Genomic DNA, 144,179 nt, shown 5'->3' on the forward strand with positions numbered 1-144,179 from the left:
AGGCATTGGAGGGGGGAGGAGGGGTGCAGGCATTGGGGGGGGGGAGGAGGGGTGCAGGCATCGGGGGGGGGAGGAGTGCAGGAATGGGGGGGGAGGAGTGCAGGCATCGGGGGGGGGGAGGAGTGCAGGCATCGGGGGGGGGGGGGGGGAGGAGTGCAGGCATCGGGGGGGGGGGGAGTGCAGGCATCAGGGGGGGGGGAGGAGTGCAGGCATCGGGGGGGGGAGTAGTGCAGGCATCGGGGGGGGGGGAGGAGTGCAGGCATCAGTGGGGAGGGGTGCAGGCATCAGTGGGGAGGGGTGCAGGCATCGGGGGTGGTGGTGCAGGCATCGCGGGGGAGGGGTGCAGGCATCGGGGGATCGGGGGGGGGGGGTGCAGGCATGGGGGGGGGTGCAGGCATCAAGGGGGGGGTGCAGGCATCAAGGGGGGGGTGCAGGCATCAAGGGGGGGTGCAGGCATCAAGGGGGGGGTGCAGGCATCAAGGGGGGGTGCAGGCATCAAGGGGGGGTGCAGGCATCAAGGGGGGGTGCAGGCATCAAGGGGGGGGGTGCAGGCATCAAGGGGGCGGGTGCAGGCATCAAGGGGGGGTGCAGGCATCAAGGGGGGTGCAGGCATCAAGGGGGGTGCAGGCATCAAGGGGGGGGGGGGTGCAGGCATCAAGGGGGGGGGTGCAGGCATCAAGGGGGGGGGGGTGCAGGCATCAAGGGGGGGGTGCAGGCATCAAGGGGGCGGGTGCAGGCATCAAGGGGGGGTGCAGGCATCAAGGGGGGTGCAGGCATCAAGGGGGGGGTGCAGGCATCAAGGGGGGGGGTGCAGGCATCAAGGGGGGGGTGCAGGCATCAAGGGGGGGGGTGCAGGCATCAAGGGGGGTTGCAGGCATCAAGGGGGGGTGCAGGCATCAAGGGGGGGGTGCAGGCATCAAGGGGGGGTGCAGGCATCAAGGGGGGGGTGCAGGCATCAAGGGGGGGGGGTGCAGGCATCAAGGGGGGGGGGTGCAGGCATCAAGGGGGGGGGGTGCAGGCATCAAGGGGGGGGGTGCAGGCATCAAGGGGGGGGGTGCAGGCATCAAGGGGGGGGTGCAGGCATCAAGGGGGGGGTGCAGGCATCAAGGGGGGGTGCAGGCATCAAGGGGGGGTGCAGGCATCAAGGGGGGGGGTGCAGGCATCAAGGGGGGGGGGTGCAGGCATCAAGGGGGGGGGGTGCAGGCATCAAGGGGGGGTGTGCAGGCATCAAGGGGGGGGGTGCAGGCATCAAGGGGGGGGTGCAGGCATCAAGGGGGGGGGGGTGCAGGCATCAAGGGGGGGGGTGCAGGCATCAAGGGGGGGGTGCAGGCATCAAGGGGGGGGTGCAGGCATCAAGGGGGGGGGTGCAGGCATCAAGGGGGGGTGCAGGCATCAAGGGGGGGTGCAGGCATCAAGGGGTGTGCAGGCATCAAGGGGGGGGGGTGTGCAGGCATCAAGGGGGGGGGAGTGCAGGCATCAAGGGGGGGGGGGGGTGTGCAGGCATCAAGGGGGGGGGAGTGCAGGCATCAAGGGGGGGGGGGTGTGCAGGCATCAAGGGGGGAGGTGTGCAGGCATCAAGGGGGGGGTGCAGGCATCAAGGGGGGGGGTGCAGGCATCAAGGGGGGGGGTGTGCAGGCATCAAGGGGGGTGTGCAGGCATCAAGGGGGGGTGTGCAGGCATCAAGGGGGGGTGTGCAGGCATCAAGGGGGGGTGCAGGCATCAAGGGGGGGGTGCAGGCATCAAGGGGGGGGGGTGCAGGCATCAAGGGGGGGGGGGGGGGTGCAGGCATCAAGGGGGGGGGGTGCAGGCATCAAGGGGGGGGGGTGCAGGCATCAAGGGGGGGGGGTGCAGGCATCAAGGGGGGGGGGTGCAGGCATCAAGGGGGGGGGGGTGCAGGCATCAAGGGGGGGGGGTGCAGGCATTCAAGGGGGGGGGGTGCAGGCATCAAGGGGGGGGGTGCAGGCATCAAGGGGGGGGTGCAGGCATCAAGGGGGGGGGGTGCAGGCATCAAGGGGGGGGTGCAGGCATCAAGGGGGTGGGTGCAGGCATCAAGGGGGGGTGCAGGCATCAAGGGGGGGGTGCAGGCATCAAGGGGGGGGGTGCAGGCATCAAGTGGGGGGGGGTGCAGGCATCAAGTGGGGGGGGGTGCAGGCATCAAGGGGGGGGTGCAGGCATCAAGGGGGGGGTGCAGGCATCAAGGGGGGGGTGCAGGCATCAAGGGGGGGGGTGCAGGCATCAAGGGGGGGGGTGCAGGCATCAAGGGGGGGTGCAGGCATCAAGGGGGGGGTGCAGGCATCAAGGGGGGGGTGCAGGCATCAAGGGGGGGGTGCAGGCATCAAGGGGGGGGTGCAGGCATCAAGGGGGGGTGCAGGCATCAAGGGGGGGGTGCAGGCATCAAGGGGGGGGTGCAGGCATCAAGGGGGGGGGTGCAGGCATCAAGGGGGGGGTGCAGGCATCAAGGGGGGGGGGGTGCAGGCATCAAGGGGGGGGTGCAGGCATCAAGGGGGGGGGTGCAGGCATCAAGGGGGGGGTGCAGGCATCAAGGGGGGGGTGCAGGCATCAAGGGGGGGGTGCAGGCATCAAGGGGGGGGTGCAGGCATCAAGGGGGGGTGCAGGCATCAAGGGGGGGTGCAGGCATCAAAGGGGGGGTGCAGGCATCAAAGGGGGGGTGCAGGCATCAAAGGGGGGGGGGTGCAGGCATCAAGGGGGGGGGGTGCAGGCATCAAGGGGGGGTGCAGGCATTAAGGGGAGGGTGCAGGCATCAAGGGGGGGGTGCAGGCATCAAGGGGGGGGTGCAGGCATCAAGGGGGGGGTGCAGGCATCAAGGGGGGGTGCAGGCATCAAGGGGGGGTGCAGGCATCAAGGGGGGGGTGCAGGCATCAAGGGGGGGGTGCAGGCATCAAGGGGGGGTGCAGGCATCAAGGGGGGGGTGCAGGCATCAAGGGGGGGGTGCAGGCATCAAGGGGGGGGTGCAGGCATCAAGGGGGGGGTGCAGGCATCAAGGGGGGGGTGCAGGCATCAAGGGGGGGGTGCAGGCATCAAGGGGGGGGGTGCAGGCATCAAGGGGGGGGTGCAGGCATCAAGGGGGGGGTGCAGGCATCAAGGGGGGGGTGCAGGCATCAAGGGGGGGGTGCAGGCATCAAGGGGGGGGTGCAGGCATCAAGGGGGGGGGTGCAGGCATCAAGGGGGGGGGGTGCAGGCATCAAGGGGGGGGGTGCAGGCATCAAGGGGGGGGGGTGCAGGCATCAAGGGGGGGAGGGGTGCAGGCATCAAGGGGGGGAGGGGTGCAGGCATCAAGGGGGGGAGGGGTGCAGGCATCAGGGGGGGAGGGGTTGTGCAGGCATCAGGGGGAAGTGTATGAATCAGGGGTACTGTGTGAATTAGGGGGTACTGTGTGAATTAGGGGTAGTGTGTGAATTAGGGGTAGTGTGTGAATTAGGGATATTGTGTGAATTAGAGGTACTGTGTGAATTAGAGGTACTGTGTGAATTAGGGGGTACTGTGTGAATTAGGGGGTACTGTGTGAATTAGGGGGTACTGTGTGAATTAGGGGTACTGAATTAATTAGGGGTTCCGTATGAATTAGGGGGTACTGAATGAATTAGGGGGTACTGAATGAATTAGGGGGTACTCTATGAATTAGGGGGTACTGTATGAATTAGGGGTACTATGTGAATTAGGGGTACTGTGTGAATTAGGGGTACTGTATGAATTAGAAGTACTGTATGAATTAGGGGTACTTTGGTAGGTATTGGTACTTTAGGGGTATTAGGAGTACTGTATGATACCTGGACGATGGGGTTCTGTGAGTTCTTCTCCTCCCTAGCCCGGTCCGAGGCCAATCTTGACTTGTGATGAATTAGGAATAATGTATAAATTAGGGGTACTGTATGGATCTGGGGTACTGCATGGATCTGGGGTACTGTATGGATCTGGGGGTACTGTATGGATCTGGGGGGTACTGTATGGATCTGGGGGGTACTGTATGGATCTGGGGGGTACTGTATGGATCTGGGGGGTACTGTATGGATCTGGGGGGTACTGTATGGATCTGGGGGGTACTGAATGGATCTGGGGGGGTACTGAATGGATCTGGGGTACTGTATGCATCTGGAGTAATGTATACACCTGGGGTACTCTGTGCCCCTGGGGTACTCGGTGCACCTGGGGTACTCGGTGCACCTGGGGTACTCGGTGCACCTGGGGTACTCGGTGCACCTGGGGTACTCGGTGCACCTGGGGTACTCGGTGCACCTGGGGTACTCGGTGCACCTGGGGTACTCGGTGCACCTGGGGTACTCGGTGCACCTGGGGTACTCGGTGCACCTGGGGTACTCGGTGCACCTGGGGTACTCGGTGCACCTGGGGTACTCGGTGCACCTGGGGTACTCGGTGCACCTGGGGTACTCGGTGCACCTGGGGTACTCGGTGCACCTGGGGTACTCGGTGCACCTGGGGTACTCTGTGCACCTGGGGTACTCTGTGCACCTGGGGTACTCTGTGCACCTGGGGTACTCTGTGCACCTGGGGTACTCTGTGCACCTGGGGTACTCTGTGCACCTGGGGTACTCTATGCACCTGGGGTACTCTATGCACCTGGGGTACTCTATGCACCTGGGGTACTCTATGCACCTGGGGTACTCTATGCACCTGGGGTACTCTATGCATCAGAGGAACCCATATTTATGAAACCCTTCCCAATTCATAAACCATCCTACTTACTTCACATAACCAAATATTACAAAATATAACATTTTCAACCATTTCCACAAATGTAGTTCAATGGCAAATGAAGACCAGAGCAGCTAAAACAACTCGAAGGATAAAACTGCCTAAATTTACTGCACTGGCAGCAGTGTAGTGAATGATGCAGAGTGAAGAAGCAGCCAGTACTAAGAGTGCAGGCTGACTAGTGAATGATGCAGAGTGAGTGAAGAAGCAGCCAGTACTAAGAGTGCAGGCTGACTAGTGAATGATGCAGAGTGAGTGAAGCAGCAGCCAGTACTAAGAGTGCAGGCTGACTAGTGAATGATGCAGAGTGAAGAAGCAGCCAGTACTAAGAGTGCAGGCTGACTAGTGAATGATGCAGAGTGAGTGAAGCAGCAGCCAGTACTAAGAGTGCAGGCTGGACTAGTGAACGATGCAGAGTGAGTGAAGAACCAGCCAATACTAAGAGTGCAGGCTGACTAGTGAATGATGCAGAGTGAGTGAAGAAGCAGCCAGTACTAAGAGTGCAGGCTGGACTAGTGAATGATGCAGAGTGAGTGAAGCAGCAGCCAGTACTAAGAGTGCAGGCTGGACTAGTGAATGATGCAGAGTGAGTGAAGAAGCAGCCAGTACTAAGAGTGCAGGCTGGACTAGTGAATGATGCAGAGTGAGTGAAGAAGCAGCCAGTACTAAGAGTGCAGGCTGGACTAGTGAATGATGCAGAGTGAGTGAAGCAGCAGCCAGTACTAAGAGTGCAGGCTGGACTAGTGAATGATGCAGAGTGAGTGAAGAAGCAGCCAGTACTAAGAGTGCAGGCTGGACTAGTGAATGATGCAGAGTGAGTGAAGCAGCAGCCAGTACTAAGAGTGCAGGCTGGACTAGTGAATGATGCAGAGTGAGTGAAGAAGCAGCCAGTACTAAGAGTGCAGGCTGGACTAGTGAATGATGCAGAGTGAAGCAGCAGCCAGTACTAAGAGTGCAGGCTGGGCTAGTGAATGAATGGCTTCTTCCCTGCTCTAAGGATGACTCCCAGATACGGAGACCAGCAGTGCTGGACACCGCAAGACATTAACCCTACCTCTCCTTCCCTCCCTCCCTCTCCCTCTCCCACAAATGGCAAGTGTAGGGAGGGAAGGAAGGTGAGAGGAGCAGTAACTAGGACATGCAGCAGGAGCGGCGACGGCAACATCACACCACACACCAATATTTCCCCCACTTCCCGCACCATCACCACAGGAAGTCTTCTCTTCCTGCTCACCATACTCACCACCTCTCCTCACGCCCCTCACACCACCGCCATGGTGCTACCTCCACGGTAACCACCTATACATTAAAGATCGACTCAAAATAAATCCTTAAAACGGCATAATTATGTGTGGGAAAACGCAGGGAGGAGGAGGGGCCGACCCATCCACCACAGCCGACAACTACAGCTGGGCTCAACTGCCCCGTTCTAAATCGATATCTTCCCTAAATATTCTAATTTCCCTTCCTCCTTATCACCGAGGCACAATCTCGAGTTACTGGGACAACTCGCCAAGAAACTCACCCCATTGCTCTTCCAATAACGTGCGATTTTCAAGTATATTCCATAGTTTCCACTGCAGATCACACGGAGCAGAGTCCACTAACCCCCCAGGCAACCCCTACTAGTGACTCCGCGGACTACCGCTATAGACGCCACAACACCCGTCACCTACTGCCCCGGTGAAAACAAAAGAGCATAGGTTTAGTAGTCTAATGGCTTTACTGGCGTCTATAGAGTCTTCATGCAGAGAGAAGGACATATATATTGGCAGATTTGAATCTTTTTACGATGAGAGTCTAAGAATTGTTATGATAGGGGCGGATCTTTGAGAAATCTGCAGCGTCAGTTATTGGCGAAAAACCTCTAAAACTGTTTTAACAAGAATAAGAAATGCTGATAAGAAAATACCAGGATCACCGCCGGCCGATCAATAAAGCGCTAATCTACACCAATGCAGCTGTCTGCAACACAGAGAGGATTCGAGGCTCGCATATATGAAGGACCATATATAAATTACATATATCCTATATTATAAGATATAGTATAAGTTATATATTTATAAGCAATAAAACGAACAAGTAAACGGTAGCTGCAACATACATACGCTAAATTAGGCAATACACATTTCCATCCTCTGAAAATTATATAGTATTACCTTATAAGGTAATTAATCTGCGTATTTTTTTAATTTTAATGGAAAAAATGATTTAAGACGCAACGATATATGTCTAATGATCATAATGCCAGGATAAATCCTACTTACCATAATCAAAACATTTGCTATAGTATATTCCAAGCCTCCAAGGGAGTCAGTATGAGGAAATAATATATATAATATTTTTTTGAAATTACTTCGAAAGGGGGGTGGCGACTATCGACAAGCCGCCGGCTTTCTGTCCTAGTCGAAGCCACTACTGTTAGTGGCCCTCGGGTAAATTCAGGTAAATAATATTTATATGTTATTTCAATATAAGGAAATAATATTAAGAATAGGCACTAAATCTACATCATATAAAGACTGTTTAAAAGGGCAGTGATCTATGAGGTGGCCTCGAAATGCAACATGACTGTAATAACAACAGATCTGCTGATGATGTTACTGAAGTCATGTCACACTTCAAGGACGAAACCCAATCAGAGTTGTATCGAAGCTTCCATGCAACTCTGATTAGGTTTCGTTGCTTTCAGCAAATTCTATACAAGAGTTTCCCCCGTTGTCAAACCTGCACGTATATTAACTTAGGCTTATCGAGCTTACCCTAAACCATTTACTGACTTTTCCCACAACAGTTGCCCGACTCCCGGTGAACAGAAGCATCAAGTGAAGGGAAATTTGCCCAACCATATTTGTCTTACGTCTCATTTATATCGTGGCCACGGCGGGGACAGGAAGTCGAGCGCTTGTCAAAGGTTCCTATTTTTCTTATAATGTATTTTAACTTGATTTTTGAACTGCATTAATATATTGGCATTTACGGTTTCGCCGAGTAGGCGGTTCCATGGGTTTATAACCCTATGAGAAAATGCATCTTTTATTTTCTATCCTACAGATTTCCTACAGATTTCCTATCCTACAGATTTACAGAAAAGACTGTTTGTTGCCCCATGTATGTGATGCAATTGACCTTTTAAAGAAGTGGTCTGGATTAGTGTCCTCCAACTTCAGTATTTTAAACGTTTCTATATCAGTCTTGTGATGTCTGGTTTGCAGTATTGTTAGTCGTGTGGCCCTCAACCTACCTGGTATTGAAGTCAACTTAGTTCTGGGATAATTTGTGTGGCTCTGCGTTGTACTTCCTTCAAAGCCGATATGTCCTTCTGAAAAAGAGATCTCTATGCTTGGATACAGGAGTCCAAACGGGGGTGCACTAGAGATGTGTACATTGCATAACCACTTTCTTTTCTTTGAAGACGATTTCTAGGGTTTAGGTTGGTCTTTTTAACTGCAGCTCTCACTTGTGCAACTTTCAACGACTGATGGATTCTGACTCTTTTCGTCAATCTTCTGCATAGTAGTGTTATTAGTTTGATAGTTGTGATGTGTATTTTATGAACATGCAAGGTCTTGCATTTTCAATATTTAAGAGCATTTGCCAGTCTTCCGACCCTTTACGAAGTTCATATAATTTTTTTGCAAGGCCTCAATATAATTTTCGCATTCTATTTTATCATAAATCTTAATGTCATCTGCATAATTGCAAAGTTTTGTAAATTTGTTGGGTAACTTGGTAAATTTGACAATGAGGTTCATAATATGTAGTTGAAAAGGAGTTTCACTGGTAGACGCAGCTCATGACAGCTTCTTTACCTCTTTGGAACGAATTCCATCCACACCTGGGGGTTTCTCGAACCCTTTAATTTGTCAGTTCTCTTCCTGATTGTTTCAGACGATACGGAAATCTACTTCAATTCAGTTTCTTCCCGTGGCAAACATTTGTGTGGGTAATATGGTGTTGTTTAATCTTTCAAGACTGAACACTGAGAAAGTATTCATGCAAAGTGTTGCCTGTCTTTGTATCATCAGTTATAATTTTGTTGGTCTCTAAGGGACCTACTAAGTCTTTTGTCTTGGTTTTAGTTCTTATGTAGGCATAAACAATCTTTGGATCATTCTTAATGTTATGGGCAAGTTTTCTTTCATAGTTCCTTTTGGCTGCTTTGATTTCCTAAGTAGCTGAATTTAATGCCCTCCTGTATATCTTACCCGGGAATTGAACTCGGCTCCCTCGATTGTGAGTCGCGGACGTAGACCACTGTGTTACAAAATCAAAGTCTTTATTTGGTAGCATTAATTTATCCGAATTTACCTGAGGGCCACTAACACTAGTGACCTCGATGAAAACAGGAAACTGGCGGCTTGTCGAGGGTCACCCCATTTGCCTTGATGATCTTTTCCAGTTGTACTTTAAAATTTGACAGTTTTGACATTTATGGGTTCGGCGGGTAGGCGGTTCCATTGGTTTATAACCTTGTGGGTGAAAAAGCATCTCCTATTTTCAATCCTATATCGTGGTTTGATGAGCTTGAAACCATTGTTCCTTGTTTGTGTTACATCTGACCTTTTGAAGAAGTTGTCTGGATCAACATCCTCCAAATTGTTAAGTATTTTAAAAGTTTTGATGAGATCCGCCCTGTCATGTCTAGTTTCCCTGTTGTTAGCCCTGTGGCCCTCAATCGTCCCTAGTATGGGCGTCCACGCCCAACCACTTGCGCTGGACGGTAGAGCGACGGTAGAGCGTCATACAGCTAGGTCGGCGTTCAATCCCCGAGCGTCCAATTGGTTGAACACCATACTTTACCCCTTATACCATACCTTTAACCTGATCCCTTCAATGTGCTATATAGTCGTAGACTCGTGATGGCTTGGTGCTTTCGGTTTACAGGCTCACCATAGCCCGTGCTACATAGACATTTCGTTATGAGTAGTTAAATCTAAAATAACAACAACAATTCTTTCTCCATAGCTCCGCTCCTGTGCCAGGTAAGTCCAATACGGACTCACAATAGCCCGTGCTACTTGGAACTTTTGTTCCTAGTAGCTGAATCTTAAACAACAACAACAACAACTCTTTCTCCTCATATTTCCCTTCTCTTTAGTGTTGAACTTTCTCCAAAGGAGTTCTTTTTTAATATTAGATCTCCATGCTTGGATACAATATTACAAGTGTATATGTATTACTTAATTAACAATTATATTTATGTGTGAGCACCGCATATAATATAAAAGAATACAGTTACAACAAATCGTAAGGATTAATGGGGATTATAGATGGGCCCATTGCACAAATGACGGACTTCCTGTCCCTACCCTACCGAGGCCACTAGAGATTGTGATAAAAATTCAGGTAAAACATAACTAAACACAGAGGACTCAATGTTGGTGAAAAGTTCTACACTATTTATATGATTATATTTACATAAACAAGACAAAACATCAAACTATACATTTGATAATATTAAAAACAGATTAATAAAATATCTGTTATATGTAAATGAATGCATTATAAAGTAAGTACAGTACTCAGTACTATGTTTTTAAATAATAGAGTAGGACCGTAGTGCGTGGCGGGAGCCAGGCCTCCCCGCTGTAAACAAACACCACAAATGGCGGCCAAGGAAGCCAAGCCAAACGATCTCCTCAAGAACGATGCTGATGCAGCCGGCGCAGACAAGGAGAACGAGCCTCTCTTGGTAGCTGATGGCGAGAAGAAGAGGGAGGAACGTGAAGATGGGAAGAACGAGGGCGATGACATCAAACTTAACATTGGGGAGCAATATATGGTTCGCCGCGCTGACGATACTTGGCGTAGGTGGATTGATTTTATCCTTGTTGCATGAGTATGGGCTTCATTTTGTACGTTTTTACTTATCAGATTAACGTACTGTATTTGTTTATGTAATGTTTGATAACAAAGTCAAGTGAAATTAAGTTCTGAGGCACAACTTACAATTTGACACGAGTGCATTGCTTATTTCTTATTGCAAGTAGTGGTAGTGAACAATGATGACAGGTGACATCAATAGCAGTAGTGAAGGGAAGTGTATGAGAAGAGTTTGTCAGCATTTGCATTTAAGTATGTTTATGCAGCAAGGTATACGAAAGCAGCAATGCCGTGGCTATTTTCATACCTGTAGAGGGTTTCAGGAGTAGTTCTACTCCCCGAGCCCAGCCTGTGGCCAGATGTTATCTGTTGTACCCAAATAAGTATCCTGCACTAAAGTTAACCCTGTGGTTATGAATGTATCAGTGTTAAACTGTTATCATTATGCAGGATACAAACCAGGCTTATGGTAACAAATACAGGATATTTTGTATACATTACTATTCAGAAATGAATTTGTTGTTGTACTGTTGTTGTATTAAAACCTATCTAAACTAACTAAAGCAAAGCTAACATATAATTGAATCCAAGAGTCACACACTCACCTCACACCTCATAAGTAATATTAGCCAGGGTTTCAGACCTGGAAAGGGGAGGGCAATTAGGACCAATAGGAAGAGTATATCTTAATGAAAACTAATAGAGTAAGGCTTTAGGTAAGCTGTGGTATGGAGTGCTCTTAAGCCTGCTGAATCAGAAATCATGTGCTCCTGTAGTCACTTGTAGAAAAAAAACTATAGTATCAGCTGAAATTTTATTGATACCTATATCAAAACAGCCAAACTAGGGCAAGAACACTGATATTTTAGCACACTTATTTTCCACTTTAAGAAATATGAATGTTGTAAGACATGGGTGACCATTCCACTCTGATAGAGGGATAGTAATATTCCTCCGTTTTTTCATTTAGAAGCAGCCGAGATCATCCAGAGACGATACAATGATGTCGAGATGCAGGATGAGTATTACGTGCACTATGATGGCCTTAATCGCCGACTGGATGAATGGGTCACTAAAGAGAGGTATAATCATAAATGTACTGAGTAATAGTGCATGCCAGTGAAAGATTTCAGTTTCAAATTTGGGCTTAGTGCCGAGATTTCACTGGGGCTAAATTCAGTGTTTAGATAACATAAGCATATTAGAATATAAACGAAACTACAGAAGGCTTATTGACCTATGTGAAGCAGCTCATAATTATACCCAGCCAAGCTCATTCATATGTACAGTATGTTTTAACCTTTACATGAAACCATTCTGCATTTTCACATCTATTATTTTAGCTGGTAATTTTTCCATAAATAAAGAGTCATGTTTCTGAACCAATATTTACCCAGGCCTATTTTGTACTTTTTTAATACTGTGCAGTGTACAGTATTAGAGCTCTTAGTATATTAGAGTATTAGTCCTGTTTCTGAACCAATTTTTACCCAGGTCTATTTTGTATGTTTTTAATACTGTGCAGTGTACAGTATTAGAGCTCCTCTAAGCTAACCAATCATGTGTACTATAATGTGGTTCAGCCAAATATTATATAACTATTTTGCATGATATCAATTACATTTTTGATGTTATCAAACTTAACATTAAAATATGTATTATATTCCAGAATTGACCTGTCAGAATTGTATCAACGAGGAGACAAAACACTTACAGGGAATGATCTCCTCAGTGACCAAACAGCAGGCCGCAAGATTACAAGAAATCAAAAACGAAAGCATGATGAAATTAACCATGTCCAAAAAGTAAATTGACACTGAATGTATTAATTTTATGTGAACAAAATATTTTGAATGTGTAGATAGTTCAGTTTATACTGTAATTAGTTTTCCTTTCATCTGCCTGCTGAAAGTGAATTAATCACTTCTGCTTAATATAATTGCTTAATATAGAATTTTATTAAGAGCTTATATTAGGCTCTTAGTCTGCTATTCTATTAGCAGACTGTTTATAGAATATGTTGTACTGCTAATATGTAAGTGTATATTAAGCAGCAAATTAGTAAATCTAATTTTATCTTGAAAATTTTTCCTGATAAAGTGGACAGTGGAAATGAAAAAAAAAAATCAAGTCTACTGTTGAGAGGGAAATATTTTGGGATGAGATTTAAAATTACAGTTTACTGAATTAAATTAATTTGGATGTATAATGATTTTAAAATATTGAGCTACCTACTTTTGCATGAAATTATTCAATGCTAAGTGTGATGTTGATTATTTTCAGACATATGCAGATATGGATCCAACTACTGCTGCTTTAGAGAAGGAACATGAAGCTATCACAAAAGTAAAATATATTGATAGAGTACAGATTGGCCGATTTGAAATTGATACCTGGTACTTCAGCCCGTACCCGGAAGAATATGGCAAGGTCCCTAAGTTATACATTTGCCAATATTGCCTGAAGTACATGAGACTGGAGAAAACATACAGATATCATTTGGTAAGTTTTTAGAACTGCAGGAACATACAATATGCATTTGTACTGTATAAAAGACATTTATATCACTTTCATGTCTTAAATGTCTATTTAGTCTTATAAATGTTATCAAATATATATTGTTACCTAATATATATATTTTCCAATAATTTATGATTAGGTGACCTTATCAAAACATACACTAGTATTACTTTGATTGACAAAGAATTTGCTAGGATGTTGCTTGATATGTCTCCTTTTCTGTGGATAGCTCCTTTGGCTCCCTGGAGCTATACCGGCCTGATGTGTATATATTAGACCGTGGCAATAGTCAATCAATGGAGTTTTAGGCCTACCGGAGACCACGAGCCAGAACTTGGCCCCCCCTCAGAGAGGCACGAGGAGTAATGACTTATAGACACCCCCATATACAATGGCGCCTCAACGAATTTAATCCGTTCTGGTACCGAGCTCATCATGTGGAAAACTCACTTTGCGAAACAAAAACAACACTGTCGTCAGAGGTGTCCGAGAACCAGCAGGAACACTCGTTAATCGAGCGAAAGCTCATCAGTCGAGACATATTTTCTGTGAGTGACTTGCTCGTTACACGAAATGCTCGTAACTGGAGTCGCTCGTCACTCGAGGTTCCACTGTAGTTGGAAACAGTCTATATCTGCCATCTACCAGGTCAGGCACCCAGAAAGGTAGGAATCCTAAAACAAACTACAGCTGTTTAAAATTGCAAATTGTAAGCCGAACTAGCAAGCAGAACTCCCCAATCTGAAATCAAGAAAACAAGCATGACGTCACCACAGCTGCCGCGCCACAGTCTGCGTAGCTCCCCCCTCCCCAGGAGGGGGGGAGTCCCAGACTTCCCATGCCAGCTACCCAACCCCAGTTCTGAGGCTGTTGTGTTGGGTGGTGGTTAATCGACTCTGACTCCAATCCTTGAGCAATGCTGTGCCTTATGGTGATGTGCTGCAGTGTGGTGATGTGCAAGCCAGGTGTAATTCCTGAAGTACTAGGGGCTGCATGTACCTAGGGTCCCCTTCCCTAGATGCACTGTAAGAACTGCCCTTGCAGTTTGGGGTTACCTTCCACAAACTGTTCGGGAATTGCCTTTGCAGAGTTCTTTTACTGCTTGGTGATTGCCTGCCCTTGGGGGTCAGCTGGGCTTTTTTCCTACCACTATTTGACCTTGGGTAGGAGGTAATATCGTCGCTGGCAGGGGCACAAGGTATTGTACAGCTGTCATATATTACGCATAGTGGCCGGTTCTGTTCTTCCTGGAGACGTGCTTTTGCAGGGAGTTTATTTACTTTTGTTTTGTTTTGTTTTGCCTGGTGGGGGTCTGCCTGGTGTGTGGCTGTAAGACCACTTGTATTATTTGGGTGGCCCTCTGCTAGGACCCCGTGATTGCCATGTTGCAGGGGTTCAGCATTTTGTTTGTTTGGAAGTTTTGGGATAACCGTTTAGCAGTACCATGCCTGGGCTTTCCTTAGCAGTCAGTCTAAGGGCCCTGGAAACCCCCATTGGAGCTCATTGGTCCAATGGATGCATCCTCTGAGACCCATCTCGCTTTGTGCGAGTTTAAAGGTTTCTCTGTTCCCCTGTCTCAGGGTGACACTCATTGTTTTTGCCTCTGCCATGCTGCCTGTTGGGTCAATGACATCTTTGACCTGGAGTCCTGCGAATGGTGTTCCTTGCTGGTATGGCCAGGGTTGATGGGGTCTGTTCTTCCATTGGACTCACAGCACGGCGCGGGAGTTAGCAGCGGTGTGGCATTTGCTTCAGAGGGTTCGTGTCACTTGTGGAGCAACGATCCGGCTCCATTCGAACTGCTTCCCTGTGGGTTATTGTCTGAATTGTGGGGGTGCGATACGGTCCTTGGCTCTTTGGGGCTGGTCGCTTGGGGTGACTCATCTGTTGAGTTCTTGGGGTTTGGTTTTCCTGGCGGTTCATGTCCAGGGAGTGTCCAACATATTGGCGGACGGCCTGTCCCATTTCATTTCCCTGTCCAAGGAATGGATAGTCAACGCTGACTCGTTCTGCTGGCTCTGCCGGATTTTTGGGTGCCCGGACGTGGACCTCTTCACGTCAGCTTGGTTGAGGCTTCTTCCAGTATATGCGAGACAGTTGGGGGTCAATGCCTTTCGACTGGAATGGTTGAGGTGGGGTTACCTGTACCTCCCTACCCCCTGTTTGGTTGTTGCTTCAGGTCCTGACTTGCTTGGAGACTTACCAGGGGGAAGTAGTCCTGTTGGCTTAATGGTGGCCAGCCCAACCTTGGTTTCACGCGCTGCTTGCTCGGTGTCTTAACTTGAGGTTTTTTGAGCTGTTTCCTGGGGGTGTGTAACAAAAAAGGAGGCCTGGTCGAGGACCGGGCCGCAGGACACTAATCCTCAAAATCATCTCAAGATAACCTCAAGAAGATAAGATACCTCCTGCGCGACCCGAATTATGCCTCTGTTATGGATCCGTCATCTTTTAGGTTTGGGACGTCGTTCCCTTTCTGGGTCCGTTATGAGGTTCTGGAGCTGTCCTGGCTGGCGGACTGTCCTGTGTTTGCTTTGGAGGCTTTGCATTTCTTCTGTCGTTCCCTCTCGCTTGAGTGGCGCGAGGCTTCAACGGTGGTTCAGGTTTTCCTGGGGGGAGGGGGTGGACGACCTTGAGCACCTCAATGAGTACTTGTTTGCCCCTGCCCTCTCCCGGGATGTTATAATAACAATAATACAGTAATAATAATTTATTTAGGAACAGTACATACATAGTTGCAGAATTACAGTACAAACATTCTGTTAGATTTAAAGATAGAGGTAGTACATACAATACCTAAAGCCACTAGTACGCATAGTGTTTCGGGATGTTGGCGTCGCGCAGCTATATGTGCAGGTTTCCTCCCTTTCGGTGACGCAGGTTGCTGAGGACTTGCGCGCCCGAGGCCTCTTGGCTTCGGCCTTGCTTTTCTTTTCCCTTCTGGAGCTGTCTTTGGACTGGCTTGAGGAGGATGTGGGGACTTGGGGCAGTTCCTGGGTCTGGTGCCTTGGGCTCGGCGGCTCGCTCATCGGCTGTCTTGTTGAAGCTCTTTGTGCCGATCCTGCGGGAAGCGGTTTCGCTGTTTTATGCTCCTGGCTTGCAAGGCGGTGCTTGCCACCTCTCTGGAATCAGCCTGGACTCTGGCTCTTAGGATGTCCTCTCCTTTTTGTCCTCTGCTTTTTGCGGATTCTGCCGTGGTGCAGTATTTGCAGGCTTCTTCTGCTAGTTGCCACTGTATGTCTAACTTGTTGGTTCTCCCGGGGGTCCCGGAGGGGTCGTGCCAGGGCTCGTGGTTCCTCTCATCGAGGTAGGCCGTTGGTGCCAGTTTCGGGTCCGGCCCTGCCTTCGGACCCACCTTTGTATGGTCGGCGAGGTGTTCGCTCTGTGCAAGGTTCAGGGACTCGTAAGGGGCGCCGGACCTTTCGCGGTTCGCCCCATTGACGGGGCAATGGGAGGGGAGGCTTGCGCTGTTCGCTCGTGCCTGATCCCACGATTTGTAGGCGTTTGGGTCGTTTCCTTCAACCTTTGGTGGTGTTGGGTGGCCCCTCCTCTGTCGGGGGGTTCTGGGCTGGCGGGGCAGGCCTCTCTCCCTGCGCTCTGTCGAGTCGTCATGGAGTGGGTGTGACTTTGCGGGGTCGAAATGACGACATCCCTCAGTACCAGTACTGAGGGACCAGTACCAAAATGGGACTGTGCAGATGTGAGGTTCATTCTGGACTTGTCCCGTCTGAACCCCTGGGTTCATTGCCCTTCCTTTCAGATGACTACGCTGTCCCAGGTTCAGCTCCTGTTGGCGCCGGGCTCTTGGATGGTGTCGCTGGACCTCCGGGATGGTTATTGGCACATCCCGATTCATCCGGGGTTCAAGGACTGGCTCGGTTTTGTTGTGGGGCGTCGGGGTTACTGCTTTTGTTGTCTCCCATTCGGGTTGAACCTGGCACCTCGCTTGTTCACATGTCTTACCCGGGTTGTCGTGGCCTGTCTGCGTCTGTTAGGTGTTCGGGTGTTGGCCTACCTCGACGACTGGCTGGTTTGGGCTCCCAGCCGGTCCTCTTGTTTGCTAGTCAGGGATTTGGTTCTTTCCCAGCTTGCTGGGTTCGGGTTCGGGTTCTTGGTGAACTGGAGGAAGTCTCATCTGGTTCCCTCCCAGGTTCGGACCTGGCTGGATCTTGTGTGGGACTCTCGGACCGCTTCCTAGTCTCTTCCTCTGGAGTCTCTCCTACGGCTGTGGTCCCGCATGCGCCTGTTTCTGGGGGGCTCCCGGGTCACCCGGCAGTTGCTCGAGGGTCTGTGCAGGAGCCTGAACTTTACGATGATGGTTTACCCGCTGGGTCGGGTTTGGCTTCGTCGACTGTTCTGGTTCCTTCGGGGGACATCCCTTTCACCTCTCTCGCAATCGCTGGGTTCGGCCCCTGGGGGCATTGCGCCTGCTGCTGTGTCGCTGTCTTCCTCTTTTGGTTTTTCGGGGTTCAGTACCTTGGCGCCTGCCCAAGCCTTCTCTTGATGTGTTCACGGACACTTTGTCTCTCAGCTGGGGCTTTGTGACTAGCGCTCACCAGGCCGGTCAGGGACGGTGGGGTCCGTCCCTCCGTCGAGCCCAGTGCACGATGCGGGAGTTCGCAGCGGTGTGGTTTGTTCTTCGGAGGGTTTGGGTCGCCTGTGGATCGACGATCCGGCTCCATTGGGACTGCTCCCAGGTGGTTCATTGCCTGAACCAAGGGGGTTCGATGCGGTCCTTGGCTTTTTGGTACTGGTCGCTTTGGGTGACTCATCTGCTGATTTCTCGGGGTTTGGCTCTCCTGGCAGTTCACGTTTGGGGAGTGTCCAACGTTTTGGCAGACTGCCTGTCTCGTTTCGTTACCCTGTCCACGGAATGGACAGTTGACGCCGACTTCTTCCATTGGCTCTGCTCTGCCAGACGTTCGGGCACCCCGAGGTGGACCTCTTCGCGTCGGCGTGGTCGCGGCGTCTTTCCCTGTATGTGGTGCCCTTCCCCGACTGTGAGACCGCCAGGGTCGATGCCTTTTGGCAGGATTGGTTGAGGTGGGGGTTCCTGTACTTCTTCCCTCCGGTTCAGCTGTTGTTGCAAGTCCTGACCTGCTTGGAGACGTACCAGGAGAGAGTAGTACTCTTGGCCCCGTGGTGGCCGGCCCAGCCATGGTTTCAGGCGCTGCTTGCTCTGTGTCTGAACCCGGAGGTTTTCCCGCGGCTCCGCCTTTTTCAGCAGATCGGACCGTTGTGTCACGTGGCTGGTTTGATCTTTTCCTCGAGTCTTCACGTATGGTGTTTTTGATTCGAGTGTATCACCATCTCTATCGTGATCAGGTGGCTTGTTTGTTAGTGTTCCACCTGCGGGCTTCGTCTCGGTGGCAGTATGAAGTTTCTTGGCGGTCCTTCTAATTCTTTTTGACTCTTCGTCGTTGTGCTTCACTTTCGGTTCAAATGGTGTTGTCCCTTCTCTCTTGGTTGTTCGTGGACTGTCATCTTATGCCTAATACTGTCGCCTCACACCGTGCTGTGCTGGCGAAGCTGCTTTAGCTTGCTTTCGGTATTGATGTTACTTCTGCGCTATTTTGCAAGCTGTCTCATGCGTTGTTTCACCTCCAGCCTACTCATGCACCGCCTGAGCTGTCCTGGTCATTGGACAGAGTGCTCTCCTTTCTCTCTTCTCCTCGTTTTGTTGTGGCCCCTTCGGTTCAGGATTGTTTCTTGAAGGCTCTTTTTCCTGTTGGCCTTGGCCTCTGGGGATCGGTTCAGGGAGCTTCATGCTCTACCCGGGCGCAAGGGTTTCTGCTCTTTCAGCCATGGCGGTCGGTCTGTTTTTCTGCAGCCGTCTCCTTCTTTTCTGGCAAAGAATGAGACAGCTGCTTTCCGGAGGGGTCTTTGGGTTGTTGATGCTTGGTTGGTCAGGCCGGGGGTGCATCATCCTTTGTGCCTGGTTGCGAGGTGTTCGCTTTGGGTCGGTGATTGCAGCCAGTTGTCTCGACTTCGATTTGAAGAGTGAGCAACGACTGCCTCCCGGGTAAGTCCCTCTATTTTCCTCTGTGGGTAGTTAGCTCCAGGGGGGCGAAGGGGCTCCCCCTAGAAAACCAGCATTGATTGTAATGAAACGTCATTTTCTGAGTTAGACCCGGAGGCTCCCTGACATCCCTCCCTTCCCTCTGTTGGCAGTTTTTCGCGTGTTTTGACATCCAGCCTCAGAACTGAAGGGGGTGAAGGGGGGATGGCCGGCGTGGGGGTCTGGTGCTCCCCCTTTCCCCTCCCGGGGAGGGGGGAGCTGCGCAAACAGCGGCATGACATCGTGCTCGTTTGCTCTTCTCTTTTTGGGGAGTTCTATCCACTTGTTCGGCTTTTTGTATCAATTTTCACCAGAATAGGGGTTTATTTTGGGACGCTTACCTTTCTGGGTGCCTGACCCGGTCAGTGGCAGACATAGAAGGCTTCCAACCATACTGGGGTTTCTATAGGCCATTGCTCCCCTTGCCTCTCTGAGGGGGCCAGGTTCTGGCTTGTGGTCAGAACCTTACTCGGCTCGGATGAGCCCTGGTAGGCTCACAGAACTCCATACACATGACTGATGCCAAAGTCTGACATTAGCATATCAGCCTGGATAGCTTTGGGGAGCCTCCAGGTCTCGCCCAGAAAATGGCGTTTCATTACATTCAAAGCTGGTTTTTTGTGTGGTTGGTGGTACCCCTTGCTTGGGGTACCTGGGACACGTCCCAGAGGTTCAGCTATTAGCAGATTGTTTGGTAGTCTTGGACACAGGTTCCCAGTACCCTGCCTGGGCTTCCCTTAGCATGTTAATAAGGCTAAGGGCCCTGGGAAACCCCTTAGGGGCGCTGTGGTTCGATGTATGTGACCTGTGAGTCCCCTCTGGCTTCGTGCGAGTCAGAAGGTTGCCCTGTTCCCTTGTCTCTGGGGGACAATCACTGGTTGTGTCTCCGCCATGCTGCCTGTTGGATCAGTGATTCTTTTGACCCGTAGTCGTGCTTCAGTTCACCCAGGCTACTGATCATGATATGAGGGTGCAGGTGGCGGCTGCATTGCATGCTAGGTTTAGGATGCTGCAACTCGCTAGGTTAGTTGCTTCCCCGGATGCTCCGAGACTGCCCTGTTTTGGTTTTAGGGACCCAGATTTGGGGGTGGGAGTCGCTTCAGTTCTGGTTCTGTCCTCCCTCCTTGTCCTTTCCCTTCTGTTGTCCATCCAGTTCCTCCCCCTTCCCCTTGCTTCCGGCTTCGAAGCGTCTGAGGGTTTCGAAGTCAAGGCAGAGTTTAGTTGGTGTTGAGACTCGGGCAGTCTCGGGAGAGTCCCCTCCCGGGGTGGAGGTGGAGGCATTCGAGCCTTGTTCTCTTGCTGGAGCTTCTGGGTCTGACCAGTGGACCCCTTTGTTCCTGCTTTTTTGGCTGCTCTTGCCTTTTCTTTAGAAGCGGTGGGTGTGGAGGACGGCTTGACCCCGGATCCTTGGGGTGAGGTTCCTGGGACGGGGAAGGGGTTGACTTGGGGGCCTTGGGTCCCGTTGGACCCCGCTTGGGTTTTTGCACCCTCAGAGGGGGCTTGGTGTTACAGAGTGTGGGGTTCTCTTTTGCTCCCTCCTTGTACGAGTTGGATTTAATGTCTGCCCGGCGTTGCCGGCTTCCTCTTTGGGGTTCAGTACCTTGGCGCCTAACTGAGCCCTCGCTTGATGTTTTAATGGACACGTCGTCTCTTGGCTGGGGTTTTGTGACCAGTGCACACCAGGCTGGTCAGGAGCGGTGGGTTCCGTCCCTCCTTTGGGCTCACAGCACGATGCAGAAGTTCATGGCTGTGTGAATATCGCTCTGGAGGATTCTGGTCTCTCTTGGATCGACGTTCCAGCTCCATTCAGACTGTTCCCCAGTGGTTCATTGCCTGAACCTCAGGGCTTTGATGCGATCCTTGGTTCTTTGGGGCTGGCCGTTTCGGGTGACTCGTCTGCTGAGTTCATGTGGGTCTCATGGCGGTTCACATTCAGGGGGTATCCAATGACCTGGCGGACGGCCTGTCCCGGTTCATTCCCCTGTCTACAGATTAGACGGTTGACGCCGACTTGTTCCATTGGCTCTGCCGGACATTTGGGCCTCCCTAAGTGGATCTCTGCGTCGGCGTGGTTGAGGTGTCTTCCTGTATACGTGGCGCCCTTCCCCAACTGTGAGGCCGTCGGGGTCGATGCCTTCAGGCAGGACTGGGTGAGGTGGGGTTACCTGTACATCTTCCCCTGGATTCAGCTGTTGCTCCATGTCCTGACTTACCAAGTAAGAGTTATCCTCTTGGCCCCATGGTGGCCGGCTCAACTTTGGTTTCAGGCGCTGCTTGCTCGGTGTCCCAATTTGAGGGTCTTCCCGCAGCTCCGCCTCTTTCAGGAGATCAGTCCTGCCCGTTTGACTGGTTTGCTCTTCTCCTCGAGTCTTCGCGTCTGGTCTTTATGACTCAAGTCTATCACCATTTGTATGGGGCGCAGGTTGCTTTGTTGTTGGTCTCCCATCTGTGTGCTTCGTCTCAACGGCAGTACAGTATGAGGTTTCCTGGCAGTCCTTCCGGCTTTTCCTATCACTGCGTAGGTGTACTTCGGTGTCTGATAGGGTTGTTTTGTCTTTCCTGTTGTGGTTGTTTCAGGACCATCATGTTATGCTGAATACTGTCGCTTCCTGTCGTGCGGCGCTGGCGGAACTGCTCCAGCTTGTGTTCGGTATTGATGTTAAGTCTGCTCCGTTCTGCAAGTTGTCTCGTGCGTTGTTTCACTTCTGGCCTGCTCATGCGTCGCCTGAGCCCTCCTGGTCCTTGGACCAGGTGCTCTCTTTCATCTCTTCTCCTCGGTTTGTGGTGGCCCCTTCGGTTTGGGATTGTTTTCCAAGGCTCTTCTTCCTGTTGGCATTGGCCTCTGGGGGGGGTCGGGTCAGGGAACTTCATGCTGTCCTACGGCGCTGGGGTTTCTGCTCTTTTGGTTCTGGTGATAGGTTTGTTCTGTTGCAGCCGTCTCTTTCTTTTCTGGCAAAGAATGAGACTGCTGCTTTCTGCAGGGGTCCTTGGGTTGTTGATGCTTGGTTGGTTGCTGGGGTGCATCATGTCTTGTGTCCAGTTGCAGTTCTCAGCCATTATTTGCGTACCATGGCTTCGGTGGCCGGGGATGCGCTGTAGGTTGATCTGGTTCCCCTTCTTCCTTGTTCCTGGGCTTGGGTCTCCCAGGTCATCCACAGGCCTGAGGCTAGCTAGCTTGTGGTGGTGTATCCTCGTGCTCACGATGTGCGTAAGTTTGCTACTTTGGCTACCGTCTTTGGCAACATGTCTTGGGTTGACATTCGGGCACAGGGTTTTTGGAGGTCGAACAGGGTCCTGGCCGCTTGCTGCCTTGTCAGTGTACCTGGACCTCGTAGGGCCTGCATTGCATTGGGCTGGCGGTTGCAGCCAATTGCCTCGGCTTCGCGTTGAGGAGTGAGGACTGACCGCCACCCGGGTAGTCCCTGTTTTTCCTTGTCTTTGGGTAGTTAGCTCCCGAGAGCATTTCCGATGGTTCCTTTCATATAAAAGGGGTGATACCGAGGAAAATAAGACTCGCGTCCCTACCAAAAAAAAACAAAAAAAAACAAGACACAAGGTAGTTAGCTCCCCAGAAAACCAGCGTTGAATGTAATGAAAACCCATTTCCTGGGCGAGTCCCAGAGGCTCCTCGGCATCCTTCCTTCCCTCCAGTCGGCGGTGTTTTTTTTTTTTTTTTTTTTTACATCCAGCCTAAGAACTGCAGGGTGGATCGCTGGCGTGAGGGTCTGGGGCTCCCCCTTCCCCTTCCTAGGATGGGGGAGAGGGGGGGGGAGCTACACAGACATTTGTGCGGCAACATGATGACGTTATGTTCGTTTGCTATTTTTTGTTTTGGAAGTTCTGTTCACTCGTTTGGCTTTTTATTAGCAATAGTTTCACCAGAATAGGGGTTTGTTTTGGGGCGCCTACCTTTCTGGGTGCCAGATCCGGTCGATGGCAGATATAGAATGCTTCCAACCACATGGGGGGTTTCTATAGGCCATTGCTCCTTGAGCCTCTCTTGAGGGGTCGATGGCAGACATAGAATGCTTCCAACCACATGGGGGGTTTCTATAGGCCATTGCTCCTCGAGCCTCTCTTGAGGGGACCATGAGCCATGCTCTGGCTCATGGTCTCTTGTAGGCAAGAACTTCATGCACATTGACTGATGCCAGAAAGTTATACATATCCATTCAGCCAGGATAGCTCCAGAGAGCCTCCGGGACTCGCCCAGAAAATGGCTGTTTCATTACTTTCAACACTAGGTTTTTGGTAATATGTCCTGGGCTGATATTCGGGCATGGGACTTTTGGAGCTCGAACATGGTCCTGGCCGCACAGTACTATTTTTTGTTTGGGGAGTTCTGTTCACTCGTTTGGCTTTTGGTAGCAATAGTTTCACCAGAATAGGGGTTTGTTTTGGGGTGCCTACCTTTCTGGGTGTCAGATCCGGTCGATGGCATAGAATGTTCCCATCCACACGGGGGTTTCTGTAGGCCATTGCTCCTCGTGTCTCTCTTGAAGGGGGGCAGGTTCTGGCTCATGGTCCCCGGTAGGCAAGAACTTCGTGCACATTGTCCTGGAAGCCTCCGGGACGTGCCCAGAAAATGGCGTTTCATTACATTCAATGCTAGGTTTTTGGTAATACTATGTCCTGGGCTGACATTTGGGCATGGGGCTTTTGGAGGTCGAAAGGTAAGTCCCTCTTTTCCTTTATCTTTGGTTAGGTAGATCTGGGGAGCTGAAGGGGGCTCTCCACAGAAAATCAGCATTGAATGCAATGAAATGCTATTTTCTGGGTGAGACCCGGAGGCTCCCAGGCATTCCTCCCTCCCTCTTGTTGGATTTTTTGTGTTTTTGATATTCAACCTCTGAACTTGGGTTGGGTAGGCAGTGCGGGAGGACTGTAACCCCCACAGTCCCAGATGTGGGTTGACTGTGTTATTATGTTCAACGCTGGTTTTCTGTGGGGAGCCCCTACGGTTCCCTGGAGCTTATCGGGCTAATGTATGTTATGTTAGACCGGGACATTAGCTAAGGAGTTCAGACCTACCAGGGACCAGCGCCAGAACCTGGCCCCTTCAGAGAGGTTTCAGGGAGCAATGGCCCTGGAAAACCCCATATGGTTGGGGGTTTTCCTTATCTGCCATCGACCGGGGTTAGGCACCCAGAAAGGTAGGCGTAACAAAACAAACCCCACATGGTAAGAAACTACAACAAAAACCGAACAGAGAGGTAGAAAACTCCTTACAATCCCAAGGAAACTAGCAAACAAGCAAACATCACACTTTACTGCCGCACCGATCGTCCGCGCAGCCCTCCCCACCCCGGGAGGGGGATGGGGGAGCCCCGGACCTACCGCACCGGCTGCCAAGTTCTAGTTCGTTCGCTAATGTCAACCGGGATTGACGCTTCTCTGGCCTCAGTTTCCTAGGCGGTGTTTGCCTTGTGTGGCGTTCACTGCCGTGTGTTGTGTTGTGCGGTGGCCAGGAGTACTTCATCAGTGCCGGGGCTGCATGTGCTTAGTGGCTGACTTCCCTAAGCGCCCTGTGAGTACTGCCCTTGCGTAACAGGGTTATCTTCCCTGGGGCGTTCGGGAACCATTCCCGTAGAGGTTCTTGCTGCTCGGCATTTGCCTCGCCCTTGGGGCCAGCTGGGGCTTGGGGCCCTTGTTTGGCCCTGGGTAGGGATTGGTATTGTGCTGGTTAGGGCGTCAAGGTGTTGCGCAGCCTGCCACCTAAGCGGCGGCTGGTTTCTGTTGCCTCTGGAGACGGTGTACTTTTGCGGGGTTTTTCTTTTGTTTTTCATTTTTCATGCCTTTTGGGGGTCTGCCTAAGGTGGTTATAGTTCCACTGGTAGTGTTTGGCGGCCCTCTGCTAGGCCCCTGTGCTTGTACACGTCTCAGGGGTTTTCAGTGCTATAATCTACCCTCTTGTTATGTTTGGGTTTCTTAACCGGTTAGCAACACCTTGCCCGGGCTTCCCGTAGTTGTTACCCTACGGGCCCTGGAAACCCCTGTCTGGGCTCGGGGGACCATTGATTGTGTCTTCCGGGTTCCAACCCGTCTTGTACGGGATCGTTGGTTGCTGTTCCCTTGTCTCCGGGTGACAGTCGCCATTTTTACCTCCGTCATGCTGCCTGTTGGGTCACTGACACCTTGACCCGGAGTCTTGCGAGTGATTCTCTGCTTGTTCTCCAGTACTCTCCTGATGTTATTACTGTTCAGAGTACAGGCGGCATCCGTGTTGCAAGCTAGGTTAGGTTGCTGCAACATGCTAGGTTGGTTTCCCACTCGAATGCCCCGTGGCCGCCCCGTTTGGTTAGGTGCTGCTCGCCCCTTTCTCGCCATGTTCCCGGCTCCGGACCGTCTGCGGGTTTCGGGGTCGGGGCGGGGTTTAGTTGCGGCAGAGACTCGGGCGGTTTTCGGGGGCTGCCCCGTTCGGGTTGGGGACGGAGGTTTGAGCCTGTGCCTCCTGCCAAGGCTTCTGGGTCTTACCAGCGGGCCTTTCTTGTTGCCTTTCCCATGGACTCTTGCTTTTCTTTAAGGGCGGAGGGCTTGGAGAACGGCTCTGCCCCGGGGCCTCTGTTGTTGGTTCCCGGGGCTGTGGGGGTTGCCTGCTAGCAGTTCTGGGGCGGTTTTGCCCCTTCCGGGGTTTTTCTGCTGTTGGGCGACATTTTTCGCCCATCCAGTCTGCTAGCTTCCCACATTTGCTGGCGTGTTTTTGTGTATTTAGCGTCAGTCACAGCCCCTGTTGGCGGCCATTTTCGTCTGCCGGTTTCACGGCGTGGCCACCAGGGCGGCATTGCGGTTTGTTTACATGCGTCTGGGTGTGCGAGCGAGCGTCTCTGGTGAGTTTTCAAATTTTTGTCAGGGTTTTTGTTCTCCTGTTGTCGTTTCTTTGTTTTTCTGGTGTTTTCTTGCCGTTGCCTGTTCCTCTGGGAACGTTTGGGTGTTGATTTTGGGTCTGAGCCTGTGGGTTTAGGCTCAGTGCCCCTGGCTGGTATGCTTGCTCCCACACCTTGCCCCTCGGTTTTCGGTCTGTTGGGACCATTTTCCCAGGGCGTTCTGCTGGGGGCTGTGCTTTGCCTTTCAGTGGTGTTCTCCGCCGGCAAATGTGGTGGTTTGGGCTCCCCCTTGTTCGATTCTGGGTTCCTTTGGGTTCCTTGGTTTCTTTCTGGAGGTTTCTTCCTCTTGGGCCCCCTTTTATGGGTTCAGGGGACTTTGTTTCCTCGTGTGACCCGGTTCTGCCTTTTGGGGTTCCGGGGTCTTCCTGGCTTGCAGACTGATCTTTTTGGGTCTTGGCACATGTTGTGGTTGTGCTGGGAATTTGTGGTTTTGCTGTCGAGGTGGGCCTTTTGATGCAGTTTTGTGCCTTCTTTGCCTGGCCGGCGTAGTGCTCTCTGCCACTAGTCGGCGACTTGTGCTTTTACAATATATGTCCTCACCTAGTTGTGCTTGTGGGGGTTGAGCTCTGGCTCCTTGGTCCTGCCTCTCAACCGTCTATCAACAGGTGTATAGGTTCTTGTGCCTTTTGGGCTCTGTCATGTCTCCATGTGACATGGTATGGGGGTCAGCCTCGTTATTTGTGTGTGGAGTCACCACATTACTTCCTAGTGCTTTCCCGTTCCCATTCTGACACTAAAAAAAAAAAAAAAAAAAAAAAAAAAAAAAAAAAAAAAAAAAAATAATTAAATTCTATCTGTGGCTCTTTTGGGTACTCAGTTTCCACCTGTGTCCCCTAGTGTGTGTGCTCCTTGTGTTACATAGCCTGTCCTTATCAACCCTGTCGATTCCCTTGGGTATCTTGACTGTGGTGATCAGGTCTCCCCTCACTTCATCTTCCAGCGAAGTGTGGTTTCATTCCCGTAGTCTCTCCTCATGACTTCGGTAGTGTACTTTTTCTTTCGGAAGGGGTTCTGTTCCCTTCTCTGTTGACTGGGCGCTGGGGGAGCAGCTTGCTCTGTTGCCTCTCGCTTGGTCCCGCTTGGTGGGCGCTTTGGGTTGTCTTCCGGCCTCTACTGGCGTCGGAGGACGGCTTCTCCCCCTTGGGGGGGGTTCAGAGCTGGCGGGGTGGGCTTCTTCCCCTGCGCTTCGACATTTCCTCTTCGTGGGTGCGTGGGGCGTGGTCGATCCGCCCCATCCTTCTGGGCTTCCCGTCTGCTCCTTGCAGTCATGAGCTTTTCCCGTCTGCGGTTCTTCTGGACTTCTTCAGTCTGCGCCCTGGATCCTCTGCCTTCCTTAGAGGACTGTTGTCTCCTGTTCGGATTCTGTTAGGGCCGGGTGCATGGATGGTGGCCCTGGACCTCCAGGTCACTTCTTGGCACGTTCCTCTCCAAGTTTTCTGGGGCTAGCACGGTTGGTGGTGGGGCTTCAGGTTTTTCTTGCCTTCCCTATTTTGTCATGGGCACTTCGTATACTCTTTGCATCTTTACCGGATCTTAGTGCCCTGTCTGAGTCTGAGATTCGGTGTCTGGCCTACCTCGACGACTGGCTGGTGTGGGCTCCCAGTCAGTCCGCTTGTCTGCTCGCCAGGGGATGGTTCTTTCCAGATCGCCGGGTTTGGTTTCCTGGTGATTTGGAGGTTTTTCCATCTGTTTCCGTCCCGGGTTCGGACCTGGGCCTTGTTTACGGCTCTTGGGCCCCTCATTGTCTTCCCTCCAGAAGTGTTACTGCGGCTGTGGTCCCGCCTTTGGCTGTTCAGGAGGGGGTCCCGGGTTGCTCAGCGGTTGCTTGGGCGGTTGTGCGGGAGTCTGCACTTCGGCGTGCTTGTCTGCCCGCGGAGTCGGGTTTGGCTACGGCGTCGGTTGGTTCCTGCGGAGACTCCCCTTCCGCCTCTTGCATTCCTTGGGTTCCTCCGGGGATCTTGTGTTGGTGCTGCGTCACCAGCTTCCTCTTTGGGGTTTTCGGGGTTCCGTGCCTTGGCACCTCCCCGAGCCTTCGCTCGATGTGTTCACGGACGGGTCGTCTCTCGGCTGGGGCTTTGTGACCAGTGCTCACCAGGTCGGCCGAGGTTGATGGAGTCTCTGTCAGTTGGGCTCACAGCACGGTTCGGGTGTTCCTGGCTGTCTGGTTTGCGCTTCGGAGGGTTTGGGTCACTAGGTACTCTACCATTCAGCTCTGTTTGGACTGTTCTCTGGTGGTTCTTGCCGGGACCACAGGGGTTTGGCTAACCGTGTGGTTCGTGTCCGGGGTGTGTCCTGCGTCCTGGCGGACAGCTGTCTTGGTTCATTCCTCTTCGTGGGTTGGCCAGTCGTCGCCGATTCGTTTTGTTGGCTCTGTCGGGCATATGGACTCCTGGCCTTGGACGTCTTCGGGTCGGCGTGGTCTAGGCGTCGCCCATTTTGTGGCGCCCTTCCCACCTGCGAGGACTTCACTGTGGAGGCTTTCGGCAGGACTGGTCGAGGTGGGGGGTACCTGTTCCTCTTCTCCCGGTCCAGCTGTTGCTTCGGGTTCTGGCTCGGTAGCAGCCCATTCCCACAAGAACAGTCCTTATGGTTCCTTGGTGGCCGGCCCGGCCTTCTTTTCAGACGCTGCTTGATAGGTGTCCATACCCGGGGCGTTTTTCCTGAGGCTTCGCCTCTTTCAGCAGGCCGAATCGGTCCTGTCCGTGACTGGTTCGGCCTTCTCCTTGGCTCTTCGCGTCTGGTATTTTGACGCGGGTATCACCATCTCTATGGTGTTCAGGTGGTTTTGTTGACGGTGTCCCATCTGCGAGCTTCGTCTTGGAGACAGTATGACGTTTCTTACGTTTTCTCGTGTTTTGTTTCCCCTCCGGCCTGCTCATGCGTCGCCTGAGCCATCCTGGTCCTTGTTCAGGGTGCCTTCTTATCTTCCCCTCAGTTTGTGGTAGCCCCTTCGGTTCAGTTTCCTGCTCTTTGGTACTGGTGGTAGCTTTATAGGTGTGCAGCCTTTCTCTGTCCTGGCGCCGGTCGTGACGGCTGCTTTCCGGAGGGGTTCTTGGGGTATTGGTGCTTGATTGGTTTGGCCGGGCGGTGCGTCCTGTGTTGTCCGGTTGTGCTTTTTGCTGTTGCCGGCGTACCGTGTCTGGGGATGCGCTGTGGTTGATCCGGTTCCTTCGTTCCCTGTTTTCAGGGCTCGGGTCTCCCAGGTCGTCCGCAGTGTTTTCCTTCTTCCAGCCTGCGGTCTGTCTTTGCGCCCGTGCTGTTCAGACGTTTGCAGCTTTTGCTGCTGTGTTGGTGACGTCTCGGGCTCATTTCGGGCGCAGGGATTTGTGGGTAGCACGGGTTTTTGGTCGCCCATCCATATGTGCGTCTGTTCTTGGGCGTTCTTGTTGCCTTGGGTCGCAGGTTTGCGACCGGTTGTCTTGGCTTTGCGTTGCAGAGTTTGTGGCGGCCGCCTCCCGGGTTAGCCCTTTCTTTTCCTTCTCTTTGGGTATGAAGCTCCAGGGAGCCGTAGGGGCTCCCCACAGAAAACCAGCGTTGAATGTAATGAAACGCCATTTTCTGGGTGAGCCCCGGAGGCTCCCTGGAAACCCTCCCTCCCACCGGTCGGCGGTTTTTTCGCGTTGGTTGAAGCTTAGCTTCCGAACTGGAGCTTGGCAGCCGGCGCGGTAGGTCCGGGGCTCCCCCCTCCCCCTCCCGGGGTGGGGAGGGCTGCGCGGACGATCGGCGCGGCAGTAAAGTGTGATGTTTGCTTGTTTGCTAGTTTCCTTGGGATTGTAGGGAGTTTTCTACCTCTCTGTTCGGTTTTTGTTGTAGTTTCTTACCATGTGGGGTTTGTTTTGTTACGCCTACCTTTCTGGGTGCCTAACCCCGGTCGATGGCAGATAAGGAAAACCCCAACCATATGGGGTTTTCCAGGGCCATTGCTCCCTGAAACCTCTCTGAAGGGGCCAGGTTCTGGCGCTGGTCCCTGGTAGGTCTGAACTCCTTAGCTAATGTCCCGGTCTAACATAACATACATTAGCCCGATAAGCTCCAGGGAGCCTCCGGGGCTCACCCAGAAAATGGCGTTTCATTACATTCAACGCTGGTTTTTTGTCCATAATGAGGAAGGTCTATTTACGTAATTTAGCCAGACTACTCTTGCTGGATGAAGGGTTGACACATCAGTGGAACTTGAGTATTAATGACACAGTTTAACGTATGTCATTAATTGGGAAAAGCTTTATTACAAAATTATTAATATAATGCTATTTAATTTGTGTTTCTTTCGTCAGAGTGAATGTACTTGGAGGCAGCCTCCCGGCCGGGATATTTACCGCAAAGGTACACTTAGCATCTATGAAGTGGACGGTGCTGACCACAAGATTTACTGTCAGAACTTATGTCTATTAGCCAAATTGTTTCTTGATCATAAAACCTTATATTTTGATGTGGAGCCGTTCTTGTTTTATATTCTGTGCGAGGTGGACAAGCAAGGTGCTCATTTAGTTGGATATTTTTCAAAGGTATGTCTATTGTCTTTTATTCTGTATACAGTTTACAATAATTATTTTGTTCCTGCTAATAATAATGTTAAAATTTAATAAGAGCTGTATTGAGCATATATGTTGTACAGTATACTCTGTGAAATAATTTGTTTATATTTGTGATTACCTGGGTTTTTCTTTTGCAGGCATATAAATGCAGATTTAAATATTTTTCATTATTTGAAGAGTACAGTACAGTATTCGTTTGCCTTGTTCGGGTAGAATGTAGACACAGTAGTCGCTTCTGTATATATTTATTGACTGAGATAGCAAGGTATATATCTGCCTAGCCGAGGTCCTTCTACTCTGAGTCTGTGAGGATAACTGAGGCTGCTGGGAGCATGGCTGATGCTCCTCTGTCTGGCATGACGTCAGAGGCCTACTCGCCTGTGATTGGTTACATTTCGAATTTGAGTATAACAACAGTATTAGGAAATTACACATAGCACAATTTTAAAAATAGATTTTAATCCTGTCTTGATCATATCTTCATGTTATGCAATGAAGATATAATTAATCATGTTATGCATGATTAATATTTTGCATAAACGTTTCTGTATTAATTTAATAATAATTTACCAAATTATTATTTTTGCCAAAGTTAATTTAACCAAATAATTTACATTATTTTCAAAGATATACATGTCTTATATTATTGCTGAATTGTTTTTGTTCAATGTTACCTCTCAGTGTAACTTAATACCAGCATAAATGCTTACATCCTGTTCAGTATTTTTTAATTAATCTTGGAAGAATTTATGCTGGCATATATTGCTGAATATAATTTAAGATATGTTGTATAATTCCAAAGGTGCACTATTTTTCAGGAGAAAGAGTCCCCTGATGGTAATAATGTAGCATGCATCATGACCCTGCCACCATTCCAAAGAAAAGGTTATGGAAAACTTCTCATAGCATTCAGGTACCAATTTTATAATAATTCCAAATAATATATATATATATATATATAATATATACATACACACATATATATATATATATATATATATATATATATATATATATATATATATATATATATATATATATATATATATATATATATATATATATATATACACACACACACACATATATACATACATACATACATACATACATACACACACTGTACTTTATATACAGGTTACTGTACTTTCTGTGGATAGCTCCTTTGGCTCCCGGAGCTATACTAGGCTGATGTGTATATCATGGCAACAGTCAATGGGTGGAGTTCTAGGCCTACCGGGGACCATGAGCCAGAACCTGGGGCCAGATTCACGAAAGCACTTACGCCAGCATTTACGAACTGTACATCTTTTCTCAATCTTTGGCGGCTTTGTTTACAATTATTAAACAGTTAATGAGCTCTGACACACCAGGAGGCTGTTTATAACAACAACAACAGTTGATTGGCAAGTTGTCATGCTTGTAAACTGTTTAATAAATGTAACCAAAGCCGTCAAAGATTGAGGAAAGATGTATACGTTCGTAAGTACTTGCGTAAGTGGTTTCGTGAATCTGGCCCCTGGGCCCCCCTCAGAGAGGCACAAGGAGCAATGGCCTATAGACACCCCCCATGTAGTTGGAAGCAGTCTATGTCTGCCATCTACCAGGTCAGGCATCCAGAAAGGTGGGAATCCCAAAACAAATGCAGCTGTTTAAAATTGCAAACCGAAATCAAAACGAGCAATCAAAAAACAAGCAATCAAGCAAGATGTCACCACAGCTGCCGTGCCACTGTCTGCGCAGCTTCCCAGGAAGGGGAAGCCCCAGACCTCCCGTGCCAGCTACCCAACCCCAGTTCTGAGGCTTTTGTGGTAGGTGGCGATCAGTCGTGTTAGGTGGCTCCAATCCTTGAGCAATGTTGTGCCTTGTGGTGTTGTGCTGTGGTATGGTGGTGTGCGAGCCAGGAGTAATTCCAGAAGTACTGGGGCCTAGGGTCACCGTTCCTAGGTGCCCTGTAAGTATTGCCCTTGTGGTTTTGGGTTATCTTCCATAAGCCATTCGGGAACTACCTCCGCAGGGTTCTTTTGCTGCTCAGTTACTGCCCGCCCTTTGGGTCAGCTGGGTTTGTTCCTGCCTCTGTTTGGCCTTGGGTAGAAGGTAGCTGGCTGGGGTGCAAGGTACTGTGCAGCGGTCTGATATACGCATAGTGGCCGAACATCTGTTCTGGAGACATTGTGCTTTTTGCGGGGTTTTTCTTTTCTTTTTGTTTTGTTTGCCTGGCGGGGTCTGCCTTGTGTGACTATAGGTCCACTTGTATTTCTGGGGGGAGCCACTTCGGCTCCCCGGAGCTATCCAGGCTGATATATATATCATTAGACCTTGGCATCAGTCAGTGTGAATGGAGTTCTAGGCTTACCAGGGACCACGAACCAGAACCTGACCCCCCTAAGAGAGGCACGAGGAGCAATGGCCTATAGAAATGCACATGGAATTATGAGCATTCTATATCTACTATCCCACACCCGTATGTGGGATGGGGATTAGGCCTTGGGGACTGCCCCTTCCCGATCGGCGACAGAGGAATTTGAGCCTTTTCCTCCTGCCGGGGCTTTCGGGTCGCAAAAGCCGGGGCTTGGGAGGAGTTGACTTGGGGGGCTTGGTGTTGGAAATTTCCAATACCTAATTACTAATCCCTAATACAATAGGATGTATTTCCTGTACTAAGCGTCATAATCATCCTACACTTATTTACTAATCCATAGTACAACAGAATGTATTTCCTATACAGGCATACCTCAGAATAAGAGTTTAATCCGTTCCTGGAGACGCCTCGCCTTCCGAAAACTCGCATTCCGAAGTTAATTTCCCCATAAGAAATAAAGGGGAATGAATTAATCCGTTCCTGACTACCCCAAAAACCCCACATCAAACTAAATTTTTATACCTAATTTACCTAATTCATCTAAATAAACCTACAAAACTGTGTTCCAGTTATTACTTACCTTGCTGTCGAGTGCTGTAGGCGTATGGAAGATGGTGAGGAGGGGGGAGGAGGAGAGGAGTTACTGTTTGGAAGGGGAGTCCCCTTCCATAATCACATCACATAACCCCATGCCTTGTAACACTATGGATACCACTTCTCTTTCTAAATTTTTCAAACCAGCCCCTGCTTGCCTTAAACTCTTTCTTATCTGCATCACTCGTTGCAGGGGTATTCTTTAGAAGGTCTTCGTGCAACACCCTGGCTTTCTCACAAATAATGGCCTCCGAAACACTATCACCCCTCAACTCCTTGTCGTGTATCCAAATTAATAACAAGTTTTCCACTTCAAGTATTTGTGGTCTTTGTGCTGTTAATGTTCTTACTCCTTTTGCCACTTTAGCACCCATAATCTTATTTTTCTTCTTAAGTATAGTGCATATTGTTGATGTGGCTTTGTTGTACTGCCTACAAAGTTCAACAACACGTGTACCGTTCTCATGCTTCCGAATGATCTCTTGTTTCTCCTCTATTGTCATCCTCACATGAGCTTTCTGGCCTTTATCCTTACCACTGGCTTTCTTGGGACCCATGGTGAGATATATAATAACAAATTGTATAGACAAATCACCAAAAATCCAACAAAACACTGAAAATCCGCGAGAAGAATTGATGTGGGGGTAGTCACTGAGCGCGAGACAATAATAAACTGAGGGGCGGCGGGGCGGAGGGGCGACGAACGCGCTAGGTCGGCTGTACGCGTATCAACAAACTCGTGTCCAAACTCGCCTCCCGAAGTAACCCTCGCCTTCTGAGACAAATTTTTGGAGTAAATACACCTCGCCTTCCGAAAACCTCGCATACAGGGACAATCGCATCCCGAGGTACCACTGTACAAGGGTTCATAATTAACTAACACTACTAATCAGTAGTTTAGTGATACTGAATTCATTTCATTAAGGTGTAAAATGTCATATAATTTTTCCTAGAATCATGAGTGTTGTGTCAGTGAGCTAGCCACAGGGAATCGTTTCATATACAGTGGTACCTCAGTTAAGAGTTCAATCTGTTCCTGAAGACAACTCGTATTCTGAAAACTCCTTACCTGAAGCTAATTTCCCCATAAGAAATAATGGAAATGAATTAATCCGTTCCTGACTACCCAAAAACCTCACTTCAAACTAAATTTTATACCTAATTCATCTAAATAAACCTACAAAACTATGTTCAAGTTATTACTTACCCTTGCTGATGAATGCTGTAGGCGTATGGAAGATGGTGAGGAGGGGGGAGGAGGAGAGGTGTTACTGTTTGGAAGGGAAGTCCCCTTCCATTATAACATCAGGCAGTGAGGACCTCTCTGGGGTGCATTCTCTGGCACGTTTTGCCTGCATACCACTAAGTCCTGGTTGTGGCTCACTGCTCGATTTTCTCACAACAAATCTGTCCATGGAAGATTGTTTTTCCCTTCTTCTCAAGATGTCTCTGTAGTGAGGCATCACATTGTCATTGAAAAGATTAATGCAATGCCCTACTACAGCTTTCTCTGTGTGAAACTTTTATTGAAAAGTTTGCATTTCTTCCCACATCTGACACCACTTCTTAATCTGCAACTTCTTAATCTCCACTTCTTCAAGTATTTGTGGTCTTTCTTTCGTGATTGTTCTTATGCCTTTTGCCACTTTAGCACTCATAATGTCCTTTTTCTTGCTAAGTATAGTGCATATCGTTGAAGTGGATTTGTTGTACTGCCTACAAAGTTCAACAACACGTGTACCATTTTCATGCTTCTGAATGATCTTTTGTTTTTCCTCTATTGTCATCCTCACATGCGCTTTCTTGCCTTGATCCTTACCACTGGCTTTCTTGGGACCCATGGTGAGATATATAATAATAACTTTTATGGTCAAATGATCAAAAATCCAACAAAACACTGAAAATCCTGGTGAAGAATTGAGGCGGGATAGTCATTGGGCGCGAGGCGCTGGTAAACTGAGGGGCATTCGCCGTACCACCACATGCTAGGGCGGCCTGTACGCATATCAACACCCTCGCCTTCCGAGGCTAATTTTCCGAGCAAATCCTGCTCGTATTCTGAAAAACTCGTATACTCGTATTCCGAGGTACCACTGTATTAACAGATTGAGTAGAATCTAGCCTTATTTTGCCCTTTTATTAAGGATAATCGTTAATTAATAGATTCATCTCTAGTTAATAAATCTATCATGTTTTACTGGAATTAATTTATACAGCCACGATTAGCTGCATCAGTGAATAGAATGATAAGCCGTATCTCCACTCTAAATCTTTCTCGTTCATTTAATATCGTCTAAATTAATTGACTGCATTACGAGAAAATAATTGTTGCCGCATAATACATTTATTTATGACGTAAATATTCGTCATACCCCATTTCCTTCCATGTTATACTTGAGATCCCAGCTTTGGGAGCTATTGTGCATGTGCCATCCCAAGAAGGAAGGTGAGAGACAAGTGAGAACCGCCATGGTATAGGTGTTCTGAAGTTCGCTTATTGACATCGGTCCAAATTTGGAGCATCTGGTTACCTACAGGCTCCAGACTGATTCTGCAACTTCAATTATTTATGGACACCACATTCGGCAGGGATTAACACTTTCAGCCTCCCGGCGAAGGTAAAAAAAAAAAGCGGTATGTGCTCCGGCGTTTTGCCGCGTAAGCGTAAAAACAAAAATGTGTATACTCTTTTTACTCTCCTGACCTTAGTTCTCGAGCTACGTATTTCATTTTGGTACCAACGTGTTCGCAATAAAATTCTCTAGAAGAACTTCAGTAAAAAAAGTCATGAAACGTATAGGGATACCAGCACCAAATAAATAACTACGAAGATGACTCGCCGTGAGCGCCCAACAGCAACAAAATGTTTTTACTCTTGGGATTGTTATCACCTCCACACTTGTCCTACAGCGTTAATTTTGGTATCAATGGACTCGCAATGAAATTCCCAACACGGTGATATGAATATAAGCATAGAATAATGATTGTGGCCCGCCTGCAAGAGTGTGGGAAGTGGTGAAATTGTTACCCGGTATCGGTGACGGGACGACGCACGGCGCTTTGAAAGTTTATACTTATTTCACTCTCATGACATTATTATTCTATGTACGTCATTCATTTTTGTGTCAATGTGTTCGCAATAGAATGTTCTATGAGCCCGTAGGTAAAAAAAATCAACAAAGCGTAAGATAGAATAGCGCCAAATATAAAACAACGCTGGAACATATCAGTGAGAGTCAAACACACACGAAATGTTTTTACTTTTGTTATGTTTGTGAACCTTTCATGAACTTATTGTACCATGCAGCCTATTGGTGAGAAAGATAGCCTCATGGCTCGCAGTTTGAAACAAACCCAAAGTAAATCGGATAAAAATTGAATTTTATACAAATATTTTAAAAGAGGACATAAATTTATGTCCACCTAGCGGGAGCGGGTAGGTGAAACAGGACGCCGGGAGGAGTCCTCATCCGCAGAAAGTGTTAAGTATCCTTTAATAAGTTTTACCGGCCTTTAAAATTTAATTAGGTTGTTCCCTGTCGTGACGATGCATGGCAACATATAATCCTCACGTAAGTGTACTTCGGATACCCAAATCCATTTAGAATTTACTATTAAATGAATGATTCTAGGGGTTTGGAGTGGAATTTACATGATATTTGTATTTTAGCTGGAGTACAAACGTATGCGAGACAGTAACTTCTGCCACGATCACGTGTTTCCTTGAGTAGCCTGTGCAACAAGTTTACGTGTATGTGTATACGATTGTGAGAAGCACGCTGTGATACCTACTTACAGCTAAGCTGTCTTTCTCGTTTTTAGTTGACAAACATTGCATTTAACTAACTGTTGAATATTGTATGATTTATAATCTATATACATGCATTCCTTATTCTCATCATTTATGTAATTTATTATACATTACATGCATTACGTAGACTAACCTTATAGAATAACCCCCCAAAATGTGTTATGGTAAGCGGCTTTAGAATTTATAGAATTTACAGTTCATTTATTGCATATTATCAGAATCTTTAGAATTTAATTGCATTTAATCATAGAGATCCATAAGCCACTGGTTCTCTCATTTAGAATAGAATTCTGGTCCTTCGAGCATATTATAATTATACATGATTTTATTAGCATATAATTTAGAGCCAGATTTCCCCACACTTGGGCCCCGTTTGATCTAGCTTGGGTGTTGGTACCCTCGGCATGGGGTTGTTGTTTCAGAGGAAGGGGTTTTCAAACCCCCCCCCATACGAGTTTGATGAGTTCGGCTCCTCTCCGAGTTTGGTTCCCTCCTTCCAGAGGTTTTCGGCTTTGATAATGGATCCTCCTTCTTTTGAGTTTGGCTCCTCTTTTCCTTACTGGGTGCATTACGAGGTGCTGGAGTCTTCCTGGCTCCTGACTGCCCTTTCTTTTCACTGGGGACGTGGCATGCATTCTGTCGGACCTGCATGCTTGAGTGGCAGGCGTTGACTACGGTCCTTCAGGTTTACCTGGATGGGGGGGGGGGGGGGTTGAGTTTGAACACCTAAATGTGTGCTTGTTTGCCCCAGTGCTTCCTCACAATATCAGCCAGGCACAGCTTCATGTGCAGGTCCCTTCCCTTTCGGTGTCCCTGGCCGCTGAGGATTTGCACCCCCGTAGGCAATTGGTTTCGGTCTTGCGCATCTTTTTCCTACTGGAGCTGTCTTCAGATGGGCTCGAGGAGGATGTGGAAGAGCTGGGTTCCAGGCCTGTGTCTGGTGCACTCGCCTTGGCAGTTTGGGCATCGGCTGCATCGTTGAAGTTGTTTGCGCCGATTCTGAAGGAAGCTGTGTGTCTGTTTGCTTCGCGTCTCGTGTGCCGGCAGGTGGTACTCGTCCACTCTTTGGAATCCACTTGGGCCTGGCTCTTAGATTTTTGTCCCATTTTTGTCCGTTGCTGTTGGCACAGCCTGCTGTGGTGCATTTCTGCAGGCAGCTTCGTCTAGTTGCCGGTTTATGTCTAGACATGTTGTTACTTTTTTGGGGGGGGGGGCTGCTCAGAAGGGTTGTGCCAGGGCCTGGGGTTCTTTCGGTCACTGTAAGCCAGTAGTGCCAGATTCTGGGCCAGCCCCTCTTTCGGAGCCGTCGGCATCTGGTCAGCGCAGTGCTCGCTCTGAGCATCGGACAGGCTCTCGACCAGACGCCGGCCCCTCCTTCAGAGCCATCGGCGTCTGGTTGGAGCAGTGCTCGCTCTGAGCGTCGGACAAGCTCACGTAAGGGTTGTCGGACTTTTGCGGTTCGCCCCGTTGATGGGGTGATGGGGGTTCTCACTGATGGACTCACACTGGCTGCTCTCGCATGGTTCCACGATTTGTGTGCGTTTCGGGTCGTTTTCCCTGGCCTGCAGTGACGTTGGGTGGCTCCTCCTCCTTCGGGGGGGTTGGGGGCAGGCCTCGTCCTCTGCGCTCTGTTGATGTGAGATCCTTACTGATCCTTACGATCCTTACTGATCCTTACGATCCTTACTGATCCTTACGATCCTTACTGATCCTTACGATCCTTACTGATCCTTACGATCCTTACAGAAAACATGCTGCCGTATGTTTTTGCTAGACGCTGGATGCTTGGGACACCTTATGTTATACCCGCACGCTTGAGTGGCGTGAGGCGTTGACTGTGGTCCAGGTTTACCTGGGGGCAACTTTGCATATCTAAATGAGTGCCTTTTCATTCCGGCTCTTCTGCGGGATCTTGGTGCGGTTCAGCTTCATATGCAGGTCCCCTCCTTGTCGGCAGCGCTTGTAGCTGAGGACTTGCATGCATGGGGGCTCGTTGGCTTCAGTCCTGTGTTTTTTCCCTCCTTGAGCTGTCTTTGGATTGGCTTATGGAGGATGTAGAGGTGCTTGGGGCCGTTCCTGGGGTCTAGTGCCTTGGCCTCAGCAGCTCGTGCGTCGTCTGCACTTTTGAAGCTGTTTGCATTGATCCTTTGGGATGCGCTGTTGCGGTTTTGTGCTGCGTGCTTCGCGTTTTGGCAGGTGGTGCTTGCTTCCTCCTTGGAATCTGCTTGGGGTGCAGGGTACTGCACAGCTTGTTTTCACCAATCATAGCAGCTGGGTCTGTTCCGCCTGGGTATGCTGTCCTCTTGCGGGATTTTCTTTTTGTTTGCCTGCCTGATGTGGGGGGGGGGGGGTGTCTGCCTTGGTTATTGCCCCCTGTGTACTCTTCTCTATTCTGGTGGTTCCCCCTGCTTAGTCCTTGTGAGTGTACATGTCCCAGGGGTTCAGTTCTTAGAAAGTTGTTTGGTAGACTTGGGGGCTAGTTACCACTACCCTGCCTGGGCTTCCCTGAGCGTGAGTTCCGTCTCAGGACCCTGGGAATCCCCACGGGGCGCATGGGTCTGATGGATGTGACCCCTGAGTTTCCTTTTGCTTTGTGCGAGTTCGAGGGTTGCTCTGTCCCCTCGTCTCAGGGTGACTCACTGTTTTTGCCTCCGTCTGCTGCCTGTTGGGTCGGTGGCATTTTGACCCGGAGTCCTGCGAGGTTTCTTGCTTGTTGTGACTCAGTTACCCAGTCCTATGCTGACTATGCAGGGTGCAGGCAACACGAGCATTGCACATTGGATTCAGGTGTTGCAACACGCTAGGTTGTTTGCTCCCTGGTAGCCCCGAGGCATTCTCATTTTGGTTCTTTTCGTTGGGCTGGGAGGTGCTTGTATTAGGCTCTGGCTCCGGCCTTTTTTTTTGTGTTCTCTTTTGGGCGGTGTGATTTTGTTTTCCTGCTGTTCGTTCTGCTCTGCTGGGGCTGTGTTCACTGCTCCTGTGGGATGCAGTGTCCCTGCTTTTCCCTTTGCATTTCAGCTCGCTGCGCTTGCTTCCTCGTTGGCCTTCGAGGAAGGCTCTTCGTTTTTTGTCGCAATTTTGCCCTTGCTGTTTGCAGCGTCTGCGTTTCGGCGTTTTTCTGCTGGCGGCTTCTAGTTGTCATCCGTTGTTGGACTTGTTGGTCCTTCAGGGGTTCTGGAGGGGTTCCTCCCGGAAGGGGCGTTTCTGCTCGCCCAGGTTGGTTCTTTCCCGGCTAGCTAGGTTTAGGTTCCTGGTTTCCTGGCTTACCCTGCTATTTGGCACTTTCCTGATCTTGCGGTGTCACTTCTCACGAGTCTTGTGTCAGAACCACAGTGTCTCCGATCTCATGACGAGCTCGCTAGCATTGGAAAGTTTTCTGTATGGCAGACGTTCCATCTGGTTCCTTGCTGGCTTAGGTTTCCGGCTCTGCTGGCTCAGTGTTCACACCCGAGGCTTTCCTGTGGCTCTGCCTTTTCCTCTGCTCGATCGGTCAATGGCGGGGCTGGTTTGGTTCGCCCTCAAGTCTCTCACCATCTGTTGGTGTTCAGGTGGCTTTGTTGATGGTGTCCCACCTGCGGGCTTCGTCTCGGCGGCGGTCTGTTTTTTTTTTTTTTTTGTCAGTTCTTCCTTTTTCTTTGTCCCTTCGTAGGTTTGCTACGTTTTGTTGGCGTGGTCTTGTCCTTCTCTCGTGGAGGTTCAGGGCCGTCATCTTGCCACATACTGTCGCCTTGTTTTGTGTGGCGCTAGCGGAGCTACTCCGGGTTCCTTCTGTTTTGGTGTTCCCTCTGCACCAATTCGCGAGCTGTCTCTCGTGTAGTTCACTTCCGGCCTGCTCTTGCGCTGCTTGAGCCGTCCTGGTTCTTGAATTGGGTGCTCTTTTCTCTTCTCCTCGGTTTGTTGTGACCCCTTCGGTTCTGGATTGTTTTCCGAGGCTCTTTTCTTGTTGGCGTTGGTCTCTGGGGGTCGGGCCGGGGTTCTTAACCACTGATTCTCTGAATTTGTTGTGACATTCCCCGTCTAATTACCTAAGTGTAATTACTTCAGTGTAGTTACAGGATGAGAGCTACGCTTGTGGTGTCCCGTCTTCCCAGCACTCTTTGTCATATAACGCTTTGAAAATACTGACGGTCTTGGCCTTCACCACCTTCTCACCTAACTTGTTCCAACCGTCTACCACTCTGTTTGCGAAAGTGAATTTTCTTATATTTCTTCGGGATCTGTGTTTAGCTAGTTTAAATCTATGACGTCTTGTTCTTAAAGTTCCAGGTCTCAGGAAATCTTCCCTATCGATTTTATCAATTCCTGTTACTATTTTGTATGTAGTGATCATATCACCTCTTTTTCTTCTGTCTTCTAGTTTTGGCATATTTAATGCCTCTAACCTCTCCTCGTAGCTCTTGCCCTTCAGTTCTGGGAGCCACTTAGTAGCATGTCTTTACACCTTTTCCAGTTTGTTGATGTGCTTCTTAAGATATGGGCACCACACAACCGCTGCATATTCTAGCTTTGGCCAAACAAAAGTCGTGAACAATTTCTTTAGTATATCGCCATCCATGCATTTAAAAACAATTCTGAAGTTAGAAAGCATGGCATAGGCTCCTTGCACAATATTCTTTATGTGGTCCTCAGGTGATAGTTTTCTATCTAGAACCACCCCTAGATCTCTTTCTTTATCAGAATTCTTTAAAGATTTCTCACATAATATATAGGTTGTGTGGGGTCTATGTTCTCCTATTCCACATTCCATAACATGGCATTTATTAACATTAAATTCCATTTGCCAAGTGGCGCTCCATGTACTTATTTTGTCCAGGTCTTCTTGAAGGGCATGACAATCATCTAAGTTTCTTATCCTTCCTATTATCTTAGCATCGTCAGCAAACATGTTCATATAATTCTGTATACCAACTGGTAGATCATTTATGTAGACAATAAACATCACTGGTGCACGAACTGAACCCTGTGGTACTCCACTTGTGACATCTCTCCAGTCCGATACATTGCCTCTGATCACTGCCCTCATTTTTCTATCAGTCAGAAAATTTTTCATCCATGTTAGAAGCTTACCTTCTTGCTTAGAAGCTTGGATATGATACCAACATCAAATCACATATCAGACGTCGCCCTATCCCCACTAGATTTTGAAGAAGCCATAAACAGTATGCCTATGCACTCTGCACCAGGCCCGGATTCTTGGAACTCCATATTCATCAAGAACTGTAAAAAAACACTATCGCAGGCCCTTCACATTCTGTGGAGACAAAGCCTAGATACTGGCGTTATCCCTGACATACTAAAAACAGCAGAGATAGCACCACTCCATAAAGGAGGAAATAAGGCAGAGGCAAAAAATTACAGACCGATAGCACTAACATCGCACATCATAAAAAATTTTGAGAGAGTGCTAAGAAGTAAGATCACAAAATACATGGAATCACAGCATCTCCATAACCCCGGACAACATGGTTTCAGAACAGGGCGCTCTTGCCTGTCGCAGTTGCTGGACCACTATGATATGGCATTAGATGCTATGGAAGACAAACAAAACGCTGATGTAATTTACACAGATTTCGCAAAAGCTTTTGATAAATGTGACCATGGTGTTATTGCACATAAAATGCGTTCAAAAGGAATTACCGGGAAAATAGGCAGATGGATCTACAATTTCCTGACTGACAGAACCCAATGTGTAATAGTCAACAAAATAAAATCCAGCCCATCAACCGTGAAGAGCTCAGTCCCCCAGGGTACTGTGCTTGCTCCAGTACTTTTTCTCATCCTCATATCGGACATAGACCAGAACACAACCTATAGCACTGTATCATCCTTTGCAGATGACACTAGGATTTTCATGAGAGTTGGCAACATAGAGGACACGGCAAACCTCCAATCAGATGTTGATCAGGTCTTTCTATGGGCTACAGAAAATAATATGGTATTCAACGAGGATAAGTTTCAGCTCATGCGCTACGGAAAAATTGAAAACATAAAAACAGGAACCACGTACAAAACGCAGGCAAATCATAACATAGAACGAAAAGGCAATGTAAAGGACCTGGGTGTACTCATGTCGGAAGACCTTACCTTTAAAGAACACAATAAAGTAGCCGTCACAACTGCAAGAAAAATGACAGGTTGGATAACAAGAACTTTTCACACTAGAGATGCTATACCGATGATGATACTTTTCAAAACGCTTGTGCTATCTAGAGTGGAGTACTGCTGCACAATGACAGCCCCTTTCAAAGCTGGAGAAATTGCTGACCTAGAGAGCGTGCAGAGATCCTTTACTGCTAGAATCCACTCGGTAAAACATCTAAATTACTGGGACTGACTAAAGAGCCTAAATCTGTACTCCCTTGAGCGCAGGCGGGAGAGATACATAATAATTTACACGTGGAAAATAATTGAGGGGCTGGTCCCTAACCTGCACACAGAAATAACACCACATGAGACCAGAAGACATGGCAGGATGTGCAGAATACCCCCGTTGAAAAGCAGAGGTGCAACAGGTACTCTGAGAGAGAACTCTATCAACATCAGAGGCCCGAGACTGTTCAACACGCTTCCACTACACATAAGGGGCATAACTGGCAAACCCCTCACAGTGTTCAAGAGAGAACTGGATAAGCACCTCCAAAGGATACCTGATCAACCAGGCTGTGACTCATACGTCAGGCTGCGAGCAGCCGCGTCTAACAGCCTGGTTGATCAGTCCAGCAACCAGGAGGCCTGGTCGACGACCGGGCCGCGGGGACACTAAGCCCCGGAAGCACCTCAAGGTAGCCTCAAGGTAGGTACCTGTCACCCCTCCAATATTTTCCAGTTTCCAGAATAGGAAACCCCTAACCAGAATAGGGGTATGTTTTGTGGCGCTTACCTTTCTGGGTGCCTGTCCCGGTCGATGGCAGATATAGAATGCTCCATGTCACATGTGCATTTCTATGGGCCATTGCTCCCCGTGCCTCTGTGAGGGGGCCAGTTCTGGCTCGTGGTCCCCAGTAAGCTAGAACTCCACCCACATCGACTGATGCAAAATAGTTTGGGTATCCATATCAGCCATGGATAGCTCTGGGGAGCCTCCTGGACTCACCCAGAAAATGGTGTTTCATTACATTCATTGCTGGTTTTTTATCGTATATGATGCATATTTGTGTCCTTTATATTATGTATATAGTAGAACGTTCATAGTGTTCCATGGAACTGTGATACATGTGTCAGTAATGTGTCCACAAAAATGTTTATTGTCGCAATATTACTTGTTAAAAATTCACTAAATTTACGATTTGTACAGTTTCACACACTATTTACACAGTAACACACTGTATTACACACTCAGTACTTCGGAAGTGAGTAATAATCAACAAAGTAGTCCATGGTACACAGCGCAAGTTCGCTCTTGTTGCACCAGATACAAATAGATTTTTGCTTACTGTTTCATTGTTCTGTGTGCTTGCAAATAACGCACTCACGTACACCCTTAGCTTTAGTACTTGCAGGTGATATGTAGCCAAGCTTGTAAAGCATAAGGTAATCTTGAAAAGATTATTGGAAAAGATCAATTTGTAAGGTAGTCTTGAAAAGATTGCTTTGTAAGGTCCCACACTGGAAGAGATTGTCATTCTCGAAGAGTGTCAGTCAATCTGGAAGAGATTCAGGCATTCTGGAAGAGATTCAGCCATTTTCAAAGAGTGTCAGTCAATCTGGAAGAGATTCAGGCGTTCAGCTATTCTTGAAAATATCTATGGAAAATACCACCATGAAAGCCGCTAACACTGTTCATCTATGCTACTTATATCAGATGCATTATCAATGAACCCAGAAAACGATTCATCTATGTATCATCTATATAAATTGGAGATGGCATATGTGGACAAGGGTGGCGCTCAGAGCTCTGAGTTAAGAGCTCAGAGAATAGAAGACATTATCATGGACATTACGATATCAGATACCACACTCAGATCGCAAGCTCATTGAAGTGCAAACGACCATCAATACTCAGAATAGACCTAAAACGTTGATCAAGCGAGAGGGGTTATTCTGTAAATTCAGTTTTATTAATAAAAGGATAGACTGGAAGAAAATAAACAGGGAACTTACAAACATTCCATGGGAAACTGTTCTAAGTAATACAAGTCCTACAGAAGGAATAGAAAGACTGACTTCGGAAGCGTAGTCTCTCTGAAATATGTTCCTTTGAGAAAAGCCAGAAAGAGATCCAACGTAGAAAGAGAACGCAAACAACACTATAAAAGAAGGAAAAAAATAATGAAAATGCTTAAGCAGACACGACTTTCCTGTCAAAGAAGGAATAATTTTAATAGGGAGATTGAAGAAATCGAGCGGAAATTGAAACACTCATATCAAACTGAAGAAAGGCAGTTAGTAATTACCTAAGTGTAGTTACAGGATGAGAGCTACGCTTGTAGTTTCCCGTCTCCCCAGCACTCTTTGTTGTGTAACGCTTTGAAATTACTGACAGTTTTGGCCTCCACCACCTTCTCACCTAACTTGTTCCAACCGTCTACCACTCTGTTTACAAAAGTGAATTTTCTTATATTTCTCCGGCAGCTTTGTTTCATTAGTTTAAATCTATGACCTCTTGTTCTTGAAGTTCCAGGTCTCAGGAATTCTTTCCTATCAATTTTATCGATTCCTGTTACTATTTTGAACGTAGTGATCACATTGCCTCTTTTACTTCTATCTTCTAGTTTTTGCATATTTAATGCCTCTAACCTCTCCTTGTAGCTCTTGTCCTTCAGTTCTGGAAGCCACTTAGTGGCATGTCGTTGCACCTTTCCAGTTTGTTAGTGTGCTTCTTAAGATATGGGCACCACACAACTATTGCATATTCCAGCTTTGGTCTAACAAAAGTCGTAAACAATTTCTTTAGTATTTCTCCATCCATGTATTTAAAAGCAATTCTGAAGTTAGAAAGTGTAGCATATGCTCCTTGCACAATATTCTTAATGTGGTCCTCAGGTGACAGTTTTCTATCTAGAACCACCCCTAGATCCCTTTCTTTGTCAGAATTCTTTAAAGATTTCTCACATAATTTATAAGTTGTGTGGGGTCTATGTTCTCCAGTTCCACATTCCATAACCTGGGCTATGACTCAAATATAGAATTATTTAATTATGAGAATTAATATAAATCGAAGGACCACCCACTTTTGAGAAAAGAGGAAAAACAAATAAAAGGGATTATAAGATTGACACTATAGAACCAGTGCCTATGTATGCTCAATTATTTAACAATCAGTTAAAGAGAATGAATGGACTGTATTATTGATTGATTAAAGTTAAAAGCCTCAAATATCAACATTGAGGGTTTTTTCTAGAAGTTCATATATATCTAGGAACCAGTGTGGTTTGTCACCAGTTCATTAATGGAGTTAGTAAAATAGTAGAATCTGAACTAGAATACAGTATAGATTCTAAAAAATCATGAAATATTAAATAATCAATATATTGAAAGATTATTAAATCCTAAGAAATAATAAATGCAAACTTATTGAGTACTGAGCAGTAAATTATTGCATTATATTCTTCTTAATCATCCTATATAGAAATATATATAAAAATTAATAATGACTTTATTCAAATTCTCTACTAAACAAGATTTTGTCTTATCTGTAAGACGACTTCACTAAGTCCGTTTCGCTACTCATTCTCGTGATCACAAGGTACCAATAAGGAGGAAACACCAGTGGTGAACATCGTAGGTGAAGAAAGAAAAAACGTGAGTCATCCTCGTCTACATGCTGTAATCAGGGAAATGTGAGTAGCATTTGATTAGGCTATAATTTATTCCAATATTCACTGAAATTGGAATTAAAGATTGTAAGCTACTAACATGGTATTGTTGGTCTTCTCACAACTTAACGACAGGCTACCCACAAATACACAATCTTGAATGATGCATCAAACTAGAAAAGTATACTTAACGTGAGCGTGTGGGAACACTGAGGCCTGCCGATATTGCGTCTGCAAGTCCCTGACGTTCACTGCTGTGTACGTGTGATTACAGGCCGTGACTATATTTGTTGACGCGTAATTAAACAGTTGAGTACCGTAGACCATGTGATGTTGTTAAATGGCTGCCATCTATGGGAGAACGTGTAAACCATGCGACGCCTAGTGCTTGAATCCCACCCCCTTCCACCATGCTCGGTCCCGCATGCGCAGAGACGCTCATAGCAATCCCGGACGTAAACCATTTCGGTTTATTATTAATTATTTGGGAACAGAAGGAGTACAATTTGAACTATCATCACCAATAAATATATTGGATAATAATACCTTTTCTCGTAAGGCAATTGATCTAATTAACATTGCACAAATTGAACAAGAAGGGTTGACGTGTTTTTATTTTATGCCACAGTAATATTTTACTGGAATAATTAACACTTTCGTCCGGGGATGACACAATGCTGCGTCGTCAGTTTACTGTCAGTAATCTCGGTGACGACGCAATGTTGCGTCGTCCACTAAAATAATTGCCAAAAATCAGGTTTTTATCCGATTTTTTGGGACTGTTTGGCAACTGTCAACAAGCCGAATGCAATCTGTGACTACAATACAAACATGAACGGTGTTGATCACTTTGACCAAATGATCAAATATTATCACTTCATAAGGAAAACTCACAAATGGACGAAGAAAATGACCTTCTATTTTGTGCAAATGGCTATCTTCAATGCTTATGTTATGTACAACTACTACACAAAAAATACTAAACTATAATACTAAATATACTAAAATACTAAATACTAAACATTTGTGGGCAGAAATTGGGAGTGTAGCTGGAAGGGGTCTGGGCGCTCACTCGCAGCTAACGCTTGGCCCGTCTTCAACTCGTCGGTGGGTGGAGCGTGACCAGGTTTTTTATTTTATATGCAAATATTCCTCTAGAGAATTCTATTGCGAACCCATTGATACCAAAATGAAAGACTTAGGACGAAAATTGAGGTGACCAGAGTGAAAAGAGTGAACACATTTTATCGCTTTTGTGCGCTCCTGGGTAACTCGTTTGCAATTTCTCTGTTTGCTGCGGGTAATTAGCCGGGCTTTTGGAGTTTATATGCATTTAGTGCTGTAGAGAATTCTATTGCGAACACAATGATAGCAAATTTAATCTCGTAGGACGAGAATTGAGGTGACAAAGTTGAAGAGAGTATACACTTTTCAGAATTAACGCGCGCTTCCGTGAAATGCTGGGACCCACATCGCATAGTTGAGGGGTGGCGCACGGGGTGCGCGAAAGTGCTAATTTGGTTAAATACTCGAGCTCAGTATGTATAAGCATGCAAAATGGTTATTTCCTTCATAAAGAACATAATTTTAGAAGGAAAGGGTAATTAACTGAACTCTATATTTCTCCAACATGTGTGGGAGATTTCATGTTTAAGCTTGCAATTGATGCTTGGCGTCATGATGGCTGGGAATTGTCTGGCTAAATTATGCCTTACTATGGCAACGCTAACGATGTTAATTTTGCGTGTTAGTGTTATTAGTAAATATTAATATTAGGAGTTGAAGGAGAATAATGTGTTTGTTATTTCCAACAGTTAGAACAAAGCAATTCAGGAAATAAAGAAAAATCCAAAATACTTCTTCACATATGCGAAATTGAAAGCAAAAACCACTGCCATTATTGGACCTATTGGTACAAGTGAAGGTTCATACACGGAGGATGACAAAGAAATTTGTGAAATCCTAAAAAAGCAGTATGAGGACATGTTTAGCACTCCAATAAACAACATGAAAGTGGAAGATCCAGACAATTTCTTTATGCGGGATATCCAAACCCCTGTAAATATAACTGATATCAACACAAGTGTACTAGACTTTGAAAGAGAAATTGAAAACATGCCCATGCACTCGGCTCCGGGTCCAGATTCATGGAATTCAATATTTATAAAGAAATGCAAAGTGCTGGTAGCACAGGCACTCGGTATAGTGTGGAGGAAGAGCTTGGACATGGGGGAGATACCAGATGCACTTAAAGTATCAGACATAGCCCCTCTACACAAGGGAGGGAGCAAAGCATTGGCAAAGAATTATAGACCAGTTGCACTAACGTCCCACATAATAAAAGTATTTGAGAGAGTGATTAGGAGTGAGGTCACCAATTTCATGGAGACCAATGACCTTCACAACCCAGGCCATCATGGATTTCGAGTGGGAAGATCGTGCCTCTCGCAGCTACTTGATCACCACGACAAAGTCACTGAAGCATTAGAAGAAAAACAGAATGCTGATGAGCGTTCAGACATACACGGTATGTCTGAACGGACATACACGGACATCGCAAAGGCTTTCGATAAATGTGACCATGGAGTAATAGCTCACAAAATGAGGTCAGTGGGAATAACTGGTAAAGTAGGACGCTGGATACTCAGTTTTCTGTCAAACAGGACTCGGTGAGTAACAGTCAATCAAATAAAATAGGATCCAAGTGCAGTTGAAAGCTCTGTACCTCAGGGTATGGTCCTTGCACTGCTGCTTTTCCTTATTCTCATATCAGATATAGACAAAAATACAAGTCACAGCTTTGTATCATCCTTTGCGGATGACACAAAAATCAGTATGAAAATTACCTCGGCTGAAGACATTGAAAAACTTCAAGCAGATACAGGCTTACCTCGGTTTAAGAGTTTAATCCGTTCCTGGAGACGGCTCGTAATCCGAAAACTCGTAAACTGAAGCTAATTTCCCCACAAGAAATAATGGGAAATGAATTAATCTGTTCCTGACTACCCAAAAACCTCACTTCAAACTAAATTTTATACTTAATTCATCTGAATCTACACTACAGAAGTATGTAGTTATTATCCTTGCTGATGACTGCTGTTGGTGTATGGAAGATGGTGAGGAGGAGGGAGGAGGAGAGGTGTTACTGTTTGGAAGGGGAGTCCCCTTCCATTATAACATCAGGCAGTGAGGACTTCACTGGTATGCACTCTCTGGCACATTTTGCCTGCATATTACTAGGACCTGCTTGTGGCTCACTGCTTGCTTGTCTTACTAAGAATCTGTCTAAGGATACTTCTTTTTCCCTACATTTTAACACTTGCCTGTAGTAAGACATCACATTGTCATTTAAAGGTCAATGCAACGACCTGCTACAGGTTTATCTGGGTGAGTTTTTTTCAATAAAACTTTGCCGTTCTTCCCATACTTCACACATTTTCCTAATGAAGAAGGGACATCCTCTACTGCCTCTACTCAAAACTATTTACTTAGGTTGAACCTTTCCACTGGCTTTCTTGGGACCCATGGTGAGATATATAATAATAACTTTGATGGTCAAATGGCCAAAAATCCAACAAAACACTGTAAATCCTGTTGAAGAATTCAGGCGGGATAGTCACTGGGCGCGAGGCACTGGTAAACTGAGGAGTGATTGATGTGTCACCACGTGCTAGGTCGGCCTGTACTTGTATCAACACCTTCATCCTAGGACCTATTACTAGGACCTGCTTGTGGCTCACTGCTTGCTTGTCTTACTAAGAATCTGTCTAAGGATACTTCTTTTTCCCTACATTTTAACACTTGCCTGTAGTAAGACATCACATTGTCATTTAAAGGTCAATGCAACGACCTGCTACAGGTTTATCTGGGTGAGTTTTTTTCAATAAAACTTTGCCGTTCTTCCCATACTTCACACATTTTCCTAATGAAGAAGGGACATCCTCTACTGCCTCTACTCAAAACTATTTTCTTAGGTTGAACCTTTCCACTGGCTTTCTTGGGACCCATGGTGAGATATATAATAACAACTTTGATGGTCAAATGGCCAAAAATCCAACAAAACACTGTAAATCCTGTTGAAGAATTCAGGCGGGATAGTCACTGGGCGCGAGGCACTGGTAAACTGAGGAGTGATTGATGTGTCACCACGTGCTAGGTCGGCCTGTACTTGTATCAACACCCTCATCCTCCGAGGCAACGCTCGTATTCCGATGTCAATTTTTCGAGCAAATCCTGCTTGTATTCCGAAAAACTCATATACAGGGACACTCGTATTCCGAGGTACCACTGTATTAATAAAGTTTTCGACTGGGCAACAGAAAATAACATAATGTTTAACAGTGATAAATTCCAGGTACAGTGGTACCTCGGAATACGAGTGTCCCTGTATACGAGTTTTTCGCAATACGAGCAGGATTTCCTCGGAAAATGTGTCTCAGAAGGCGAGGGTTACCTCGGAAGGTGAGTTTGTTGATACACGTACAGGCCGACCTAGCGCGTGGTGGTACGGCGATCGTCGCCTCTCACCCCTCAGTTTACCAGTGCCTCGCACCCAGTGAGTATCCCACGTAAATTCTTCACCCAAATTTTCAGTGTTTTGTTGGATTTTTGGTCATTTGACCATAAAAGATATTATATATATCTTCATGGGTCCCAAGAAAGCCGGTGGTAAGGTTTTACCTAATAAAATAGTGCTGCGTTTTGGGCGATCGAGTGGCAACACTGAAAAGTGTATACTCTTTTCACTGTCCTGACATTAATTTTCGATTTACGTATTTCATTTTTGTACCAGTTTGTTCGCAATAGAATGTTCTATAAGAACATTCTAAAAATGTCGCACAAGGATGCGTTAGACCGGCACCAAATAAAAAACTATGTCGATTACACTTGCTGTGTCAACAATACAATGGTCTCCCAAATAGGCTATGCAGCTATTAGAGAAAACGGAAATTTCATGGCGGACATTTTCAAACTATCCCAAAGTCGATCTCATAACAAATAGAGTTTATAGAAATATTTTTTCTCGTGACTCGTGAGCGAGTCCGCTGTGCGACCTCAACACAAAAAGTGGTAATGCTCTTGAGCGCCGTGATAACGCTAAAGTGTCAAGAAAATGTGTGAAGTATGGGAAGAATTGCAAAGTTTTGTTGAAAAAACTCGCCCAGATTAAGCTGTAGCAGGCCGTTGCATTGACCTTTTAAATGACAATGTGATGTCTTACTACAGACAAGTGTTAAAATGTAGAGAAAAATAAGTGTCTTTAGACAGATTCTTAGTAAGACAAGCAAGTCTTAGTGGTATGCAGGCAAAACGTGCCAGTGTGTGCACACCAGTGAAGACCTCACTGCCTGATGTTATAATGGAAGGGGACCCCTTCCAAACAGTAACACCTCTTCTCCTCCCTCCTTCTCAGCATCTTCCATCTTCCAGGAAGGTAAGTAATAACTTGAACATAGTTTTGTAGGTTTATTTAGATGAATTAGGTATAAAAATTTAGTTTGATGTGGGGTTTTTGGGGTAATCGGGAACAGATTAATTCATTTCCCGTTATTTCTTATGGGGAAATTAGCTTCAGAATACGAGTTTTCGGAATACGAGCTGTCTCCAGGAATGGATTAAACTCTTAAACCGAGGTACCCCTGTACTCAGGTATGGTAAAAATGAGGACCTTAAGCATAATACAGGGTACAAAACACAATCAAATGTGCCCATAGTAGGAAAACAGCATGTAAAGGATTTGGGAATAATGATGTCTGACCACCCTGTCCTCTTAAAAAGAACGTCGCTTATGGCCATTTGCCCGAAATTGGATGCAATTTGAAAATGAAAATAAATTTGGGATTGTTTTTCAACAGCAATAAGTTAAGGGTCCTCTGATAGGTTAGGTGGGTAGGAAATTCTCATAAAGTTTTAAAAGTTATGAAAACGTTAATGGAAAGTTTCCTCTTCTAACCTAACAGAGTAAGCCGGACGACTCGAACAGAAAACGGAACAGTACAGTGTACGTCACTTTTGTGAGTCGATTTCATTTCAAATTACGTCCAGATTTGGCCATAGCGCGCATGCGAATGAAAAGTGGCATTATTTTTAAGAGGACGTTTTGGTCTGACGACCTAACGTTTAGGGAGTATAACCAAGCAAATATTGCGTCAGCCAGAAAAATGATCGGATAGATTATGAGAACGTTCAAATCCAGGGATCCCATCACAATGGTTGTACTCTTCAAGTCACTTGTGCTGTCCCGTCTTGAGTACTGCTCAGTACTCACTTCCCCCTTCAGAACAGGGAACAGGAGAGATTGCGGAAATAGAGGGAATCCAGAGAATATATACGGCACGCATAGACGAGATAAAGCACCTAAATTATTGGGATCTTTTCAAAGCCCTCCAAATGTACTCACTAGAAAGAAGACGAGAGAGATATAATATAATATACACATTGGATTGGTTCAATAGAAATTGCGAGAGGGCTAGAGACCGAAAGACACAAAAATGGAATCAATACAGGAAGAGGCCGAACCCCCAAACATACCAGCGATACAAAGATGCGAGAAACAACTACACGGCAGTGAGGAGAGAGGCAGAAAGAAATTTTGAAAAAGGGATTGCGGACAAATGTAAAACAGAACCAGGTCTATTCTATAAATTCATAAACAACAAATTGCAGGTAAAGGATAATATTCAGAGGTTGAAAATGGGAAATAGATTCACGGAAGATGAAAAGGAAATGTGTGAAACACTAAACGAAAAGTTCCAAAGTGTGTTTGTACAAAATGAAATCTTTAGGGAACCAGATACAATAAGAATTCCAGAGAACAACATAGAACACATAGAGGTGTCTAGAGACGAAGTGGAAAAAATGCTCAAGGAGCTCGGTAAGAACAAAGCAGCTGGCCCAGATGGCGTTTCACCATGGGTTCTGAGAGAATGTGCATCTGAGCTCAGCATTCCACTTCACCTGATCTTTCAGGCATCCCTGTGTACAGGAATCGTAGCAGACGGGTGGAAACAGGCTAACATAGTTCCAATCTACAAAAGTGGCAGCAGGGAAGACCCCCTCAATTATAGACCTGTATCATTGACAAGTGTAATAGTGAAAGTATTGGAAAAACTAATCAAAACTAAATGGGTAGAACACCTAGAGAGAAATGATATAATATCAGACAGACAGTATGGTTTTCGATCTGGAAGATCCTGTATATCGAATTTACTCAGTTTCTATGATCGAGCCACAGAGATATTACAGGAAAGAGATGGTTGGGTTGACTGCATCTATCTGGACCTAAAAAAGGCTTTTGACAGAGTTCCACATAAGAGGTTGTTCTGGAAACTGGAAAATATTGGAGGGGTGACAGGTAAGCTTCTATCATGGATGAAAAATTTTCTGACTGATAGAAAAATGAGGGCAGTAATCAGAGGCAATGTATCAGAATGGAGAAATGTCACAAGTGGAGTACCACAGGGTTCAGTTCTTGCACCAGTGATGTTTATTGTGTACATAAATGATCTACCAGTTGGTATACAGAATTATATGAACATGTTTGCTGATGATGCTAAGATAATAGGAAGGATAAGAAATTTAGATGACTGTCATGCCCTTCAAAAAGACCTGGACAAAATAAGTATATGGAGCACCACTTGGCAAATGGAATTTAATGTTAATAAATGTCATGTTATGGAATGTGGAATAGGAGAACATAGACCCCACACAACCTATATATTATGTGAGAAATCTTTAAAGAATTCTGATAAAGAACGAGATCTAGGAGTGGTTCTAGATAGAAAACTATCACCTGAGGACCACATAAAGAATATTGTGCAAGGAGCCTATGCTATGCTTTCTAACTTCAGAATTGCATTTAAATACATGGATGGCGATATACTAAAGAAATTGTTCATGACTTTTGTTAGGCCAAAGCTAGAATATGCAGCTGTTGTGTGGTGCCCATATCTTAAGAAGCACATCAACAAACTGGAAAAGGTGCAAAGACATGCTACTAAGTGGCTCCCAGAACTGAAGGGCAAGAGCTACGAGGAGAGGTTAGAAGCATTAAATATGCCAAAACTAGAAGACAGAAGAAAAAGAGGTGATATGATCACTACATACAAAATAGTAACAGGAATTGATAAAATCAACAGGGAAGACTTCCTGAGACCTGGAATTTCAAGAACAAGAGGTCATAGATTTAAACTAGCTAAACACAGATGCCGAAGAAATATAAGAAAATTCACCTTCGCAAATAGAGTGGTAGACGGTTGGAACAAGTTAAGTGAGAAGGTGGTGGAGGCCAAGACCGTCAGTAGTTTCAAAGCGTTATATGACAAAGAGTGCTGGGAAGACGGGACACCACGAGCGTAGCTCTCATCCTGTAACTACACTTAGGTAATTACACTTAGGTAATTACATGGAAGATACTGGAGGGCCAAGTACCAAATCTACACAGTAAAATAACAAAGTACTGGAGTGAACGATATGGAAGAAAATGCAGAATAGAGCCAGTGAAGAGCAAGGGTGCCATAGGCACAATCAGAGAACACTGTATAAACATCAAAGGTCCGCGGTTGTTCAACACTCTCCCAGTGAGCATAAGAATATTTCCGGAACAACCGTGGACATCTTCAAGAGGAAACTAGATCGTTTTCTCCAAGGAGTAATTACCTAAGTAATTACCTGAGTGCTGGACCAACCGGGCTGTGGTGGATATGTGGGCCTGTGTGCCGCTCCAAGCAACAGCCTGGTGGACCAAACTCTCACAAGTCAAGCCTGGCCTCGGGCCGGGCTTGGGGGAGTAGAAAAACTCCCAGAACCCCATCAACCAGGTATCAATCAGAGATACAACCCGGATATGCTTGCTGTATCGTCCTAATGGGTGCTTTATCACTTGCACCTGACCTTTGTATTAGGTCCTTATTGTGCCTAGCTACATCAATATCATGACCTTTATGTTCTTCAAGCAATAAGGTCTGAATTTCACCAACAGAGAGTGATCTTTCAACACCGAGTCGGACAGGTGTCTGGGAGCCAGAGCTGCATGTGCCACCTATGGTTGCTCACTCAGTACTAACCCAGCTAGCAGCCCTAGGACATTTGGGAATTTTTTCCAAGATGGCTGCCTCTCACTGGAGCTCCCAAGAGTCCATTTCGTACCTAACCTACCACGAGTGCATTTCGAACGTATACAAAAAATAACAAATACTTTTGTCAGATGGTCCAGTAATCAGCGAACGGCATTTGTCGTTTGGTGCAGTACAGTGGTTAATGCTCTCCTCCAGTGCTAGGGTTTTAGCTCTTTTGGTCCTCGTTATAGGTTTATTCGCTTGCAGCCGTCTCCTTCTTTTCTGGCGAAGACTGACACGGCTGCTTTCCGGAGGGGTCCTTGGGTTGTTGATGCTTGGTTGGTCTAGCCAGGGGCGGGGGCATCAAGTGTTGTGTTCGCTTGCCGTGCTTCACCGTTCTTTGCGTGCTACGGTTGCCGTGACCGGGGTCAAGCTTTGGGTTGTTCCGGTTTCCCTTCTTCCTTGTTCCAGGGTACGATTCTCTCGGGTCGCCCGCGAGCTGGTTCGGTCCAGCCAGCCTGGGGTCAATCTCCGTGCCCACGACGTTCGTAGGTTGGCTGCGCGTTTCTTCATTGATGTTCCTGGGCCTTGTCAGGCCTGTGTGATTTTGGGTTGGCGGTTGTAGTTGTGAGCGACGTCCGCCTCCTGGCCTAGGTCCCTCTTGTTTTCGTCTTTATTGGAGCCCCGTGGGCTCCATGAAGCCGACGGGGCTTCCCCCAGAAAACCAGCGTTCAATGTAATGAAATGCCATTTTCTGGGTGAGACCCGTAGGCTCCCCAGCAACCCTCCCTCCCTCCCTCCGGTCGGCGTTTCTTTCGCATGCTTTGTTATCCAGCCTCAGAACTAGGGTCCTGGGTAGCAGGCACGAGGGGTCTGGGGGCCTTCCCTTCCCCCTCCCAGGGAGGGGGGGAGCTGCGCAGACAGTGGCGCGGCGACGTGGTGATGTCATGCTCGTTAGCTCATTTTTATTTTGGGAGTTCTGTCCACTCGTTTGGCTCTCAATAGCAATTTCTTAACCAGAATAGGGATGTGTTTTTGGGATGTTTACCTCTCTGGGTGCCTGACCCAGAGAAAACAAAAAAAAAAAAAATGGCAAAAAATTATAGACCAGTTGCACTAACATCGCACATCATAAAAGTATTTGAGAGAGTGATTAGGAGTCAGGTCACCAATTTCATGGAGACCAATGACCTTCACAACCCAGGCCAACATGGATTTCGAGCGGGAAGATCGTGCCTCTCACAGCTACTTGAGCACTACGACAAAGTCACTGAGGCATTAGAAGAGAAACAATGCTGATGTGATATACACGGACTTCGCAAAGGCTTTCGATAAATGTGACCATGGCGTGATAGCACACAAAATGAAGTCAATGGGAATAACCGGTAAAGTAGGACGCTGGATACTCAGTTTTCTGTCAAACAGGACTCAGCAAGTAACTGTCAACCATATAAAATCTAGTCCAAGTGCAGTGAAAAGCTCTGTACCTCAGGGTACAGTCCTTGCACCGCTGCTTTTCCTTATTCTCATATCAGATATAGACAAAAATACAAGTCACAGCTTCGTATCATCCTTTGCAGATGACACAAAAATCAGTATGAAAATTACCTCGGCTGAGGACATTGAAAAACTTCAAGCTGATATTAATAAAGTTTTCGACTGGGCATCAGAAAATAACATGATGTTTAACAGTGATAAATTCCAGGTACTCAGGTACGGTAAAAATGAGGACCTTAAACATAATACAGAGTACAAAACACAATCAAATGTACCCATAGTAGGAAAACAGCATGTAAAGGATTTGGGAATAATAATGTCTGACGACCTAACGTTTAAGGAGCATAACCAAGCAAATATTGCGACAGCCAGAAAAATGATAGGATGGATTACGAGAACTTTCAAATCCAGGGATCCCATCACAATGGTTGTACTCTTCAAGTCACTTGTGTTGTCCCATCTTGAGTACTGCTCAGTACTCACTTCCCCCTTCAGAGCAGGAGAGATTGCTGAAATAGAGGGAATACAGAGAACATATACGGCACGCATAGATGCAATAAAGCACCTAAATTATTGGGATCGTCTCAAAGCCCTCCAAATGTACTCACTAGAAAGAAGACGAGAGAGATATCAAATAATATACACCTGGAAGATACTGGAGGGCCAAGTACCAAATCTACACAGTAAAATAACAACGTACTGGAGTGAACGACATGGAAGAAAATGTAGAATAAAACCAGTGAAGAGCAGAGGTGCCATAGGCACAATCAGAGAACATAGTATAAACATCAGAGGTCCGCGGTTGTTCAACGTCCTCCCAGCAAGCATAAGAAATATTGCCGGAACAACCGTGGACATCTTCAAGAGGAAACTAGATTTATTCCTCCAAGGAGTGCCGGACCAACCGGGCTGTGGTGGGTATGTGGGCCTGCGTGCCGCTCCAAGCAACAGCCTGGTGGACCAAACTCTCACAAGTCGAGCCTGGCCTCGGGCCGGGCTTGGGGAGTAGAAGAACTCCCAGAACCCCATCAACCAGGTAACCAGGTAACCCAGTCGATGGCAGACATAGAATGCTTCCAACCACATGGGGGTTTCTCTAGGCTATTGCTCCCTCATGCTTCTCTTGAGGGGGACAGGTTCTGGCTCGTGGTCCTCGGTAGGCGTAAAGAACTCCATACACATGACTGATGCCAAAGTCTGACAATAGCAATATCAACCTGGATAGCTCCGGGAAGCCTCTGGGTTTCACCCAGAAAATGGCGTTTCGTTACATTCAATGCTGGTTTTTTGCCCCTCTCTTCGGATATCCACCCTGTTCCAGGTCCGGCTTCTGTTGGAGCCGGGTGCTTGGATGGTGTCCCTGGATATCAAGGATGCGTATTGACATGTCCTGATTCATTTGGAGCTCAGGGACTGGCTCGGGTTTGTTGTGGGGTGTCAGAGTTTCGGCTTTCGTTGTCTCCCGTTCGGGTTGAACCTGGCACCTCGCGCTTTCACACGCCTTACCCTGGTCATGGTGGCCCGTCTTCGTCTGTTAGGTGTTCGGGTGTTTGCTTACCTAGACGACTGGCTGGTTTGGGCTCCCAGTCGGTCTTCGTGTCTGCACACCAGGGGTTTGGTGCTTTCCCAGCTAGCTGGGTTCGGGTTCCTGGTAAACTGGTGGAAGTCCCATCTGTTTCCCTCCCAGGTTCGAACCTGGCTGGGCCTTGTGTGGGACTCTTGGACCGCTTGCTTGTCTCTTCCTCCGGAGTCTCTCCTTCGGCTGCGGTCATGCATGTGCTAGTTTTGGGGGGCTCCCGGGTCACCTGGTGATTGCCCAAGGGTCTGTTCGGGAGTCTGAGCTTTGCGATTATGGTCTACCTGCCGGGTCGGTTGTTCGGGTTCCTTTGGGGACGTCCCTTCCGTCTCTCTCCCGACCGCTGGGTTCATCCCCTGGGGGCCTTCCGTCGGCAGCTGCGTCGCCAGCTTCTTCTTTGGGTTTTTCGGGGTTCAGTGCCTTGGCGCCTGCCCGAGCCCTCTCTTAATGTGTTCACGGACGTGTCGTCTCTCGCCCAGGGCTTTGTGACCAGTGCTCACCAGGCTGGTTAGATGCGGTAGGGTCCGTCCTTCCGTCGGGCTGACAGCATGGTGTGGTGTTAGCGACGGTGTGGTATTCTCTTCGAAGGGTTAGGGTCGCCCGCAGATCGACGATCCGGCTCCATTCAAACTGCTCCCTGGTGGTTCATTGCTTGAACCGAGGAGGTTCAATGCAGTCCTTGGCTCTTTGAGGTTGGTCGCTTCGGGTGACTCGTCTGCTGAGTTCTAGGGGGTTTGACTCTCCTGGCGGTTCACGTCCGGGGGGGTTGTCCAATGCCCTGGTGGACAGCATCTTCGGGTATGTGGGGTGTCATTCCCCAACAGCGAGGCTGTTGGGATCGACACCTTTCGGCAGGACTGGTTGAGGTGGGGGTTCATGGTATCTAATCTCGGCGGTTCAGCTGTTGCTCCAGGTCCTGGCTTGCTGGGAGACTTACCAGGGGCGAGTAGTCTTCTTGGCCCCTTGGTGGCTGGCCCAGCTGTGGTTTCAGGCGCTGCTTGCCCGATGTCTGAACTTGGGTTTTTTTTACGCAGCTCTGCCTCTTTCACAAGATTAGCCCAGTCCGTTACGAGACTGGTTCGCTCTTCTCCTCGAGTCTTCATGTTTGGTATGTTTGACTGAGTTGATCACCATTTGTGTGGTGATCAGGTGGCTTCATTGATGGTGTCCCAGTTGCGGGCTTTGTCTCGGCGGCGGTCCTTCCATTTCTTTTTGACTCTTCTTCACTGTATTTCGCTTTCGGTTCGGTTGGTGTTGTTCTTTCTCTCGTGGTTGTTCCAGGACTGTCATCGTATGCTGAATACTGTTGCCTCGTATCGTGCAGCGCTGGCGGAGCCGCTTCAGCTGCTTTTGATATAGATGTTACGTCTACGCTGTTTCGCAAGCTGTCTCGTGCGTTGTTTCACCTCCGGCCTGTACATGCACCGCACAAAGTACTCTCCTATCTCTCCTCCTCGGTTTGTTGTTGTCCCTCCGGTTCAGGATTGTTTTTCGAAGGCTCTTTTTCCTGTTGGCATTGGCCTCTGGGGGTCGGGTTGGGGAGATTCATGCTTTTCTCCAGCACAGGGGTTTCTGCTCTTTCGGTCTTGGAGGTAGGTTTGTTCGGCTGCTGCCGTCGCCTTTTCTGGCGAAAAATGAGACTGCTGCTTTCCGGAGGGGTCCTTGGGTTGTTGATGCTTGGTTGGTCAGGCCGGGGGTGCATCATGTGTTGTGTTCGGTTGCTGCCCTCCGCCGTTATTTGCACGACACAGCTTCTGTGTCCGGGAACGTGCTTTCGGGTGATCCATTTTCCCTTCTTTCTTGTTCGCGAGTACGGATCTCTCATGTCGTCCGCAGGGATATTAAGTCTAGTCAGCCTGCAGTCGCTGCTCTTGCTGCCATCTTTGGGAACATGTCCTGGGCTGACATTCGGGCACGGTGTTTTTGGCGGTCGAACAGAGTCCTGGCTGCACGCTACCTTGTTAACGTTCCTGGGCCTAGTCGGGCCTGTGTCGCTTTGGGTTGGCGGCTGCAGCCTGCCTCGACTTCAAGTTGAGTTATGGAGCACCGACCGCCTTCCGGGTATGTCCCCTTCTTTCCTTAGTCTTTGGTGAAGTAGCTCCGGGAAGCTGTAGGGGCTTCCGCCAGAAAACCAGCGTTGAATGTAATGAAACTCCATTTTCTGGGTGAATCCCTTAGGCTCCCCAGCAACCTTCCCTCCCTCTGGTCAGCGGTTTTCGTGTATTTTGATATCCAGCCTCGGAACTAAGGTGTGTATCGCCGGCGCGGGGGTCTGGGGCTCCCCCCTTTCCCCTCCCGGGTAACGGGGAGCTGGCAGACATGGCGCAAATAATTTGACACAAATGCGTTAGACACAAATAATGCAGACTGCGTTATTTTCGTTGGTCTCACCAGAATAGGTGGTTTGTTTTGAGGTTCTTACCTTTCTGGGTGCCTGTCCTGGTCGATGGCAGATATAGAATGCATCAAAATCATGTGTGCATTTCTATAGGCCATTGCTCCTCGTGCCTCTGAGGAGGCCAGGTTCTAGCTCGTGGTCCTCGGTAGGCCTAGAACTCAACCCACATTGATGCCAAAAGTTAGGACTATCCCTATCAGCCTGGATAGTTCCGGGGAGCCTCCGAGACTCGCCCAGAAAATGACATTTCATTACATTCAACGCTGATTTTTTTTTACTATTCTTTCAATTTGTCTAGGTCATCCTGTAGTTTCTTTCAGCCTTTGCAATTATAAATGCTGATCATTTTGGTATAATCATCAACCATTGATAGGAGGAGGTACTGGCGCCTGTAGAACTCTGACAGTAACACCTTGCCACTCTAAGGTCTGTCCTTTCAATATAACTATCTTCTATTTCCAAGATACAGCACTTCATTATTCACTGGAGCATCTTCCCTGTCACCTCTGTCTGCTTCTCCAACCTGTGCATCAGTCTTGTGGGGTCAGTTCAAAAATATGCAGTTTGCCTACGCTTCTGTTTTGCCTGATCTCTGTTGCCTAGTCAGAATTCTGTAAAGTTTGGAAGGCAAGATTTATCATCTCTGAAACATGCTAGATACCTTAGGTATTATAAAACCTCCTGTCCTGAAATGTTCTTCTAGCCTCCTTTGTATGGTCTTGTGGATCATCTTTCATAGTTTGCATGTCAGGAACACTGGCCTACAGTTTTGCACCTATTATCTGTTGCCCTTTTTGTGTATTAACATTTCATTGGCTGCCTTCCAACTTTCTGATAGGTTTCCTGGGTTGTGTGATGGTACTAGATTATATAGTTTGATGTGTGGAAAATGGACAAAAATATATACAGTATATATAACGTCTTTATGTATCTAATCTCTCCTCTTTTTTTTATTGCTCTTCTGTTTCCTCCGATCTGATACCTCACCACTCTATGAAAATTAAAAAACAAATGATGTGTTGTATTTGCATATAATGTATCAAATTATTGAAATGCTAGCTATGGAAGTTTTGCATGATGTGGAGGTACACTATATACCCTTTCACTAAAAGTTGGGGATGAGGTCAAGATATTTTATTTTTAGTAAATTAAACATTAACATGTCTAAGTTTTCTTTCCATATTTGTTCTAGTTACGAATTAAGCAAGTTGGAAGGTGTTGTAGGCAGCCCTGAGAAGCCATTGTCAGATCTTGGGAAGCTCTCGTACAGATCATATTGGACTTGGGTGTTACTAGAAATTCTCAGAGACTTCAAGGGTACTCTTTCCATCAAGGACCTCAGGTGTGTTAAAAAATGCACTTTACAATCTTTTTAGGATTATAAATTTGAAAGATTAATGTTGTTGCTTCTGATGTCAAGTGGACTTAAATATTGAAATACTGTTCTTGGCAACTTTTGTCTGCAGTGACATTACAATTTTTGTATTTTATTTTTGATCAGTGTTAATTCACTAACAGCTACTTTGAATCAACATTACTGACACTTCTCTACTGGCAGAATAGTGTGAATATTGTTGATTCATCATCTATTCACTATAATATTAGGGAAATTCCATGAAAAGCATATATTCAAAATTCTTGTTTTAATTAATAGCTTTTGGACATTTGAAGTCCATCATTCCACTGTAGGCTCTTTTAAATGCTGCTACTATTGTGGAGAGCCCCTTTGGCTCGCTGGAGCTATCGGGCTAATGTGTGATATATTTGGCTGGAGCACTTGTCTATGGAGTTCGACCTACCGGGTACCACAAGCCAGAACCTGGCCTCCTCAGAGAGGTTTCAGGGAGCAATGGGCCTGGAAAAATCCCCCTGGGGTTGAGGGTTTTCCTTATCTGCTATCGACCGGGGTTTGGCACCCAGAAAGGTAGGTATAACAAAACATACCCTACATGGTAAGAATAAGTACAACAAAAACCGAAACGAGAGGTAGTCCTCCAATCCCACGGAAACAAGCAAACGTCACACTTCACTGTCACGCTGCTTGTCTGCACAGCCCTCCCCTCCCTGTGCCGGCTACCCAGCAATTCAGTTTGTTAGTTAATGTGGTCTGGGGCAGACTTTTCTCTGGCCTCGATACCTATAGGTGGTGTTTTGCCTTCGTGGTGACCTCTGCAGTAGTGTTGTGTATGGTGGCCAGGTGTCCTCATCAGTGTCGAGGCTGCATGCGCTTAGGGACCTCCTTCCCTAGGCACCCTGTGAGTAATGCCCTTGCATGTTAGGGGGTTCCCTTCTCTGGGGCTTTCGGGAAACCATTTCCGTAGGGGATTTTTCTGCTCGGCATTTACCTCGCCCTTGGGGCCATCTGAGGTTTCGTGGCCCTTGTTTGGCCATGGATAGGGGGTGGTATCAGTGAACAAATAATTTGTCGGTTATTACACTATAAGCACAGGTTATATATAAGTATCTGCATGTTTTGTTCACTATAACGAACCACTAAGTAGCTATTATGAGTCAAAAAGTAACGAGGAGTGACCGCCGTGTACCAGCCAGCCACTCCCGCCCTCCCTCAAGTCATCTGACTCACCCACATTCTCCTCCCACAAAACTGTTTTTGCTATAATTCACTATATACAGATGTTATATATAAGTATCTACATGTTTTGTTCACCATAACTGTACATCTAAGCTTGTATGGTGAGTAAAGGCACAAAGACGTAGGACCTCACACAGCTGATGGCTGCCGCCCTCAAGGCCAGACGCACTAATATTTCTCCTCCAACAATACTGTGTGGTGTTATTACGCTATATACACACATTATATATAAATATCTACCTGTTTTATTCACCATACTTGTACAAATAAACTGGTATGGTGCCCAAAGACCATCGTGGTAACCAGTTAACAACACCGTCGTCTGCACGGTGGCGTCGTGCAGACGACGCCACCGCCCTCACCAAAATGGCGGCTCCAAACCTTCTCTTGCTGTTTATACCCTCTATACACACGTTATATATAAGTATCTACATTTGTGTTCACCATAGCGAACCACTAAACTTGTATGGTGAGTGCAGTCAATAAAAGGTGGCCACACACAGTCAGAAGACATCGCCACCACCCTCCCTCCCACAGCATTACTCCTCCCTCCATGGCGCACAGCGCTAAATATCACCACAATCCTGCTATTATCAGAACCCTGGTCAGTTTTATCACAGTCAGGGGTCTTCTGTAATAATATCATCGCTACATAATAGCATGAACAAGTATATTTTGGCATTTTTAGGCGATGCTGTGGTCACAAGCTGAACAGCAGTGCTGTTAGCTCATGCTGCGTGCGTCAGGCTTGGTTGCTCACTCAATACTGAGGCCAATAACACCCGGGAGTTTGGCCCACAATTTTAAAAAAAAATGGCGTCTGTTTACAAGAGCCCTGATGAAGGTGTGGTGAACCCCGTGTATCCGCGGGCCGTTTAAATCTTGCGTAGTACTCCAACACGTCATATGACGTGATGCGCAGTTGACTGGAACAACGTCCAACACGTCTTATGACGTGATGCGCACTTCAAGGGTTAATGAACTGTACAGTAATTTTAAGTGTTAATTTTAGTGTTGTGTTAGTATAGGTTACGTAAATTTGTAAGAATTTTTAATTTCAAGATGTGTGGCATCAATCAAAAAGACGAACACCAACAAGGTAAGTTGAGGTTTCTAGTTGAATATTTAATAATTATATGTGGCAAGGCAATTCAAATTATGTTGTTTGTAGTATAAAAGTAGTTGGAAATTATCACTTTTGGACTCGTAGGTGAAAAAGTACCATTATCCGAAAAATGTGATAATCCGGCTGGGGGTGCTTCCCATATAGTCCGGATGATCGAGTGGAGACAGTATGTCATGGGCAGATGTTTGGTCCTGGGAGTTTTGGAGGTTTAACAGAGTCTCCCATTATGGCGAGTCCTGGAGGCTCCCTGATACCCTCCCTTCCCTAGGTTGGTTGTGTTTTTATTATTAAAGAACTGAAGCTGGCTGGCACCCCCCACTCCCAGCAAGGAGGAAGGTGGAGTTAACTAGTGGGAAGCTAGTTCCACTATGTTTTTTTTTTTAATGGGGCAATTCTTTTGGTACTTTGGGGCTATGATCGAGTTTTTAAACCAGGCAGTGAATTGTTTTAATTCGCCTATGTTTCTGGGTGCCTTCTCTGGTGGTGACAAAGATGGTATTTTTTAAATGTACAGTGATCATAGGCATCACTCTCTGAAGGGGCCAGGTTTTGGCTCTTGGTTCCTGGTAGGCAAAAAGAACTCCGCAACTGATGCTGCTTTAGTATGGCACTTAATTAGTGATGATAGCTTCAGGGAGCCTCTAGGGCTCATCCAGAAACTAGCTTTTCATTTCATTCAACGCTGTTTTTTTGGGGGGGGGAATTACTAGTGTCATATACATGAAATTAATTTTATAAACATTCTGTGTTAGTCATAATAAAATGTGAGCAACAATTTAGTTAATTTATTTCATATAAACCTATTTTTTTAATTTGTTGTTCTTGTAGTCAGATGACAAGTATCACGCAACAAGACATAATATCAACACTGCAGAATATCAACTTGGTTAAGTACTGGAAAGGTCAACACGTAATATGCGTGACACCAAAATTAGTGGAAGAATATATTAACTCGGCACAGTTCAAGCGGCCGAGACTAACAGTTGACTCATCATTGTTAAGGTAAGCTTTTAAAGTTTAAATTTAAATGAAGAGCCATAAATTATTTTATTGCTCTGTTTAATTTAGAGATATGAAAAATACTTTAATGATTTGGTTGTAGTAATCTATTTATCAGTTACTGTGCTTCTCATCTGGCTGCTGAGATATGATGTCTGTGTAGATTAGTGGGCTTCCAGCACCATTTTTCTTACTGATTAGTCAGTTATTAGGAAAAATGTAAAGGTCTAGTTATTAATCACATAAGCATTGTTAAACTTCCAGTTGTGTGTTTGTTCTGTAAAAATAATGAATACAGTGGCACCTCGACTTACGATTGCCCCAACTTATGATAATTTCTAGTTACGATTTAATTTTCATCGAAAAATGCGACTCAACTTACGATAGTGTCGACGACCAACGATAGTTGTTGGTACACGTTTGGGTCGACCGAGTGCGTGGTTCCCAGTCACGCGGGCCAATCTGCCTCAGTTTGCTAGAGCTGCCCGCTTAGTGACAATCACGCCTATAAGAAATTCGGTTTTTGTGGTGATTTTTTGCTTTTTGAACATAAAACTGATTATTATATATCACGCCTTGGGTCCCAGAAAGTCAGTGGTAAGGCTTAACCTAAGAAAATAGTGATATCACGTAAGATAATGAAGATAATGTGCAGATATGGCAAGTGTGCATTAAATTGTCATTAACACAAGCTATACTGTACCCGCCAAACATACACCGAAACTACAACATTGGTACAACGTTCGAACAAGTTTTAACACCTCCTAACCAGTTATAACAACCAATATAGCAAGTTGTAACAACGTTCTAATACGTCATAAACACATTAAGCCAAGATGTAACAACTTTATTACAAGTTGTAACAAGCGGAAAATAGAGACAGTTTCGGTTTGTGTTTCCAGGGTGCTGTACAGGAATGATCACAAGTCATTTTTCTGGGTAATGAATGATATAATTTGTTTTATGGTGCAACACATTCATCATGAATTATCAATAAAACAAATTATATCATTCATTACCCAGAAAAATGACTTGTGATCATTCCTGTACATTACAGTATACTGTAGCTTGTGTTTATGACAATTTAATGCACACTTGCCGTATTTGCACATTATCTTTTCCTTACAACTTTTCATTATGGCCACCATAATGCACACACCTCAGTTGTTTGAGTCTCAGACCTTCACAAGTTGAAAAGAGTAAGATTCATTTGAAGTAACAATTGTTTTTCTAGCTGGTAAAGATTTGTATTGTAATTGGTTTGTTATATTTACAAGGAATATAGTAGTTAAAATGTATAATGGCATGTTACAGATGTTTATTGGAAATAATTGATCTAGATTAGCCTAATTATTGTCAACTCCTGGATGGTTTAACCATTAAACTGCGCAAAACCTTATATGATGTATGACGAGAAAATGGATGTTAGTGTAGTCTCTCTAGGGCAGATGGAATGCCTGTCACATAAAGTAAAAGCAAAAGATGTTAAGACTGCTATTTGTCTTCACTGTGAGGTAAGACAGAGAAAAACATTTAAAATTACTTTACTTAACACTTTCGCTCACCCCGCGCGCCACCCCTCGACAGGGCGATATGGGCCCCAGAGTGTCACGGAAGCGCGCGTTAATTCCGAAAAGTGTATACTCTCTTCAACTTTGTCACCTCAATTCTCCTTCTACGAGATTAAATTTGGTATCATTGTGTTCGCAATAAAATTCTCTACAGCACTAAATGCATATAAACTCCAAAAGCCCGGCTAATTACCCGCAGCAAACAGAGAAAGTGCGAACGAGTTACCCGGGAGCGCGCAAACGGGATAAAATGTTTTCACTATTTTCACTCTGGTCACCTCAATTTTTGTCCTAGGTCTTTCATTTTGGTCTCAATGAGTTCGTAATAAAATTCTCTAGAGGAACATTAGCCTATAAAAAAAAAAACCTGGTCACGCTCCAACCGCCGACGAGTTGAAGACGGGCCACGTGTTAGCCGTGAGTGAGTGCTCAGAGGCCTTCCTGCTACACTCCCAATTCCTACCCTTTTCAAGCCTTTCTTTCGCAATTTTCTTCCTGGAAGGGCCTTGTTCATGATTACTATCCATCGTGGAGTAAGCGTAGATAGTTTCTAAAGCCGCAGTAAGAAATATAGCCACGGAAAATAGCCGAAATGTTCACACGTTTGAGATGCGAGGGGAAGCGACATTGGTCACAACAGTGGAGCAAAGACAATGGGCCCACGGCGTGTGCCAAGCAGCCTGAGGGCGACGAGGCTCAACAAAGAAAATGGGAAGACATCGGCGCACATTTTAAAACCAGTCCCCAAAAAATCGGATAAAAACCTGATTTTTGGCGAATTTTTAAAGTGGATGACGCAATGCTGCGTCATCCCCGGCATTACCGCCAGTAAACGGATGACGCAATGCTGCGTCATCCCCGAGCGAAAGTGTTAATAAGAATGATGTTAAACAAATTACAAAATAAAAAATAATATCCAGGCTTGGCTCTAATTCCACGTGTGCAAAACAAACAATATGAACAATCAAATTTACATTACGTTAACCCTTAACATGCTCGGGGTCTAATATCCTGCTATCCACACAGGCGCATGTCATTTTGAAAAAAAAAAAATTTTTTTTTTTTGCTAATCTGTTAAGTTCTGTTCACTGATCACGGGAAAAATAAAAAAAAAATTCTATTGTACTTACTTTTGTTGCAATAGAGCCGAGAAGCTCGGTGATGACGTCACAATCTGCATGTTCGCTCATGCAGTACACGCCCGGGAGGTGTTGCGCGCGGTCCTCAAACAGCCAGAGTTGCCACAAATATATTTTCGCGCTATTTATTTACAATGTCTAAGCGCATTTTATCTAATTTTTTTTCACTAATTGTGTTTCAAATACTGTTTGAACATATTTTGTATCAATAATTGTTGCATATTTGAGTATACACAGGCGCGCACAAATGTTTTCAATTACGGCAATATAATATGTCATTACAGTCTATTATATTGTATGTTCTGCTTATATTTGTATATATTTACACACACGCACACGCTATCTGCTTATATGTTTACATATTTACACACTTGCACACGCTATACACACTTTGAAGCACACTTAGAAGATTTCTAGACTGTGGTAGTCATTGAAGCAGTCGACAGCACATAATGGGATACCACACGTTTCACACCATGTTTGCACAAGCTTCCGTTTCTTGTCTCTACGTGTCGTTGTTTTACACACCAAGCAATCACGTTGGGCTATTGCACGCTTCACACCAGGTGGCAAATACTTAAGTTTGTGTGCTAGGAAGCCTTCAGTGTGAGCGAGGCGTGGAGTACCAGCATGCTGCAACAGTGGGTTTATGATGGGCCGCTGAATACCTGGGACATCTTTTGCAAACTTTCCTAATAACTGTATTGCAGCATCAAATACAAAGTCACGGAAAGTGGGCTTACGTCCAGTTCTCACAAGGTACATGTTGAAACAGTTCAGCATGCTCATGTCCACAAGATGGAAGAACACTTTTTTCGTCCACCTACATGTCTTCCGCACACACTCTGCAGTACCAATCATCATGTCTGATTTATCAATCAACCGCATGTTGATATTATAGTCTAAAACACAGTCTGGCTTATATAGTGGTGCGTTTGTTTTATGGCTCACTTTCCCACTGTTCACCATTGTTCCATCATGAATTGTTGTCAACAAGTTCACCTCTCTTTTGTCTTTCCACCGAACTGACAGAATGTTATCACTTTTCCTTCTCTGACACTCACCAACTGCAATGTCGTTGTCAAACACAGGCATTTCCCTTCGTTGTGGCTTTACTGTACCAACCAATCCGGTTCTATTTTCTAGCAAGAACCGAGCTAGCAAGGGACTTGTATAGTAATTATCTGTGTATAAAATGTGTCCCTTGTTCATCCACGGAGCCATGATGGTCTTTACTACACTCCCCGAGAATCCATGTTCGTCGTTACCGGGAATGTCTACATCACTAGCCGAGTACAGAATCATGTGTAACACATATCCTGTCTCACAATCACAAAGAACAAAAAATTTCAGGCCAAATCGGTTTCGTTTTGAGGGAATGTACTGTTTGAATGGAACACGTCCCTTGAAAAGTATGAGAGATTCATCAACCACCAGCTTCTGTGCTGGTACGTAAAAATCTCTGAATTTTCCAATAACATCGTTCATGTAGTGCCTCACTCGCCACAGTCTATCATCAGGTGTTCGGTCCTGAACACTTCCAAAATGTAGACACCTGAGGAGTATCTGAAACCTGTCTCGTGACATATATTTCCCGAATAAAGGTGTTGGTATTGTCTTGTCCTTGCTCCAATAGTCATTTATTGCATGTTTGTGACAGTGCTTCATCAACAAACAGAGTGCCAAAAACACATACATTTCCGCCACTGTGGTATTTTTCCAACGCTGCAGTCGTGAAAATTCTGTGATTTCCCTCTCAATCAGGTAAGCAGCATGCAGGTTCGTTTGGTGTACAATGTATTCCATGAGTGGTTCATCATAGAATGCTGTAAAATATATTCCATCTCAGCCATGTCCTCACCTTGATTAGGGAAAAGGTTTGTAATCCCTACATCTTTATCGTCAAAGTGAGGAATATTAGGAATAAAATCGTCACCATCACTCCACTCAAGTACACCAGGCGTCCTGCGAGATGCAGAGGAAAGACGGCGAGGAAGCGATGCATACCGGCGACCAGGAGCTGAATACCGTCTGCGAGAAGCACGGCGGCTATGTGCACGTGAGGTGGGTGCACGTGAGGTGGGTGCACGTGAACACGAGGGTCTTGGTCCCTCATGTGGTGCCATGCGGTGGCGCTTGGCCGGGCGAGATGCTGCTGACGCGACAATTTCTCGCCCAGTTACACCACTGGTACCAGCCACAGGCTCAATAAAACTTTGATCTGAGTCACTAAACCCAGAAAAGGAGTCACCTCCCTCTGACTCGTCACCCTCAAACAGAAAATATCCACAGGAACTGTGAGGTCGTGGTAGAATTGGGGTAGAAAATGGGCGAGGAGGCCTCGCCATGGCATGGCGGTCATTCTCACTTTCACTGCTGCTGCTACTATCACCCGACAACTGTGTATAATCCTCATCGTTGTCTAAATCGTCAAACACACTTTCTTCACCTTCAGAGAATAATTCGTGGGCTATTTGCTCTGGGGTGAGGGACTGAGTGGTGCGTGCCCGTGAGGCGTTTGACCGTGCGCTCGCCATGGTGACTCTCGCTAAACTGAGGCCTCCCATGCCATCGGATCGTGAGCTGGATTTTTTTTCAAAATGGCCGCTGTTTACTAGAGCCCCTGGGCAGCGTATGGGACCCCCAGCTACACCGCGGGCCATTCAAATCGTGCGCGGTACCCATACACTTCATATGAAGTGAAGCGCAGTTGACTGGTAAAACGATTTACACTTCATATGAAGTGATGCGCACTTTAAGGGTTAATGTGCAAATAAAATATGGTGTTAGAATACTATGAGCTAAACTGCATAAATCCGTTACCACACCGAGATATGCCAACAGATCTTTGCAGTACAGCACTCTGGAGTACTCTGAATCGGGATGGTGGCTGGCTTCTACAGTATTTATATGGAATGACGGCCGTCCAGGTGGCGCTGGTATCGTCGATAACTAGGAACCGGCTCACTTTAACTGATTGTTTCGGCCGGTGGCGTGAGCACCCAGTCACCAAGTGCGAGGAGGGTGACGGGCCGTGGGGGAGGCAAACTGGTGGTACTCTGTCTAGATGTCTGAAAAGTAGTTGTTGGCTTTGTTGCAGCTGTACATTCTTGATTTCTTAAATATGTAGATGTGGTATAGTCGAATAGATGATGAGGGAGCAGGCATAATCTCCTTTCTAGAGAAATTACCATGACAGATGTGTGACATTGAACTCGGTTTTTACAATTTTCTGAAACTCTTTCAAATGTTTTGTGAATACTCTACTAGGCAAATGCTCCAACTAACTTTGTCTAAACCAGTGTAACTTGAAAAACAAGAAAATACAAAATAATTATAAAATTGAATATAGAAAACGTCAGATTTTGAAATCAGCTGCAAAAATACAAAAATACCTCCAACTGTTTATTTGGTGTTGTTATGCTCTCAGAATAGCATATGATCTCAGTCTCATGTCTCAGAATATGCTGATCTCTCAGATCAGCATATTCACATATTTAGAATATAGATTTTCAGTATAGTTTACTGTAAACATTTTGTCAATATGACATTTGAAATACAGTGGGGGCCTCGATTTATGATGGTAATCCATTCCCAGAGATGTATCGTAAGTCGAAGCGATTTTTCCTTAAGAAATAAAGGGAATTGGATTAATCCGTTCCACAACCCCAAAAATATTAACTTTAAAATACATTTTATACTGAATACAAATGCAGGCGATGAGTCACAATAACGTGGCTAAATACTGAATACAATTTCTGGGGGGAGCCCCGTCGGCTCCCCGGAGCTATCCCAGGCTGATATGATAATGTCAAACTTTGGCATTAGTCATGTGTATGGAGTTCTTAGGCCTACCGGGGACCACAGCCAGAACCGGACCCCCTCAGAGAGGCAAGGAGAGCAATGGCCTATAGAAGCCCCCGTGTGGTTGGAAGCATTCTATGTCTGCCATCGACTGGAACAGGCACCCAGAAAGGTAAGCACCTCAAAACAAACCCCTATTCTGGTTAAAATTGCTACCAAAAACCGAACTAGTGGATAGAACTCCCCAACAGAAAACAAGCAAACTAGTGTGACGTCACACGCCGCCACGCCGCTGTCTGCGCAGCTCCCCCCTCCCCGGGAGGGGGAAAGGGTAGCCCCAGACCCTCCACGCCGGCTACCCACACCTCAGTTCTTGAGGCTGATGCTATAGGCGATGGTCGTGTGCTCTGGCTCCGGTGTCGCTACTGCACTGTGCTTTGCGTGTGGTGTTTGTTTTGTGGGTGCGAGAGCCAGGAGTTATCTTCAGTACTTGGGATGCATGCGCCTAGGGCTGCCTTCCCTAGGTGCCCTGTAAGTACTGCCCTTGGGGCTTGGGGCCACCTTCCACAGGCTCCTCGGGGTCTGCCTCTGCTGGTCCGTTTTACCTTTCGGTTTTTCGGCCGCCTGTTAGGCTCTTGGGTGTTCTGTTCTCCCTTGTTACCGGCAGGTAAGAGGCAGTTTGCACTGGTAGGGGCGCAGGGTGCTGCACAGCTTGTATTCCTGACATAGCGGCCGGCTCTGTTCCTTGGGGTTCGCTGTCCTCTTGCGGGGTTTTGTTTTTCTTTTTGTTTTTGCCTGGTGGGGGGTTCTGCCATTTTATTCAGTTTATTTTTGCCCTTCCACTGTTCTCCTCGGTGGCGCCCCCTGCTAGGTCCCCGTGAGTGTACACGTCCCTGGGGTTCAGCTATAAAAGCTGGATTCCTGGCATTCCTTCTGTCGTTCCCGCACGCTGGAGTGGCGGGAAGCTTCCACTGTGCTTCAGGTTTTCCTGGGGGGCGAGCTTGAGTACCTGAATGAGTGCTTGTTTGCCCCTGCCCTTCCCAGCGATGTGGGCGTTATTCAGCTCCATGTGCAGGTTCCCTCCCTTTCGGCGGCGCTCGTTGCGGAGGACTTGCACGCCCGGGGCCTTTTGGCTTCGGCCTTGCGGTTCTTTTCCCTCCTGGAGCTGTCCTCGGATTGGCTCGTGGAGGATGTGAGGACGCTTGGGTCCGTCCCGGGGCCCGGCACCTTGTCCTCGGCTGCGCGTTCGTCGGCTGCCTTGTTGAAGCTGTTCACGCCGATTTTGCGGGATGCGGTTTCCCTGTTTTATGCTTCCCATCTCGCGTGTCGACAGACGGTGCTGGGTTCCTCCGTGAAATCTGTTTGGGCTTTGGCTCTTAGGTGTTCTTCACCTTTTTGTCCTCTTCTGTTTGAGGAGTCGGCCGTGGCGCAGTTTATTCAGGCTGCGTCGGCGGCTTGTCGTCCGATGTCAGACTTGTTGGTTTTCCGGGGGGTCCCGGGGTGGGTCTTCTCGGAAGGGTCGTGCCAGGGCTCGGGGATCCTCTCGTCGTGGTAGGCCTCTGGTGTCAAGTTCGGGTTTGGCTCCTCTTGTGGACCCTCCCTCGTCTAGTCGGCGCGGTGTTCGCTCTGTGCGGGGTTCTGGGTCTCGTAAGGGTCGCCGGCCCTTTTGCGGTTTGCCCCATTGACGGGGTGATGGGGGGGGCGGCTTGCACTGTTTGCCCGCGCCTGGTCCCACGATTCGTGGGCCTTTTGGGTTGTGTCTTGCGGCCTGCAATGGCGTTGGGTGGCCCCTCCCCCCTTGGTGGGGTCGGGGCAGGCAGGGCAGGTTTCTTCCCCTGCGCTCTGTTGAGTCGTCTTGGAGTGGGTACGCTTGGGCGGCGTCAAAACGACGTCTTCCCTCAGATGGGTTTCCCACCTGTTTCCGGTTCCGAAACGGGACTGCGCGGACCTGCGGTTCATTCTGGACTTGTCCCGTCTGAACCCCTGGGTTCATTGCCCCTCCTTTCGGATGACTACGCTGTCTCAGGTTCAGCTCCTCTTGGAGCCGGGCGCTTGGATGGTGTCCCTGGATCTCCGGGACGCTTATTGGCATGTCCCGATTCATCCACGGTTCAGGGACTGGCTCGGTTTTGTTGTGGGGCGTCTGAGTTACCGCTTTCGTTGTCTCCCGTTCGGGTTGAAACTGGCACCTCGCGTGTTCACGCGCCTTACACGGGTTGTGGTGGCTCGTTTGCGTCTCCTAGGTGTTCGGGTGTTGGCCTACCTCGACGACTGGCTGGTTTGGGCTCCCAGCCGGTCAGCTTGCTTGCTAGCAGGGATTTGGTTCTTTCCCAGCTCACCGGGTTCGGGTTCTTGGTGAACTGGAGGAAGTCCCATCTGGTTCCCTCTCAGGTTCGGACTTGGCTGGGTCTCGTTGTGGACTCTCGAACCGCCTCCTTGTCTCTCCCTCCGGAGTCTCTCCTGCGGCTGCGGTCCCGCCTTTGTCTGTTTCTGGAGGGCCCTCGGGTCACCCGGTGGTTGCTCGAGGGGCTGTGCGGGAGCCTGAACTTTGCGATGGTGGTCTACCCGCAGGGTCGGGTTTGACTTCGACGGCTGTTCTGGTTCCTTCGGGGTCCCCCCTTCCGCCTCTCTTGCGGTCGCAGAGTTCGACCCTCGGGGGCCTTGCGTCGGTTGCTGCGTCACCGGCTTCCTCTTCGGGTTTTTCGGGGTTCAGTGCCTTGGCGCCTACCCGAGCCCTAGCTCGATGTGTACATGGATGCGTCGTCTCATGGCTGGGGTTTTGTTACCAGTGCTCACCAGGCCGGCCAGGGGCGTTGGGATCCGTCCTTCCGTCGAGCTCACAGCACGGTGCGGGAGTTCGCGGCAGTGTGGTTTGCTCTGGGGAGGATTCGGGTGGCCTGCAGATCGACGATTCGGCTCCATTCGGACTGCTCTCCGGTGGTTCATTGCCTGAACCGCGGGGGTTCGATGCGGTCCTTGTCTCTTTGGGGTTGGTCGCTTCGGGTGACTCGTCTGCTGAGTTCTCGGGGTTTGGCTCTCCTGGCGGTTCACGTACAGGGCATGTCCAACGTCTTGGCCGATGCCCTGTCTCGCTTCGTTCCCCTCTCCACGGAGTGGACGGTCGACGACGAGTCCTTCCATTGGCTTTGCCAGACATTCGGATGCCCTGAGGGGAACCTCTTCGCGTCGACATAGTCGCTGCGTCTTCCCGTTTATGCGGCGCCCTTCTCCAATCGCGCGGCCGTCGGGGTCGACGCCTTTCGGCTAGACTGGTCGAGGTGGGGGTTCCTGTACCTCTTTCCCCCAGTTCGGCTGTTGCTCCAGGTCCTGACTCGCTTAGAGACTTACCAGGGGAGAGTTGTCCTTCTGGCCCCTTGGTGGCCGGCCCAGCCTTGTTTTCAGGCGCTGGTTGCTCGGTGTCCGAACCCGAGGGTTTTCCCGCGGCTCCGCCTCTTTCAGCAGATCGGGCCGGTACGTCACGTGGCTGGTTCGATCTTCTCCTCGAGTCTTCGCGTATGGGTTTTATGACTCGAGTCTATCATCATCTCTATGGTGATCAGGTGGCCTCCTTGTTGGTGTCCCACCTGAGGGCTTCTTCTCGGCGGCAGTATGAAGTTTCCTGGCGGTCCTTCTGTTTCTTTTTGCATCTTCGTCGTGTTAGTTCCTTGTCTGTTCAGGTGGTCTTGTCCTTCCTCTCGTGGTTGTTTCAGGACCGTCATCTTATGCCTAACACTGTCGCCTCGTATCGTGTGGCGCTGGCGGATCCGCTTCAGCTTGCCTTCGGTATCGATGTTACGTCTGCGCCGTTTCGCAAGCTGTCTCGTGCATTGTTTGACCTCCGGCCTGCTCATGCGTCGCCTGAGCCATCCTGGTCTTTGGACAGAGTGCTCGCTATCCTTTCGTCTCCTCGTTTCATTGTGGCCCCTTCGGTCCAGGATTGATTTTCCAAGGAACTTTTCTTGTTGGCTTTGGCCTCTGGGGGTCGGGTAGGGGAGCTTCATGCTCTCCTCTGGCGCAGGGGTTTCTGCTCTTTTGGTCGTGGTGATTGTTTTGTTCGCTTGTAGCCGTCTCCTTCTTTTCTGGCGAAGAATAAGACTGCTGCGTTCCGGAGGGGTCCTTGGGTGGTTGATGCTTGGTTGGTCAGGCCGGGGGTGCATCATGTTTTGTGTCCGGTTGCGGCGCTTCGCCATTATTTGCGCGCCACGGCTTCTGTGTCCGGGGACGCGCTGTGGGTTGATCCGGTTTCCCTTCTTCCCTGTTCGCGGGTTCGGGTCTCCCAGGTCGTCCGCAGGGTTATTAAGTCCAGCCAGCCTGTGGTCTATCCCCGTGCCCATGACGTTCGTAAGTTCGCGGCTCTTGCTACCGTCTTTGGGAATATGTCTTGGTCTGATATTCGGGCGCAGGGATTTTGGTGGTCGAACAGGGTCCTGGCTGCTCGTTACCTTGTGAATGTCGCTGGGCCCCGTCGGGCCTGTGTTGCTTTGGGTTGGCGGTTGTAGCCAGTTGTCTCGGCTTCGAGTTGAGGAGTGAGCAATGACCGCCTCCCGGGTAAGTCCCTCTTTTTCCGTCTGTGGGTAGTTAGCTCCGGGGAGCCGACGGGGCTCCCCCCAGAAAACCAGCGTTGAATATAATGAAACGCCATTTTCTGGGTGAGTCCCGGAGACTCTCCGCCATCCCTCCCTCCCTCCGGTCGACGGTTTTTTGCGTTTTTGACATCCAGCCTCAAGAACTGATGTGTGGGTAGCCAGCGCGGGGGGTCTGGGGCTCCCCCTTCCCCCTCCCGGGGAGGGGGGAGCTGCGCAGACAGCGGCGCGGCGGTGTGTGACGTCACACTAGTTTGCTTGTTTTCGGTTGGGGAGTTCTATCCACTAGTTCGGTTTTTGGTAGCAATTTTAACCAGAATAGGGGTTTGTTTTGAGGCGCTTACCTTTCTGGGTGCCTGTTCCGGTCGATGGCAGACATAGAATGCTTCCAACCACACGGGGGCTTCTATAGGCCATTGCTCCCCTTGCCTCTCTGAGGGGGCCCGGTTCTGGCCGTGGTCCCCGGTAGGCCTAAGAACTCCATACACATGACTGATGCCAAAGTCTGACATTAGCATATCAGCCTGGGATAGCTCCGGGGAGCCGACGGGACTCACCCAGAAAATGGCGTTTCATTACATTCAACGCTGGTTTTTTTCTCTTAACTAGAATGCAGTACATATGTTTATCTTACCTTTATGGAGGACTCTTGATGTGTATGGAAGATGATGAGGAGAGGGAAGGAGTGGTGTTACTGTTTGGAAGGGGAGTCCCCTTCCATTATAACATCAGGCAGTGATGACTTCACTGGGATACACTCTCTCCTGCATTTTGCCTGCATACCACTAGGACCTGGTTGTGATTCACTGCTTGTTTATCTCACTAAAAACTTTTCCATAGATTTTTGTTTTTCCAAATGTTTTAATTTTTGTCTGTAGTGAGGCATCACAGTGTCATTAAAAAGGTTAAGGCAACAGCCTACTGCACCGTGATTTGGGTGAGTCGTTTCAGCAAAAGTTTGCAATTCTTCCCATGCTTCACACATTTTCTTAATGAGGAAGGGACATTCTGTACTGTCTCCTCCTTCCCTGAAGAAATTTCCTCAGCTGTCTCTTGTTGCTGCTCCTTGTGAAGTTTTTCGCTGTGTTCTTCGCCTCACTTCAGACCTTCGCTGTGTTCCTCCACCAGCTCGCAACACAACACTCGGAACACTATTCTCACTCAACCAGCAGATATCGGAGACAATGAGAAATGAAAATATTCTAGATCTGGTCTTTACAAACAATAAAGACATTATCAGGGACATTACGATATCAGATACCACATACTGAGATCACAAGCTCATTGAAGTGCAAACTACCATCAGTACTCAGAATAGACCTAAAACGTTGATAAAGCAAGAGGGGCTATTCAGTAAATTCAATTTTAATAATAAAAGGATAGACGGGAGAAAATAAACAGGGAACTTACAAACATTCCATGGGAAACTGTTCTAAATAATACAAGTCCTGCAGAAGGAATAGAAAAACTGATTTCGGAAGTGTATCAAGTCTGTCTGAAACATGTTCTTTTGGGGAAAGCCAGAAAGAGATCCAATGTAGAAAGAGAACACAGACGACACTATGAAAGAAGACAAAAAATAGTGGAAATGTTTATGTAGACACGAATTTCCCGTCAAAGAAGGAATAATTTAAATAGGGAGATTGAAGAAATCGAGCGGAAATTGAAACACTCATATCAAACTGAAGAAAGGCAGTTAGAACAGAAAGCAATTCAGGAAATAAAGAAAAATCCAAAATACTTCTTCACATATGCGAAATCAAAAGCAAAAACCACAGCCGGTATTGGACCTATTCGTACAAGTGAAGGTTCATACACGGAGGATGAGATTAAGAAATTAGTGAAATCCTAAAAAAGCAGTATGAGGACATGTTTAGCACTCCAATAAACAACATGAAAGTGGAAAATCCAGACAATTTCTTTATTCGGGATATCCAAACCCCTGTAAATATAACTGATATCAACATGAGCGTACTAGACTTTGAAAGAGAAATTGAAAACATGCCCATGCACTCGGCCCTGGGTCCAGATTCATGGAATTCAATATTTATAAAGAAATGCAAAGTACCGGTAGCACAGGTACTCAGTATAGTGTGGAGGAAGAGCTTGGACACAGGGGAGATACCAGATGCACTTAGTGTAGCAGACATAGCCCCTCTACACAAGGGAGGGAGCAAAGCATTGGCAAAGAATTATAGACCAGTTGCACTAACGTCACACATAATAAAATTATTTGAGAGAGTGATTAGGAGTCAGGTCACCAATTTCATGGAGACTAATGACTTTTACAACCCAGGCCAACATGGATTTCGAGCGGGACTTGTCAGACTTGAGCGGGAAGATCGTGCCTCACAGTTACTTGATCACTATGACAAAGTCAGTGAGGCATTAGAAGAAAAACAGAATGCAGATGTGATATACACGGACTTCGCAAAGGCTTTCAATAAATGTGACCATGGCGTGATAGCACACAAAATTAAGTCAATGGGAATAACCGATAAAGTAGGATGCTGGATGCCCAGTTTTCTGTCAAACAGGACTCGGCGAGTAACAGTCAACCATATAAAATCGAGTCCAAGCGCAGTTAAAAGCTCTGTACCGCAGGGTACAATCCTTGCACCACTGCTTTTCCTTATTCTCATATCAGATATAGACAAAAATACAAGTCACAGCTTCGTATCATCCTTTGCAGATGACACAAAAATCAGTATGAAAATTACCTCGGGTGAAAACATTGAAAAACTTCAAGCTGATATTAATAAAGTTTTCGACTGGGCATCAGAAAATAACATGATGTTTAACAGTGATAAATTCCAGGTACTCAGGTACGGTAAAAATGAGGACCTTAAACATAATGCAGGGTACAAAACACAATCAAATGTGCCCATAGTAGGAAAACAGCATGTAAAAGAATTTGGGAATAATGAAGTCTGACGACATAACGTTTAGGGAGCATAACCAAGCAAATATTGAGTCAGCCAGAAAAATGATAGGATGGATTACGAGGACTTTCAAATCCAGGGATCCCATCACAATGGTTGTAGTCTTCAAGTCACTTGTGTTGTCCCGTTTTGAGTACTGCTCAGTACTCACTTCCCCCTTCAGAACAGGAGAGATTGCTGAAATAGAGGGAATACAGAGAACATATACGGCACGCATAGACGCGATAAAGCACCTAAATTATTGGGATCGTCTCAAAGCCCTCCAAATGTACTCACTAGAAAGATGATGAGAGAGATATCAAATAATATACACATGGAAAATACTGGAGGGCTAAGTACCAAATCTACACTAAAATAATAACGTACTGGAGTGAACGATATGGAAGAAAATGCAGAATAGAACCAGTGAAGAGCAGGGGTGCCATAGGCACAATCAGAGAACACTGTATAAACATTAGAGGTCCACGGTTGTTCAACACCCTCCCAGCGAGCATAAGAAATATTGCCGGAACAACCATGGACATCTTCAAGAGGAAACTAGATTGTTTCATCCAAGGAGTGCCGGACCAACCGGGCTGTGGTTGGTATGTGGGCCTGCGGGTTGCTCCAAGCAACAGCCTAGTGGACCAAACTCTCACAAGTCAAGCCTGGCCTCAGGCCTGGCTTGGGGAGAAGAACTCCCAGAACCCCATCAACCAGGTATCAACCAACTATGAATGCCACTTCTTTTTCTAAATTTCTCAAACCATCCCCTGCTCACCTTAAACTCTTTCACATTTGCATCACTCGTTCAATGGGTTTTCTTTAAAAGGTCTTCATGCAATTTCCTTGCTTTTTCACAAATGATGGCCTCTGAAACTCTATCACCCGCCAACTCCTTGCTGTGTATCCAAATTAAAAACAACTGTTCAACATCTTCAAGTGTTTGTGTTCTATGTTTCGTGATTATTGATACGCCTTTTGCCACTTTAGTACTCATAATGTCCTTTTTCTTAGCAAGTATGGTGGATATCGTTGATTGAGATTTGTTGTACTGCCTAGCGAGTTCAACAACCCGCACACCATCTTCATATTTACGAATGATCTCTTGTTTTTGCTCTATGGTCATCCTTACATGGGTTTTCATATGTTGAAATTTACCACTTTCTTGGGACTCATGGCGTGATATATAATAATCAGTTTTATGTTCAAAAAGCAAAAAATCACCACAAAAACGTTTTTTTTTTATAGGCGTGATCGTCACTAAGCGGGCAGCTGTAGTAAACCGAGACAGGTCGGCTCGCGTGACCGGGAACCACGCACTCGGTCGGCCCAAACGTGTACCGACAAATATCGTTAGTTTACAACACTATCGTAAGTCGAGTCACATTTTTCGATGAAATTTACATTGTAACTCGAAATTATCGTACGTCAGGGCAATCGTAAGTTGAGGTGCCAATGTATGCGCAAATTTAGATAACAAAAATTTACAACTCCAAATGTTTAGAGTTTATGGAAAATAAATTCAATAGGGATTGTAGAATAGACAGCTGTGCACACTATATGTAAAAATGGTGAGAATTGGTCAGAAACTAGATTTTTGGATACTGAAGTAAGTTGAAATTCTAGTTATAGATATAATTGAAGTTATCGACAATGAATAAGGCTGTTCTAATTCATGACTCTACTTGTATGTTGTAATAAACATTGTTTGGCATTCGTACTTAAGTATGTGAAAGTTGTAGGTCAATGTGTTTAGAAATGAAGTCAAGAAAAAATAACCCACCAAAAAAACAAAATATAGGGATAATTATAATGATTTAGGGAATATATTTAGGGTATACTTTATATAAGTAAAAAAGCCCTAATCTGGTCCCTAATCACCAAAACATCCTAAAGAGAAAACGAAAATAGAGTTTGAAATCTGTGAAAAAAATCAGCTAAAAAAAATTCAAAGTTCCAAGTTCTGAGAGTTGTAACTGATTTATTTGTTTACCAATTTAATTCTGGCTTCACATAGTTAGGGACGAGTATGCATTCTACAGGATGTTAAGGTTAAAACAAATTCAAATAATAAACAAAGGAGGAAAAAACATAAATTCCTAAAAAAACATCCCCCCCCAAAAAAAAAAATTTTCTGGGGGAAGCCCCGTCGGCTCCCCGGAGCTATCCCAGGCTGATATGCTAATGTCAGACTTTGGCATCAGTCATGTGTATGGAGTTCTTAGGCCTACCAGGGACCACGGCCAGAACCGGGCCCCCTCAGAGAGGCAAGGGGAGCAATGGCCTATAGAAGCCCCCATGTGGTTGGAAGCATTCTATGTCTGCCATCGACCAGAACAGGCACCCAGAAAGGTAAGCGCCTCAAAACAAACCCCTATTCTGGTTAAAATTGCTACCAAAAATCGAACTAGTGGATAGAACTCCGCAACCGAAAACAAGCAAACTAGTGTGACGTCACACACCGCCGCGCCGCTGTCTGCGCAGCTTTCCCCTCCCCGGGAGGGGGAAGGGGGAGCCCCAGACACCCCGCGCCGGCTACCCACACCTCAGTTCTTGAGGCTGATGCTATAGGCGATGGTCGTGTGCTCTGGCTCCGGTGTCGCTACTGCACTGTGCTTTGCGTGTGGTGTTGGTTTTGTGGGTGCGAGAGCCAGGAGTTATCTTCAGTACTCGGGCTGCATGCGCCAAGGGCTGCCTTCCCTAGGTGCCCTGTAAGTACTGCCCTTGGGGCCACCTTCCACAGGCTCCTCGGGGTCTGCCTCTGCTGGTCCGTTTTACCTTTCGGTTTTTCGGCCGCCTGTTGGGCTCTTGGGTGTTCTGTTCTCCCTTGCTACCGGCAGGTAAGAGGCAGTTTGCACTGGTAGGGGCGCAGGGTGCTGCTCAGCTTGTATTACCCGACATCGCGGCCGGCTCTGTTCCTTGGGGTTTGCTGTCCTCTTGCGGGGGTTTTGTTTTTGTTTTTGTTTTTGCCTGGTGGGGGGTTCTGTCGTTTTATTTAGTTTGTTTTTGCCCTTCCACTGTTCTCCTCGGTGGCGCCCCCTGCTAGGTCCCCGTGAGTGTACACGTCCCTGGGGTTCAGCTTTAGAAGTTTGCTTGGTAGTTTTGGGTGCCGGTTTGCAGCACCCTGCCTGGGACTACCTGAGCGCGAGTCCTCTTAAAGTAAACGCTCAGGACCCTGGGAATCCCCTAGGGGGCGCGTGGGTCCGATGGATGTGACCCCGGAGTCCCCACTCGCTGTGTTGTGTTTACTAGTTGTGTTTTTGCCGGGGTTGAGCTTCGCTCTTTCGGCCCGCCTCTCAACTGTCAATCAACGGTTTACTAACTACCTTTTTTTTTTTTTTTTTTTTTTTCCACACCCCACCCACACACACACACACACACACACCCCAGGAAGCAGCCCGTGACAGCTGACTAACTCCCAGGTACCTATTTACTGCTAGGTAGCAGGGGCACTTAGGGTGAAAGAAACTTTGCCCATTTGTTTCTGCCTCGTGCGGGAATCGAACCCGCGCCACAGAATTACGAGTCCTGCGCGCTATCCACCAGGCTACGAGGCCCCAATGTGCGAGGCTGTGTGCGAGTTTGAGGGTTGCTCGGTCTCCTTGTCTCAGGGTGACCCTCATTGTTTTTGCCCCTGCCACGCTGCCTGTTGGGTCGGTGATACTTTCGACCCTGAGTCCTGTGAGTGTTGCTGCTTGCTTGTGACTCAATTTACCCAATCCTCTGATGATTCTATTCAGGTACAGGCGGCGCGTGCGTTGCAGTCTCGGTTTCGTCTGTTGCAACGCGCTCGGTTGGTTGCTTCCCCGGATGCCCCGGGGCTGCCCCGCTTTGCTTTTCGAGACCCGGACTTGGGGGTGGGGGTCGCTTCGATCCTAGTTCAGTCCGCACCTCCTTGTCCTTCCCCTTCTGTTCGTTCTGGTCCCCCGCCCCTGCTTCCGGCCCTGAAGCGTCTGAGGGTTCGGGGTCGGAGCAGGGGTTACTTGATCTCGAGACGCGGGCAGCTTCGGGGGGTGCCCCTTCCAGGGGGGCGGCAGAAGCATTCGAGTCTTGTCTCTCGGCCGAAGCTTCAGGGTCTGACCAGTGGGCCCCCCTTCCTCCAGCTTTTCCGGCTGCTCCGTCCTTGTCTTGTGGGGTCGGGGCTTGGGGAGAGGACTCGGCCTTGGGTCCTGTGGTGAAGGACCTCGAGGCTGGGGAGGGGCTGACTTGGGGGCCTTGGGCCCCGCTGGACCCCGCCTGGGTTTTTCTTCCCACTGAGCGGGGCTTATTGTTACAAGGAGTGGGGTTTTCTTTTCCCCCCTCTGCGTACGAGTTGGATTTGGTGTCGGCCCCTCCCCGGGTTCGGTTCCGTGTTCCCCCGGGTACGTCGGTTCCGTCCTTCCGGAGGTTTTCGGCTTATCGCATCCAACCTGGTGTGATGCGAGCGGCCTTTGCTGCTTACCTCCTGCGTGACCCGGATTATGCCTTGGAAATGGATCCGTCCACGTTCAGGTTTGGGACTTCGTTCCCTTTCTGGCTCCGTTACGAGGTTTCGGAGTCGTCCTGGCTAGCAGACTGCCCCTTGTTTGGTCTGGATTCCTGGCATTCCTTCTGTCGTTCCCGCACGCTGGAGTGGCGGGAAGCTTCCACGGTGCTTCAGGTTTTCCTGGGGGGTGAACTTGAGTACCTGAATGAGTGCTTGTTTGCCCCTGCCCTTCCCTGCGATGTGGGCGTTATTCAGCTCCATGTGCAGGTTCCCTCCCTTTCGGCGGCGCTCGTTGCGGAGGACTTGTGCGCCCGGGGCCTTTTGGCTTCGGCCTTGTGGTTCTTTTCCCTCCTGGAGCTGTCTTCGGATTGGCTCGTGGAGGATGTGGGGACGCTTGGGTCCGTCCCCGGGTCCGGCACCTTGTCCTCGGCTTCGCATTCATCGGCTGCCTTGTTGAAGCTGTTCACACCGATTTTGCGGGATGCGGTTTCCCTGTTTTATGCTTCCTGTCTCGCGTGTCGGCAGGCGGTGCTGGGTTCCTCCATGGAATCCGCTTGGGCTCTGGCTCTTAGGCGTTCTTCACCTTTTTGTCCTCTTCTGTTTGAGGAGTCGGCCGTGGCGCAGTTTATTCAGGCTGCGTCGGCGGCTTATCGTCCAATGTCGGACTTGTTGGTTTTCCGGGGGTCCCGGGGTGGGTCTTCCCGGAAAGGTCGTGCCAGGGCTCGGGGTTCCTTTTGTCGTGGTAGGCCTCTGGTGTCAGGTTCGGGTTTGGCTCCTGCGGACCCTCCCTCGGCTGGTCGGCGCGGTGTTCGCGCTGTGCGGGGTTCTGGGTCTCGTAAGGGTCGCCGGCCCTTTCGCGGTTTGCCCCCTTGACGGGGCGGCTTGCACTGTTCGCCCGCGCCTGGTCCCACGATTCGTGGGCCTTTCGGGTCGTGTCTCGCGGCCTGCGGTGGCGTTGGGTGGCCCCTCCCCCCCTTTGGGGGGTCGGGGCAGGCAGGGCAGGTTTCTTCCCCTGCGCTCTGTTGAGTCGTCTTGGAGTGGGTATGCTTGGGCGTCGTCGAAACGACGTCGTCCCTCAGATGGGTTTCCCGTCTGTTTCCAGTTCCGAAACGGGACTGCGCGGACCTGCGGTTCATTCTGGACTTGTCCCGTCTGAACCCCTGGGTTCATTGCCCCTCCTTTCGGATGACTACGCTGTCTCTGGTTCGGCTCCTCTTGGAGCCGGGAGCTTGGATGGTGTCCCTGGACCTCCGGGACACTTATTGGCATGTCCCGGTTCATCAACCGGTTCAGGGACTGGCTCGGTTTTGTTGTGGGGCGTCTGAGTTACCGCTTTCGTTGTCTCCCGTTCGGGTTGAACCTGGCACCTCGCGTGTTCACACGCCTTACACGGGTTGTGGTGGCTCGTTTGCGTCTCCTAGGTGTTCGGGTGTTGGCCTACCTCGACGACTGGCTGGTTTGGGCTCCCAGCCAGACAGCTTGCTTGCTAGCCAGGGATTTGGTTCTTTCCCAGCTCGCCGAGCTCGGGTTCTTGGTGAACTGGAGGAAGTCCCATCTGGTTCCCTCTCAGGTTCGGACTTGGCTGGGTCTCGTTGTGGACTCTCGAACCGCCTCCTTGTCTCTCCCTCCGGAGTCTCTCCTGCGGCTGCGGTCCCACCTTCGTCTGTTTCTGGAGGGCCCTCAGGTCACCCGGCGGTTGCTTGAGGGGCTGTGCGGGAGCCTGAACTTCGCGATGGTGGTCTACCCGCCGGGTCGGGTTTGGCTTCGACGGCTGTTCTGGTTCCTTCGGGGTTCCCCCTTCCGCCTCTCTCGCGATCGCAGAGTTTGACCCCCGGGGGCCTTGCGTCGGTTGCTGTGCCACCGGCTTCCTCTTAGGTTTTTTTGGGGTTCAGTGCCTTGGCGCCTACCCGAGCCCTCGCTCGATGTGTACACGGATGCTTCGTCTCTCGGCTGGGGTTTTGTGACCAGTGCTCACCAGGCCGGTCAGGGGCGTTGGGATCCGTCCTTCCGTCGAGCTCACAGCACGGTGCGGGAGTTTGCGGCAGTGTGGTTTGCTCTGGGGAGGATTCGGGTGGCCCGCGGATCGACGATTCGGCTCCATTCGGACTGCTCTCCGGTGGTTCATTGCCTGAACCGCGGGGGTTCGATGCGGTCCTTGTCTCTTTGGGGTTGGTCGCTTTGGGTGACTCGTCTGCTGAGTTCTCGGGGTTTGGCTCTCCTGGCGGTTCACGTACGGGGAGTGTCCAACGTCTTGGCCGACGCCCTGTCTCGCTTCGTTCCCCTCTCCACGGAATGGACGGTCGACGACGAGTCCTTCCGTTGGCTTTGCCGGACGTTCGGGCGCCCCGAAGTGGACCTCTTCGTGTCGGCGTGGTCGCGGCGTCTTCCCGTTTATGCGGCGCCCTTCCCCGATCGCGAGGCCGTCGGGGTCGATGCCTTTCGGCTAGACTGGTCGAGGTGGGGGTTCCTGCACCTCTTTCCCCCGGTTCGGCTGTTGCTCCAGGTCCTGACTCGCTTAGAGACTTACCAGGGGAGAGTTGTCCTTCTGGCCCCTTGGTGGCCCGCCCAGCCTTGGTTTCAGGCGCTGGTTGCTCGGTGTTCGAACCCGAGGGTTTTCCCGCGGCTCCGCCTCTTTCAGCAGATCGGGCCGGTACGTCACGTGGCTGGTTCGATCTTCTCGAGTCTTCGCGTATGGTTTTTTTGACTCGAGTCTATCATCATCTCTATGGTGATCAGGTGGCCTCCTTGTTGGTGTCCCACCTGAGGGCTTCTTCTCGGCGGCAGTATGAAGTTTCCTGGCGGTCCTTCCGTTTCTTTTTGCGTCTTCGTCGTGTTAGTTCCCTGTCTGTTCGGGTGGTCTTGTCCTTCCTCTCGTGGTTGTTTCAGGACTGTCATCTTATGCCTAACACTGTCGCTTCGTATCGTGCGGCGCTGGCGGAGCCGCTTCAGCTTGCTTTCGGTATCGATGTTACGTCTGCGCCGTTTCACAAGCTGTCTCGTGCATTGTTTCACCTCTGGCCTGCTCATGCGTCGCCTGAGCCGTCCTGGTCTTTGGACAGAGTGCTCGCTTTCCTTTCATCTCTTCGTTTCGTTGTGGCCCCTTCGGTCCAGGATTATTTTTCCAAGGCACTTTTCTTGTTGGCTTGGCCTCTGGGGGTCGGGTAGGGGAGCTTCATGCTCTCCTCCGGCGCAGGGGTTTCTGCTCTTTTGGTCGTGGCGATTGTTTTGTTCGTTTGCAGCCATCTCCTTCTTTTCTGGAGAAGAATGAGACTGCTGCGATCCGGAGGGGTCCATGGGTGGTTGATGCTTGGTTGGCCAGGCCGGGGGTGCATCATGTTTTGTGTCCAGTTGCGGCGCTTCGCCGTTATTTGCGCGCCACAGCTTCTGTGTCCGGGGACGCGCTGTGGGTTGATCCGGTTTCCCTTCTTCCCTGTTCACGGGTTCGGGTCTCGCAGGGTTATTAAGTCCAGCCAGCCTGCGGTCAATCCCCGTGCCCATGACGTTCGTAAGTTCGCGGCTCTTGCTGCCGTCTTTGGGAATATGTCTTGGTCTGATATTCGGGCGCGGGGATTTTGGCGGTTGAACAGGGTCCTGGCTGCTCGTTACCTTGTGAATGTCGCTGGGCCTCGTCGGGCCTGTGTTGCTTTGGGTCGGCGGTTGCAGCCAGTTGTCTCGGCTTCGAGTTGAGGAGTGAGCGACGACCGCCTCCCGGGTAAGTCTCTCTTTTTTCTGTCTGTGGGTAGTTAGCTCCGGGGAGCCGACGGGGCTCCCCCCAGAAAACCAGCGTTGAATGTAATGAAACGCCATTTTCTGGGTGAGTCCCGGAGGCTCCCCGGCATCCCTCCCTCCCTCCGGTCGGCAGTTTTTCGCGTTTTTGACATCCAGCCTCAAGAACTGAGGTGTGGGTAGCCGGCGCGGGGGGTCTGGGGCTCCCCCTTCCCCCTCCCGGGGAGGGGGGAGCTGCGCAGACAGCGGCGCGGCGGTGTGTGATGTCACATTAGTTTGCTTGTTTTCGGTTGGGGAGTTCTATCCACTAGTTCGGTTTTTGGTAGCAATTTTAACCAGAATAGGGGTTTGTTTTGAGGCGCTTACCTTTCTGGGTGCCTGTTCCGGTCGATGGCAGACATAGAATGCTTCCAACCACACGGGGGCTTCTATAGGCCATTGCTCCCCTTGCCTCTCTGAGGGGGCCCGGTTCTGGCCGTGGTCCCCGGTAGGCCTAAGAACTCCATACACATGACTGATGCCAAAGTCTGACATTAGCATATCAGCCTGGGATAGCTCCGGGGAGCCGACGGGACTCACCCAGAAAATGGCGTTTCATTACATTCAACGCTGGTTTTTTGGACATTATTGAAAGTAATTGAGAATAACATTGGGCAATGTATTTATATGATATATAACAAAATAGAGCATAATAACATAGTTACTCATTATTATTTGTGTTGTTATGTATTATTCACCAATGCTATGAAGACACCAGCTGTATATCCACTTTGTGGACACTTCTTACTACTATTCTTCTTCTATGTGCGTTGGACAGGTTCTTGCATCTCTATATTACTATTGCATTATTCAACAGTTCCAGTTAATAGGAGCTGTTTTCTTTATCAACAAAAAGTTCTTTTTTTTTTTTTAGATATTCGTCTTAAAATAAATTTCTAAAAATATTTTGATCAAAGTTTCATGAAGAGGAAGCCAATAATTTGGAGATTTGTTTAACATTTTTAAGTAATTTTTACATAATTTGAATATTTTTTTAATTATATCCCCTTCAATGTCACACATCATATGATGTTTTGTGCAGCTTAAGGGTTAATCTGTGATGTAATTTCAGATGGTCTCCTCCTAAAAGGCAGCATAGCCAGAAGAGAAAGTGAAGTCATCTTCATATATACTGCCCTTACTGGAAACTGGTGATGTTATAGATGGATTATAAGTTACTGTGTGCTTATTCATATGTTGCATACACAGTATATATATGTACATATGTACAGTATATTAGTATATTTTGGTAGCAGTTTTTCTTGAAGACACATGTTATTGAATATGACCAAAAGGGTCATATTCAGTTCTGTTTCTAGCATGATCTGATCAGTAATTCTAGCATGAAACGTCTCTATATTTCTTATGTTTCCTTCACTTGGGAAAGAAGTTGAATCTTAGCTATCCCTAGTTTATTTTACGGTTTGACTTGGATGGCTTGTTTTGTTGAAACTCTCTTTTTTTTCAGAGGCAGTGTATACATAGTGACTGGGGGGGTACCAAGTGAAATGCCATGAAGGACTAATGCTGTTTTATGCAATTACATACCCACTTGGGAACTGTCAGCCCCATTGATCTCACTATATAGGCAAGACAGCAACATATATTTCAATATCCCTGCCCCCCAAAAAAAAATCCCTACAAAAAAAAATATCTCTCAAGGGATCTGACTTGTATACAAACAACAAGGATATCAAAGATCACTACATACATCCAGACCATCACCAGAGATATCCTGACCAACACGACAGAAAAATTGACCATGACAAAAAAATTTGACATGGCTGAGGTACTGCATATCAAACACTCATTCAATTATTGACAGTACGCTTACTCCTGGACACACCTTGCCTTTATCTTGAGATGATTTCGGGGCTTTAGTGTCCCCGCGGCCCGGTCCTAGACCAGGCCTCCACCCCCAGGAAGCAGCCCGTGACAGCTGACTAACTCCCAGGTACCTATTTACTGCTAGGTAACAGGGGCATTCAGGGTGAAAGAAACTTTGCCCATTTGTTTCTGCCTCGTGCGGGAATCAAACCCGCGCCACAGAATTACGAGTCCTGCGCGCTATCCACCAGGCTCCCCCTCCCCTTCCGGCCCGTTGGCGTCGTGAGGGGGCTTGGTGGACGGCTGCCGGAGTGTGATGCTCCGTTGGGCAGTCCTCTGTCCTTTTCTGGCCTTGCACTCCTGCTGCTGTCTTCTCCAATTGTGCCGGATCGCTTTTCCTTTTCCTTATGTTTCGTTTTTCTCCCCCCTCTTCTCCTATCTGCTTGTCGTTTCCTGCCGACCTTTTGCTTGTTTTGGATTATTTCTTTGGACTTCTTCTATTTTGACGCCCGGGTGCTTGAGGAGGCATACTCTTGCACCCGTCGAACTGTAGTACCCGACGTCTCGAGCGAGGGGAACCTTTTATTGTCAATCCCCCTTTCGTCGCTGAACCCGATCTCGACGGACTGACGGTTCTTAAGGTGGCGTTTGTGGGGCGTATACTCACGATGCACCCCTAGGGGGCCCCGGCATGATCGGCGATAGCTTCCTGTTGGGTGTCCTGCCTCTAATTGTGGCTCCATGGTGGGTATGGGGGCACATTCGTGGATGAATTTTTCACTTTTCGTCTCTATGTCGTTGAATGTTTCCGTTGTACCCTCTCAGGCTCGTGGGGTGGGCGACCAAGCCCCCGAGTCGGCCTGTATTGGAAGACCAGGCTCTGTAGCTCCCGCTGCATTGGGCCCCGACCTTGCTCCTCCTTTGACCGTCCTGACTTCTTCCCCCAGCTCCCCTCCCTCCTCTGAGGTTGGGTCGAGCCTCCAGCCCCCGGTGGTGACCACTTCGTCCCCTGGTGTGGCTAAGTCTTTCGTTGTGACTACTGCGCCTTTTGACCCCTCTCTCTCTAGGGGTTCTCAACGCCGTTCGCGCCCCAACCGCACTCGCTCGATTCCTTCCCGTGCTGATGCGTATCAGGCCTTGTTTGGTCCTGCTTCATGGGCCAAATACTTCGATCTCCTCCCTCTTGATTCTGCGCCTCCTGACGATTTCTCCCTCCATCGGCATCTTGTAGATTCCGTGGATGCGTGTGTTACTTTCAACCCCACTCGTCTCGGTACACGTGTCGTTGCTGCTCCTTCTCAGGATGCGGCTTCCCGCTTGGCTGCCTTATCTTGCCTTGGCGAGATCCCTGTTCGGGTCTCCAAGAACGTTCAGATGAATTCCAGTGTTGGCACTATTCTCCTCCCACCCCATGTTGCAACCGGTGTTCGGAATCTGCAGGATTGCCACGATGATATTCGGCATATCCTTGATGCCCAAGGCCATTCTGTCCTCCAGGTCGACTCGTTTACTCGTCCCCCTCGTGGTCGTCGCCGTCAACCCCTTCGCGTTGTGAAGATCACCTTTGATGGTAGGACCCTTCCATCCTCTGTCATTCTTGCTGGTGCTAGGTGCTCTGTCCAGGAGTATATTCCTTCTCCTCGACTTTGTAATAAGTGCTGGAGGTTTGGGCATGGTGCCCTCCGCTGCTCTGGGACTGTCTCTCTCTGTCCTTTGTGTGGGAGTGAAGGTCACTCTAAGTCGGAGTGCACTTCTCCCCAAGCTCGCTGCCTCAACTGCGGTGAGGCCCATCCTACGTTCTCCCGTGCCTGTGTACATTACAAGCTTGAGGCGGCCGTCCTTAACCTGAAGCACCGGGAGCGTTTGTCTTTTCCTGAGGCGAGGCGCCAGGTTCGCCGGCTCCCGCCTTATACTAACATCTCTTATGCTCGCGTGTTGCGCTCTTCCTCTCCTCGTCCTTCCCCCCTTCCTCAGACTCTCAACCGTTTCCGGGCCTTGGACCCTGATACTCCCACTGCCCCCTCCTCTGTTCCTTTGAGTTCTTTCCCGAGGGGTCCCCCTCCTGGTCCTCTGTCTGGGGTTCCCCTTCTTTCAACCCGGTCTGTCATGTCTCCTGTGTCTTCTTCCTCGTCCCCCTCCGATCCTCCTTCCCATCCTCTTCCTCCATCTATCGGCTCTCCCCGCCGCCTGTCGGTGCAGGCGGATGTCCATCGCTCTCCTAACGGCCGTCGTGTGTGCTCTCGTTCGGCTTCTCCGGTTGAGACACTGGAATCCGTTGCCCGGTACGTAGTTGCTGGGACACCGGTCTCTTTAAGTCAGAAGCGTAAGCCTGGCTCCTCTCCTTCCTCTTCCCCGGCGGGTAAGAAGGCTTCGCTTTCTTCCTCAGCTCCTCCTTCTGGCTCTGTTGTTCCTTCCCCTCCCGTTTCGGTGCTTGCGCCCCCTGTTCCTGCTATGGAGGTTTCTTTGGCCCCTGCTTCCCTTTCGGTTGCTGCTCTTGCTGGGGTGCGCTCCCCTCTTTCTACTCCCCCTCTTCCTGCTGCTGTCCTTGACTGCTCCTCTCCGTTGTCTCCTCCTCTTCCTCCTCCTCCTCCGGACCCTGCCCGCCCACCTCTGATCTGTTCTCCCGTTTCCTTCCCTCCGTCTTTGCTCAGTTTACCCATGCCCCCTAACCCTGACTTTGCTGACCCTGATCCCGACCCTGATATTCTTTAACGTGCTCTGTTGGTCTTTCGCCTTTGTTTCTTCCTTGTTCTTTGTTTTTGTCCTTTCTCTTCTCGTCGTTGTCCATTCTTCAATGGAACGTTCGAGGTTATTACGCCAATTTCCTCGAACTCCAACTTCTGGTTTCGCGGTTTTCGCCCCTTTGTGTCTGTCTCCAGGAGCCAATGCTTGGTGCTCGTCCTGGTCGTTTTCGTGGCTATTCCTTTCTCTCCCCCCCCCCAGCCATTGCTGGGGCTTCTAATTCTTCTGCTCTCTTGATTCGGGCTGATGTTCCCTTTGTTCCTTTACTTTTCCTTCGCCTCTCCATTGTTCTGCTGCTCGTATCTTTGTGGGGAAGTGGTACACAGTTTGTTCCATTTATCTCCCCCCCGAGTGTCCCGCTCTCTCTTCCTGATTTGAAACACCTCCTAGACTCCTTGCCGGAGCCTGTGCTCCTGCTGGGTGACTTCAATTGTCGTCATTCTCTTTGGGGTGACGTTCTGACGAATACCCGGGGTCGCCTCCTTGAGCCGTTTCTCCTCTCTTCTTCCCTGTCTCTTCTGAATTCTGGTGAGCCCACTCATTTGGACTCTCGAACTCGCACCCTTTCTTGTCTTGATCTTTCTCTCTGCTCTTCTTCTCTTTACTTAGATTTCACGTGGCAGGTTCTTGATGACCTCCATGGAAGGGATCATTTCCCCATCCTCGTTTCCTTTTTCTCTTTTCGCCCTTCCCTCTCTTTCCCTAGGTGGCAGTTTGCTAAGGCGGACTGGACCCTATTTTCCCTCAGTGCTACTCTCTCTGACCTCTCCCTTCTGCCCCTCTCTCGCGCTCTCCTCCTTTTTCATGACACTGTCTTCGACGCTGCCCTCCGCTCTATTCCTCGCTCTTCCTCTCGGGGTCCACGGAAGTGCGTTCCCTGGTGGAATGCGGACTGTGCTCGGGCTGTCCGCTGTAAGCGTGCAGCCTGGAAGAAGCACCGCCGTAGGCAGACGACCGATTCTTTTCTTTTCTTTCGGAAAGCGAGTGCGGTGGCCCGTAGGGCCATCCGTACGGCTAAACGTGAATGTTGGGCATCTTATGTCTCGACAATTACGTCCGAAACCCCTCTGGCCCAGATCTGGAAGCGTATCCGCAAGATAGCGGGTAAGTTCGTTCCCGATGTTTCACCGGTCCTTCACCTCCATGATACTCTTGTGGCGGACCCGTTGCAGGTCGCTTCCGAACTGGGTTCCCACTTTTCTTCTGTTAGCTCTGGTCTTCATCTTCCCCAATCTTTCCTTCTTCGTAAACCTGTCCTTGAGTCTCGTCCTTTAGATTTCTGCACTCATCTTCAGCTTCCCTATAATGATCCCTTCTCTCTCTCTGAACTTCGTTCTGCCCTGGCCCTCTGCGGTTCTACGGCGGCGGGCTCCGATGGTATTCATTATGAGATGCTTCGCCATCTCCCTCCGAGCACGTCTCAGTATTTACTGAGTCTGTATAATCGGATCTGGGAGTCGTCGTCAGTCCCTGAGGACTGGCTCGATGCCGTTGTCCTCCATGTTCGCAAACCGGGGTCTCTGGGTACTTCCCCTAAGGACTTTCGCCCTATTGCTCTCACAAGTTGTGTCTGCAAACTCTTTGAACGTATGGTTAACGTTCGTCTGATGTGGTTCCTGGAACACCATCACCTCCTCTCCCCTTCTCAATTTGGTTTCCGCAAGTGCCGCAGCACGACAGATGTCCTGGTGAACTTGGAGGTCTATATTCGTACTGCTTTTGCTGCGAAGACCTCCGTTGTTGCCGTCCTTTTTGACCTAGAAAAGGCTTACGACACCACTTGGCGTTATCATATCCTATCTCAACTTCATTCTTTTGGCCTTCGTGGTCATCTCCCTCTCTTTCTCCGCAGCTTCCTCTCTCGTCGTTCCTTTCGGGTGCGCCTTGGTACCGCTCTCTCTCCCTCTTTTCAGCAATACGAAGGTGTGCCCCAGGGTAGTGTTCTGAGCACTACTCTTTTTCTGGTTGCCCTCAATGGTCTTCTTTCCTCTCTTCCTTCTGGTGTCTTCTCCGCTCTCTATGTCGATGATCTTACCCTTTGTTGTCAGGGTGATGATTCGCCTCTCCTTCAACGCCGGCTTCAACTTGCAATTGATGCCGTGTCGTCTTGGGCCACAGGTCATGGCTTCAAGTTCTCTACTTCTAAGACTTGTGCCATGACTTTTACGCGGAAACGGGTTGTTCTTCGTCCCTCTTTGTCACTTTATGGTCATCCCCTTGAATACAAAGATTCCGCGAAGCTTTTGGGGTTATTCCTTGACACTCGTTTGTCTTGGTCTCCCCATATCTCTTACCTCCGTGTTGAGTGCTCTAAGGCCCTTACCCTCCTTCGGGTCTTGTCCCATACTTCTTGGGGGGCAGATAGGCGCACTCTCCTTGCTTTACATTCCTCTCTCGTCCTGTCTAAGCTCGATTATGGTTGCCCTGCTTACTCGTCTGCTTCTCCTTCTACTCTTCGCCGTCTTGATGCTTTGCACCATACTGGGTTGCGCCTCAGTTCTGGTGCCTTTCGTTCGACTCCCGTCCTTAGCTTGTATGTTGACACTGGCTTCCTGTCTCTCCAGGACCGCCGTGATCGCTACTGTCTTCGCTATCTTGCACGGTCCTTGCAACATCCTTCCTCTCGCCTCTGTCGTGCTTTAACTTTTACCCCTCCTGCGGTTCCTGTTCCTCTTCGCCACCTCCCTCTTTCTGTCCGGTTATCTCGCCTACAGGATTCTCTTTCCGTTCGTATTTCTGATGTTTCTCCTCGTGTTGTTCCTTCTTTGCCCCCGTGGAGGGTCCCTCTTCCGCGGTTTTGTACATCCTTGACTCGTATCACTAAAGCTTTTACCCCTCCTACGGTTCTAAAACGCCTTTTCCTCGAGCACTTTTCTTCTCACTCCCGCTCCGTTTCTGTCTTCACCGATGGGTCTAAGTCAGCGGACGGTGTTGGCTACTCTGTTGTTTTTCCTGATCGCACTTATATGTGTCGCTTGCCTCCGGAGACTAGCATCTTTACAGCGGAACTTTATGCTATTCTCTATGCTCTTCGTCTCCTGCTTTCTCGTTGTCAGTCTTCCTTTGTGGTTGTTGTTGACTCTCGTAGTGCCCTCATGGCTCTCGGGTGCTTTAATCCAGTTCATCCAGTAGTTGTCGAGATCCAGCATTGGCTGTTTCTCGTTCACAGTAAATTTAAGTCGGTTGAGTTTTGTTGGGTTCCCAGCCATATTGGCGTGTCTTTAAATGAGCGTGCGGATGCTGCCGCTAAGGAAGCTGTCCGCTCTTGTCCCATCTCTCGTAAAGGCATTCCGTATTCCGACTTTTACCCGGTTATCCATTCCTCAGTCCTTACCCGTTGGCAGGCTTCTTGGTTGTCTGTTACTGGTAACAAGCTACGTACTCTTAAGTGTTGTGTTTCCTCGTGGCCGTCCTCCTTCCACCGTAACCGGCGGTGGGAAACAGCTCTGGCGAGGTTGCGTATTGGCCATACTCGCTTAACCCATGGTCACTTGATGGAGCGCCGCCCTGCTCCTTATTGTCCTAGTTGCATTGTCCCTCTTACGGTCGTGCATGTCCTTCTTGAATGTCCTGACTTCCAGGACGAGCGTGTGTCTTGCTTTCCGACCGCCCCTCGCGGTCACCTATCCCTCGATAGAATTCTTGGTGACTCGGATACTTTTGATATCGTTCGCCTTATGCGTTTTTGTTCTCGTATTGGCATCCTTGGTGATATTTAGCGCCCTCTGATTATTTTGCGTATTTGATGGTGCTACATAGCCTTCCCGGTTTGGTGCCTTCTTTTGATAATTACTTACTTACTTACTTATCCACCAGGCTATGAGGCCCCCCCTGTACAGCCTTCCTGTAGACCAAGGGAGAAATTGCTCAATAACAGCCCAATTCAAAGTTGGAGAAATTGTTGGAGAATGTGCAAAGACCTTTTACTGTTAGAATCCACTCAATAAAACATCTAAATTATTATGACCATTTAAGATTTTTAAATCTGCATTTCCTAGAGTGCAGGTAGGAGAGAGAGAATAATTTAAACTTTGGAAATATTAGAGGATTGGTTCCAAATCTGCACCTGGAAATAACAACACATGAGACTTGAAAGCATAGCAGGAAGTGCAAAATAGGCCAAAATTAAAAAATAGGTCCAAGACTTCTTAATTAACTGCAAAGTAAGGTAACGACACTTCCTCAGCTGAGAGCGACTGTGCAGCCCCTTCACATCATCTCATCGTACTTGGTGTACATAATTTTACCCCCAGCCACTATACATACACTCCCTCTGTAGAAGTCTGGGAGCTTCAATTAAATATGCCCCTCAGTGGCATGTGCCAAGCCATATAAAAACTGTCAAATAAACTTATGATGGAAGTTGCAAAATTAACTCACCAAAGTGAAGAACATAATAAATTTGACAGAGGACTCATACTTGAATTAATGATGTTAAAATAAATAAATAATAAATAAATATATATGTATACTTATATATATTCAGGGGTACCACCTCTGGTGCAATTGTAGGGACCCACATCCTCGAAGAAGCAAATAAAGAGTATTCAGAGAAGGCCTTGTGGATTCTCACTGAACACTTTAATCTTTTCCTCTCCTTCCACCCCCATTATTTTTTTTATATATTTTGTTTATTATATATATATATATATATATATATATATATATATATATATATATATATATATATATTATATATATATATATATATATATATATTATATATATATATATATATATATATATATTATATATATATATATATATATATATATATATATATATATATAATATATATATATATATATATATATATATATATATATATATATATATTATATATATATATATATATATATATATATATATATATATATATATATATATATATATATATATATATATATATATATATATGTCGTACCTAGTAGCCAGAACGCACTTCTCAGCCTACTATGCAAGGCCAATTTGCCCAATAAGCCAAGTTTTCCTGAATTAATATATTTTCTCTAATTTTTTTCTTATGAAATGATAAAGCTTCCCATTTCATTATGTACGAGGTAAAATTTTTTTTATTGGAGTTAAAATTAACGTAGATATATGACCGAACCTAGCCAACCCTACCTAACCTAACCTAACCTAACCTATCTTTATACGACATATATATATATATATGTATATATATATATATATGTCGTACCTAGTAGCCAGAACGCACTTCTCAGCCTACTATGCAAGGCCCAATTTGCCTAATAAGCCAAGTTTTCATGAATTAATGTTTTTTCGACGACCTAACCTACCTAACCTAACCTAACCTAACCTACCTTTTTCGGTTACCTAACCCAACCTAACCTATAAAGAGAGGTTAGGTTAGGTTAGGTAGGGCTGGTTAGGTTCGGTCATATATCTACGTTAATTTTAACTACAATAAAACAAAATTGACCTCATTCATAATGAAATGGGTAGCTTTATCATTTCCTAAGAAAAAAATTAGAGAAAATATATTAATTCAGGAAAACTTGGCTTTTTAGGCAAATCGGGCCTTGCATAGTAGGCTGAGAAGTGCGTTCTGGCTACTAGGTACGACACACACACACATATATATATATATATAGTGGCACCTCGATTAACGAGTTTAATCCTTTCTGGCACCAAGCTCGTCATCTGGAAAACTCGTCTTAAGAAACAAATTTCCCCATTTAAAATAAAAGAAATAAATTTAATCCATTCCACTCCCAAAAACATCCATAATTGTATGACATTTTATAATGTAAATATAATACTGCACATGTAATTATAAATGTTTTGTTGTACTGTTTTCATGTTTACTTTACCTTATGAAGAGTTGTTGCTGGCTTGAGGGAGACGATGGGGAGGTGGGAAGAAGGAGAGGGGTTATGGTGTGGAAGGAGAATCACCTCTGAGTCAGGCGGGCTCTCTCTTCTTGGGAATTTCACCCCACTGGGACCAGGTTGTGGTTCACTGTCACTGGCTCTTCTTTTCTCTAGTTTTGCAGAGAACATGTCTATTGACAATTGCTTTTGTCTTCGTTTTAGGATGTCCCTAAAACGAGGCAGCAAATTGTTATTAAACATGTTCACACACCGGGTTGTCACTGCTTTATCAGGGTGATGCTTTTCCAAGAATGCAGTCACCTTTTCAAACATTCCCAACACTTCCCTGATCTCACTGGAAGAGGCAGCATCCTCCCTTACCTCCTCATCACCTTATTATTATGCAAATTGTTGATGAGGACCTGCCATACTCCCTTGTGAGATCAGTCACACGGACACCACGCTCATGCTTTGCTATAATTTCCTTCTTCAAATCCACAGTAATTGTCTCTTTCTTCCTATTGACAACGTTATCTCTAGCAAGCAGCTTCTTTGGCGACATCGTGCATTACAAATTGCAGTCACAAAAAAAAAAAAAAACAAAGAAAAGCGCAAATATATGCAGAGGGATGCTTGTCGTGCGCAATACAACAACAACAGTGGCATCGGAGGCGTCTGAGAATTTGTGAGAACCTGCGAGAGACTAGGAAGCACCATGTGGTTTTGCTCGTTCATAGAGGTGAAGCTCGTCAATAGGGACAAATTTGCTGCGAGTGGCTCGCTTGTTACTCGAAATGCTCGTAAATAGAGCCGCTCGTTAATCGAGGTGCCACTGCGTGTGTGTGTGTAATTACCTAAGTGTAGTTACAGGATGAGAGCTATGCTCGTGGTGTCCCGTCTTCCCAGCACTCTTTATCATATAATGCTTTGAAATTACTGACGGTTTTGGCCTCCACCACCACCTCACTTAACTTGTTCCAACCGTCTACCACTCTGTTTACAAAAGTGAATTTTTGTATATTTCTCCGGCAGCTTTGTTTCGTTAGTTTAAATCTATGACCTCTTGTTCTTGAAGTTCTGGGTCTCAGGAATTCTTCCCTATCAATTTTATCGATTCCTGTTACGATTTTGAACGTAGTGATCATATCGCCTCTTTTTCTTCTATCTTCTAGTTTTTGCATATTTAACCAACTCCCCAAAAGTCAGAATTTCACATATAAAAAAGGTACATATGACTTCCGATGAGCTCAATATAAAACACATTCATTTTCCATTAATGTTTCAACATTATTACTGCTAAACTATTCCTCTAACATATGTCCATTGTTTTTAATGTCTTATTAATACCTTCCTTGTCACATCCTCTCTAATCAGGTCACCCATATATATTTATGCAAACCATCTAATAGACTTATTTGTTCTAGCCTTAGTTATGTTAGGGCAGGTGGGGTTAGGTACAGTCAGTATTTTCTATGATAATTTTAAGCAAATTTGCTATATCTTACCAAAAATGCATCCTATTAAAACCTAAATTCATCTAAATCTATCAAAAAAAAATATACTTATACTACACAAATTTGACTAAATTTAACCTAGCAAAAGCTAAACTAACTAAATATGAGCATCCCATATCCTCACATACAAGCCTATGTCACCTCTGTCCATACATTACATGAGTTGGCCATATAGCTCGAATCCCAAATAGGAAAATTTACACTATTTCATAAACATGCTAGTTCATTACCCCTAAGATATTATATATATGTCCTTCCCTACACGACCTCATCTAACCTGACCTAGCATATCCAAACCTAGATTTAGTTCAAGTTGGTCAAATTTAAGCTATGCCACCTAAATTCAATCTAATTTAAGGCAATTTCCACCAAATATACCCCAATGTTGTGTATCACAACACTGCCAAAGCCCATTGTTACCCACATTTTCTCCTATTCCATCCTACCCTACGCAACCTTACCTAACCTATCCTAGTATATCCAAACCTAGATTTGGTTAAAGTCGGCGAAATTTAAGCTATCCCACATAAACTTGACCTAATTTAAGACAATTCCCATCAAATATCCCCAAATGTTGTGCACTGCCAAAGCCCATTTTTACCTACATTTTCTCCTATTCCATCCTACCCTATGCAACCTTACCTAACATAACCTAGCATATCCAAACCTAGATTTGGTTAAAGTCGATGAAATTTAAGCTATTCCCACCTAAATTTGACCTAATTTAAGACAATTTGATTAAAGTTGATTTACAGATTTTATGATTTAAAGTTGATTAAAGACAGATTTGATTAAAGTTGGGGAAATTTAAGCTATCGCCACCAAATTGGAGACAATTTCCACCAAATATGCCTAAATGTTGTGTATCATAGCACAGCCAAAACCCATTTTACCCACATTTTCACCCATTCCATCTAAATCTGGACCTAACTTCTGATACGACATATACTCAGAGAAGTGATGTTTTCTGGGGGGAGCCCCGTCGGCTCCCCGGAGCTATCCCAGGCTGATATGCTAATGTCAGACTTTGGCATCAGTCATGTGTATGGAGTTCTTAGGCCTACTGGGGACCACGGCCAGAACCGGGCCCCCTCAGAGAGGCAAGGGGAGCAATGGCCTATAGAAGCCCCCGTGTGGTTGGAAGCATTCTATGTCTGCCATCGACCGGAACAGGCACCCAGAAAGGTAAGCGCCTCAAAACAAACCCCTATTCTGGTTAAAATTGCTACCAAAAACCGAACTAGTGGATAGAACTCCGCAACCGAAAACAAGCAAACTAGTGTGACGTCACACACCGCCGCGCCGCTGTCTGCGCAGCTCCCCCCTCCCCGGGAGGGGGAAGGGGGAGCCCCAGACCCCCTGCGCCGGCTACCCACACCTCAGTTCTTGAGGCTGATGCTATAGGCGATGGTCGTGTGCTCTGGCTCCGGTGTCGCTACTGTACTGTGCTTTGCGTGTGGTGTTTGTTTTGTGGGTGCGAGAGCCAGGAGTTATCTTCAGTACTCGGGCTGCATGCGCCAAGGGCTGCCTTCCCTAGGTGCCCTGTAAGTACTGCCCTTGGGGCTTGGGGCCACCTTCCACAGGCTCCTCGGGGTCTGCCTCTGCTGGTCCGTTTTACCTTTCGGTTTTTCGGCGGCCTGTTGGGCTCTTGGGTATTCTGTTCTCCCTTGTTACCGGCAGGTAAGAGGCAGTTTGCACTGGTAGGGGCGCAGGGTGCTGCTCAGCTTGTAATTCCCGACATCGCGGCCGGCTCTGTTCCTTGGGGTTCGCTGTCCTCTTGCGGGGTTTTGTTTTTGTTTTTGTTTTTGCCTGGTGGGGGGTTCTGTCATTTTATTCAGTGTGTTTTTGCCCTTCCACTGTTCTCCTCGGTGGCGCCCCCTGCTAGGTCCCCGTGAGTGTACACGTCCCTGGGGTTCAGCTTTAGAAGTTTGCTTGGTAGTTTTGGGTGCCGGTTTGCAGCACCCTGCCTGGGACTACCTGAGCGCGAGTCCTCTTAAAGTAAACGCTCAGGACCCTGGGAATCCCCTAGGGGGCGCGTGGGTCCGATGGATGTGACCCCGGAGTCCCCACTCGCTGTGTGCGAGTTTGAGGGTTGCTCGGTCCCCTTGTCTCAGGGTGACCCTCATTGTTTTTGCCTCTGCCATGCTGCCTGTTGGGTCGGTGATACTTTCGACCCTGAGTCCTGTGAGTGTTGCTGCTTGCTTGTGACTCAATTTACCCAATCCTCTGATGATTCTATTCGGGTACAGGCGGCGCGTGCGTTGCAGTCTAGGTTTCATCTGTTGCAACGCGCTCGGTTGGTTGCTTCCCCGGATGCCCCGGGGCTGCCCCGCTTTGCTTTTCGAGACCCGGACTTGGGGGTGGGGGTCGCTTCGATCCTGGTTCAGTCTGCACCTCCTCGTCCTTCCCCTTCTGTTCGTTCTGGTCCCCCGCCCCTGCTTCCGGCCCCGAAGCGTCTGAGGGTTTTGGGGTCAGAGCAGGGGTTACTTGATCTCGAGACTCGGGCAGCTTCGGGGGGTGCCCCTTCCGGGGGGGGGGCGGCAGAGGCATTCGAGTCTTGTCTCCCGACCGAAGCTTCAGGGTCTGACCAGTGGGCTCCCCTTCCTCCAGCTTTTCCGGCTGCTCCGTCCTTGTCTTGTGGGGTCGGGGCTTGGGGAGAGGACTCGGCCTCGGGTCCTGTGGTGAAAGACCTCGAGGCTGGGGAGGGGCTGACTTGGGGGCCTTGGGCCCCGCTGGACCCCGCCTGGGTTTTTCTTCCTACTGAGCGGGGCTTATTGTTACAAGGAGTGGGGTTTTCTTTTCCCCCCTCTGCATACGAGTTGGATTTGGTGTCGGCCCTTCCCCGGGTTCGGTTCCGTGTTCCCCCGGGTACGTCGGTTCCGCCCTTCCGGAGGTTTTAGGCTTATCGCATCCAACCTGGTGTGGTGCGAGCGGCCTTTGCAGCTTACCTCCTGCGTGACCCGGATTATGCCCCGGAAATGGATCCGTCCACGTTCAGGTTTGGGACTTCGTTCCCTTTCTGGCTCCGTTACGAGGTTCCGGAGTCGTCCTGGCTAGCAGACTGCCCCTTGTTTGGTCTGGATTCCTGGCATTCCTTCTGTCGTTCCCGCACGCTGGAGTGGAGGGAAGCTTCCACGGTGCTTCAGGTTTTCCTGGGGGGCAAACTTGAGTACCTGAATGAGTGCTTGTTTGCCCCTGCCCTTCCCCGCGATGTGGGCGTTATTCAGCTCCATGTGCAGGTTCCCTTCCTTTCGGCGGCTTGTCGTCCGATGTCGGACTTGTTGGTTTTCCGGGGGTCCCGGGGTGGGTCTTCCCGGAAAGGTTGTGCCATGGCTCGGGGTTCCTCTCGTCGTGGTAGGCCTCTGGTGTCGGGTTCGGGGTTGGCTCCTCCTGCGGGACCCTCCCTCGTCTGGTCGGCGCGGTGTTCGCGCTGTGCGGGGTTCTGGATCTCGTAAGGGTCGCCGGCCCTTTCGCGGTTTGCCCCCTTGACGGGGCGATGGGGGGGCGGCTTGCACTGTTCGCCCGCGCCTGGTCCCACGATTCGTGGGCCTTTCGGGTCGTGTCTCGCGGCCTGCGGTGGCGTTGGGTGGCCCCTCCCCCCTTTGGGGGGTCGGGGCTGGCAGGGCAGGTTTCTTCCCCTGCGCTCTGTCGAGCCGTTTTGGAGTGGGTATGCTTGGGCGTCGTCGAAACGACGTCGTCCCTCAGATGGGTTTCCCGTCTGTTTCCGGTTCCGAAACGGAACTGTGCGGACCTGCGGTTCATTCTGGACTTGTCGCGTCTGAACCCCTGGGTTCATTGCCCCTCCTTTCGGATGACTACGCTGTCTCAGGTTCGGCTCTTGGAGCCGGGAGCTTGGATGGTGTCCCTGGACCTCCGGGACGCTTATTGGCTTGTCTCGATTCATCCGCGGTTCAGGGACTGGCTCGGTTTTGTTGTGGGGCGTCTGAGTTACCGCTCTCGTGGTCTCCCGTTCGGGTTGAACCTGGCACCTCGCGTGTTCACGCGCCTTACACGGGTTGTGGTGGCTCGTTTGCGTCTCCTAGGTGTTCGGGTGTTGGCCTACCTCGACGACTGGCTGGTTTGGGCTCCCAGCCAGTCAGCTTGCTTGCTAGCCAGGGATTTGGTTCTTTCCCAGCTCGCCGAGTTCGGGTTCTTGGTGAACTGGAGGAAGTCCCATCTGGTTCCCTCTCAGGTTCGGACTTGGCTGGGTCTCGTTTGGGACTCTCGAACCGCCTCCTTGTCTCTCCCTCCGGAGTCTCTCCTGCGGCTGCGGTCCCGCCTTCGTCTGTTTCTGGAGGGCCCTCGGGTCACCCGGCGGTTGCTCGAGGGGCTGTGCGGGAGCCTGAACTTCGCGATGGTGGTCTACCCGCCGGGTCGGGTTTGGCTTCGACAGCTGTTCTGGTTCCTTCGGGGTTCCCCCTTCCGCCTCTCTCGCGATCGCAGAGTTTGACCCCCGGGGGCCTTGCGTCGGTTGCTGTGTCACCGGCTTCCTCTTAGGTTTTTTTTGGGGTTCAGTGCCTTGGCGCCTACCCGAGCCCTCGCTCAATGTGCACACGGATGCGTCGTCTCTCGGCTGGGGTTTTGTGACCAGTGCTCACCAGGCCGGCCAGGGGCGTTGGGATCCGTCCTTCCGTCGAGCTCACAGCACGGTGCGGGAGTTCGCGGCAGTGTGGTTTGCTCTGGGGAGGATTCGGGTGGCCCGCGGATCAACGATTCAGCTCCATTCGGACTGCTCTCCGGTGGTTCTTTGCCTGAACCGCGGGGGTTCGATGCGGTCCTTGTCTCTTTGGGGTTGGTCGCTTCGGGTGACTCGTCTGCTGAGTTCTCGGGGTTTGGCTCTCCTGGCGGTTCACGTATGGGGCGTGTCCAATGTCTTGGCCGATGCCCTGTCTCGCTTCGTTCCCCTCTCCACGGAGTGGACGGTCGACGACGAGTCCTTCCGTTGGCTTTGCCAGACGTTCGGGCGCCCCGAAGTGGACCTCTTCGCGTCGGCGTGGTCGCGGCGTCTTCCCGTTTATGCAGCGCCCTTCCCCGATCACGAGGCCGTCGGGGTCGATGCCTTTCGGCTAGACTGGTCGAGGTGGGGGTTCCTGTACCTCTTTCCCCCGGTTCGGCTGTTGCTCCAGGTCCTGACTCGCTTAGAGACTTACCAGGGGAGAGTTGTCCTTCTGGCCCCTTGGTGGCCGGCCCAGCCTTGGTTTCAGGCGCTGGTTGCTCGGTGTCCGAACCCGAGGGTTTTCCCGCGGCTCCGCCTCTTTCAGCAGATCGGGCCGGTACGTCGCGTGGCTGGTTCGATCTTCTCTTCGAGTCTTCGCGTATGGTTTTTTTGACTCGAGTCTATCATCATCTCTATGGTGATCAGGTGGCCTCCTTGTTGGTGTCCCACCTGAGGGCTTCTTCTCGGCGGCAGTATGAAGTTTCCTGGCGGTCCTTCCGTTTCTTTTTGCGTCTTCGTCGTGTTAGTTCCTTGTCTGTTCGGGTGGTCTTGTCCTTCCTCTCGTGGTTGGTTCAGGACCGTCATCTTATGCCTAACACTGTCGCTTCGTATCGTGCGGCGCTGGCGGAGCCGCTTCAGCTTGCTTTCGGTATCGATGTTATCGATTCGGTATCGATCGGTATCGATGTACCGATGCTTTCGGTATCGATGTATGAGCAGACCTCTGGCCTGCTCATGTGTCGCCTGAGCCGTCCTGGTCTTTGGACAGAGTGCTCTCTTTCCTTTCATCTCCTCGTTTCGTTGTGGCCCCTTCGGTCCATGATTGTTTTTCCAAGGCACTTTTCTTGTTGGCTTTGGCCTCTGGGGGTCGGGTAGGGGAGCTTCATGCTCTCCTCCGGCGCAGGGGTTTCTGCTCTTTTGGTCGTGGTGATTGTTTTGTTCGTTTGCAGCCGTCTCCTTCTTTTCTGGCGAAGAATGAGACTGCTGCGTTCCGGAGGGGTCCATGGGTGGTTGATGCTTGGTTGGTCAGGCCGGGGGTGCATCATGTTTTGTGTCCGGTTGCGGCGCTTCGCCGTTATTTGCGCGCCACAGCTTCTGTGTCCGGGGACGCGCTGTGGGTTGATCCGGTTTCCCTTCTTCCCTGTTCGCGGGTTCGGGTCTCTCAGGTCGTCTGCAGGGTTATTAAGTCCAGCCAGCCTGCGGTCTATCCCCGTGCCCATGACGTTCGTAAGTTCGCGGCTCTTGCTGCCGTGTTTGGGAATATGTCTTGGTCTGGTATTCGGGCGCGGGGATTTTGGCGGTCGAACAGGGTCCTGGCTGCTCGTTTCCTTGTGAATGTCCCTGGGCCTCGTTGGGCCTGTGTTGCTTTGGGTGGGCGGTTGCAGCCAGTTGTCTCGGCTTCGAGTTGAGGAGTGAGCGACGACCGCCTCCCGGGTAAGTCCCTCTTTTTTCTGTCTGCGGGTAGTTAGCTCCGGGGAGCCGACGGGGCTCCCCCCAGAAAACCAGCGTTGAATGTAATGAAACGCCATTTTCTGGGTGAGTCCCGGAGGCTCCCCGGCATCCCTCCCTCCCTCCGGTCGGCGGTTTTTCGCGTTTTTGACATCCAGCCTCAAGGACTGAGGTGTGGGTAGCCGGCGCGGGGGGTCTGGGGCTCTCCCTTCCCCCTCCCGGGGAGGGGGGAGCTGCGCAGACAGCGGCGCGGCGGTGTGTGACGTCACACTAGTTTGCTTGTTTTCGGTTGGGGAGTTCTATCCACTAGTTCGGTTTTTGGTAACAATTTTAACCAGAATAGGGGTTTGTTTTGAGGCGCTTACCTTTCTGGGTGCTTGTTTCGGTCGATGGCAAACATAGAATGCTTCCAACCACACGGGGGCTTCTATAGGCCATTGCTCCCCTTGCCTCTCTGAGGGGGCCCGGTTCTGGCCGTGGTCCCTGGTAGGCCTAAGAACTCCATACACATGACTGATGCCAAAGTCTGACATTAGCATATCAGCCTGGGATAGCTCCGGGGAGCCTCTGGGACTCACCCAGAAAATGGCATTTCATTTCATTCAACGCTGGTTTTTTGGATATGAACCTAAATGCCCGTGCCTAACCTGCAAGAGTCTTGGAGCTTTGTTGAATATTTTATCTATTTTTCTTCGAAAACTGAAGTTTTGGATATGAATCTATCTGCATTGCCTAACCTGCTAGGTTCTTTGTTGAACATTGTAACCATAACTAGAGGGTTTAGACCCCCCTTTACCTCGAAATTATACTATATATTTAAGGTAGGAATATATAGCATAATATATAGATTGGAAGCCACTTATATTCATTTCACAGCAGGACCATATCAACAGGGCTTGACCTCAGACGGTGTACATCTGTCTGTCAGGAGAGGCCAGGCAGTGCGGTCTGCTGCATGATGCGAGGAGGACGGGTTGCTCCGCATCTTCGTGTTTGCACGTGGCTGCTGCAGCTAGATGTTGTGAATTTGTTCTCGACTGTTGCAGTGATACAGTGCCTTTGTGTATCGAGGAAATGGCTGAGGCGATCTGCCTAGGTGATGGAAGATCCTGTACTGGGCCCGGAGAGTGTGACAGTGGGGATGGCAGACAGGATGATACTAGGCCGTATCAAGCAGTAGTAAACAGATATAAACGGAGAAATATTCAAAGACAGTGAGACGAAGACAGTGAGGAGGAAATAACAAAGAGACCAAAAAATGAAGACATGCTCAGCAGGACGTGGGAGATGCAGACTAATGGAAGGAAGAGGCTGTTGTTCCCTACAGCGTGTCAACTGAATTTTCATCAAAAGCTGGAGTGGACGGTTCGTTTGGCTAAGGAGTTTTTTTTAATATGAACCACTATTCAAGGAGGGTCTTCACCGGCCCTATATAACAGTTGGGACAGAAGAGGCCGTGGAACACCTAACGAAGGATGGGTTTGAGAATATTGTGATGGTTACTCCGGAAAAAGGTATGATGTACACCAAGGTCATAGTGTTTAAGTATCCAACTTATTTGGATCCTGATTATCTATTGCTCAACAATGATAGTGTTGTTTGGGCAAAGAGGAACAGTGTTCGTGGTGAAAAACAAAGACAGGTTGTTGCCTTGGTAAAGGGTGAGGCTCCAGAAAGAATTTTTGTGCAAGGACTAGGCTACAGGAAAGTTGTAAAATACATTGAGGAGCCCATATTATGCATGAAGTGTTCTCGTTGGGGACATATGGCTTGGAAATGCCAGTTTGACTCCAGGTGTCGGTAGTGTGGTAAGAAACACGACTCTCGAGAGTGTTGAGTCAAGATTAAAAACGGTGAAAAAATCGTCCCATCTTGTTGCAATTGTCGAGGCAGCCACAATGCTGGTTCCTATCTATGTCGCATGAAGCCTCATCTGAGAGACTCGAGGACGGGTGCTACAAGCAGGATAGATGTATCCTCGAAGGAAGGAAAGATTGTGCGGCAGGAACATGGAGGAAACAGCTGGAAGCCAATGACAGCGCCTATGAACAATGTGTGGGAGAAAGGAACGGAGACAATTAAGGCGAGCCTAGGGAAAGTAGGAAATGCAGCTGAAAAAATTAAACCTTGTGGAAACAAGGTTCAGGTCAATATAGTGAACTCTGAGGTTGGTACTCAAATATTGGAATATCTAAAAAAACTAGAAAAGAGGATTGAGGCATTAGAAAAATTAGCTATGGGGGGTAGACGGGGTGAAGATGGTGGTGAAACAGGACGTGAAGTGGAAAGTGAAACAGGACGTGAAATGGAAAGTGAAACAGGACGTGAAATGGAAAGTCAAACAGGACGTGAAATGGAAAGTCAAACAGGACGTGAAATAGTAAGTGAAATAGGACGTGAAGTGGAAAGTGAAACAGGACGTGAAATGTGCGTTGAAGAAAGTAAGGAAGAACATGACGTATTGATGATAGAGGATAGTCAGGAAAATGAACTTTCTAGTAGTGTTAGCGTTCAACCTTCTGTAGTGACAAATGTTGAAACAAAGGTTAAAGTAAAACGGTATAGAGAAATAAGAAAGAAATTAGATATGAATAAGATCACTTTTGATGTTAGTAGCTGTTGTGCAAATGAGGAGAAAGCAAAAATGTTAGTGTTGGGAGAGTCTGTTTGAGAAAATCTCGTATCTCATGGAATGTGACAGACAGGGCAAAGGTAGTTTTATTAAATCATGGATGAAAGTAGAGTGAGAATATTATCTTGGAGCGTTAATGGGTTAAAATCTAGTGCGGTGGATGTACACTATTATACTCTTAGATAGTACTATATTAACCTGATATGTTACATGGGATTCTTGTATTTGTACTCACTAAATTTGTGTGCCCCTTGAGGGACTTGAAGTATGGGAAGGGGTAGAAATAGCCTAAGCTACTCTATCCCTTTGAGATGTATTTTTTCTTGTCTCAATAAACATACTTGAACTTGAACTTGAGAGGCCCGGACCCATATGGTCGACAAATTAGTCAATACTATTAATCATCACAAACGGTTGTGGCTAGCAAGTCAAACTTAGTGTTATATATTTATAAATTTTTACTTGTATTTTTAAGTACAAACATATATATATATATATATATATATATATATATATATATATATATATATATATATATATATATATATATATATATATATATATATATATGCAAACAAGCCTGAATGGTCCCCAGGACTATATACAACTGAAAACTCACACCCCAGAAGTGACTCGAACCCATACTGCCAGGAGCAACGCAACTGGTATGTACAGGGACGCCTTAATCCGCTTGACCATCACGACCGGACAAAAGGAAGTGATAGCCGAAGCTATTTGAACCACTTCCCCGCCGGCACTTGGATGGTAATCTTGGGCATAGCATTTTATCAAATCACCTCATTCTTTGGGGCACACGTGAGGAACACAAATGCAAACAAGCCTGAATGGTCCCCAGGAGTTTTCAGTTGTATATAGTCCTGGGGACCATTCAGGCTTGTTTGCATTTGTGTTCCTCACGTGTGCCCCAAAGAATGAGGTGATTTGATAAAATGCTATGCCCAAGATTACCATCCGAGTGCCGGCGGGGAAGTGGTTCAAATAGCTTCGGCTATCACTTCCTTTTGTCCGGTCGTGATGGTCAAGCGGATTAAGGCGTCCCTGTACATACCAGTTGCGTTGCTCCTGGCAGTATGGGTTCGAGTCACTTCTGGGGTGTGAGTTTTCAGTTGTATATAGTCCTGGGGACCATTCAGGCTTGTTTGCATTTGTGTTCCTCACGTGTGCCCCAAAGAATGAGGTGATTTGATAAAATGCTATGCCCAAGATTACCATCCGAGTGCCGGCGGGGAAGTGGTTCAAATAGCTTCGGCTATCACTTCCTTTTGTCCGGTCGTGATGGTCAAGCAGATTAAGGCGTCCCTGTACATACCAGTTGCGTTGCTCCTGGCAGTATGGGTTCGAGTCACTTCTGGGGTGTGAGTTTTCAGTTATATATATATATATATATATATATATATATATATATATATATATATATATATATATATATATATATATATATATAAATAAATAAATAAATAAATCCCCAAAACATAGCACCATATATCCATATTACTGCACCATTACATATATGCCGACCTCTGATGGGGTATGATATTTAGACTGTAATTGTACTAATGTTTGTACAAATGCAGCCTAAACTATTCAAGTCATTCCTAAGTAGGAATTATTTAGCGAGTACTGTACTAGACAGTGCTGGTGTACATACGTATTATTCAGATTTGTGCTGACCCTAATTTAGGGTGGGATCCAAAACATTTATTGTGTATTTAACATATTATTTAGTGTATTTTTTGTTAGTACTACTGGATGTTCACTGTTGGATCAAATGGTGATAATTGAGGAGCTAACTGGACGAAATTCCAATAGTGACATTCAAGTACTACTCAAAATATTTGCTATCCTTTGTTAGGTAGGTAAATTTACCTCTAAACAAGGTAGTATAGTCTATTCAAATACATTTGGCTATTATATTGATATTGACCTCCATTGAATGAGCCAATATCCCAGTTACATCAGTAACAACTATTTACTATCAGACCAGCCCTTACCCAGCAAGATGGAAGCAGCTGACTAAATGAAAAAGACCCTTATGGTCTGAAATTTCACTTGACCCGGCAGATTACCAAGTGACAAAATCTGTCACAACAGTCACCTGTTGACTACATTGAACTAGAGAACTTTCTTCAAGTTGCCGAAAGTAAATTCGAGCATATTAAGCAACATATGAATCTGTACTTATCAGAACTTTACAAAACCTCAATAGGTGATACTGAACTTGAGGACATTGTAAATAATTTAGCCCAGTACGAAGATGATGTACAGGTTAAACTTCAACCCTTCAAAAAGCAGATTGCTAAAAACAAATTAACAATAGCTTCTACTGCACATCCAGATCCTGATGTCAAATTACCTCTGATCAGTATACCCACATTCTCTGGTAACGAGAATGAGAGCTGGGATGATTTCTGGAGTAAATTTCGTGGATGCAGTAGACTCTAAAACTAACATCCTCAAAACAACCAAGTTCACTTATTTACAATGCTTGTTACGAAATGAAGCCTTGAAGGTAATCTCTAACATAACACTGACCAGTGATGGTTACGATCTAGCTGTTCAATTGCTTAAGAGGAACTACGATAACAAGGAAAAGACTATTACCATTTTAGTCCAAAAATTTATGGCTTTACCAACTGCTAATAATTCTACAGATTCCCTTCAAACTTTCAGACTAGAGCTAGAGTCTTTACTCAAGGCCTTAAGCCTTAAAGTCCAAATTCAGACTGCTGAATGGATGACAGAGGTAGTTGTAAGGCGCAAATTACTGAGAGAAACTTTAGATAAATTGTGTACTATGTACAATAAAACCTCTCTGACCATGAATGAGATCACAGAAGGTTTACACACCCTAGTCGAAAGACAAAGAGCCAACCAAGATGGGAAGAGTGTTTCAAACTTTTTTACTAACTCTCATCATAAACCCCAACGTACTGCAACTACTGTAGTAAAACCAATTTTCAATAGATCATCTCTGAAATGGAAATCTGGAAATGTAGGTACATACACAGTGAATCCTTCAACTCCTGTAGTGAGCACCACTCCTACGACTTCTCCTACAATGAAGAAGTGTTTGTTCTGCAATAATGAACATTTTACTTATAAGTGTAGTACTTATCCAGACCATAACACCCGAATTCATCGTTTGCAAGAGTTACACCGATGCACAGAGTGCACAGGTCTTCATGACCCCAATAGCTGTACTGTCTCCTTACGTATGTGCAACAAGTGCCACAAGGGTAGACACCATTACTCCTTGTGTGGTAGTGATCAATCAAGATCAACCAATCCTCATAAGAAAATTACAAAATTTACTTCTGTACAGTATTGCAAGGTGCATCAAGACATAAGTGTACTTGCAACAGAGTCGAGTAACACAACTACGTTACCAACAGCTCAACTAAAATTAATTACCAAAGGATCTAGGACTTCCACTCGTGGTCTCTTTGACCAAGGTTCGCAGAAAACCTTTATTTCTCAACAGTTAGTTGATCAGTTGAAACTGAAGCCTATTACTCGAGTGAATTTGAATATCTCTGGATTCCTAACCAACAGTGGACCTCGTGACTACCAGGTTGTTAAAGTCTTGGTACATTTAGGAGGCAGCACCAGCCCAATTCAAGCCATAGTCGTTGACAAGATCCCCTCAGATTTACATGTTACAGGTCTTGCTCAAACAATCAAATTCCTTAAACGCAGCGGTATTAGGCTAGCGGATCAATTAGCTAGGCTACGGAAGCAACCAGATAAATTGCAACTGTATCATGCTTTGATACAGCAACAACTTGCTAACAAATTTATAGAAGTTGTTGAAGAAGACAATCATAAATCAGGCCATTATTTGCCACATCATGCTGTCCTGAAAGAATCAGTTACAACACCAATCAGGATTGTATTTAATTGTAGTGCCAAATTAAAGGCAGACAACGTGTCACTAAATGATTGTCTACAAACTGGACCTAGCCTAACCCAAAGACCACAAAATGTCTTATTACGATTTCGCTCTGGTGTTTTTGCCTATACGGCCGACATTAGTAAAGCCTTTTTTAAGAGTAGGCTTACAAGAGACGGATCGGGATTTTACTAAATTTCTCTGCGTGAAAGATCCACAGGATCCTAATAGCAACGTCATTACTTGTAGGTTTGCCTCAGTGCTGTTCGGAGCGACATCTTCACCATTCTTACTCCAGGCTACTCTGGATACACATCTTAAGAAGTCTAATAGCCCCTACAAGACTGAGATTAGCAACGATTTATACGTTGACAATTTTCAAGGAACCACTAATGATGATAATAAACTAGTGGAAATGAGGCTAATTGTGAACTGTTAGGAGCCAACATGCCCTTACAGTCGTGGGCCTCAAATAATAAACAACTAAACCAAATAATCGAGGAAGAATTCCCTGATTATAGGGTACCTCACAAATTGAAAGTCTTAGGTATGGAATGGAATACTTCCACAGACAAATTGAATATCAAGTCGGTGGAGATCAACCATTCACCTCTAACTATGAGAAAACTACTCTCCCATGTCAGCAAGCCATTTGACCCTTTAGGCCTACTCAGTCTTTTTCTAATTAAGGGTAAACTCCTTATGCAGGAGTGCTGGCAAAGGAATTTGAGGTGGGATGAAGCGTTGCCGGAGGATCTCCAAGAAAAATGGCAACAGTTGATTCCTGATTACAACAAACTTAGTATTCTACAATTTCCTCGAAATACCTTAGGACAAAATTTACCCACAAATTTACATGTGTTCTGCGATGCTTCAGGCAAAGCGTATAGCTCAGTAGCCTATCTAGTTAATACTCAACAATCATTTTTGCTCACATCCAAGGGAAGAGTAGTCCCGATTGAAAGGAGGTCACTACCTCAAATGGAATTGACTGCTTTATTAGTAGGTGTAAGACTGGCTCCTTGCCTAATCAAAACCCTCAGTAATGTTCACCTTGGTGAAATAGTAGTGTGGTCAGACAATGAGGCAGTATTGCAGTGGGTAAAAAACGACATCAAAACTCTCTATGTCAGCAATCGAGTAAGGGAAATTCGGGAACTGTCTGCTGGTTATAAATTACGACATGTCCCCACCAAGGACAATCCAACTGACTATTTATCCAGAGGTTTGACTTTAAAGCAATTAGTAAAAATCGAGATGTGGTTTAATGGACCTCAATGGCTAGTTAGTGGTCAGTGGCCCCAACAGAAGTCACAAATCATTGTGACCAATATCACTACACCTGTTGTGGATCCAGAACCCACTCGAACTTTAGCCATCAATCCTCATCATTATTCCAATTTAAGCAAATTACTAAGAGTTACAGAAATGGTATTTGATTTCATCAACAAGATGGGGATCAAGTATCGATTTCCTAGTTCCATCAAATATTGAGTCAAACAAGCTCAACAAGAGACTTATGGGAAGGAATATGAACATCTCCCAGATAAGTTGAGTAAGTCTCTGGGTATCTGGCTTGACTCAGACAACTATAACATTTTGAGATGCGGCGGACGTCTGCTTCACGCAGAAATAAATTTAGATACGAAGAATCCTATACTTCTACCACGTCACCACATCATTACTAAACTCATAGTTCTACATTACCAGGAACATAATACATTGCATGGTGGAGTATTAGATACTCTTACTGATCTCAGACCACATTTTTGGCTTCCCCCAAGGTCGCCAAACTGTCCAACCCATTCTCGCACTTTCTTACAGTCAATATTGACTTATTAAATAAGTGCATATGTGACATACTAATTTATTGTGAATATTTTAGTTTACCTTGAAAAGCTTCATAGAAAACACCGACCTTACCTAACCTTCTTAGTATGTTATGATAAGCATCTTATTGCTTCATAATTGCAATTATTACTTAACCTATACCTATAATAGGTTAAGTAATAATTGTAATTACGAAGCAATAAGATGCTTATCTTAACATACTAAGAAGGTTAGGTAAGGTCGGTGTTTTCTATGAAGCTTTTCGAGGTAAACTAAAATAGTCACAATAAATTAGTATGTCACATATGCACATATTTAATAAGTCAATATTGACTACACGAAAGTGCGAGAACGGGTTGAACTGTCAAATCCTTAATCAAGTCTTGTGTAATCTGCAAGAGATATGATGCTCGAGTGTGTCCTTATCCAGGTCCACCGCCCGTACCTAAGGAGCGAGTCGTCCACCTTCGTCCCTTTGAAACCACAGGTGTCGACTACACAGGAGCACTAATATAAACAGGCACACCGGACAAGATTCCAGTGAAAGCCTACATTTGCCTCTTCACGTGTGCTACCACACGTGGAGTACATTTAGAAGTCACTTCTGACATGAGTGCAAAAGCCTTTCTGCATGCCTTTCGCAGATTTGCTGCACGTAGATCTTGCCCAAAAGTAATGGTCTAAGATAATGGATCTAACTTCGTGGCAGGAGAGGCTTGCTTACAAGGAATATGGAACCATCCAGAAGTGCACTCTGTACTCAAACAGAGACAATGCTACTGGAAATTTATCCCTCCAAGAGCACCATGGCAAGGCGGTTTTTACGAAAGAATGGTGGGAACTGTTAAGAAATGCCTAAGAAAAAGCCTTACACCGGCAGAAAATTAATCTCGCTGAATTACAGACCCTTGTCATGGAAATTGAAGCACGAGTCAACAACAGACCTCTAACCTACTTATCAGAAGATTTCTCCCAAAGAGAACCCCTAAGCCCTTCTCATTTGATTCATGGTGGTCTTCTGAGCCCTCTAATGTCTCTAGGAGACGAGGATCCAGCTGACCCTTCATGTGTCAAGGCGAGTGACTTGGTGGAGAGTTATAGACACCTTTCAAGAGTAATAGAGAAATGGAATGAGGTCTGGACAAGTGAATATTTAACTGCTTTAAGAGAATATCATTATGGAGCTGCAAGCCCATACAACAAAGTTCATCTCAAACCCGGTGATCTTGTCCTAGTAGACAGTGATGGACCCAGGTCAGATTGGCATATAGGTAAAATTGTTGACTTCCATCCTGACCGCCATGCTATTTTACGAATTGTTAAGGCTCAGTGTCGAAGCACTACTACCTTGAAAACACTAGAAAAACTAGTACCTTTAGAGTTAGCAGAACATGAGTGTTCTACAGATGTACCTGTAACCCAAGTTTCAGAGAACAATAATTCTACTCAACCGAGCACAAGACCATCTAGGATCGCTGCTCAGAACTGCAAACAGAAACTTAAACAATATTTTGATTCAATTTAAGTGTAGATAACTCATCATTTCAACTTGAGGTGACCATGCTGATGCAGTGGTGAGTTGATGTCCAGTAACTAGATAGTTACGAGTCATAGTGACCCTGGGCAGTAGCCTTACTGTATTGATGAGGTCTCCTTGATCTTAAATGATCCAATTATTCATGATTTATTTTGGATAATATTCTGTTTCTTACAGAGAATTATTCAATAAATTTCAATGTTTATTTAAGTCCTCATGTTGACTTAGAGTCATCTACCACAAATTCGGAACATTCGTTAGGTGCGTACTAACCTACTAACCCATAAATATAACTTCAGGATAGAGAAAAAGGTGTACGTTAGTACTAAGACCTGAACTACGACCCGAGTTTTCTCTCCCCGGAGTTATGTTGGAAATAACCAGATTCAGATGTTTATTCAGGTAAGGTATATACATACAAGTGATGTTACATTAATGGATTGAAATATAGATAGAGCTAGTACATACAATGCCTAAAGCCACTATTACGCAATGCGTTTCGGGCAAACCAACAGTTTCATACATCTTTTATATTTTTAAACCACCCTTGTATTAACCACAAGTAGTTACTAAAATCACTAACTTGTAGATTTAATCATCATGATGATTTATATTAAACATATTGCCAGATTCTTCTTAGTCTGAGTGACGACGTGAGGAACGGCAGGCAGAAACATGAATTCTTTCCACATTTAGTTGGATTAATAACAGAGTCCAGTTTATTAATTCCTTTACTAAAAATAGTTACTTACTAATAAGTTTATTTTCGTAGCATACAACGGCTTGCTGGAACTTCTTTATTTAGTTGATATTAAACATTCTAGAGGAAATTATTTAATGTAAATGATTTCACTCTAATTTCCTCGATTAGCTGCGTGACTTTAATATACCCAATTTATGTTACGTGAAGTTATAATTTAACACACAAGATTAAATGTGACATCAATACTCCTCACCATCTCTTCTTTCCTTAGTTAATTCCGATATATATGAATCCATTTACATTCGAGATGAATAGAGATTTGCAGTCTCCGTGGTGTAGTGGTAAGACACTCGCCTGGCGTTCCGCGAGCGCTATGTCATGGGTTCGTATCCTGGCCGGGGAGGATTTACTGGGCGCAATTCCTTAACTGTAGCCTCTGTTTAACGCAACAGTAAAATGTGTACTTGGATGAAAAAACGATTCTTCGCGGCAGGGGATCGTATTCCAGGGACCATAGGATTAAGGACTTGCCCGAAACGCTACGCGTACTAGTGGCTGTACAAGAATGTAACAACTCTTGTATATATCTCAAAAAAAAAAAAAAAAAAAAAAAAAAAAAAAAAAAAAAAAAAAAGAGAATAGACCTGGAGCTGCCGTGAGGTACAGACGTGTCGCCTGGCCTCTGGTAGTTTGGGGTGTTTGCCGTTTTCGTCGCCAGGGGGTGTGGGCGACCCCACCCTCCCTGCAGTTGCTGCTTGGCTGGTGTTGACGTCGTACGCTTGCGATGGGGGGCCTTCTCCCTCCTGTGATGAGAGTAAACTCCATTGGCCTGGAGTTTACGGGCCGTGTTGGCTATCCTCTAGTTGAGCTTGTCATGTGTGACATGCTCCGTGTACCGGTCGACGACGTCTACAGAGTTAAGCTGGTAACTGCTCACTGTGTTATTATCAAGTTGGCGGGGGAGGAGGTGTACCGTGCGTTCCTCCGCTGTTACGAGGGGCGTTCCTTGTCGTTGCCGGATGGTGCCGGCTCTGTGACCATTACAGACCGTAGTGGTGCCCTGACCTACGTGAGTGTGCATGGGGTGCCCTTGGAGTTTCCCGAAGATCTACTCCGGCGTTACTTCCAGCAGTTTGGCGCAGTCATCAGTGTGCGGGTGCACACGCTGTCCTTATGAAGGTATAAGGGTATGTGGACGAACATTCATACCCTTGGGATGCGCCTGAGGTCTGACATCCCGTCTTCGGTCCAGCTTCTGGGGTACTACGTCCGGGTATACTATGCCCGGCAACCCCATACCTATAATAGGTTAAGTAATAATTGTAATTACGAAGCAATAAGATGCTTATCTTAACATACTAAGAAGGTTAGGTAAGGTCGGTGTTTTCTATGAAGCTTTTCAAGGTAAACTAGTATGTTTAGTATGTCACATATGCACGTATTTAATAAGTCAATATTGACTATACGAAAGTGCGAGAACGGGTTGTATCACGGCAGCTGAGGACGAGGGATCTGGAATCGTTCCTACATCAGTGGACACTCGGCCCGGCAACTAATAATTTTCTAAACTATAATATTATGCATATGTTTATATTTAGACTAGTTGTCGTTAGGCTGTGTGATTAACAACAAAATCCAGTACGTTGAATCTCCAAATTTATTCCGCCTTTTATTGGAATATAAATTGCATAGTTATGTACTCAAGATTTCTGCAGTAATAATTACATTTTGTAGGAAGATATTTCGTAATTCAGGATGTACTTGTAGTTACCTATTAGTGGAATTCTACAATGTAATTGCCTTCCAGTTCCAGGTCCACGACAAACGAGGTATTAGGCTTCTCTACCTACACGTGCAACAATTTGCTTGAGGCAACACGTCGTCGGTGGATCGTGACAACAAATTACGCCTTTCTAGAATTTACAGATAAACTGACTTGATTTCTAGTAGTGTAGTATTAAATACACTAATATTTTGTTACATGAATGATTTCCTCTTAAATTACCATTTACCTGCCATTAAGGAAATCATATTTAGTAACAATTTTCTATTTGATTTATATATGAACTATGATATAAATTTATGCGTATATACATTTCTTTCTGACGAATGAACCAGCGTCGGATTATAGGTGCTAGAACATAATTGTATCCTAGCACTTGAATCCCCCATTTTTATGCAGGTTAATTTGACTCCCTTTACATAAGAAATACAGTTTCACTAAGATCCATAGGACACTAGTTCTTGGTATCAGTTTAATCAATTGTCTTATTTTGTTTTCCACTTTTTCTCAAAAAGTGGTGGTCCTTCATAGCTATCGAATTATTTATTTTAATTACAAATTATTGGAGTCAGATTTTCCCACACGAGTGCTGTCTGGGGCCAGAGTTTGTTATTGTTCTAATGGCAGATTTGTGTTGAGTAATTAGAGGACGTATATTGATAGTGTTTGATAAATATTAAGCCACCCCAAAGGTGGCAAGGTGATGAATAACCGGTAAGAGGAGGCTGTTTGAAGGCATTACCAGTCCCAGTAGCTGATACTGTTGATCTGTGGATGAATTGGGGTCTGGAAGGTGGGACAATCGGAAGTATAGTCTGGAGAGGAACTTTCGGCGTCACAGAGAGAAGAACCAGGGCTCAACCCAGCAAGGGCGAGGAGTTTTGGTTAGATAGCAGAATCAATCACACCGCACAGAGCACTAGGGGGGGGGGGGGGTGGTCAAGAGGGCCGAGCAGCAGCGAGAAGTCCGTGTTTGATATTCCACCACAGCATCACTATCTCAGTGAGCCCTCAGGACTCTATTTGTTCCTGTTCTTCGGTTTCTTGTCATGACTTTGTGTCTGTACATGGGTCTCTACAGGCAATAGTGTAGGGTATCGTTGGAGATTTGTCCAAAATGCCAGGTGCATCGTGACCCCTCAAACACAGGGGTTCTGGGACGTATGGTCTCTGTCGGTATATTCCCCAATTTCCAAGATTGAATGTTTCTGGCACATGTTCCATGATGGTCACCAGAACCTGACGTGTCGCTGCCTTGGCTACTTTTGTGCGGCATCGTTCCGCATTCAGGATTTGCCTGTGTTCTAGTACTGGATCCAGGGGAAAGTCGATTGGGTATCCCAAAAGCACGACTCGTGTGCGTACTTCAGAAGGGTCCAGCTTTTCCAAGCATACAGGTTTCCCTTGCAGGACTCTTACTTTTTCTAAGTAATTTGCAATCTGTTGGTCTTGTGGTGTCATTATTATTTCTCCTTTCAGGTTGACTGTAATGGAAAGTTTGAGCTCTGGTTGTTCTTTTTCCATTGCCGTTACTACTCCATATGCTGTAGGAAAGTGGTCAGTCTGCATTATCTTGAATTTTGGAAGATGTGCAGAGTCTGGCGATGTCTGGTGTGAGACTGGTGGTGTCCTCTCCTGTCTCATACTGTTGTCCTGTGGCTGGGCTGTGGAGAGAGGTACATTGTCTGACACTGGCTGGTGTGTGACTGGTGCTGTCCTCTCTAGGTCCATTACGTCTGCTGTCTTGCTGGTAGAAACAAGTGGGGAAGCCTCGATAGCAGTTTTCTTCGGTGCCTGCTGCACATCGGTCCACCGTCCCTCCTCGTCTGAAAGCTGCCTCCATATTCTCTTTCTCTTAGCCTTCCCCATGACTCTCCATGTAGTGAGGACCGAATCACTGCCCTACCTAATGCCTGAGACACTCCTAGGCCTGGAGAAATTCATTCTGCTCCAAAAAAGGTCGTAGAATGATTCCCCCAGGTGGAATCAGGGATACCTAACACCTAAATGAGCACGTTTTGGTCTACTTATCCCTGTCAGGCTCAGTACACCTTCTAAGGTGTACTGTGCTCTTGTGGCAATGCCCGTGGGATATCGCCTCGCCCTTTAGGGTAGGATTCTAAGTGACCTGGTCAGTGATACGGCCCTCAAAAAAAAAAAACGTGCGGTACGAGATTTTGGATCACCTGCGTATTGGGTTACGCAGAATACCAGTCAGCTGGACAGCAGATAATTAACAACGTTGTTTCTCCGTCAATTATAGACGAAATCGGAATTGTTTCCTTCAAATCAAGATATTGTCTAGGTCTTGGAGTACTGATGTATTCTTCCTCACAAGACCACGATGAATTGAGCTGATGGGTGCTCAGAATCGTCAGTTTTTTCCGGGAACAAATCCATGTGCGACCAGCTAGCAATGCGCCGGCAGCGGTTCTCCCAGCAATACTAGACTTGGTGTTTTCCTAAAATGAAGCAGATGTGGAAAAAATATAGTATGAGATGCCTCTAGGAGCAAGCGACCACTGCATTAATTGTCATCCTTGATACATAGTGGAGCTGAAGAAGTTGGTTACAGAAAGAAACTTGTTGAATAAGAAGAGAGATTACAGACTCGGGGACTACAACATGATGAGGAACTCTCTGTGGGAAACAGAAATGGAAGAAAGACAGCAAATGAGATGATGGAATTCATTGCTGGGAAATGTGCCGAGGCCTGGTCTGGTCGACGACCGGGCCGCGGGGTCGCTAAGCCCTGAAAACACCTCAAGGAGGCAACGGAACTGTTCACACCACTTAAGAAGGAGGTGGAGGAAAAAATAAAGTAAACCCCTGGTTCAATAGGCAATGCAATGGAAGCTAAAGAAAGGTTAAACAGATCCTGGAAACAATAGAGAGGCACTAAAGAGAACAAGGAATGAATATACCTGAATTTGGAGAGAAGCCGAGAGACAATTTCAAAATGATATTGCTGCAAAAGCTAAGAAACAACCGAAGCTGTTTTATAGCCATATATGGAGAAAAACGACAGTCTGAGTCCATGTACTGAGATTGAGGAAACTCACAGACAACTCTCACAGAACTCTGTGAGTTCACAGATACCATATAAGGAGGTATGCGAGGAACTCTTTACACTAGAATCAGCGTGGAGACCAATGTTGCAAGATGAAAGGCCGGAGGAAATACTAGATGACATTGTTATCACTGTGGAAGAGGTGAAACAACATCCTGGGGGAACTAGATGTGACAAAATTAATGAGGCCTACCTACTCTCACCATGGCTGCTGAAGGAGGCTACAGAAGTACTGTGTTGCCCGTTATCTAACATTTTAAATAAAAGGCTTGAGACAGGAAGTCTCCCAGATGTCTGGAAAAAGGCAAATGTAGTCCCAATATTCCAAAATGTAAATAGAAAAGGAGGGGGGAACTGGCCATTGACTAGTATACTTTAGAAAGTGCTGGAGAAAATAATTAGGTCGAGAATGGTGGAGCATCGTGAGATGATGAACAGGGATTTCGGTGCCGCCTTCGGATTTTTTGGGGAAAATTTCTATGCTGAGGCTGCTGGCGCCCGCCATTTTGTCCGACCGACTTGGCTCCTTCCTTCTACAGAAACTTAAAACTGTAATAAATTCAAGTCTGCGTAAAACAAGACAAAGTGAAACAAAAGTAAAATATTGCTATCAAGAAAAATAAATTCATTATAAAAAATATTAGTTAATTTTAGTAATAACTCATTGTGTCGGGGGACAGGCAGCCAGAGTGTATTCACACACGTTAGGCTTATGTCGAGATCCCCCCCCCCCACCTCCGCAGGGTCGGGTTACTGACCCCGCCCAGGATTCAACCCCCCACAACAAGCTGACTAACTCCTGGGTACCTACTTACTGCTAGGTGAACAGAGGCAAATCACGGCAAATGGGGGATCTTCGACAAGCCGCCGGCTTCCTGTCCTCATCGAGGCCACTAGTGTTAGTAGCCCTCAGATAAATTAGATGATAGGAAATCCGCTTAACCATTTCTGTCCCGCCCGGGATTTGAACCCGGAGTTCTCCATGGTGAGTCAGAACGAACCCGACTGCACTACCGGGAGCCTCATTATATAAATAATGGCCACATATTTTGTTAAATAATTTTCCCAAAGCTGGAGTTTAAAGGTGGGCCGCGGGAGCTGTGGGAGGCGCCCTCAGGGGTCACATTAGCGCCGCCCGCTACACTACACCCAATTCATTAGTTGCTGTGATTAATGGTTCACCGAGTGTAACAGCTCCGTTTTATTGTGTACGTCTATATGTAAATCTGAATATGCTGGTACATGTTACTGGAGAGTGATCTCCAGACGCTTTTTAACATGTAACATCCGGGCGGGATTCATCAAGCAGTTACGCAAGGACTTACGACCATCTATATATTTTCTCACTCTTTGGCGGCTTTGTTTATATTTATTAAACAGTTTATGAGTTCCGATCGAAGCACCAGGAGGCTGTTTAAAACAATAACATTTGATAGGGAAGTTTCGATGCTCGTAAAGTGTTTAATAAATGTAATTAAAGCCGCCAAAACTTGAGAACAAATGTACTGTTCGTAAATGCTTGTTGAAGCCTGGCTCAGGTGTGTGTTCACAGGTATCATCGGGTTTTTAGCGAGTAATATCGTATGAAGTGTGCTGCTTCCTCCTGTAGCCCAGGTCAGTCACAGTCGAAACGTTCAGGGTTCGACTCCCGCGACAGTACAGAAGCGGCTCAGGAACTGGACACGTCGAGCGCTACACTCTCGGGGCTGAAGGTGTGTGGTAACTCTCAAGCGTCTCTACTGAACCACTGTTGTAATTGTATTGATGATTACTGTTGTTGTTTTAGATTTTGCTATTCAGAACGAAATGTCAAATTCAGATTCAAATTTTTATTCAGGTAAAAGTACATACATAGAAGATGAGTTAGGAACATAATGTTGGATTTATAGATAGAGCTGTACATATAGTACATACAGTACCTATAGATAGAGCTGTACATATAGTACATACAGTACCTATAGATAGAGCTGTACATATAGTACATACAATACCTAAAGCCACTAATAGGCATAGCGATTTGGGCGAACATGTCCATGTAGCACGGGCTACATGGACATCCCATCATCATGAGTAATCATCCCACGGGCTACGTGAGCCCGTAAGATGATTACTCGATTGATGAAGATTAAACAAATATATAATGATAATCTCACCGACCTAACAAATTCACAAAGACCTGAAAGCTGTAGCATTAAATATTTTACGGGCATGAATAGCCCGTAAAAGATCACTCAACAGTATTGAAATATAAGATTACTCATATAAGAGTAATAAATAAGATTACTCGATTCATGATTGATGAAGATTAAGCCACCCAAGAGGTGGCACGGGCTTGAATAACCCGTAAGTGGTAAATTTTTGGTTTAGTAAATGTATACAGTGTGCTGAGGTCGTAATGAATCGTCAGGCTGCTATCGCGGGGGAAGATACTGCTTGACAGTCTTGATGAGGGTCTCCAGCTGCTGGACACTTTTTTTTCACCAGAAGAGTTTTTTTCGTATTATTATTTTCTACCACAGTCGTGGCCACACATTAACAATGCTAATCAGCATATATACATTTTCTTCATGGACAGGGTAGAGAGATGTGTTAAACATATAGTTCAGGGATTTATTGAACAATCAACCACAGAAGGTGATTGTAGTGCTTTTAAAATGCTAATCTAACCTACAGACATAAATACATACACAGAGTTACGTCTACCCTACATAAAGTGGTCGATGTATTCTTTACATAGTATAATTAATGTACATTTACAAAGGTGAAATGTAATTCTGATACATACATATATATATACATACACACACACATACATATCTGCACATATACATACACACACACATACATTTATGGCTCTCCTACTCTGAGAGGGTAAGATAGCTGATAGAGAAACTAGTGTGTTATTAAGCACTTAACCACTGAAGGTGATTAAGGTTCTTTTACAAGCTCAGGTTATATGGTTACATCACATACATATATTGTATGTATAGGTGATACATTACATGGTCAATCTTGGGTACAAATTCAATATATCAAATGTTCCAGTATTCATATAGTAATTACAGAGTTTTTTTTTTTTTTAGATATATACAAGAGTTGTTACATTCTTGCACAGCCACTAATACGCGTAGCGTTTCGGGCAGGTCCCTGGAATACGATCCCCTGCCGCGAAGAATCATTTTTTCATCCAAGTACACATTTTACTGTTGCGTTAAACAGAGGCTACAGTTAAGGAATTGCGCCCAGTAAATCCTCCCCGGCCAGGATACGAACCCATGACATAGCGCTCGCGGAACGCCAGGCGAGTGTCTTACCACTACACCACGGTGACTGTATTCAGTTCAGCGTACCTCAGCCCAGGAGGGCGAAAGTCAGTCAGTATGGGACATTCTACAATATAATGTTCAAGAGAGTGCATGTTTTCTCTTTCACAAAGTTGACACATTGTGTACTTGACATTTGGGTTTTGAGAAAGCTGCCAGATACGTCTATATCCCAGGCGTATTCTGGCCACTATAACATCACATTGCCGGGTTCTTGTTCTATTAGTCCCATATGTGAATGTCTCCTCACGATATCTATCATAATATTTAATGCTACAACTTTCAGGTCTTTGTGAATTTGTTACGTCGGTGAGATTTTCATTAGATATTTGCTTAAGTATTCTCTTTGTCACTGCTAATGAAACACCCATATCAATTTCTACCACTGGTTTTCTACAGAGTCTTAGCAAGCATATCAACAGTGTCATGCCTTGAGATACCAACATGTGATGGTATCCATAGGAATTTAATTTCAAATCTGTTTTCTTTAGCAGCTAAAACATTCATTCGAATATCACTGACTATTTTCTGGGTGTCACTACTATGTGCGTTCAATGCCAATTCGGTCTGACTTGTACTTGCCCAGTCATTGACGCGCTTCATTGCTGTATGGACGAGTGAAGATTGTTCAAATATATTACATGCACATCCGGTACATCGTCCACCTTCTTCTACAGAGCCGTCGGTATAGCACTGATACACATCGTTACCCATACTCTGAGTACTCTCAGTGATGCTTTTCAGAGTTAACTGTTTTAATAATGTAGAGTGTACACCAGAAGAGTGGCAGTGTTGATGGCTTCAGGGTGGTTACTGCAAGATTTACGGTCTCTTAAAGCTCTTCTAAAGTCGTTGGTTGCTGCACATTCCAGGAGATAGTGAAGTAGTGGCTTTTCTGTGACAGTTTGGCAGAAGATGTATTCCCTCTGTCGAGGTTCACCAATCACCCAGTTGCATCTGTAACCTGGACGTGGTCTATATAGCCAAGCTGCTATTTCCATGTGGATTCCTTTTGGGATATTTTTTTTTAACCTTTCTAACTTGGTGGCCTGAAGACACCATATTGCAGAGGGAGAACCTTCTGCTCTCTGGTGTAGTAGTTTGTTGAGGTGTGAGAGTTCTTTGGTGAAGATGTTTTTATGTATTTTAGGCTGGGTAGGATTGTTTTATGTATCACTGGATGACGAGTTGCCAATTTAGCAATTTCATCTACTTTCAAATTTAATGGGATTCCAACGTGGGATGGGATCCATTTTAGGGTGATGTTGAGTCTTTTGCCTTTAGCGACTGCTCCAGGATACAAAATGGTGGTAATTATTTCCACGTTGTCTTTCCAGTGCTTTTTTCCTAATATTTGAAGTGCAGCTTTTGAGTCTGTGTGTATGATTGCATTTTGAGTGTTTTGTGCAATCACATATGCGAATGCCTGTTGTATGGCAAACAGCTCAGTTTGGGTTGATGATACTAGTCCTCCCAGACTCCAGTATGCCTGTACGCTGGCCGTGCAAACAGCAGCGCCAGTACTCTCATATTCTGTGTCCACCGATCCGTCTGTGAAGATGTGGGTGGCTCCTGCTACTAACATTTGCTTTTCTATGATGCGCCTTAGGATTGTTGGATCATAGGCAGCCGTTTTCATCAGAAGACTTTCTATTACAATTTTGAAGGTAGGCTCCTCCCACGGTGGAGAACAAGTGTAGTTTGGGTGTGGTTGATCACCCTCTCTATCAAGAATCATGTTTTTTAATTGTTGTCTGTTTAGGACATTTCCCGTTCTGGCTGCCCAAGAGTTTCTGTTGTTATGGCCAAGACCAGCCACCAAGGCCGGCCGTACTAGGACTGGATCAGGGGAAATAATTAATTATCATACTGATAATCGTAGCTGTTCTTTGTGATATTCTTTCTTGAAGAAAAGGCAAACCAGTTTCCAGTCTCAGAGAAGATTAATTACTCGTTGTTGTTGGTGTTTTAGATTAAGCTGCTCAGAACGAAATGTCCATGTAGCACGGGCTATGGTGAGCCCGTGAAAAGATTACTCGTAGTTGTTATTGTTGTTTAAGATTCACCTACTGGGAACAAAAAGTTCCAAGTAGCACGGGCTATGGTGAGCCCGTAGAGGACTTACCTAGCACAGGAGCGGGGCTATAACATGAAGAAAAGAAAGATTACTCATTGTTGTTGTTATAGATTCAGCTACTCGGAATCAGTTCCAAGTAGCACGGGCTATGGTGACCCCGTAACTTACCTGGCACAGGAGCGGGGCAAGTAGCACGGGCTATGGTGAGCCCGTAGTGGACTTAACTGGCACTGGAGCGGTGCGACGAAGATTACTCGATTGATTGATTGATGAAGATTAAGCCACCCAAAAGGTGGCACGGGCATGAATAGCCCGTAAGTGGTGGCCCTTTTGAGCCATCACCAGTATCAATAGATGATACTGGAGATCTGTGGAGGTGCAACTGCACCCTGCGTGACGGGAGATGTCTCCCATGGGAGATTACTCGATTCTTGATTGCTTGTATAATCGGACCACACCTCACCTATTAGGTTGGAAGAAGTGTTAACCGTAATTAAGGGAAGAGGTATGAGTTTTGTCATTAGTGGATTAAGTAGACTTACCAAACCCTTCTCATTAAGCTAATGAGATAAGAGCGAGTATTTTATTGTCATCATATACGGTACTCGCTACAATACAAAATACGGACGAATAAAATCTAAATCTTTTCTTCGATGTAGAGAATTTCACGTTACAGTAATTATATTCCGATATTAATACTTATCGTAATACCGTTACTAAAATTTAAATAAATAGTTAGCCCGTACTTTTACGTTTTCTTATTTCCTAGTCTCTAAGAAAGCGTACATAAATATGTGTAACTGAAGAAAAATACCAAAAATGGTGTCAATATTTAACCGTTCTGTGTGACCTCATCCGGGTACTTCTCCTTCATCCTGGTCCCACTCCTTGTGTGTCCCATCCTCCTGGTCCCACTCCTTGTGTGTCCCATCCTCCTGGTACCACTCCTTGTGTGTCCCATCCTCCTGGTACCACTCCTTGTGTGTCCCATCCTCCTGGTCCCACTCCTTGTGTGTCCCATCCTCCTGGTCCCACTCCTTGTGTGTCCACATCCTCCTGGTCCCACTCCTTGTGTGTCCACATCATCCTGGTTCCACTCCTTGTGTGTCCCATCCTCCTGGTCCCACTCCTTGTGTGTCCCATCCTCCTGGTCCCACTCCTTGTGTGTCCCATCCTGCTGGTGCCACTCCTTGTGTGTCCCATCCTGCTGGTGCCACTCCTTGTGTGTCCCATCCTGCTGGTGCCACTCCTTGTGTGTCCCATCCTGCTGGTGCCACTCCTTGTGTGTCCTGTCCCATCCTCCTGGTTCCACTCCTTGTGTGTCCCATCATCCTGGTCCCACTCCTTGTGTGTCCACATCCTCCTGGTCCCACTCCTTGTGTGTCCACATCATCCTGGTTCCACTCCTTGTGTGTCCCATCATCCTGGTTCCACTCCTTGTGTGTCCCATCCTCCTGGTCCCACTCCTTGTGTGTCCAATTAGAGGTATCATGGGGACTGATTCATTTCCTCTGTTATGTCATTACTATATTAATTTACCTGAATTTACCTGAGAGCCACTAACGCTCTAGTGACCTCGATGAGGCCAGGAAACCGGCGGCTTGTCAAAGGTCCCACCATTAGTCTTGATGAATTTTTCAAGCTGGATTTAAAAGTTCGGCAGTGTTTTAGCATATACGGCTTCGGCGGGTAGGCGGTTCCATTAGTTTATAACCCTGTGGGGTGAAGAAGCAGCTCCTGTTCTCAGTCCTATAGTGTGGGGGATATCGGCGCATATTCCTTTCATCTGATGCGTCTGTTCACCTAGCAGTAACTAGGTACTGCCAGGTGAACTACTGACCTTGCTCAGGATGCACCCCACAACAGTTGCCTCACTCCCGGGTACCCATATACTGCTAAGTGAACAAGTTCAGCAGTTGAAGGAAACGTGCCCAACCAATAAAGTCCCACCTGGGATAGATTGTGAGCCGTGAACGTAGACTATTACGCTATAGGACTCACTGTAAACAGTATGTGAATCAGTGTATGACCAAGATATACTACTACAGCCCTGGGTATAACCAAGATATACTACTACAGCCCTGGGGTATAACCAAGATATACTACTACAGCCCTGGGTATGACCAAGATATACTACTACAGCCCTGGGTATAACCAAGATATACTACTACAGCCCTGGGGTATGACCAAGATATACTACTACAGCCCTGGGGTATAACCAAGACATACTTCTACAGCCCTGGGGTATAACCAAGATATACTACTACAGCCCTGGGGTATAACCAAGACATACTTCTACAGCCCTGGGGTATAACCAAGATATACTACTACAGCCCTGGGGTATAACCAAGACATACTTCTACAGCCCTGGGGTATAACCAAGATATACTACTACAGCCCTGGGGTATAACCAAGACATACTTCTACAGCCCTGGGGTATAACCAAGATATACTACTACAGCCCTGGGGTATAACCAAGACATACTTCTACAGCCCTGGGGTATAACCAAGATATACTACTACAGCCCTGGGGTATAACCAAGACATACTTCTACAGCCCTGGGGTATAACCAAGATATACTACTACAGCCCTGGGGTATGACCAAGATATACTACTACAGCCCTGGGGTATAACCAAGATATACTACTACAGCCCTGGGTATAACCAAGATATACTACTACAGCCCTGGGTATAACCAAGATATACTACTACAGCCCTGGGTATAACCAAGATATACTACTACAGCCCTGGGGTATAACCAAGATATACTACTACAGCCCTGGGTATAACCAAGATATACTACTACTGGGTATCGTCCAGTGTTCCGTGAACAGCACTATTTATCTTAGGTAACAGCCTAGCATTGATAACTCTCATAGGCCTGTGTGTAGCTGTTGAGCATGTAGGCCCCAGAGCCAGGTATGTAGGCCCCAGAGCCAGGTATGTAGGCCCCAGAGCCAGGTATGTAGGCCCCAGAGCCAGGTATGTAGGCCCCAGAGCCAGGCATGTAGGCCCCAGAGCCAGGTATGTAGGCCCCAGAGCCAGGTATGTAGGCCCCAAAGCCAGGCATGTAGGCCCCAGAGCCAGGAATGTAGGCCCCAGAGCCAGGTATGTAGGCCCCAGAGCCAGGTATGTAGGCCCCAGAGCCAGGTATGTAGGCCCCCAGAGCCAGACATGTAGGCCCCAGAGCCAGGTATGTAGGCCCCAGAGCCAGGTATGTAGGCCCCAGAGCCAGACATGTAGGCCCCAGAGCCAGGTATGTAGGCCCCAGAGCCAGGAATGTAGGCCCCAGAGCCAGGTATGTAGGCCCCAGAGCCAGGTATGTAGGCCCCAGAGCCAGGTATGTATAGGCCCCCAGAGCCAGACATGTAGGCCCCAGAGCCAGGTATGTAGGCCCCAGAGCCAGGTATGTAGGCCCCAGAGCCAGGTATGTAGGCCCCAGAGCCAGACATGTAGGCCCCATAGCCAGGTATGTAGGCCCCAGAGCCAGGTATGTAGGCCCCAGAGCCAGGTATGTAGGCCCCAGAGCCAGGTATGTAGGCCCCAGAGCCAGGTATGTAGGCCCCAGAGCCAGGTATGTAGGCCCCAGAGCCAGGTATGTAGGCCCCAGAGCCAGGTATGTAGGCCCCCAGAGCCAGACATGTAGGCCCCAGAGCCAGGTATGTAGGCCCCAGAGCCAGGTATGTAGACCCCAGAGCCAGGTATGTACGCCCCAGAGCCAGGCATGTAGGCCCCAGAGCCAGGCATGTAGGCCCCAGAGCCAGGCATGTAGGCCCCAGAGCCAGGCATGTAGGCCCCCAGAGCCAGACATGTAGGCCCCAGAGCCAGGTATGTAGGCCCCCAGAGCCAGGTATGTAGGCCCCAGAGCCAGGTATGTAGGCCCCCAGAGCCAGACATGTAGGCCCCCAGAGCCAGACATGTAGGCCCCAGAGCCAGGCATGTAGGCCCCAGAGCCAGGCATGTAGGCCCCAGAGCCAGGCATGTAGGCCCCGAGCCAGGCATGTAGGCCCCAGAGCCAGGTATGTAGGCCCCAGAGCCAGGTATGTAGGCCCCAGAGCCAGGTATGTAGGCCCAAGAGCCAGGTATGTAGGCCCCAGAGCCAGGTATGTAGGCCCCAGAGCCAGGTATGTAGGCCCCAGAGCCAGGTATGTAGGCCCCAGAGCCAGGTATGTAGGCCCCAGAGCCAGGTATGTAGGCCCCCAGAGCCAGACATGTAGGCCCCAGAGCCAGGTATGTAGGCCCCAGAGCCAGGAATGTAGGCCCCCAGAGCCAGGTATGTAGGCCCCAGAGCCAGGCATGTAGGCCCCAGAGCCAGGCATGTAGGCCCCAGAGCCAGGCATGTAGGCCCTAGAGCCAGGTATGTAGGCCCCAGAGCCAGGTATGTAGGCCCCAGAGCCAGGTATGTAGGCCCCAGAGCCAGGTATGTAGGCCCCAGAGCCAGGTATGTAGGCCCCCAGAGCCAGACATGTAGGCCCCAGAGCCAGGTATGTAGGCCCCCAGAGCCAGGTATGTAGGCCCCCAGAGCCAGGTATGTAGGCCCCCAGAGCCAGGTATGTAGGCCCCAGAGCCAGGCATGTAGGCCCCAGAGCCAGGCATGTAGGCCCCAGAGCCAGGTATGTAGGCCCCAGAGCCAGGTATGTAGGCCCCAGAGCCAGGTATGTAGGCCCCAGAGCCAGGTATGTAGGCCCCAGAGCCAGACATGTAGGCCCCAGAGCCAGGTATGTAGGCCCCCAGAGCCAGACATGTAGGCCCCCAGAGCCAGACATGTAGGCCCCAGAGCCAGACATGTAGGCCCCAGAGCCAGACATGTAGGCCCCAGAGCCAGGCATGTAGGCCCCAGAGCCAGGCATGTAGGCCCCAGAGCCAGGCATGTAGGCCCCAGAGCCAGGCATGTAGGCCCCAGAGCCAGGCATGTAGGCCCCAGAGCCAGGCATGTAGGCCCCAGAGCCAGGTATGTAGGCCCCAGAGCCAGGTATGTAGGCCCCAGAGCCAGGTATGTAGGCTCCAAAGCCAGGCATGTAGGCCCCAGAGCCAGACATGTAGGCCCCAGAGCCAGACATGTAGGCCCCAGAGCCAGGCATGTAGGCCCCAGAACAATCCAACATGTCTTCTTAAAACGATAACACAAAGTAATTATTTGGTCTATATAACAATGTTCACCGTTTGTTATATTCTGTTATGTACAGGGCACGAAGAAATCTGCCAAAAGCCAAATTTTACCAATCCTAGGTTTAGTATATATATATATATATATATATATGTCGTACCTAGTAGCCAGAACGCACTTCTCAGCCTACTATGCAAGGCCAGATTTGCCTAATAAGCCAAGTTTTCCTGAATTAATATATTTTCTCTAATTTTTTTCTTATGAAATGATAAAGCTACCCATTTCATTATATATGAGGTCAATTTTTTTTATTGGAGTTAAAATTAACGTAGATATATGACCAAACCTAACCAACCCTACCTAACCTAACCTAATCTATCTTTATAGGTTAGGTTAGGTAGCAGAAAAAGTTAGGTTAGGTTAGGTTAGGTAGGTTAGGTAGTCGAAAAACAATTAATTCATGAAAACTTGGCTTATTAGCTAAATCGGGCCTTGCATAGTAGGCTGAGAAGTGCGTTCTGGCTACTAGGTACGACATATATATATATATATATATATATATATATATATATATATATATATATATATATATATATATATATATATATATATATATATATATATATATTATTAAATATGACCGAAAAAGTAAGATTAATAATTCTAACACGAATTTTCTCAATCTTTCGTACATTATGCTTCACTGTTGGAGGTAAATCAAAAATCACTTCTCCAAAATTCATTTTTATTTCTAGTCTGACGCGACACGGGCGCGTTTCGTAAAACTTATTACATTTTCAAAGACTTCACAAATACACAACTGATTAGAACTTGCGTTTCCCTGATTTTATATCTACATTTGAGTGAGGTGGGAAGGGTGATGTGGCATTACATTTGAGTGAGGTGGGAAGGATGATGTGGCATTAACACAAGACAGAACACTAGAGGATATTAATAGGGTATTAAAAGTATCAACACAAGACAGAACAGAAACAATGGGTATTGAATAGAAGTGTTTGTAGAAAGCCTATTGGTCCATATTTCTTGATGCTTCTATATTGGAGCGGAGTCTTGAGGTGGGTAGAATATAGTTGTGCAATAATTGGCTGTTGATTGCTGGTGTTGACTTCTTGATGTGTAGTGCCTCGCAAACGTCAAGCCGCCTGCTATCGCTGTATCTATCGATGATTTCTGTGTTGTTTACTAGGATTTCTCTGGCGATGGTTTGGTTATGGGAAGAGATTATATGTTCCTTAATGGAGCCCTGTTGTTTATGCATCGTTAAACGCCTAGAAAGAGATGTTGTTGTCTTGCCTATATACTGGGTTTTTTGGAGCTTACAGTCCCCAAGTGGGCATTTGAAGGCATAGACGACGTTAGTCTCTTTTAAAGCGTTCTGTTTCGTGTCTGGAGAGTTTCTCATGAGTAGGCTGGCCGTTTTTCTGGTTTTATAGTAAATCGTCAGTTGTATCCTCTGATTTTTGTCTGTAGGGATAACGTTTCTATTAACAATATCTTTCAGGACCCTTTCCTCTGTTTTATGAGCTGTGGAAAAGAAGTTCCTGTAAAATAGTTTAATAGGGGGTATAGGTGTTGTGTTAGTTGTCTCTTCGGAGGTTGCATGGCTTTTCACTTTCCTTCTTATGATGTCTTCGATGAAACCATTGGAGAAGCCGGTGGTTGGGCCACCGATCTTTCATCTCCCCTCTTCACCTCATCTCCAGATCCTTGCTCAAGATTTCTGCAACCTCGCCCCGGTCTTCCATCCCCTGCTTGCCAGCTCTATGGACTTTTTAATCCGTAATCCGGCCATCACAAACCACAGTTGTTCACTAGTCTTTGAAAATGTAATAAGTTTTACGAAACGCGCCCGTGTCGCGTCAGACTAGAAATAAAAATGAATTTTGGAGAAGTGATTTTTGATTTACCTCCAACAGTGAAGCATAATGTACGAAAGATTGAGAAAATTCGTGTTAGAATTATTAATCTTACTTTTTCGGTCATATTTAATAATATATGTCTACAGGAAAGACTGCTACCAAAATATACTAATGTTAAAGTGCACGACCCAGCAGCAAGGAATCAAGCCTTCACGATAAAATATCGCCAGGATCTGATTCGTGATCAGATATACAAGGCAGAGAATGAAATCAAAGACAACAAAACGCAACTACTTCATGCTACAAACGAGTGGAGAAATAGCAACATCGACCATAGTATCCGTACCCGCATTGAACAACACCTCGACATCCTCACAGACCAACATCACCGCAGCACTGAAACAAGGATTATCAAGAAACTAACAACATTATATGGAGGACCTATGGCAATTCCACGACCAAGAGATGGCTTCCTGAACCTTGCAGGAATTAACCTCACTGAGGACCAAGTCACTCTCCTAAATCTGGGCATAAACTGTCATGTTATGTCCAGACCGAGTGAAATGGCCCGGAAAGTGGAGTTGGAAATTCTGTTGGACGACATATTCGACCTCGAGACACAAAAGAAGGTCACTACCAAAGATACCTTACAAGCAGAACTTATTGCAGAAGGAGGAAAGAATCGAGGCAACTACAGAAGCACCATACTGTCCCCCGAGCTTAGAGCGGCAGCTAAAAGCCTTCGTGAGAACAAGGAGATAGTTGTCAGGAGAGGTGACAAGTCGCCAATATATGTCATTCTTAAAAAAGACGAATATCTGGCGAAAATGAACATCATACTCTCTGACCAAACTAAGTTCCAAAGGGTAACGAAGGACACTACAGCCGAATTAAAAGCAAAGGTCAACAAACTGATCGAAACTGTGAACGCCAAGAAATCCGGACTCCACCTGCCAAAGATCATTGGGGAATATAAACCTGGATATGCGTATGGAAATGTCAAGACGCACAAGCCTGGAAACCCACTTCGGCCAATCATTAGCCAGATACCCACACCCACGTACAGATTGGCGAAGCGACTCAACGGCCTGCTGACTCCTTATGTTCCTTGCGCCTTCAGCCTGAAGTCTCCAAAGGAATTTGTGGACTTACTGCGGGGCGCACGGGCCACAGGGATAAGAGCCTCGTTGGACGTAGAATCGCTGTTTACCAACGTACCTGTGGACGAGACAATCGGAATGATAGCCGACAGAGTGTATCGTGATCCAGCCTGTACTCCTCTTGACATGCCAGAAAGTATTCTGAGGAAACTACTCCAAGCTTGTACTAAAGAGGCACCCTTCTTGAGCCCGGATGGGCACATGTATAAGCAAGTAGATGGGGTCGCCATGGGTTCTCCCCTAGGTGTCCTGTTTGCAAACTTCTACATGGGTACCATCGAGCAAAAAGTCTTAGTCGACATGAACTTGAAACCGGCCATATACTGCAGGTATGTTGACGACATTTTTACACAGGTACCTGATGTTAGACATCTGCAGGAGCTGAAGGAGGCATTTGAGCAGAGTTCCGTGCTGCGTTTCACTTACGAGACGGAAAAGGATGGGAAGCTGCCTTTTCTAGATGTAACAGTCATGGAAAAGGGCGGAGGTTTCCACACTGCAGTCTACACAAAGGAAACAAACATAGGAATGTGCCTAAATGCCAACAGCGACTGCCCTGACAGGTACAAGAGGAGTGTTGTTAACGCATACGTCGACCGTGCTCTCAGCCACAGCTCAGAATGGAAGCAAGTCGACGAAGAACTCTGTAGGGTAAGGCAGGTTCTAGTCAATAACGGTTTCTCCAATGGTTTCATCGAAGACATCATAAGAAGGAAAGTGAAAAGCCATGCAACCTCCGAAGAGACAACTAACACAACACCTATACCCCCTATTAAACTATTTTACAGGAACTTCTTTTCCACAGCTCATAAAACAGAGGAAAGGGTCCTGAAAGATATTGTTAATAGAAACGTTATCCCTACAGACAAAAATCAGAGGATACAACTGACGATTTACTATAAAACCAGAAAAACGGCCAGCCTACTCATGAGAAACTCTCCAGACACGAAACAGAACGCTTTAAAAGAGACTAACGTCGTCTATGCCTTCAAATGCCCACTTGGGGACTGTAAGCTCCAAAAAACCCAGTATATAGGCAAGACAACAACATCTCTTTCTAGGCGTTTAACGATGCATAAACAACAGGGCTCCATTAAGGAACATATAATCTCTTCCCATAACCAAACCATCGCCAGAGAAATCCTAGTAAACAACACAGAAATCATCGATAGATACAGCGATAGCAGGCGGCTTGACGTTTGCGAGGCACTACACATCAAGAAGTCAACACCAGCAATCAACAGCCAATTATTGCACAACTATATTCTACCCACCTCAAGACTCCGCTCCAATATAGAAGCATCAAGAAATATGGACCAATAGGCTTTCTACAAACACTTCTATTCAATACCCATTGTTTCTGTTCTGTCTTGTGTTGATACTTTTAATACCCTATTAATATCCTCTAGTGTTCTGTCTTGTGTTAATGCCACATCATCCTTCCCACCTCACTCAAATGTAATGCCACATCACCCTTCCCACCTCACTCAAATGTAGATATAAAATCAGGGAAACGCAAGTTCTAATCAGTTGTGTATTTGTGAAGTCTTTGAAAATGTAATAAGTTTTACGAAACGCGCCCGTGTCGCGTCAGACTAGAAATAAAAATGAATTTTGGAGAAGTGATTTTTGATTTACCTCCAACAGTGAAGCATAATGTACGAAAGATTGAGAAAATTCGTGTTAGAATTATTAATCTTACTTTTTCGGTCATATTTAATAATATATGTCTACAGGAAAGACTGCTACCAAAATATACTAATATATATATATATATATATATATATATATATATATATATATATATATATATATATAATCTTTGGACAACACCCACCAGTGGGACTCGAACCCAGAAAGCACAACTACCTTCCAGTAGCTGCCATAACTAGTATGCTTTAACCCACTTCACCATCAGACCCTACAAAAGAAGTAGAGAGTTCGAGATATATATACATCCCAAACATCTCCACTTCCCGAGGGCACCAGATGAGTGTGGGGTCAGTCTGCATTTTTCGTCAAGCCACTGTCAATGTGAGAGAACTCGTGTCCAGCTTATAAGCCTATACTTGCATAAACCACAAGTGAAGATTAATAATCTTTGGACAACACCCACCAGTGGGACTCGAACCCAGAAAGCACAACTACCTTCCAGTAGCTGCCATAACTAGTATGCTTTAACCCACTACACCATCAGACCCTACAAAAGAAGTAGAGAGTTCGAGATATATATACATCCCAAACATCTCCACTTCCCGAGGGCACCAGATGAGTGTGGGGTCAGTCTGCATTTTTCGTCAAGCCACTGTCAATGTGAGAGAACTCGTGTCCAGCTTATAAGCCTATACTTGCATAAACCACAAGTGAAGATTAATAATCTTTGGACAACACCCACCAGTGGGACTCGAACCCAGAAAGCACAACTATCTTCCAGTAGCTGCCATAACTAGTATGCTTTAACCCACTACACCATCAGACCCTACAAAAGAAGTAGAGAGTTCGAGATATATATACATCCCAAACACAAACATAAACGTGAGGCTACCCTACTCCGTGAGCGGGAAAAAGAGCAGCTTGAAGCAAGAAAACGTGACCTGGAGATACAACGTGAGCACAGTAAACAGCTAGCTGATAGTGCTCTCGAATATCGTCGACAAGAACTCGCTTTGGAAACTACACACCACACTCAGCGCCAGCAAGCTACAGCTAGTCTTCCCGTAAGTTTCAATGTCACCCATGCAAGTAAGTTAATGCCACCATTCGTTGAGACAGAGATAGACGTGTTTTTCACCACTTTTGATACCCTAGCTAAAAAACTTAGTTGGCCTGCAGATCAATGGTCTACCCTTCTCAGAGTGCATCTCACAGGTAGAGCTGCAGTTACTCTCAGTACCTTAGCGTCTGAGAATGACTACCAGACCCTGAAGCAAGCAGTTTTGGACGCCTACCTTCTCTCCACCGAAAGCTACAGACGAAAATTCCGTGATTATCTAAAGGCAAGTACCACCACCTTTCTAGAATTTGCCAATACAAAGAAAAGATATTTCATGAAATGGCTGGAAGCAGCACATGTCTCTACATTTTCAGAACTCATCAACCTCAATCTAGTTGAAGAATTCTTTAGACGTGTTCCCCCTTCCATCTGTTTATATTTAGCAGACAAAGAAGAAACCGACTACATCAGATGTGCAAAGTCGGCTGACACCTACAGCCTCATCCATTGGCTAACACCAGATCCACCTTCCAGTAAGAAGTCTTGGTATAGTTATGATAGAGTGAGTACCGATCAAGCGAGCTCTCAATTGTATTGTAAGCTCTATGGAAATACCATGGATAAATGTGGAAAAGCTGAATACAAAGGCAATGAAACTCCTAAACCCAAACTGACTCCTCCTAAGTCCGGTAAGCCTGTGATGAATGTTGGTGTTCCTGTTAATGATCTTTCTCTCTTCAGCAAACACCTATATCCTGGAACTTTCTCTGCCAGCAGTACAGATTCGGAGGGACGTTTCAAATTGAAGATCTTGAGGGACACAGCGACTCTTCAATCAATAATATTGAAATTGGCTGTGCCTAACGTCACCTACACCGGGGAAACCGTCCTTATCACTGACCTCACTGCTACCACACCGTATCCACTCGCCAGAGTCCACCTGGATTGTCCTTTCGTGACCGGTGAAGTCCAAGTCGCCATCAGGGAAAAGCCTTTTCCCATGTCTGGAGTGCAACTTCTCCTGAGCAATGACTTGGCAGAAGATCTGCAACCTTCCAACCTGATCATCATGGACAAACCCCAGGTGTGTAACTCTGTAGTGGACAATCCCATCTTTAAGTATGTTCCAGCAGAGGTCCAAGAAAGTGAAGTTTCTCCTCCGGTTTTGGTGACCACCCGTGCACAAGCTGCACGCCCGCAACCAGCTGACTCTACTGCAACCGCTGTCCCTCAAGCCCATCAGAATCTACCACCGAATCTTACTATGTTGGAGTTTCGTAAGTTACAGAGGGAGGATACTTCATTAACACCATTATTCTTCCAGGCTGAAACTCAACCTGACAGTATCCCTGGGTTCTTCCTAGAGAATCAGTTGCTCTACCGCAGGTACAGACCCAGTAAGCTGAAGGAGGATGACGATTGGGCAAATGTCGAACAACTAGTGGTTCCCACCAGCCTACGGCCCGATATTCTACACCTGGCCCACGGAGCACTTTCTCACTATGGTTTTAACAAAACCTACCACGGAATCAGACAAGACTACTACTGGCCAGGTATGGTTAAAGACGTCAAAAGTTACATGCAACAGTGTCATACATGTCAGATGGCAGGTAAACCTAACATCTCTATTCCCAAGGCTCCATTGACTCCTATCCAGGTGCCTGCAGAACCTTTCCACAGATTCATCATAGACTGTGTTGGTCCTTTACCCCGGACCAGTTCTGGCAACGCCTATATACTAACTATCCTGTGTCCTACCACCAGATTCCTCATAGCAGTTCCAGTTGTCGGAAAATCCGACACCATTTAATAATATCATACAGACAGATAATATTGCTGCTGTATTGTATAAACAAGTTACCCATAGAAAATGTAACATGTAGTGGAATTACCGTCTATAGAAAACGGGATATCTTTACCACATACTATTATAAATTCACCACCTATTATGGTGGGAATTATTCTTAAATACATTAGTCTTTGGACTTTACCATCATAAAAACATCTCATATAAATTAACTTAATTATCAGAATTAAAATAGAGTAAATGTGACCCTTCTATCACTTACTGCCATCTGGACAATGTAGGCCAGTAGCGTCAGTTGTGAGGGAGTGATCAGCCATTGTTATTGTAAGAGACCAGAGGCATGGGAGCAATTCGGCTTCTGTTAATTTTACTTGGACGAAGTGTTATGGAAACCAAAGGTGTACCATCATCAACACGCTGTCAACAAATACAAGTTAAGCGTTCTGCCGAAACCCATTTATCTGTCATTTATGGCCATTAATATCATTGGATAGGGTGGGCCGGTTAGATCACGAGATCGCCTCATACTAAAGGTAATTAAGCCAGGTCTTCATGGTTCCTTGTACAGTGTTTTCTCTGATATAGCTGTCATATATTAGGATTCTGGCTTTACAGCTAGCGCCCTTTTGACAGGTCAAGACGAGGAAGCATGCTTTGTGTACCAGTTACTGGGTGATGGAAGCTACCTCAAAGAGGATAATTTGGTGTCTACATCCTGGTTATATCTGGTGGACTAAGGCCTGCTGTACAATAAGATAAGGAACCTCTTCAATGTGTAGTTAATACTGTAGTTTGATTGGCTGCATATATATATATTTAATATAAACCCCCCTAATGTGTAGAGGATCGATTTGTGAGATTATGAGATTATTGTAGAAATACAGTCCACTTAACATCATACAAATTACTATCGAAGTATATAAATTAACGTAAATATAAATTCATATAAATTAAATAAATATAAATCTCACAGGTCGGTTCCCACACCAGTCAAGAACATTATGGCTGCCAGCAGCCTACTGTGGTGAAACAACTATTGAAGATCTTCACCCAGTATGGATTTCCAAGAGAGGTTCAAAGTGACTGTGGCACCAACTTCACCAGTGATCTCTTCAAGAAGACACTGGAAGAGTTCAACATCACACAGGTATTGTCCAGCCCCTATCATCCTGCTTCACAGGGTTCTCTTGAACGTGGTCATCAGACTATTAAAGCACCCCTAAAGAAATTTTGCAATGAAACCTTGAAGGACTGGGATAAACAACTTGACCTCATCATGTGCATTTTCAGAAGCCTCCCTAATGAGTCTCTGGGAGTATCTCCTTACGAGATGCTCTACGGACGTAAGTGCCATACTCCTTTCAAAGCTTTTAAAGACTCTCTACGTAATGCCACCTTCAGTGACCCTCAGAATGTGCCCCAGTTTCTTCAAAACTTAGAGCACCTTCTAGAGAGAGTACGTAAATTTGCTAATGACAATCTATTGAAAGCTCAGGAGAGGATGATGACTCATTTTGACCAACGCAGCAAAATAAGGAAATTTAAACCAGGAGACTTCGTGTTGGCATATTTTCCTATCCCAGGTTCTCCATTGCAAAACAAGTTTTCAGGACCCTACCGCATCAAGGAGTGCAGAAACAACCACAGCTACGTTCTTGAGACTCCAGATAGGCGGCGGAAGACCTAATTGTGCCACGTAAACCTCCTGAAGCAGTATCAAGGTACTCCCCCCACTGTGTTGGTATCATTATCCACATTTAAAGGTCCATACCTCCACAGTGAGACCTTCCCTGCTTCTCCTCCCGAAAGCACTAACACTGAGTCAGTGCCTTCCAACTCAGGAATCCTAACTGATCTTCATACCTATTTGCAGGACAGTAATAGTGCTCCTCTCATCAGAATCTTCAAGGAACATCAGAAGTTGTTCAGCGATGATCCACAGGAGTGTAATGTGGTTCAGCACGACATCCAGCTACTCCCTGACACCTGGCCGATTCGTCAACCTTTCTACTGAATCAGCCCGAGCAAAAAGGAAGTTATGCGTGCTGAAGTACAGTACCTCCTGGATCATGGGCTGGCCACCCCTTGTGAGTCCCCTTGGGCCTCACCCTGCATCTTGGTGCCGAAACCGCACGGTAAAGTGAGGTTGTGTACCGACTACAGGAAATTGAATCTTGTGACTGTCAAGGATGCTTACCCATTACCTAGAATAGATGACATCCTTGACGCCATTGGTAATGCTCGGTATTTATCCAAACTAGACTTACTCAAGGGATACTACCAAGTGTGTTTGACAGAGCGAGCTAAGGAAATATCTGCCTTCACCACTCCTTTTGACCTTAACAGATATGAACGCCTTCCATTTGGACTATGTAATGCCCCGGCCACCTTCCAGCGAGCTGTCAACCTCGTCATCCATGGCTTAGATCACACCTACGCCTACTTGGATGATATCGTTGTGGCAACTAACACCTGGAACGAACATCTGCTCCAGCTGCAACGATTGTTCGCCAAGCTCCTGACAGCCGGCCTCACCATCAACTTGGGCAAGTCCACCTTTGCTAAAGGTAAAGTGCGTTATCTTGGTCATGTGATAGGGAGTGGCAGCCTAGCTCCGTTAAACACACACTCAAGCCATCCAGCATTACCCACAGCCTACCACCAGGAAGCAGCTCCTGCGCTTCCTTGGTCTTGCCTCCTATTACCTTAGGTTTGTGAAGAATTTTAGTATGGTAACGACACCATTGATCACTTTAACCAGCCCCAAGCAACGGTATCATTGGACCATTCAGCAAACCATTGCTTTTGAACAACTTAAATCCCTGCTCTGTTCTAATCCCATTCTCGCCTCGCCAGATATCACGAAGCCTTTCATCCTCCATGTCGACGCCAGTGGTACCGGCATCGGGGACGTCCTGATGTAACAACGAGGCGAGGATGTTCTACCTGTTAGCTACTACAGCTACAAGTTAAAACCTCACCAGAAGAACTACAGCACTATCGAAAAGGAACTTCTCTCCATCGTCCTGAACTTACAGCACTTTGCATCATACCTACAAGGTGCTCGGTCTACCACCATCTACTCGGACCACAATCCCCTACGCTTCTTGCAGCAAGCCCAATTCACCAATCAACGACTTCTACAATGGGCTTTGTATCTGCAGAATTTCAACCTGGAGATCTTCTACATCAAGGGTTCTGACAACATCATAGCAGACGCCCTCTCCAGAGTCTATGAGGTAGAGGCAGCTACACATACCGCTCTACCATCAGAAGAAGTAACTTGACCCATTAGAGCAGGCTTCGGGGGAGAGTTGTGACGATAATCTCTTTCAAGAGAGATTGAGCCTGCTCTTCTCTACATAAAGTTACTTATATATATACAACACTAAGATGCTACCTTCAAGATACGTCCCCCTCCCCGCTCAGCTCGTTGTCGCCGTGTGGGGGCTTAGTGGGCGGCTGCCGGAGTGTGATGCTCCTTGGGACAGTCCTCTGTCCTTTTCTAGCCTTGTGCTCCTGCTGCCGTCCTCTCCAATTTTGCTGGGCATCTTTTCCTTTTCCTTCTGTTTCGTTTTTCTCCCCCCTCTTCTCCTATCTGCTTGCCGTTTCCTGCCGACCTTTTGCTCGTTCTGGTTCTTCCATGGACTTCTTCTATTTTGACGCCCGGGTGCTTGAGGAGGCATACTCATGCACCCGTAGAACTGCAGTACCCGACGTCGAGAGCGAGGGGAACCTTTTATTGTCAATCCCCACTTCGTCACTGAACCCGATC

The 144,179-nt window shown here is 47.0% G+C and overlaps 4 protein-coding genes across 9 annotated transcripts in view; 3 read left to right on the top strand and 1 right to left on the bottom strand.

The window, feature by feature from the left end:
* The window catches only part of gek (serine/threonine-protein kinase gek), a 494,332-nt gene extending 487,955 nt beyond the window's left edge, over positions 1–6,377 (bottom strand). For 3 of the 6 annotated variants that reach the window (XM_069304649.1, XM_069304648.1, XM_069304646.1), the window contains exon 1: positions 6,257–6,377. The gene's annotated coding sequence lies outside the window, so the exon portion shown is untranslated. The remainder of the gene's footprint in view (positions 1–6,256) is intronic. The other 3 variants (XM_069304647.1, XM_069304651.1, XM_069304650.1) reach the window with 1 other exon arrangement.
* Positions 6,378–10,308: 3,931 nt separating this feature from the next.
* Positions 10,309–90,169, top strand: LOC123763541 (histone acetyltransferase KAT8). The gene is made up of 9 exons (XM_045750686.2): positions 10,309–10,541; positions 11,528–11,639; positions 12,227–12,362; positions 12,841–13,059; positions 30,291–30,521; positions 31,370–31,464; positions 62,793–62,942; positions 66,148–66,321; positions 89,642–90,169. The coding sequence occupies exons 1-9, from the start codon at positions 10,340–10,342 to the stop codon at positions 89,682–89,684; spliced, it is 1,362 nt and encodes a 453-aa protein (XP_045606642.1). The 5' UTR covers positions 10,309–10,339; the 3' UTR covers positions 89,685–90,169.
* Positions 90,170–111,913: 21,744 nt separating this feature from the next.
* Positions 111,914–113,608, top strand: LOC138352233 (uncharacterized). The gene has a single exon (XM_069304518.1). It carries the CDS (start codon positions 111,914–111,916, stop codon positions 113,606–113,608), a length of 1,695 nt encoding a protein of 564 aa, XP_069160619.1.
* Positions 113,609–113,860: 252 nt separating this feature from the next.
* On the top strand, positions 113,861–114,907 carry LOC138352234 (uncharacterized). Its single transcript, XM_069304519.1, has one exon. The coding sequence runs from the start codon at positions 113,861–113,863 to the stop codon at positions 114,905–114,907; it is 1,047 nt and encodes a 348-aa protein (XP_069160620.1).
* The last annotated feature ends 29,272 nt before the right edge of the window (positions 114,908–144,179 follow it).

The sequence above is a fragment of the Procambarus clarkii genome, chromosome 52 (genome assembly GCF_040958095.1).
Source record: "Procambarus clarkii isolate CNS0578487 chromosome 52, FALCON_Pclarkii_2.0, whole genome shotgun sequence".
In the NCBI taxonomy this organism is placed as follows: Eukaryota; Metazoa; Arthropoda; class Malacostraca; order Decapoda; family Cambaridae; genus Procambarus; species Procambarus clarkii.

What these genes read in the sequence shown, in the direction of transcription:
- LOC123763541 (XM_045750686.2), top strand. Translation starts at nt 10,340, where the DNA reads ATGGCGGCCAAGGAAGCCAAGCCAAACGATCTCCTCAAGAACGATGCT. An exon ending in AAACTTCTCATAGCATTCAG is followed by an intron (nt 31,465 to 62,792) that starts GTACCAATTTTA and finishes TATTTGTTCTAG; the next exon opens with TTACGAATTAAGCAAGTTGG. An exon ending in GTTGACTCATCATTGTTAAG is followed by an intron (nt 66,322 to 89,641) that starts GTAAGCTTTTAA and finishes ATGTAATTTCAG; the next exon opens with ATGGTCTCCTCCTAAAAGGC.
- LOC138352234 (XM_069304519.1), top strand. Translation starts at nt 113,861, where the DNA reads ATGCCCTTACAGTCGTGGGCCTCAAATAATAAACAACTAAACCAAATA.
- LOC138352233 (XM_069304518.1), top strand. Translation starts at nt 111,914, where the DNA reads ATGAGAGCTGGGATGATTTCTGGAGTAAATTTCGTGGATGCAGTAGAC.